Source organism: Muntiacus reevesi, chromosome 5, assembly GCF_963930625.1.
Source record: "Muntiacus reevesi chromosome 5, mMunRee1.1, whole genome shotgun sequence".
NCBI classification, from domain to species: domain Eukaryota; kingdom Metazoa; phylum Chordata; class Mammalia; order Artiodactyla; family Cervidae; genus Muntiacus; species Muntiacus reevesi.
The window spans coordinates 73,754,201-73,876,096 of record NC_089253.1 but is presented as its reverse complement, the minus strand read 5'-3'; the positions used below and the strand labels follow the sequence as shown (position 1 = coordinate 73,876,096).

At 48.2% G+C, this 121,896-nt stretch overlaps 1 protein-coding gene across 1 annotated transcript; it reads left to right on the top strand.

Moving 5' to 3' along the window:
- Nucleotides 1-624: 624 nt before the first annotated feature.
- Nucleotides 625-71,979, top strand: CAPN8 (calpain 8). The gene is made up of 21 exons (XM_065936739.1): nt 625-861; nt 10,366-10,435; nt 37,237-37,355; nt 37,884-38,017; nt 39,065-39,233; nt 40,234-40,317; nt 41,941-42,026; nt 44,389-44,463; nt 45,173-45,333; nt 48,363-48,538; nt 52,603-52,614; nt 55,514-55,725; nt 59,612-59,648; nt 59,947-60,015; nt 62,822-62,879; nt 64,826-64,890; nt 68,319-68,387; nt 68,796-68,874; nt 69,413-69,529; nt 70,781-70,839; nt 71,956-71,979. The coding sequence occupies exons 1-21, from the start codon at nt 625-627 to the stop codon at nt 71,977-71,979; spliced, it is 2,112 nt and encodes a 703-aa protein (XP_065792811.1).
- The last annotated feature ends 49,917 nt before the right edge of the window (nt 71,980-121,896 follow it).

The following is a 121,896-nucleotide window of genomic DNA, read 5'->3' as shown; positions in this document are numbered from 1 at the left end:
TGGTGGAGTTGGGATAGATGCCCAGGAAAAGGCCAAACCCTTCCCTCATAGGTGGGGCCCCTTTTTCATGGAGTTGCTCTGATGCTCTCCATGACTCACCCGTCTCTGATATGTCTATCTTTCTAGAAAATATGTAGCCAAACTTTTCTGGAAAGAAGGGTGACCCCTCCAACCCCTTTCCCTTCTGCTGAGAACCAATTCTTTGGCAAATACTGGCCTTATGCTACCCAATAGGCCTTCTCATCTCAACTGATGGTGCCAATGACGGGTAAGCAGGTCTTGCAAAGAGATGGGGATGGGTGACTGTGATCCACAAGAATGTCTTAGGCTTATGGCCTGGGAGGGGCCCTGGAAGGTTCCCAGCCTCCAGATTGTCTGCTGAAAGGCAGAAGGGGCGGGCAGGGCAGGTTCACCTGCACCCTGGGTACATATTTGCTCCTGGCCCTGACTCACTGCTCTCTGGAGGGGGCGGCCAGTGGGGCGGGGGCCCTCAGGTGAAAAGTTTACCTGCTCCACCCGCCCCTCCCCTGCTTCAGGATGCCTTATAGCTTCCCTCCCAGCGGGGCAGGGCTCCGAGAGCACGGAGCATCCCTGCCCTCTGTCTACCCCACCGAGCCCTCCGCCATGGCAGCCCTGGCGACCCGAGTAGCCAGGCAGCGTGCGGCCGCTGAAGGCCTTGGCTCCAGCCAGAAGGCCGTGAAGTACTTGGGCCAGGACTTCGAGGCCTTGAGGCGGCAGTGCTTGGACTCGGGGGTCCTGTTTAAGGACCCAGAGTTCCCAGCATGCCCGTCAGCTTTGGGCTACAAGGATCTCGGACCTTGCTCCCCCCAGACTCAAGGCGTTGTCTGGAAGCGGCCCACGGTAAGGAGACGGGCTTGCTGCTGAGGGTCAGGATGGAGGCTCCTCACTTCTGGGCAGTAGTTGAGGGAGACGTTATAGTTCTGGACCCTGTGTTCCTGGAGCCCATATTTCAGACAACTGCCACCCTGACACTCCCACTTAAAAAGTTCTTTTCAGAGACGATTAAGTTTAGAGGGAAGAGCATGCATCGGTTTTGGAACCAGACAAGTTAGATTGGAATCCTGGGATCAGAACCACCCTTTACCTCCAGCTATCTCTTCCCTTTCTGTTTTCATCCTATCAGTTTTACAAAACAGTTACCTCCCCTGGAGAAGGAAGTGGCAACCCACTCCAGTATTCTTGCCTGGAAAATCTCATGGGCAGAGGAGCCTGGCAGGCTACAGTCCATAGGGTTGCAGAGTTGGACGTGACTGAGCAACTGAGCACCGCCTCTGAGCAGAACTCCATGGCCTGGCCTCCCTCCAGCCCCTCCACGGCCATTTCCCACCCCTCTCTGGAACCTATCTGGGTACTGTGTGATGTTGGCAAAATCCAGGTTGGGTTTCTAGTCTAATGCCAGGAGTTGACAGCCATGTTTCATTTCAACAGTTTTTTTTTTTTTTTTTTAGGCCTGTTTTGGGCCAGATGTTGGCTCTGCCCTGTTGGTGGGAAGGTGGTTGGGGAGAAACCGAGGGATCAGCTGTGGCCTCAGCTCTGATGGAGGTTGTGGGGAGGCAGACAAGTGAATAAAGGACTGACACCCTGGACAGAAGGAAGGAAATGCTAACGGAGAAATAAACCATGGGTGTGGGACCCTGGGATGTTAAGACTGAATGATGGAAAGACTTAAGGGAAGAGGACGCATTCGAGTGGAATGAAGGATCCCAGGGAGCCTGGGGAGGCGAGGTGGATAGGGTGGGAGGGGAGAAAGCTTCACTTGGTGACTGAAGTCAGGTATCGTCAGCCTTTGCCGAGTTTTTCTCCTTTGTTTGAAACTCCTTTATATATATATACTGTGCTTAGTTACTCATTCGTGTTCTACTCTTTGCGACCCCATGGACTATAGCCTGCCAAGCTCCTCTGTCCCTGGGGATTCTCCAGGCAAGAATACTGGAGTGGGTTGCCATTCCCTTCTCCAGGGGATCTTCCCAACCCAGGGACTGAACCCAGGTCTCCTGCATTGCAGGCAGATTCTTTACCATCTGAGCCACCAGGGAAGCTATATATATATATATATTTGTGTGTGCCAGGACTTAGTTGTGGCATGTAAATGCTTAGTTGCAGCATATGGGACTTTCTTCCCCTAGCAGGGATGGAACCTGGGCCCCCTGCATTGGGAGCACAGAGTCTTAGCCACTGGATCACCAGGGAAGTCCCTCCTTCATTTGAAATTCTTAGAGTCCTCGCCTCCTCAACCACGTTTTCCCCTAGACTGTGTCTTCACCTGGTCTCACTATCCACATAAATTTGGTAATTTCAGAATGAAAAGCTGATTTGTGCCTGTCAGCAAAATGCTATAAAATCCAAACGATGAGGTAGTAAGTAGAACCTGATTAATGTGAAACCTAAGTACTCCCATTATTGAGAGTTTTCAGATGAGTGAATAAAAGCTTGTCAGAATTTACCCTCTCCATTCCCAGTCATCGATAAGGATTCCCACATGGCTGCTTTTGGCTAGGCTGTGCTCACACATCACATGGCATGTTGTAGGACCCAGCTTTATCCTCTACGATCTTACAGATTTTTGAATAGGCTCCTGAGTTGGTAATGACCCTGATTCTGTGAATAGAGATGTGCCTCAGTATCTGGGAAAATCAGCCTGCTCCCAAATGCTTCATTTTCTTCTTCCTTGAGGTCTCTCAGGGGCCCGCAAGAAGGTTGGGGTGTCCAGAAATGAGGTGCACCAATGAGTTCATTTGCCTTCTTCCCTCCCTCCCCTCTCTTCTTCCCCTCCCCACTCCCTCTTTCTTCCATCTTCCCTTTATCCTAGATTGTGGCAAAATACACACAACATGAAATTTACCATCTTAACCATTTTAAGTGTATAGTTCAGCAGTAATAAGAGCATTGACATTGCTGGGCAACTGTTGTCACCAGCCGTCTCCAGAACTTTTACAGCTTGCAAACCTGAAACTCTCTACTCATTAAACAATAACTCTACGTCCCTGCTTCCCTTCTACTTCTGTCTCTATGAGTTTGACTCTTCTGGGTACCTCCTATATAAGTGAAATCGTGCAATGTTTGTCCTTTTATGACTGGCTGATTTCACTTAGCGTAATGTCCTCAAGATGCATCTATGTTGTGGCATATGACGGCATTTTCTTTTTAAGATCGAATAGTATTCCACTGTATGAATATTTCACATTTTATTTATCCATTCATCCATCAGTAGACACTTGGGTTGTTTGCATCTCTTGGCCATTGTGGATATGGGTGGACAAATAGCTCTTTGAGATCTCTGCTTTCATTTCTCTTGGGTCTGGATCCAGAAATAGAGTCACTAGATCATATGGTAATTTATTTTTTACTTTTGAGGACTAATTATATTGTTTTCCATAGCCAGTGCACCATCTTATGTTCCCACCAGCAGTGTACAGGCTTCCAGTTTTTCCACATCTGCATCCTCACCCTCACCGGTTATTGCCTGTTTTGTGGTGGTAGCCATACCAGGGAGTGTGAAGTGTGATCTCATTGTGGTTTTGATTTGCATTTTCCTAATGATTAGTGATGTTAAGCATCTTTTCCTATTTTTTCCCCATACATTTTCTTTCTTTATTTTTGGCTGTGCTGGGTCTTGGTTGCTGCGTGGACTTTCTCTAGTTTTGGGGAGTGGGGGCTCCTCTCTGGTTGTGGTGCGGGGCTTCTCACTGTGGGGGCTCCTCTTGCTGCAGAGCGTGGGCCCTAGGGCCCATCTAGTAGTTGCAGTTCCTGGGCTCTAGAGCACAGGCTCGGTAGTTGTGGCAGGCGGCCTTCTCTGCTCCTCACCCTGTGGGATCTTTCCAGACCAGGGATTGGTGGATTCTCCACCACTGAGATACCAGGGAAGCTTATTGATCCTTTCATAAATCGTCTTTGGAGAAACACCTGTTCAAGTGCCCAGTTTTCAGTTGTCTGTCTTTTGTTTTACTTGCTGCCTTTGACGATGGCCCTTTAGCTCCTGGTTTTAGGCACCTGAAGCCAGCTGCCCAGGTGTAGCTCTTAGAACCCTCATTCCCACAAAGATGTTAATTTTCACTTCCTTTGGGAGAAAGGCGATGCTGCTGCTGCTGCTGCTAAGTCACTTCAGTCGTGTCGGACTCTGTGCGACCCCATAGACGGCAGGCCAAGAGGCTCCCCCGTCCCTGGGATTCTCCGGGCAGGAACACTGGAGTGGGGTGCCATTTCCTTCTCTAATGCATGAAAGTGAAAAGTGAAAGTGAAGTCGCTCAGTCGTGTCCGACTCTTAGCGACCCCATGGACTGCAGCCTATCAGGCTCCTCCGTCCGTGGGATTTTCCAGGCAAGAGTACTGGAGTGGGGTGCCATTGCCTTCTCTGGAAAGGTGATGAGATGGGCTAAATTTATATGGATATTTGTTTTTTCCCCTCTCAATCATACATAAAGCTTGATACTTAGATGTTTTCTGAAATCATAAAATTTGACATCCTGCCCCTGCTGGGTGTTTCTGCCTATTTTAAGTCCTGAGTGAAAGGTTTGGTTGGGCTCTTGAAGGGTTGGAGGACAAGTTTGCCTGAAGAGCTCATGGTCAAGCTTGGGTTCTCAGGAGAAACTTTTAGCTATTCATGATCCTAAGACAACACTTCCGCTACGAGTGTTGGACACAGACCACAGCCCTATCACAGATGATATGTCTGCCTGTGAGACCAAGGAGTACTCCTAGAAGCGGCTTCTCATCTCGCAGCTTCCCCATGGCTCTGGGTTGATGCCCAGCCCGGCCTCTGTGGTTTGAGGGATGCTCAATGTGTGCAGGCCCCAGTGCAGCCCAGTCAATGATTTTCTTCTCTGTCCCTTTTTTTTTTCCTTTCTGTAATTAAGCAGTTTATTGATCCTGAGGAGAAAACCAGAGAGAGAGAGGTGTGAGACAATGTCAGCTGCATGGTGAAGACTCATGGGACAGCCACCTCCAGTTAAGAGAAACCTGCTGGGTTGACCTTTGGGAGGTTCGGATAGGCATGAAGGGGGCGAGGCCTCAGCGTGGGGCTTCCACTCTATCCAGCTGCTTAGGTGAATGAATTTGGGAACTTTCAACTCCGCCTTGATTTATTGAGAGCTGGTCATGTACAGATGCTAGCATGGCATCTTTGTGAAGTTTTGCTAGCTGGGGAGATAGTCAGAGAGCGAACCGGCAGCAGAATGGCCAAAAGCTTGGGTTTGGGTGTCAGGTGGATCAGGATTCTGGTTCCCTCTCTGCCATTTATTAGCTGTGTGGCTAAGTTACTGACCTCCCCAGGACTCAGTTTCCTTCATCTATAAAATGGGAATAACATGGGACATCTCTGGCAATCCAGTGGTTAAGACTCTGTGCTTCACTGCAAGGGATGTGGGTTCACTCCTTAGTCAGGGAGCTAAGATTCCATATCCCACATGCCATGTAATATGACCAAAAAAAAAAAAAAAAAAAAAAAGGAATAATAATATGACTTACCTCATTGGGTTATTGGGAAGTTTGAGTGAGAGGATGAATTTAGCCCAGTGACTGGCATGTAACAGATGCTCGATTCTATGAGCTGTCTCTAGCTATTATCGTAAGACAAAATGTCCAGAGAGTGAAATATAAATATGGACACAATGTACGGGAGTTCAGGGGCAGACACAGTTAAATTGACTGTGGAATCAGGGCTGGTTAATTACTGCAGACGTCTGAGGTGGGGGGTGTTGGTGAAAGAAGAGGGTCATGATCAAGACCGAGGAGGCATGGTGTGAGCAGAGGCATAGGGCCGTGGATGTGCATTCAGAGCTTGTTCAGAGGACAGCAGTGCCTGTAGTCAGAGGAGAGCACCGTGGGAAGCAGTGAGCAAGCCTGGAAACTTCAAATGGAGCCAGACCCTAGAGGGACAGGAGTGCTGAGCTGAGTCCCATGGGCATAATCAGTGGTGATGATGATGAACATGACAGCATCATTGGGTTTCCCAAAAGTGCACAGCCAGGGCTCCTGAGATGCCAAACGTAGACTCAGACATGGGCTAATATCCTGGGGAGCAGTGTTTCCAAGTTGTGAAGTCACTGAGAATGTGATTTAAATCACTTCCTGCCTTGGATTTCTTACTGATGCCGTTGTTTCTCATGTAACTTCATCAGAGGCTGATAGGAGGCTTGAGTAATTGAGTTTGTGGTGTGTTCTGATTACCTGAGAAATTGTAAACATTACTGCTGAAAAGACATGTTTGTTCTTAAAGGAAGAAAATATAGTGTCCCAAGTGGAGGGAGTTGGGAGGCTGCCTCTTTGCAGGGGCCTGCCTCTTTTAAATATCTTTGACTGCCAAGTTACTTTGTATCTCTGATCTGATCTGAGTTCTGATAGAAAGTTAGTAATGGAGAGAAGACTTTGGGAATATTCTTCAGGCATAATGCTGAGATGTGATCTCCTTGCAAGGCTGAGGACATTCTGTGGCCCCTGAGAGATTCATACAACATATAAGTCAGGGAATCTCCTGGTTGTTTTCTCTTGGGGGGGGGGGGTGGTGTCCATTTTGAGTTATGCTAATGAATAGCATGTAATCAAATGAGCATTCCATTGCCTAGGAACACTCTTGGGCTTCCCAGGTAACTCTAGTGGTTAACCCATCAGCCAATGCAGGAGCCATAAGAAAATGTGCATTCGATCCCTGGATTGGGAAAATTCCCTGGAGGAGGGCATGGCAACCCACTCCAGTATTCTTGCCTGGAGAATCCCGTGGCCAGAGGAACCTGGCAGGCTACGATCCATAGAGGTGCAAAGAGTTGGACACGACTAAAGTGACTTAGCAGGCACATACAGGAACCCCTTAGCACCACTCTGGTTATAACACTTTCTGTTGTCTCCAGCCTTTGCAAACCACTCTGTTTTCCAAGCCAAACCTAACATTTTAGCTGAACTTGGTAGACCTATTAGGTCTGAGTCTAGTTCGCATCTACTATATAGACAGTGTGACATGGGTAATTGGATGTACAGCTTGGGAGAGTGATTTGGGAGCATCAGCACATTCTGTACTTAGTAACTGAAGCCACAGGTCTGGACGGCGTCACCCAGGGAGAAGGCTTCGGGCATGTTATTGCTCTGTGAGATGGGGTCATGCCCAGGACTGAGGACACAGCTCAGGGGTTCCCTGGTCTTGAGGATGAGCAGAGCAGAGGAAGTCTTGAAGGAGACTTGACAAGGAGTAGAGAGGTGAGAAAAAAGATCGAGTGAGGATTCAGACGCCAAGAGAGGAGGGTTTCAGAAGGTGGAAACAGGCAACAGTATCGAGTGGAAAGAGCAGTGAGATGGAGGATGGCAAAGCTCATTCTGTGAGTGCTGGTGAAGGAGTTTCATGGAGCCCTGGGAGATCAGAGCCAGGCTTCAGGAGGCTGACGGGTGGATGGGAGACGAGGAGCTGGAAACTCTTTAAAGAAGGTTTTTAAGGAGAGAGATTCTGCCAAACCTCTGTTCAGTGTGCTCTCAGTCCTTCCTTTTTTTTTTTTTTTTTTAAATTACATTCAGCATTTCTTTTTGTCTCTCCATTTTTATTAATTAAAATTTCAAATCTCTCTACCTTCTGCCCACCAAGAGAGGATGTCTGGACTCTGGGATCTTCTTGATCACCTGGAATTAGAATTTGCTGCTGCCCACTTTTAGAACCCCTAGTTTGGCTCATGTCACTTTTGTCTGTAAATTGCCGCTAGAGGGACAATTGGTGATCCAGTGGTTTAGATGCTGCGCTCCCAATGCACCAGCCTCAGGTTTAACCCCTGGTCGGGGAACTAGATCCTACATGCTGCAACTAAGACCTGGTGCAGACAAATTAAAAAAACAAAAAGTTGCCACTAGAGGTTGAAACAAATAAGCAGAACTAAACTCCATCATTGGAAGGCTGGCTAAATAACTCATGATACTTATAATGAAATGATAAAGCTCTACAGGTGCTGAGCAAAGATATACAAGATTGAAAATGTATATATATATAGTCACTCAGTCATGTCCGACTCTTTGTGATGCCATGGACTGTAGCCCACCAGGCTCCCCTGTCCATGGAATTCTCCAGGCAAGAATACTGGAGTGGGTAGCCGTTCTCTTCTCCAGAGGATCTTCCCAATCCAGGGATGGAATCTGGGTCTCCTGCATTACAGGTAGAGTCTTTACTGTCTGAGCCACCAGGGAAGCTATATATGTAAGTATGCTTTTACAGCAAAAGTTTCTGGAAGGGTATACAAGAAATGTTAACAGCAAGGAATCTAAAGTGAAAGGAATTTTTTTGTTTTTATAGCATTATTTGTTGTTATATATATATATTTTAACCCATGGGCACACACTATTTAAATAAAAAACAAGTTAGGGATTTTTTTTTTTTTAATATTTGGAAGAAAAAAAGCCAGCCCAAAGGTGCTATCTCTGCCCATTTAGGTAGGAGGTTTATACAAGGGTGTTAGGGCTGCCACTCAGAAGCCTCCACCCCGCATGGTCCTGGAACCTCAGAATCCCAGCTCATGGCTCTATACCCACTCTCTCTGTCTGCCTTCAGCCCATCATTCTCTTGCTTCTCCTTTCCTTTTTGATCCACCATTTCTTTATCTCTATGGAGTAAGATGGGCTTCCCAGGTGGTGCTAGTGGTAAAGAACCTGCTTGCCAATGCAAGGGATATAAGAGACTAGGGTTCAATCCCTGGGTTGGAAGATCCCCTGGAGGAGGGCATGGCAACCCATTCCAGTATGTTTGCCTGGAGAATCCCATGGACGGGGAGGCTGGCGGGCTACAGTCCGTGGGGTCACAAGTAGTCGGACATGACTGAAGTGACTTAGCACGCAGTCACTCATGGAGTAAGATGGAAATATTTCCCATTCTTTGTTGGTCAGACAGTCCCTGATATAGCAAAACTGGGCTGGCTTCCTTTTTGTCCCTTTAAGTCCCACCCTTGTTCCCTAAGTGTGCCTGGTGGTGAGGAAGACCCACCTCTGCTTTGGGAACCAGTCCTCACATCTGCTAAGTCACTTCAGTCATGTCCAACTCTTTGCAACACGATGGACTGTAGCCTAATAGGCTCCTCTGTCCATGGGATTCTCCAGGAAAGAATACTGGAGTGGGTTGCCATGCCCTCCTCCAGGGGATCTTCCAACCCAGGGATCGAACCTTTGTCTCTTATATCTCCTGCATCGCAGGCAGATTCTTTACCAGTAATGCCACCTGGGAAGCCTGTAATCTGTCCTAGATTCTGCTCTTCTCATGCACATGTATCATCTCCCATCTAATAAGTCTTTTCAGGCATAATCCCTCATGGGCCTTTCTCCCTTTTCTCCTTTTGTTTTCTGTGGTCTACATTCCAGTATTAGGCACTCGGCTTTTCCTCTGATTTTTTTTTAAAGAAAAATTTTATTTATTGTTTCTTTTTTGGCCATGTTGCATAGCCTGCGGGATCTTAGTTCCCCAACCAGGGATCCAGCCCGAGCCCCCTACGGTGGAAGCGCAGAGTCCTAACCACTGGCCCGCCAGGGAAGTCCCTTGCCTCTGATTTTTGTCATGGATGTCTATTTTGGTTTCCCACGCAGGCTGAAAGCACTTTGAGGCCAAGAACCACGTGTGTTCTTTCCCTCTGTGTCACCATGCTCCCATCTTTCCCCTGCCCGATATGGTGCACCTAGTACCGTGTATGGAACAGGTGCTGAGTGCATCCTTGCTGGATGTACATCCTTGCTAAACATCCAGGAAGAAAGCAGGCCCACAGGATGCCTTCTTGTGCCCTAATAGAGCTCCAGGGCCACGAGCTTGCCTGTGACAAGTGCCACTCAGATAGCTGAGCAGGAAGGCGGCAGAGTGCAGGTCAGATGTGGGAGTGAGGTTGAGTTCTCCTCTCTGGACAGGACACTTCCTGAAGCCTCAGTGTTTCCATCAGCACACAGGGTCACCATCACTGGGTCAAGTGTTTAATGAGTGTCCTCAGGGTGCAGAGCATTTTCTTAGAGTGCTAAACATTAGCCTCATCCTCTCCCTAAAAATAGGGGTGTTGTCCCAATGGTGAGATCACGTTTCATCCTGTCATTATCTTAGCCTTTGCCTTTCTCCTGCCTCCCCGCCTTCACACCCACACACCACACCGTATGTATAGTGATAAAAAACCTGCTCACAAGGGGAGCTGTGGGCTCCAACGCCTGCTTTGCCACCCCTGGCTGTGGGACTGTGGGCAGCTCTCCTGCCTTCTCTGGGCTTCAGAATCCTCAGTGATAAAATGTGGTACGTGCAATAGATGATCCCTTGGGTTTCTTCCATGAATTTTGTGACCATCAAGCTCCTTCACCCTTGGTGCCACCATCACTGGGCATCTTTGTGACTTGTGTTTTGTCCCCGATTGTTTCCAGGAATTGTGCCCCAGCCCTCAGTTTATCGTTGGAGGAGCCACGCGCACAGACATCTGTCAGGGTGCCCTGGGTGAGTCACTGGGGAGAGTCCTGTTTGTTTTGGGAGAGGGCAGGTGTGTGTGTAATGAGTAACATCAGATTACGCTGTTAGACTTGACCGTCTACCTTAGGTCTGTCACTTACCTCGATGGTCTTTGAGACTACACTCTCCACTCTGGGTCTGGAATACTGGAACTCCCTTTGGTTCTTTTTAACCAAGAGATTTTCCATATGCTCATTTAACCCTTTTTAATGCTAGATTTATAATCACAAGCTAGGATTATAGGCATACAGTAGATAACTGTGCTAGTATTTTTTTTTTTTTAATATTTATTTATCTGACTGCTTCAGGTTTTCGTTGCAGCATGCTGCATCTTTTAGTTGTGGCATGCAAACTCTCAGTTGCAGCACGTGGGATCTAGCTCCCTGACCAGGGATCAGACGTGGGCCTCCAGCATTGGGAGTAGGAAGTTTTAGCCACTGAACCAGTGGGGGAGTCCTTGTGCTGTGTGTTGATAATAGTTTCCTGTAAGTGGACATGATTCGTCTTGTGGAGTGGCCACATGTATACAATTAGGTGTCTAAGTCGCTTTAGTCATGTTCAACTCTTTGTGACCCCTTGGACTCTGTCCAAGGCTCCTCCATCCGTGAGAGTCTCCAGGTAAGAATACTGGAGTGGGTTGCCGTTTCCTCCTCCTGGGGATCTTCTCCACCCAGGGATCAAACCCGAGTCCCTTATGTCTTCTGCATTGCAGGCGGATTCTTCACCACTAGCGCCACCTGCTGTCACAATAGATGCTTTTTTCATGAGTAAGAAAACAAAAATCCTATCTTTGCATCCAAGCTTTCTTTCCTAGGCCAGGAATCATGGTATTAAGAACCTTCACTTTCCAATCTTTCATATTTCCTCCAAATCAGGCACAGTTAAGTTAAAGGAATATTTTTGTTTTTTAAGTTCTAGCCTTAAGTGTTGGAAACCAAGGTTCTGTTTGATAGCAGATTAGCGTTGTTGATCTCATAAGCCCTCCTGATCCCAGGATCTCACGGTTTCTGCATTGAGTTGGACAACACTGACAGTTTAGGGACAACATGGCCCTGAATTGAATTCGCCGGCTTTCCAAACGGCCAGCCGGTGACAGCTGCAGGATATAGAACTGGAAACGAAGACAGGAGGAAACAAATCCTGCTTGCTTGAAAGTCAGCCAAACAAACAAAATCTCCGCATCCACGTGGCCCCATCGCCCTTTATCTTTCCGGAGATTTCCCCTCCGTCTTTTTTCTCCTTGCACTGCAAACCTGTTCTCTTCAGCCTGCTGGAAACCCTCTATGATTTTGAAAACTGCTGGCATTCATTTTAAATGCTTCCAATGGTCTCTCCATTAATGAGTATAGCAAATATCCCCTTAGCCAGAGCTCATGGAGCGTGAGTACAAAGCACTGAGAACCATTCGGGTGCCACATAGACGTGTGCCGCAGTCCCTGAGAGCCACAGCCTCCGTGTCCTCAGCCTTTGAGTGAGGTGAGGGCTCCCAGAGGGCTTGTGTTCTGACAGTTTCTTGCTCTGGTAAGTGTACTGTGCCTTTTTACTTCAAGCGAAATGTTTAACCTAATATAGCATGCATCTCAGGGAAACACAACTTCACATTTATGCTTTTAACAACTTCTTGTTGTAGATGGGTTGACTTTGGGAAAGGTATTTAGTGTCTTTTAATTGATTAACTTGGAGAGATCCTCCTTTGAATAGTTTTAAGCTCGGAGGAAGGAGAGTTTCCCAAAAGAGGCCAGAGCGTTACCATGGTGAGCGTGTGCTGCTGATGGAGCCAGCGGCTGGAGGAGCAGGAAATGAACCCGACTCCCCAAATCCAACTCACATCAAAGTGCTGGGGCGACGCTGTGGAGGCCGCCCTGGGTTAGCCCGACGCTGCCTTGGTGGATTTTAATGAACAGAGCGGAAAGGCTTGTTGAGTCCAATTTCCTGAAGGGTGCTTGGTATGGGGCCAGAGGGCCTGTGGACCAGATGGAGCTGCAACAAGCATCGAAGTGGGTACCTGGGTGCTGGGCCTGCAACTTGGCCCCAGGGTGAATGCCGGGAGCTGCATGACAGCAATCCGTGTGGACTATGAGACGGGCCTGGCGGCTTTAACAGTGGGTGGACCATGGAGAGATTAAGAGGTGGTGTTACGTGGCACCTGTCAGGGAGTGACAGGGATTAATGCTTGCCCAGTGCCTTGCAGGCTTGACAGAATCCAACACAGCGCAGTGGGGTCTAATGCAGATTTTAAATATTATTGTTACTTTTTTACAGTTTATCTATATAATGAAAATGATGTCCTTTACACAGCTTTGTGTCACTGTTATTTTACTTTTATTTTGAGTACACACTGTTCAAAAATGAAAACTGAAAGGTCCAGAGTGAAAATTTGGCTTCCCATCTATCTCCATCTATTCTGTTTCCCTGCAACCGTTTTAAAGTCCATCCGGTATTTCTTTATTCAAATTCAAGCAAATCTTAAAACATATTCTAATGTGTATCTCTTTTTTGCCTTGAAGATAGCATTCAGTAAATACTATTTGGCACCTTGCCATTATTTGTCATTATTTCACTTAATAAAATGTCTTGGAGATCTTTCCAAGTGAGTGTATGAAGGGCTTCATTCTTTTTTTTTTTTTTCCATTTTTATTTATCTTTTGGCTCCACCTCATGGTATGTGAGATCTTAGTTCCTAAACCAGGGATCAAACCCACACCCCCTTCAGTGAAAACTCAAAGTCTTACCTACTGGACTGCCAGGGAAGTCCGACTGAGCTTTGTTCTTCTGTGACCACTCAGAATATTGCAGTCCATTGTGTGATGTACCACCGTTGATTTAGCCTGTCTCCTATCCATGGACACTTGAGTTATTTTCTCTCTCCTGCTATTAAATTAAATGTTGCAGTGAATGTCCTTGTGTGTGCAAGGGTGTTTGTCAGCAGGTGTGGAGTTTGGCTGCTTCAGTCATTGTGGAATATCTCTCCCTTCTATTTGATCAGTCTGACTATCATCATTGTCTTATCTACTCTGAGAAAGGGCCCAGGACAACCATTTACACTTCAGTGTAATTTGAGTCAGTGGGTTCTAGGAGCCTCTGTGTGTTGAGTATTATTTCTAGAGCATGAAAGAACTGTACCATTACATCTTAGTTACTAACTTATTTCCTTTTGTTATGAATGCAGGCAATGAAGCACAGTAATAGAAATCATGGATTATATTCCTGTTAACATTACAATTGTTGTAAATATCTCAAAATACCACTTATACTCATCATTACCTCATAATTATGCTGCTTATGAGGTGCCACTCCAAAACTTTTATGTAGAATGTTAAGAGGCATGAATCTTACTCTATCTTAATTTTAAAAATGTATTTTGATAACTGTTTTAATATAGTATATATTAATATAATATATATATTAATATCATCATCTTCATATTAATATAATATAATATATATATATATAAAATCTAACTCTTGCAAGAACTTCATGTGAGTCCTTACCTTGTGAATCTTTGGCTCTCACCAGAGTCTGTGCTTATGCGAAGTCCAGGAGCTAACTTTCTTTGGAGTCATCATTATAGGATAAAAGACTGGGAAGTCTGCAATGCTAAACATTCAGTTGCTCCAGATAATTACTCACAGTGTCGTATGCGTTTTGTTGGGTGACTCAGTCTCTGCTGGAGGACAGGGCGGTTTGCCTTCACACACATAATCAACTAGGGATCTGGTGATGAAACAGCCCCTTGACAGAAGCCCTCCCTGGATCTTCAGGCCTGGCACTCATCATCTCGGTGCACTAAGAAAGGGTCCCCCTCAGCCTCAGCCTTTCCATGTCTTCCTGGCAGAGCCCACACTCACCAGATTTGGCAAGGGCCACTCACGCAGTGTCCCTCCAGTATGAGGGGATCTCGGGGCCTCACCTTATCATGAGCGAGTAAGTTGTTAAGTGTAGGATTCCCTGTAGAGTATGTCTATGGTATCCATTTCCAGCGAAGGCTCATGGCTGGTGCATCGCCCAGGGAACTGCTGGCACCTCTCCGGTCCCTCTGCTGTTTGTCCCCACACTGTCTGTCTCTCTCTTGTTGACCCATGTGTGTCCCTCTGAGGCCACAGAAATAGATCCTGTCCCACCATGAAGTTCCTGTTTCTGGCTTCATTCACCTGATGCAATATGTCATGACCATGCACTGGCAAGAACTCCTTTGGTCACTGGCTTCAGAAGTCCAACTCAGTCAGCTTAAGGAAAAAGAAGTTGTTGGCTCATCCCCCTGGACCATGGGAAAGGAAGGGTAGCGCTGGCCTGGGGAAGGCTGGGTCCAGGGATCCAGATGTTCCTGGAGCTCTCTCTGCCTGTCATGTCTCCGCTGGTCTCTCTGTGTCTGCTCCACCCTCTCCCAGGCCAAGCAGGCTCCAAGCAGCGGAAGAGATGACCACTAAGGTTCCAGATGTTAACTTGGTACGATCGTGAACCAGCTTTGGTTTAATCTCAGAAAAAGTCTCTGGTCTGGTGGTTGGGTTCTTTGCCCACTCCTTGGGGTCTTTCAGTCGGTGGGGTGAGGGACTCTACGGTTGGTTTAGCCTGGGTCATGGGCTTGCTCTTGTGACTGCAGGCCTTCCCCCAAAACACTTCTCCGAAAGGAGGTGGCAGTGGGCTGCCAGAATGGAGAAAGCCTACTTCAGTGTATCAGTGGGCTGGCAGGCACCAGGTCTGGCCACACTGTGCTCTCCCCACCCCAGGTCACCCCTGCCCTTCTGACTCATTGGTCCTGCCCTCTTCTCTCCCCACCCCCAGCCCCCGCCCTGGAATCCACCACCCTGCAGCTCTCCAGGAAATGCTCCTCCCCAAGGGCCGTTCTCCTCTTTCTCTGAATCTGCCACCGGCAGTGCCTCGTTCACAGCTGGAGTGCAGAGCCCTGCAGGGAGACCTGGGTCTTCACAGTCTGCCTGTGGCCTCACCACTTCAGTTAGCACAGCTGTAGAGTGGGGATATAGTCAAACCCAGCCTGCCTGGTGGTTGTGATGGGTAGGGAATTAACACGGTTCCTTGTCCTCCCGTAGTAGGCAGTAAGTAGGAGCAGAAGTGGATGTAATAACCTTGGGTGCCCAGCCTGTATGCACCGTGGGACTGATTCTCTTCTGCGTCTCTATAATCCACTGTGCCTGGGGGTGTAGCAGGGCTCCATGAATGTTTACTTACATCTGATTTGTTTCCTCAAACCTTTGCTTTGTATCATTATTAAATCATGAAAACAGGGTAGCCTAAATCAGAGGCTACTTGTATTTTTTCTTCCTTTATTGCCAATATCACTCTTAGCAGTCAGGCCGGATCAGGCATTTGGAATATATTTGGAATAAAAAAATCTCATCCTGAAGTTGACAACATGTCTTTATTTTTCAGTTCAGTTCAGTCACTCAGTCGTGTCTGACTTTTTGTGACCCTGTGGACTGCAGCACGCAGGACTTCACTGTCTATCATCAACTCCCAAAGCTTGCTCAAACTCATGTCCATCAAGTTGGTGATGCCATCCAACCATCTCATCCTATATCTTCCCCTTCTCCTGCTGCCTTCAATCTTTCCCAGCATCAGGGTCTTTTCCAATGAGTCATTTCTTTGCATCAGGTGGCCAAAGTATTGGAGCTTCAGCTTCAACATCAATCCTTCCAATGAATATTCAGGACTGATTTCCTTTAGGATGGACTGGGTGGATCTCCTTGCAGTCAAAGGGACTCTCAAGAGTCTTCTCCAACACCACCATTCAAAAGCATCAGTCCTTAAGTACTCAGCCTTCTTTACGTTCCAACTCTCACATCCATACATGACTACTGGAAAAACCATAGCTTTGACTAGACAGACCTTTGTGGGCAAAGTAATGTCTCTGCTTTTTAATATACTGTCTAGGTTGGTCATAACTTTCCTTTCAAGGAACAAACATCTTTTAATTTCATGACTGCAGCCACCATCTGCAGTGATTTTAGAACCCAAGAAAATAAAGTCTCTCACTGTTTCCATTGTTTCCCCATTTATTTGCCATGAAGTGATGGGACTGGATGCCATGATCTTACTTTTTTAAATGTTGAGTTTTAAGCCAACTTTTTCACTCTCCTCTTTCACTTTCATCAAGAGGCTCTTCTCTTCCTCTTCACTTTCTTCCACAAGGGTGGTATCATCTGTGTATCTGAGGTTACTGATATTTCTCCCAGCAATCTTGATTCCAGCTTGTGCTTCCTCCAGCCCAGCATTTCTCATGATGTAATCTGCATATAAGTTAAATAAGCAGGGTGACAATATACAGCCTTGACATACTCCTTCCCCAATTTGGAACCAGTCTGTTGTTCCATGTTCAGTTCTAATTGTTGTTTCTTGACCTGCATATAGATTTCTCAGGAGGCAGGTCAGGAGTCTGGTATTCCCATCTCTTGAAGAATTTTCCACAGTTTGTTGTGATCTACACAGTCAAAGACTTTGGCATAATCAATAAAGCAGAAGTATGTGTTTTTCTGAAATTCTCTTGCTTTTTCAATGATCCAACGGATGTTGGCAGTTTGATCTCTGGTTCCTCTGCCTTTCCTAAATCCAGCTTGAACATCTGGAAGTTCATGGTTAACGTACTGTCGAAGCCTAGCTTGGAGAATTTTGAGCATTACTTTGCCAGCATGTGAGATGAGTACAACTGTGCGGTAGTTTGAACATTCTTTGGCATTGCCTTTCTATGGGACTGGAATGAAAACTGACTGTCCTGTGACCCCTGCTGAGTTTTCCAAATTTGCTGACATATTGAGTGCAGCACTTTCACAGCATCATCTTTTAGGATTTGAAATAGCTCAACTGGAATTCCATCACCTCCACTAGCTTTGTTCATAGTGATGTTTCCTAAGGCTCATTTGACTTCGCATTCCTGGATGTCTGGCTCTAGGTGAGTGATCACACCATTGTGGTTATCTGGGTCGTGAAGATCTTTTTTGTATAGTTCTGTGTATTCTTGCCACCTCTTCTTAATATTTTCTGCTTCTGTTAGGTCCATACCATTTCTGTCCTTTATTGTGTCCCACTTTGCATGAAATATTCCCTTGATGTCTCTAATTTTCTTGAAGAGATCTCTAGTCTTTCCCATTCTGTTTCCCCCCGCCCCCCCATTCTGTTGTTTTCCTCTATTTCTTTGCATTGATCACTGAAGGAGTCTTTCTTATCTCTCCTTGCTATTCTTTGGAACTCTGTATTCAAATGGGAATATCTTTCCTTTTCTCCTTTGCCGTTAGCTTCTCTTCTTTTCTCAGTTATTTGTAAGGCCTCCTCAGACAACCATTTTGCCTTTTTGCATTTCTTTTTCTTGGGGAAGGTCTTGATCACTGCTTCCTGTACAATGTCACAAACCTCTGTTCTTAGTTCTTCAGGCCTTCTGTCTATTAAATCTAATCCCTTGAATCTGTTTGTTACTTCCACTATATAAAGCATAAGGGATTTGATTTAGGTCATACCTGAATGGTCTAGTGGTATTCCCTACTTTCTTCAATTTAAGTCTGAATTTGGCAATAAGCAGTTCATGATCTGAGCCACAGTCAGCTCCCAGTCTTGTTTTTGCTAACTGTATAAAGCCTCTCCATCTTCAGCTGCAAAGAATATAATCAATCTGATTTCAGTATTGACCATCTGGTGATGTCCATGTGTAGAGTCTTCTCTTGTGTTGTTGGAAGAGGGTGTTTGCTATGACCAGTGAGTTCTCTTGGCAAAACTCTGTTAGCCTTTGCCCTGCTTAATTTTGTACTCCAGGGCCAAGTTTGCCTGTTACTCAAGGTGTTTCTTCCTACTTTTGCATTCCAGTCCCCTATGATGAAAAGGACATCTTTTTTTTGGTGTTAGTTCTAGAAGGTCTTGTACATCTTCATAGAACTGTTTAACTTCTGCTTCTTCAGCATTACTGGTTGGGGCATAGGCTTGGATTACTGTGATATTGAATGGTTTGCCTTGGAAATGAGGAGAGAGCATTCTTTCATTTTTGAGATTACATCCAAGTACTGCATTTCAGACTCTTCTGTTAACTCTGAGGGCTACTCCGTTTCTTCTAAGGGATTGTTGCCCACAGTAGTAGATATAATGCTCATCTGAATTAAATTCACCCATTCCAGTTCACTGATTCCTAAAATGTTGACGTTCACTCTTGCCATCTCCTGTTTGATCACTTCTAATTTACCTTGATTCATAGACCTAACATTCCAGGTTCCTTTGCAGTATTGCTCTTTACAGCATCAGACTTTACTTCCGTCACCAATCACATCCACAAATGGGCATTGTTTTCGCTTTGACTCCATCTCTTCATTCTTTCTGGAGTTATTTCTCCACTAATCTCCAGTAGCATACTGAGCACCTACCGACCTGGGGAGTTCATCTTTCCAGTGTCATATCTTTTTGCCTTTTCATACTGTTTGTGGGGTTCTCAAGGCAAGAACACCAAAGTGGTTTGCCATTTCCCTCTCCAGCGGACCACATTTTGTCAGAACTTTCCACCATGGCCTGTTTGTCTTGGGTGGCCCTACAGGGCCTGGCTCATAGTTTCATTGTTATACAAGACTGTAGTCCATGTGATCAGTTTGATTAGTTTTCTGTGATTGTGGTTTTCATTCTGTCCACCCTCTGATGATAAGGATAAGAGGCTTATGGAAGCTTCCTGATGGGAGAGACTGACTATGGGGGAAACTGGCTCTTGTTCTGATGGGTGGGGCCATGCTCAGTAAATCTTTAATCCAGTTTTCTGTTGATGGGCAGGGCTGTGTTCCCTCCCTGTTGTCTGACCTGAGATGGAGGTGATGAAGATAATCGTGACCCCTTCTAAAGGTCCCATGCATGCACTGCTACACTCAGTGCCCCTGACCCTGCAGCAGGCCACTGCTGACCCACACCTCCACTGGAGACTCCTGGACACTCACAGGCAAGTCTGGGTCAGTCTCTTGTGACTGAATTTTCCTGGGTCCTCGTGTGCACAAGATTTTGTTTGTGCACTCCAAGAGTCTGTTTCCCCAGCCCTGTGTAAGTTCTGTAATCAAATCCCACTGGCCTCCAAAGTCAAATTTTCTGGGGTTCTCAATCCCTTTGCCAGATACCCAGGTTGGGAAACCTGTTGTGGGTCCTAGAACTTTCTTAACAGTGCGAGAGTTTCTTTGGTTTAATTGTTTTGCAGTTTGTGGGTCATCTTTATTTTTGAAGGATTTCAAAGTTTATGCAAACCAGCTTGTTGGCTTATCTATCCTCAGATCACTGAAAGTACTTATGTCCCAGGGACGTCCGGAATGACATTGTCCCAAGGCCCTGCAGTGGCTGTGAGTAAAGGAACACGGGGAGGAAGCCAGCTCCTTCTGCTTGCTGGATCTTGTGGCCCCCAAGGGAGGATACTGCTCTGAGTCAGCTTGTCTCTCCAGGCTCAGCAGAACCATGCAGGCCCACCACCCTCACCAAACTGCATTCTCAGGTGGGGAAACATTGAGAGAGGGTATCACTTATGCCTACAGTTGTGAAAATGCAACAGGACTTTATGTATCTTTGGGTATCTTTTATGCCCTGCTGCTTTCAGGAATGAGGAGCAGATTTTTTTCCTTAACAAAGGAGAAACAGACTTGCAGAATTTAGATAGCAATTAGAGTGCTTTCTGAATAACAAATGTGAAACAATGTTTATCCAGGCTTTTGATCTAGTGGTGGTTTATTTTCCATGCAGAGCAGGATTAGTGAGGGAGCTAAGCTTTTCTTTGAAGGGTTTGGTGAGTATTGGGGTTTCTCTCTTTATCCTGCTATTTTCCACCCTCTGTCTCCTCTCTCTGTGTGTGTTCATGTGTACTTATCTCTTTCTTTCTCTAGTGACTTGGTTTTTCTCTCCACCTTTATGAAATTGATGTCTTTTTTATCTTTGTTGTATTTATCGAGTAGGGTTTTTATATTTGATATTTTTGTTTCAAAAAAGGAATAACTGGCTGGTTTCACTTGTCTCTATAGACAAAAAAGAGTGAACAAGGACACCTAAGTCCAGGCACCTTCTCTGATGCAACCCTTGCATTGATTTTTCTCTGTGAGCCACACTCCCCCCACCAAGAAAGGCCTGCTCTCCTGGAACAGAGGCCGGGCCCCCACAGCCCTCAGCAGTTGGGGCTGGTGTCAGCATCTTCAGAGGCATTTTTCTTGATACCTTTTGATCAGTAGCATCCTTTGAGGGCTGGGGCAAAGTAAGTCAATTCACTAGTTATTTTTAATGAGCAATCCAGGGAAGGCTCAGAGAACTCAAAGGCACCAGACTCCCTCATTGGTTCTGGAGAGTACAGGGTTAGACTTCTGAAGATGACTGTAACTTGTAGCCCAGTCATTAAGTGACAAGGAGAAATTTGCTTTTGTTAATGGTCTTCTCCTGCTTTCAGTGATTTGCCTTCTTTGTGAAGTATCTTTCCCTTCTATTTGATCCCTAGTGCTTAGTGTCCTCATGTTTGGTCCCACTAACACCACTGTCTCATCCACTCTGAGAAAAGGGTCCAGGGCAACCATTTACACTTTAGTATGAATTTGAACCAATGTATTAAGGAGGATTTGTATGTAGAACAGAATCTTAAGAGCATGAAAGAATTGTACTCTTACATCTTTAGTTACACTAACCCTCACTAACTTATTTCCTTTTGGTATGAATGCAAGTAATGAAGCACGGTAATAGAAATCATGGATCATATTCATATTACATTACGATTGTTGCAAATATCTCAAAATACCACTTATATTCATCATTACTTCATAATTAAGCTGTTTATTAGACCCCACTCCAAATCTTTTATATAGAATATTAATAAAGAAGTAGAAACCTTACTATAATTTAAAAAATATTTCAATAATTGTTTCAATATAGTTTCTGTAGTCCTATATTTTACTTTATCCATTTAGACACATTATCCTGGGATCAGATCTTGATTTCACTAAGCTGCCCAAGGGTCCAGACATAGGAAAGATTAAGAACTCTGCATTACTAGGATGTTAGGCTGCCTCTACCAGGGGTAGATTTCTTTTTGCAGCAAAGGGAATTTTGTCAGTGCCCTTCAGTTTTACTAAGAGATATTCTGACTGTCCCTCACTTTCTAAGAGAGATGCAAAAAGTGCAGGCCAGCCTCTGAGTCCCTAGGGAGACCACCTCTCACCCTGGAGGTTACTAAACTGATAAGGAGGTGGCAAGTGGTCCCAGCTGGTGGGGGAAGTGCTTGTTGAGCTCCACCTTGGCTGAGCAGCTTAAGGTTTGGGTCTGAAAACCCAGTTCAGAGTGTGGCTGATTCCTGCTCAGAGAGGTGGTGGCAGACACATTGGGTGGGCCAAAAAGTTCGTTCAGATTTTTCTGTAGCACCTTACGGAAAACCCCGAACGAACTTTTTGGCCAACCCAATACTTCTGTCCTATATTTTTAGAGGACCGTAATTGTAGCGTCATCCACGGACTGTAGGATGTAACAGTAGGACCCCCACTGTTAAGACCTGACTCTGTGCCCCAGGGAACTCCCATCCCCGGGTTAGGTTCCCACATTCAGACACCCCAGGGCGCAAGGACAGTTTCCCCATCAGGCACCAGCTGTGAGTCTTGGGTTCCTTCCACCCTCTCTGGCTTCTTAGCGGGCACACCCCTGCTCCCTTCAATGAGGCCGGTCAAAGGGCATCACTCCAGAAGACCGGGGGCCTGCTGCAGGCGGTGTAGTTGACCGAGCCCTGAGGATGCTACATCGGGTCCCCAAGCCTGCAGGCAGCCTCTGTGTGCCACGTGCGGGGGGCTCCTCACCGAGAGGAAGGAGCTGAGGTGGAGACCAGCTGGTGCAGGAGCAGGAAGCATAAAGCTGCCGGCTGTGCTTGGGCCTCCGTGGAGTTTGGTTCAGCCGGGGGGCGTTTACTAGAAGCTTCCGCAGGCGCATCCGAGCTGCGGTTCACAGGTTATACCTCTGGTTCCCATCACCCGCAGGACAGATACATGGGTCCTCCTTTCCCCTCCTCTGCTCTCTCCTCCAACAAGACCTGGTCCTCCCGGAAGCAAATCCATGCCACCCACTCACCAGAGGAAGGACAGATGCTTCCTTTGTTCTAAGAGGCTACACTGATTGAAGATGGAGAACAAGCAGTGTCTCCATTGCCCCGGTTTAAGCCATTTTACAAGCCCTTCCCAGATGCCCGTCTCTTTCAGGGACTTTCTCCTGGCCCGGTCAGTTCCTGTCACCTCCCGCTTGCCATCTTGCCCTTTTGCCTGCTCCTCTAGGCCAGGAGTAGGTAACAGGAGTGAGCAGTGGGGACTGTGGCAAGCTGGAGACCATGCCCTCCATGACAGGGAGCCATCCCCCAGCTTGAATTGGACGGTACCCAAGGAACCAGGAGGCTAACCCCGACTGCCCCACCTTCAAATGCAGCCCCTTCGTGACTCTCACTCATCCCACCTGGCTTCCTTTTCCTTCATGGCATATGTAACCACCTGGCATGTGGATTTATTTAGCTTGTCTTTCCCACTAAAATGGAAACTCCATCACATGGAAGATTTCCACCCCCTCCCCACCACTGTTATATCCTTAGGGCCTAGAATATTGCTTGGCACAGTGTAGGTGCTTAATGAATATTTGTAGAATGACTAGAGGAATTTTGGCTGGATTTGGTAGTTTTTCAGAGAAGCTAGAAATCTGGTTGTTTATGTGAAACCTCCCAATTCAGACACGCGCATCACTATGCCGGCCAGCACTGCCCAAGCCCAGCAGATCTGCAAGCCAGTTGTGACTGGTTTATCCTCTTTTGTCTACACCATGGCCCTACTGGGTTTGAGTCATGCCATTGGCCCTTTGGACTTCCTGCATTCTAGTCACGTCTTACCCTGCCGAGCCTCTTGAACTGCTGCTCACCGTCCTTACTCTCGTCTTTGAAGAAACACTATTCTCTTGTAGACCAGCCCCAGGCACGCCTGCCCTGGCTGCTGCTGGAAATTGCTTTCTCTGTGGCCCCCTGCCCAGCAACCTGGCCAGGGTCACCTCTGCCCCTCCTCCTAAGAGCTTTGATTCCTTTCTGTCTCTTTTTGCATCTTTTTGCTCTTAGCCACTGTACTCAGGATGTTTCCCCAGCATAAAAATGCCTTGTTTTCTGTTGACAACACCCTACTGGGCTCCAGGCGCTTTATATCTGAGCTCACTTACCTGCTGTCTTGTTTGTTTGTTTCTTGGCTGTGCTGCGTGGCGTGTGGGATCTTAGTTCCCCAAGTGGGGATTGAACCCGTGCCCCCTGCAGTGAAAGCACCGTGTCTTAACCACTGGACTTTCAGGGAACTCCTTTCACCTTATGTTTTAATATGTGAAAGGCCATCCTCGTCTTGCTGTGGAGACTCTCCTTTAGGCTGTGCTTCATGTTTGTCGCACTTTGAGGACCCATGTGTACATTTGGAAGCCTGAGGATCCCAGGACGGATTTGGGGGTGCCACACTGTTTACCATTGTTTTTGGAATTAGGCGTTTGATAAGCCATGTACTCTGCTTCAGGCTTCCTAGGTGGCACTTGTGGTAAAGAACCTGGCTGCCAATGCAGGAGATGTAAGAGAAGCAGGTTCCATCCCTGAGTCAGGAAAATCCCCTGTAGGAGGACATGGCAACCCCTGGAGAATTCCATGGACAGAGGAGCCTGGTGGGCTACAGTCCCTGGGGTTGCAAAGAGTAGGACACGACTGAAGCGACTTAGCATGCACGCGTGCTTATTCTGCCTCAGCACAAACAGTGAAGGATCACTTTTTACCTCATTGTGCTTCAGCCTTGGCCAGAGCTTGTGATGAATCTTTACCACTTATCTTTTTATTTCTCTCTCCATTGGAACCTGGCTTCTGGCGTTTGAATCCAAAGGGTATTATAATTAAACTCAGTAAGCAAACCAGTTCCTGGAAACTCGCTCTGAGATGTATTTACATAAGCCCCAAATGTATTTACTTACTGATTTTTTCCCCTCCTTGGAATCAATTTCATTTTTATAATCTATATAAGAAATTTCCCCTTCTAAATAGCATTAAAGTTATGATTTGAAGCAGGGGGTTTGGGGATAGGATGGCCTCAAGCAGTTTCATGTTATCAACCTTATTCCTTCAACAATAGGAGAAATTAGATGAGAATTGGCCTTGGGGGGGTGGCTCCCTGAACAACTAGAAAGAAATTCTGAAATCATTTAAATACGTTCCCTCACCTGTGAAGAATTTTCTTTCTTCTTCCCCACTGATCACTTTGAAGGTAAAGCAAGATGGCCTCTGACTCAAAAGATGACCTGCCAACCTTTCCCATTTTCTTCTTCTTTTTTGATGCTGCATTAACTCTCTGGGATGCTCTGAGCTCCTGGAAACTGAAGAACCCCACCCCACCCCCACCCCCACCCCCATCCCCTCGCCCAGAATTACCCTCTGCCGAATGTAGTGATGGGTTCTAGCTGCCTTGGGTGCCCAGCTCTGCTGTCAGATGTGAGGGCTGGGTAGTCATGGGAACCAGGAGTGGAGATGGGAGCTGACCTATGGGGGGAGCCGCAGAAGTGGATTATTTAGTGTGCTTTATTATATATAATGCAGCTTGAAAGGAGTGATTTTGAGGATGTAAAAATTATACTTGCCATAAGGAGTCATGCCACCATTGTTCAGGAAAATACCGATTGGATTTTAGGGGCCAGTCCTGGAACATGTATTGGTGATATTCCTCCAAGAGTGACCCCAGTATTCCACCCCCTGCTTCTGGATATTCAAAATATTAGGGGTTGATGTGCTCTGGCATCCTGCTTCCAGAACAATGGTACTTTGCTCTAACGCAACCATAAAGTGAAGAAGATATGCCAGTAAGGCGTGGTAGGTTCTTAATTTACAGGTACAGCAGGAGGTGGGGATTAGGTGGCAGATCCAGGGGTGGTTGACAGTGGGATGCTCCCAAGAGAGAAGGGATGTATGTCTTAACAGACATTTGAATCTGTCAGAATCAGGAAGAACTTTCACAGCTCATTCCTTCATTTTACTCATATTAAGTGTCTTCTTTGAACAAACTGGCACCGTGTCTCCTCTCCCAGTGAGGAGGTTTTCAGGTAATAGAAGGAGTATAAGCAAGGGTCCTTCATCTAGGAAAAGCGGGACACCAGGGAGGACTTGAAGGAAAGTGGTGGGGCTGCAGCCCAGAGGGAGTAGGAATGCAAAGGCTGGGGATGGAAAGCAGGGAGCCGCTAGATGGTGCAGGGCCGTGATGCTGGGGGAAGAATTTGGGGCTCTGGTCCTGGGCAGTGGGGCCATGTGGAAGCTTGTCATCAAGGGGCAAGTTCTACTAGATGTACTATAGTAGTGGAGAAAGTGGAAACACCCTTCGATGGACAAGCTGCAAGACGAGAAACCTTCATTATATGAGGATGAGCTGTATCAGAAGAGGCCCACCTTCATTGGTAAATGGTGTCTAAAAAGTTTTGGTTTATGCCACTTTGAAAAATGATACAAAAAATTCTGAAAAATGTTTTCTTAGATTTTTGCAGCACTCATGTCATAACTGCAGTTTTGTGCTAGATCTTAGAATGAATCAACTGTTGGCTTCTTTTTCCGATTTTTGTTTTTATTTGATCTACAAGGACTGTCCTTTCATCCTTTTTCTTTCACGGGCCTTACAAATCCAGGTACTTCCAAAAGGCCATGTTAGATCTCCATGACTATAGTTTTCTTTTTTTCTTTTTTAACATATACAGTTTAATGAGCTTCGAGACAGCATACACCTGTGAAACCATCACCACAATCAAAGTAATATCTCTCACCTCCAAAAGTTTCCTCATGTTCCTTTGTTTCATTTTATTGACTTTTCTGGTAAGAACATTTCACATGAGATCTACCCTCTTAAACTGTTAAGTGCACAATAGACTATTGTTAACTATCGGCACCATGTCAGATATAGTATGTCCTATAGCAGATCTCTAGAATTAATCTTAGACAACTTAAATTTCATATCAATTTAATATCTCTCCATTTCTCCCTTTCAATAGACCTTGGCAGCCACCAAATGGCAAAAATTCAGTCTTTTTAATGGCTGCATGGTATTCCATTGTATGTATCGGCCCCCATCTTCTTATAACCAGTCATCTATTGATAGACATTTAGATTGCTTCAATTGTTGATTTTTTAAAAGAAAAATATTATTTATTTATTTGGCCGCACTGGGTCTTAATTGTGGCACACAGAATCTTTAGTTAAGGCATGCGGCATCTAGTTCCTTGACCAGGGATCAAACCTCAGCCTCCTGCATTCAGAGCTCGGAGTCTTACCTGCAGACCACCCTGGAAGTCCCAGTTGTTGACTTTTGAGGGGTGTGTTTTTTCTGGAAAAAAAAAAAAAAAAAAAAGACAAGGCCACGGGATGTGACACCTTCCACTACTCCCTTGACTTTTGATGCAGAATCATAGAAACGTTCAAGGCTTCCCCACTTTCCCCAAGGTCCATTTTCAATCCTCTGAAGCTCTCACTGTTCCCTTGCAGGGCCCACTGTGCCTGGAACCCCATCTTCTCTTCCTTAGCTGTCACCGCTATCACTCTGCCAGGTTCTCTTTGGATTTGGTTCAGGAGCAGGTCTCCAAAGTCACTTTCATCAGTTTCATGAAATCCTGCAAATGATCTTCTTGCTCAGGTGTTTAGGGAGTAACATTTCATATGGTGGGATAATTCCATTTGCTTTGGATTCCGAGGGCTCCGCGGAGTGTGGGAATGCAGTGAGCTAATCATCTTGCTGGGCTAGACCTGACTCTGACACTGACTGACCTTGAGCGGCTCAGGGCCTCAGTGTTACGAGTCTGGAAAGTGGGGACTAGATGCCTGCTTTACCCAGTGCAGAGCCCGAAAGGTTCAAATGCAGGAAGGCACTCTCCTGCTATGGGGAACACTAACGGAGGGGGCACACTTATGCGATTTCAGGGAAACTCTTGGAAGGTGAAGGGCTGAGCCTGGAATGCCTTTTCCTCTCATTTCCATTTTGTAAGAACTCACAGAAACCATTGGACTAACCTGCCTCAGGACTTGGTGGGATTTACTGGGGACGGGATGTGCACACTCTTTTAGCCCACAGTACATCTGCAGGTTCCAAGAAGGTGCAGGCACTTTACACGTGACCCAGATCGGGAAGTGCTAACGCTGAATGGACCCGGGCAGGGGAGCCAGGTGTAGGGGCTCATGTCTGCCCTGTGAGTGTGACCTGTTCCTGGACGCGTTTCCTTTGACCCAGGAAAGTGACTGCCACAGACAGAGCCTGAGAACCCCCGGCTGCTATTCCAGGAGGTGCAGAGGCTCCTGTTTGGCCTTAGGAAGGCCACTGGAGTCGTCGCTTCTGAGTAGAAATGTCGCTTACCGCCGGAGACTTCCTGAAAGTTCATCTCAGGCAGCCTCTCTGGAGTCTCTGGATTTGACACTTAGCACATGTCTGAGATCTAAAGCTGCTTTCATCTTCCTCAGGAGCCCTGCCTAGCGAAGTGGGGAACTACACGTAGTCCAGTTCAGCCTGAAACTTTGTCCAACCCTGTAGTTGAAAGAGCCTTCTTTGGTGTAGCTTGGTCCCTTGGGGTAACTGTTTAGTCTTCCAGATCCCTCTCCTCTGCCCTCTCCTTCCCAAGATGGTGAGGAGGCCCGGCTGGCTAGGGCCCTGTGTGCAGACTAGCTGTGTCTGCCAGGTTTGCTCAGCCTGCTTCCTGCCTGCATGCTGGTGGCCTCTGCCCTTTTTTTGTTGAGGCCACAGGGGAACTTGGGGGATTTTCTGAGAGTCAGCCAAACACCTGTGTCCATCATGGCTCACTATATTCTTAATTCTGTGGAGGCTGCCCACTCCCTCTCTGGTGTAGAAGTTTCCCCACAGTGGTTTTCTCTGAATCCCAGTGGGGAGGGCCCAGGAGACGTCCTCTGGGCTCATCTCACCCCATTCAGGCCCCTGCTCCTTGCTTTGGAGTTTTAAAGCCCACCTTTTATTGCTCATCCCTCTCTGCCCTCTCTGAAACTGTATTGGTAAATGGGGTTGGGGTAGAGAGAAGCTGGCTTACCCTCAGAGGACCATTAATCAAGATACGCAAGAGACCCTCTAAAAATATGTCTGCTGTTACATGTACATCCGTGTGCATCTTTTTTATTTTTTATGTCCTGATTTCCTCTCTACCCAACTGGAAGTTCCCGTTTATGTTTAAACATCCCTGTTGCTACAAATAAGTTCTTTTTGCTCAAATGATCCTGTACGATAAATTGTGAGACGTAAACCTATTTTACAGATTAGAAAACCACAGATCATAAGAATTAAGGAATTGCTACGCGTTACTTGGCAGGCTAATTGGGGCCTGAGAATTTAAACCCAGGCTTTCTGAGGGCAAAAGCCATGCTGTTTTGACTCCTTTAAGCTTGCTGGCTTCCTGAAGGCAGGGATCATGTCTTTTACATCTCTCTTGTCCCAGTATCCTACACCAGCAATGCTTACTAAGTGCTGGTGAGTGATAGTGACTGACATACAAGACATACTCCCTAAACCTGAAGGAAGGGAACCTCCCTGAGATGTTTTCCAAGGAGGATTGGAGGTAGGTATGAGGTGGGGGAGATGTACTAAATGATTCAAAGAGGACTGGGAAGTCAGTGGAGGGTTCTGCTAGGATGCAGGGAGTGTGAAACTGGCTGATTGATTCATCCCCCTGGTCCTGTGCACCACCAGGTCAGCCTGGACAGGCACTGCTCCAGGGAGGGAGTGATATGGCTTGGGGGGGCAGGGAGCAGTTGACAGTAATCTCAGAGTAAACAGGAGCCCTGAGGATGCCAAAAGACCCTTGCAGAGCTGGAGCCAGACTCTCCTGGGCTGGCAGGCATCTGTGCTCCTGGGCCAACCCTGGAGAGAGAGCAGAGGGGTTATCTGGGATGGAGGCTGGCCACCGAGGCTGCAGAGAGGGGCTGAGGGGACAGAGTGGCACAGATGTCATGCAAGAACAGGAATGTCTAGCTTTGCCTTGGCCTGCAACAGTGAAGGCTGGCATCTGTATGATTTGCAGAAAAGAAGAATAGTAGAATGACATAGCTCAGGAGGTCTGCAAGAGGTCAAATGGTCACTCTTCCAAATCCAGGTAGAGGGGCCTAAGTCTAATCATGCTATGCCTAGGATCCTGAGATGAGCGAATGCTGGAAGCGGGCTAAGATGACACCCTACTCTGGCTTGGGTGCCGACCTTAAGGAGCAAGTCAGAGCTTTCCTTTGGGTGTTACAAGTTTCTTTAGTGAAGACAGATGTGAAAGAAGGAAGGGGGAAGAAGAAAGTGGCTTCCAGAAGATTCTAGGAGTAATGGACTAAGGAAACATCGTTATCATCCTCGTCAGTGACATTTTCACACTGAGCCACTGTTGAGAACTGGAGACATATGCAAAGCCATTTTGTCCAACCTTCTGCATTGCAGACTTCCCTCACCCCCTGATTTTGCTGTGAATGTTCTGGCTCATGAGGTCTCAATGGGGGTGGGAGATGATCATCCATCCCCTATCCCAGGGCATGTTGGCAGTGTCTGGAGACATTTTTGGTTGTCATGCTGGGAAGCAGGTGGTCCTGGCACCTGGTGGTCGAGCCCAGGGGTGCTGTTGAACATCTACAGACCTCAGGATGGCTGGCAACACAAAGCCAGTCAGCCAAGTGTCAGCAGTGCTCAGCTAGAGAAACCTGTTCTGGCTGGATATACTATGTTATGGGAGATTTTTTATTTTTAATGTTTCTCCTTCAAAAAAAAATTAAGTTGATTTGTAATGTTGTGTTAGTTTCAGTTGTACAACAAAGTGATTCAGTTTGAAGAATCATATATATATATATATATGTATATATATATATCTTTTTTAGGATTCTTTCCCATTAGGTGGTTAGGTTCCATTGTGATGTTGAATATAGTTCTCTGTGCTTCCATTATGTCCTTGTTGTTTATTTTATACATGATAGTGTATATCTGTTAATCCCAAACCTACAGGAGCTTTATTAACTAGGATGCTGTGCTGTTTAGTCGCTCAGTCATGTCCAACTCTTTGCAACCCCATGCACTGTAGCCCATCAGGCTTCTCTGTTCATGGGGATTCTCCAGGCAAGAATACTGGAGTGGGTTGCCATGTTCTCTTCTGCGGGATCTTCCCAACCCAGGGATTGAACCCAAGTCTCCTGCATTGCAGGTGGGTTCTTTACCATCTGAGCTGCCAGGGAAGCCCAGGTATACTGGATTGGGTAACCTATCTCTTCTGCAGGGGGTCTTCCTGACCCAGGAATTGAACTAGGGTCACTCTCCTGCATTGAGGGCAGATTCTTTTCCAGCTGAGCTGCCAGGGAAGCCCCTATTAACTAGGATAGTAACTCTAAATTCTGTCTGATTCTAGTCTTCTGCAGCATGAATGTATGCTGTATTATTTCTCCTGATTGAAGATATCAACTGCAAAATGGGCTAAGTTATGAGACTTTCTTGCTCGTAATTAAGGTATGAGTTTTCAGATCAGGTGGGCCAGTTTCCTACTGGAATGATTTCATTCACTGAAGTATTTTCTGCTGAGGTCTATGAAGACATGAGCCCACTGCCTGCCTCCAGTCAGCTTTTGGTCTAGCCAGAGAGCTGGGAATTGTCAATAAAGCGAGAATGGCCACAAGCATATGTGTATGGGTTTGAGTTCATCCAAGAAGGCAGGAGTTGAAGGCAGAGGGCTGGAAAAGGCCTGTCCACCCGTGGGAGGGAGGGGAGGAGAGAGGCATCAGCGATTGCTTGGTGCTGATGGGCAGAGTGAAAACAGCAGCCCGAGTGTGAACCCCTGCAGCCGTCTTACAGCGAGAAATGGACGCAGGAGGCCTCAGTTCAAAAACAGTTCAGTTCAGTTCAGTCACTCAGTCATGTCCGATCCTTTGCGACCCCATGAACCGCAGCACGCCAGGCCTCCCTGTCCATCACCAACTCCCAGAGTCCACCCAAACCCATGTCCATTGAGTCGGTGATGCCATCCAACCCTCTCATCCTCTGTCGTCCCCTTCTCCTCCTGCCTTCAAAACAGTGAGGATGGGTTTTTAGGAAACGAGCACACAGGAGCACGTCAGAGTCTCTGCGTTACGTTCAGATATGCAGTCATCACACATCTGTATCCTCCTTGCTTCTCTCAGCTTGCTGGGGAGACCCAATTTCCACTGTCCGTGAGTGCGGGGAACCGGCCACCGGCCAGTAAAAGGTATTTCTGCCTCAGCCTGTTTCGGGTTCTTGTCCCTTTTGGCTAAATGTTCCTCCTTCAGTCTCTCTAGTCGGGTGATTCTTTTTTTTACTTCTTCAGGGCTGGCCCCTCTCCAGCCTCCCCGGATGGCGCTGCATGGAAGGAAAGCCCAAATGTCCTCCAGGCTATTTGAGGAGGGTGGCTGGCCCCTGTGTCCTGCTGGTCTTGTGGAACTGGGAATGATGTACGGTGTGCGGTCTGCGCTGCTGGTGCTGCTGGGGTCCAGTGGATCTGCTTCCCTGGCTGACCCAGGCTTGCCCCCTCCATGACCCTGAGTCAGACGGTCACCCACGGCCTCTGTGGTGGCATTGACCTGCCTTCTCTTCCCTGCTCTTAGCCCTGATGGCAGAGGAAGACTTGAGGGTGCTCTTTTTTTTTTTAAACGCATATTATTATTTTTGTTTATAAGGCTGCACCAGCTATTAGTTGCGACATGCAAACTCTTAGTTGTGACATGTGGGATCTGGTTCCCCGACCTGGAGTCAAACCCTGACCCCCTGCACTGGGCGCGTGGAGTCTCAGCTGCTGGACCACCAGAAAGTCCCTAGAGGGCGCTCTTTACCCCCTTCTCGCATCTTCTTTCCTCCCGAGCTCTCCGTGGTGCCATTTTTGTTCTGCTCCCCGAGTCCTTCGTGGGAAGCAGGGCATAAATCCTCTCTTCTCTGGCTTCCTCTTTAAAACTCTTTGTGGTTTTGCTATAGTTGCTGCTCCGGCCATTGGTCAACCTCCCGGTGGAAGAGGAATGATGACAGGGGTTCCAATGTCTGACCATTTCTCTCTCTTTTTCTCTTCCTTTCTCCTCCCGGTAGCCCAGAAGCATCTCCACTTCTTCCCTTGATGCTTGAAAAATTCTCTTGGGTTATAGCCCCAGTTCCTGATACCTAGGGCTTATTCTAACACTGAGTGTTTAGATCATCAGGCTTTGATGGTAACATGTAAATGGAATTTTTGAATTTAGAGTTTTTCATGTGTTTGTTTTTAACAAAGCCTGACTCAGGATTATTATTTCCTAAGTGGCTTAAAACATGTTTTTCACAAAGCAGGGCAAATAATGAGTGAGATCTCCCTGCTGTTTACTAGAGCCCTGAAGCCTGCTCATGCAATGAGTGGGAAGTTTGAGGGGAGTAGAAAATAAGTCATCTTATTGTTTTAATAAATATTAAACCAGTTCAGTATCTAACCTGAAGAAGGAGTGGGAAGAACAAAGCTCGGATGGTCCCAGACTTCCCACGAGGACAGGGACGCAGGAGCCATTCTCTAGCTCTGGTCGGCGACTCTCTAACCGGGACCTGCCCTCGTTGGAGGGTGATTGGGGAGGAGGGCCTTGACCATCAAGATTCTTTCCCAGTGTTTTCTGTCCATCTTATTCACTTACTAAACTTAGATCCAAAAGCCACTCGGTTGCTTTTGGATATTAACATTGTGCTCAAAGATCAAGCTGTGTGTCCACGGAGGAGAATTTGATGTCTATGTGCAGGTGTCCAGGCAGATCCCCAAACACGTCTCTGAAATGCTCTGAGCGACAGCATAAATGTCCATCCTCCCAAGAGGGTTCTCGGAAGAGGAACATGCTCATTTGGATCTGTGCCTTAGAGAAAGCATCTCTGTGATGACTGTGCATCGACGCCTTACGGAGCCCCTGGCAGGCATCCCAGAGCCCGGGGACCCACTGCATCTCCTCGCAGCTCTGTGCTGGCTGCGAGAGCCAGGCAGACCCAGGAAAATGTCAGGAATGAGGCAAATTAAGAACAAATTAAACTCCCCTCCAGCTGGGCAGCCCCTTTGATGTCAGCAGCGGAGGGACACTTTGTGTCCTTGTGGTGAATTGTAACATTCTAAGGAATATTCTAGGTGGGCTGCTGGAAGCAGCCTGTCTGGCAGCAAGAGCGTTGGTATCAGTAGAGAACCAAGGCGGCAACTCGTGAAGGGAGGTGTGCTCGGATCTCTGTGAGAGGCCTCCTGCCTCAGGGGGGGTTGCGGACCGGTCACTGCCCACTCCCAGAGGCCTGCACCCCTGCGGTGGTCTGCCCTTGTCTCCCTCTGCCCTCGGGCTCTAGAGCCTGAGGCCCCGATACTGGCGGAGCTGACTCTTGTCACGTTCAGGGCATGTCCTCCTTGGGCTCCACCTCTCCACACACCAGGGATGTTCAGGTGCGAACATGTGAGGTGCTGTTGGGAATTTGCACCAGAACAAAAATGTGAATCATCGATTCATTAAGTCACCTGTGTGCGTGCTAAGTCACTTCAGTCGTGTCTGACTCTTTGCGACCCTGTGGACTCCTCTGTCCCTGGGATTCTCCAGGCAAGAATACTGGAGTGGGTTGCCATTTCCTTCTCCAGGGGCTCTTCCCCCACCCAGGAATTGAATCTGCGTCTCTTATGCCTCCTGCATTGGTAGGTGGGTTCTTTACCACTAGCACTTCCTTCACATATTTACAAATTTTTAAAAAGTCTTTACAATTTTTTAAGTTATAGTTGATTTACAACTTTTGTATATAGCAAAGTTATTTGGTTATACATATATAAATTCTTTCTCATATTCTTTTCTACTATGGTTTATTACAAGATATTGAATATAGCTCCCTGTGCTATGGTGGGACCTTGTTGTTTATCTGTTTTATTTTGTTGTTTGTATCTGCTAATCCCCAAAGTCTAATTTATCCTCCCCCACCCCCCTTTGGTAATCATTAGTTTATTTACCATGTCTATGAGTCTGTTTCTGCTTTGTATATAAGCTCATGTGTGTCATATTTTAGATTCCGCATATAAGTGAAATCATGAGATACTTGTCTTTCTCTGCAAATATTTATTTTTGTTCATTAAACATTCATTGAGTCCCTGCTATGTGTTGGCTACCTGCTGGGGATGCCAAGATGAAGGGATCCATGTGCCTGTTCTGCAGGAAAGGATTGCAGAGGACTGGGCGGGGGAGGAGGTGGGGAAGACGGTGGGGAAGACAGTCTCGTTCAGGTGGCTCAGAAAGGTGCTGGGGGCTCGGGATGGAGCACATGGGGCATCGAGGTGGGTCAGGAATAGGACAGGGAAGAGCTTGTGTACCGAGAAGTACTGGATTGGCCAAAAAGTTTGTTCAGGTTTTTCCTTAACAACATACAGAAAAATCTGAATGAACTTTTTGGTCAACCTCATATACATGAGGTCTTTGGGAAACACAAAGAAAAAGAGGTAACCTGCGTCTGGAGGATGAGAAGCATCAGGGGAGGCTTCAAGGAGGAGGAGAAAGGGGATGGTGTTACAGCAAGGAGTCTGCAAGCCCAGGGGATGGATGAGTGAAAACGTGCGCTTGGAAAGACCAGGACATGGTGTGTGCAGATCCGAGTTAATCTGGAGACCAGACTCATGGTGGGAGGACAGTGGGAGGCAGGCAGGGGAAGTAGGAAGGAGGCATGTCGTGAAGGGTCTTGATGCTCCGTTAGTTTTTATCTTGTTCTTGAGTAGTGGAGGAAGTCGAAGATTTCTGAGCAGAGGAATGAGATGGTCACATGTGTTAACAGGAAGAAGGCTGGAGTGAGAGAAGGGAATATGTTATTTTATCTACTCTTTGGAAGTTGTCTTTGAACGAGCTACTGGCCCCCTCGAGTCTTCTTTAATGAGAAGCCGCAGTCCCATGCCTGCTGTACCAATTTTTATCTCCTCCAGCTACTGGGTCTGGTCCCACCTCGGGGCCCCACTGCCTTAGGGAGGAGGGCATTTTTCAGTGAGAGTGGGAGGCAGGGAGTAGGCTGCCTTCCGGGTCAGAAAAGCTCTTCAAAAAGTAACTGTGTGTGAGAGAGGGAGAGAGAGAAAATGCATGAGCCTGGTTGGGTAAAGAGAGAGGGAGAGGAATTAGTATGGGACCAAATCAGGAACCTCTCTGTTGAGAGATGAGGGAAGATAGACCAAAAGGCTTTCTAGGATGACCTGGTGATGGAGCTGTTCTGAGCAGGTGACGGATGCTCGGAGGTGGGTTTCTGGACCACTATTCACTTACTGCCTGCTCAGGTAGCCTGCATCTGAGAGAACCTTGGAGTGTTCATCTTGGCCTATGTATCCAACCTGGGCCACAGCATTGAAAGAAAACAGAGAGTTGGACAGGGTCCTCAGAGGGACTCTGAAAGGTTGAAGGGACTTCCTCTGAAGATACCCTGAAGACATTCAGATTTTGTTTCTGTGGACAAGGTGAAGGCTGTGACACAGGCTGGGTTTTGAAGCCCATTTCCGTGGGATAGGAATGGGGCAAACTTGTCACCAAACCCTAGACTCCTAGAAGTAGGGCTCTGGAATGAAACTGGGAGGAGGCAGCTGCTGGACTGGTAGGATGGACCATTCCTTCATGCAACAAGCAGCACATGTGGGACATTGAGATCTCAGAGACTGGTATAGAATAAGCAGGTAGATGGATGTGACACAAGTTTACATCAATTCCAGGATGCTAGATCCACCACAGGATGCTAACGTCAGTAAGGGGTGTCTGGGGCCTGTGCTTCACCTTTGGCGTCAACACCATGGGGGATTAAGATATTTTCCATGGAGGCAGCGCTCAGGGGCTTGGGCCTGGGGCGAGGGGGTGGGGGGATCCCAACTTGTACAGAAAGCATTTTTCTGTTTTCTTTTGCATTTACTTGGATCTCCAAAGTGACCAGCGCTGAGCTCAATCATTTTTAACCTCTCTTAATTTTTATTTGTTGTGCATAAAAGTATGATAATTTAATGCTAATTATTTTCTCAGGAGTGTTATAAGCAATGCGAGATCAAGCCTGTCATGGTGAGCTCTGAAACGTAAAAGGGCAGTACTCCAACAGACATGAAGAGGCAACTCTGTTACCCAAGGCCAAGGAACACACACACACACACACACCCCTGCTCTCACCACATACACACACACACACACACACACACACACACACACACACACCCCTGCGCTCACCACATCGCTTCAGTGTCTCCCCCAACCAAATGTTTTCTCTTTTTAATATGTGTTTATTTGGCTGTATCGGGTCTTGGTTGCAGCGTGTGGGATCATGCGGGATTTTCATTGCATCGCATGGATTTTTCGTGGCAGCACGTGGACTCTCTACTTGTGGCACGTGAGCTCAGTGGTGGCGGCATGTGGGCCTAGTTGCTCCGACGTATTTGGGGTCTTAGTTCCCTGACCAGGGATCAAACTCCCATCCCCTGCATTGCAAGGCAGATTCTTAACCACCAGACCACCAGGGAAGTCCCCCAGATGTTTTCTTAACGTTGCTATTAAGGAATCAAAGAGGCTGATTTTTGCTGCTGCTTTTCTGTTTTCTAGTTCACTCTTGAATGCTTTGGACACGTGGAATGGTCATTGTGTATGTGTGTGTGTGTGCGTGTGTGTGTGTGTGTGTGTGAGGTGGTGAGGGAAGAGCTAAGAACTTCCAAGGAGGCTGCGGGACCTTCACACACTGAGGAAGAGAGTCCGACTCTCTGACCTAGAAGGGAGTCACATGACTCTAGACTGTACGGGCCAGTGAGTCAGAGAAAGCAGAGAGCCTGCAGGCCTGGCCTGACCGGTGTGTGTCCCCCTTGACCCGGCGCAGGTGACTGCTGGCTTCTGGCGGCCATTGCCTCCCTCACCCTGAACCGGGAGCTGCTGCATCGCGTGGTCCCCAGGGACCAGAGCTTCCAGGAGAACTACGCGGGAATATTTCATTTTCAGGTAACCCGCCTAGCTCTCGGCCCTTGACCCTACTTTCCATAGTGTGGGGATCCACGCCAAGAATCGGAAGTCTGGGTTTGGGGCCCAGTAGCCTAGGTTCTAACAATCCCTCCAGGGCCTTCTGATGTGTGCTTGAGTTTGAGAACCCTTGCTCTGACGCGTTCATCCAGTCACCCACACGCCTGTCCCCTCCCGTCTCCTCCCGTCTCCTCCAGGCCACGTGGCCTTGAGGAAAGCCCTTGGAGTGAGTGAGGGTCAGGAGATGTGGGCTCGAGTCACCCACTGCTGCCACAGCATGGTACAGTTCCTCTCATTCACAAATTCAGCCTCTGAACTTGTTTCCCGCTTTCACTGGCATCTCCCGTGGGCATGGTCAAGTAAGACAGATCCTGCTCTTAAATGACAGATCCAGTTCATTAAAGGCTGGAGCACTGACCAGCTCAGAGGCTCCTTCCGAGGTCCCCTGAGGACGCCGACTCTGCCTGTCGGCTCATCCCTGTAAACGGATGCTGTATTTCCCTCCCCCAGTTCTGGCAGTATGGAGAGTGGGTGGAGGTGGTCGTGGATGACAGGCTCCCCACCAAGGATGGAAAGCTGCTCTTCCTGCATTCCGAAGAAGGCAGTGAATTCTGGAGCGCGCTGCTGGAGAAGGCCTATGCCAAGTAAGTGGGGCAGGTAGGAGCTGGGAGACCGCACAGAACTGGGGGAGCTTGCTCCCTCCCCCCCAACTCTGGGTACCCTGACCAAGTCTTTCCCAGCACCCAGATCCCCCGTGTACAGTATCCCCAATAACAGAGAAACAAAAATTGGGCTAGGAATTCAAAGCTCAGCTCTGTCCCACATGAATGTGTGAATTGGGACGTTGGTTTTGTCCTCTTAAAGCCTCCAGGTCAGTTCTTCGGTCAATGTGAGTTTTTTGAAGAGTGATGAGGAAGAAGAATAAAGCAAATATGCTTAGACATCAGGCTCACCAAAGTCTCTACCCTTTGTGGGAGTCATTCTTCTTCTCACTGGCATTCAATGTTTAAAGTCTTCTTTGGGGTTCTTTTCATTCATTTTATTGATTGGTCCCCTTTTTCTGCAACCCCTGTTCCTTCCCAGCCCTATTCCCAAAGCAAGCCCCAAAGGAGGCCTCTCAGCCTTGAGGGAGGGTCCCCTTCATCCTTACCCATGCCCTCAACTCCCCCAGAACCCAAGATGTCAAGGTCAGCTCTGGAGTGATTACACATTGCTTTTTATTTTTATGTATTAATTTTTGGCTGTGCTGGGTCTTCGTTGCTGCGCTCGAGCTTTCTCTAGCTGCAGCGAGTAAAGGCCATCTATTTGCAATGCTTGGGCTTCTCATTAGGGTGGCTTCTCTTGCTGTGGAGCACGGGCTGTAGGCATACAGGCTTCAGCAGTGTCCTGTAAACCCATGTCCCCTGCATTGGCAGGCAGATTCAACCACTGGACCCCACCAGGGAAGTCCTGCACTTTGCTTTTTGAAAGAGCGCTTGGCTTCGTGAGAGGTGTTCTGAGATTCGTTCCTGACAGAGTGCTGAACTGGCCTTCTGAAACTGTGCCTAAATCCCTGGCCCGCAGACAGAACTGACTAAGGCCCCCCTGTGCCCTCTAGGGCGCACCACGTCCTCGCAGCGCCCCTGCCCCATCCCACGTGCTCCCCTTGCTAATGGCTGTGGTTGATACCTGTGTTCTTTCTTGTCCAACAGGCTCAACGGTTCTTATGAGGCTCTCACTGGAGGGTCCACGGTGGAGGGGTTTGAGGATTTCACAGGTGGGATCTCTGAGTTTTATAACCTGAAGAAACCACCGACCAATCTGTTCCAGATCATCCGGAAGGCACTCCGCTCGGGGTCTCTGCTGGCCTGTTCCATTGACGTGAGCTGGGATGGCTTCTCTTTGCTTCTCCTTCCTGCATGTGGTAGGGAAGGGACCAGATCGGGAGCTCGAGCTGGGAAGGCTTTGGGCCAGAGTCTGGGGCTTATGGAGTAAGTCCTATGATGTATTGGTCCCTAGCAGGTGGGAGCTGATGGCAAGACCTAATTAATGGATAGGAACCAGAGTTTGGGCTCATAAACTCAGAAATGTTAGGAGCCCTAAGGGTCAAGCCCCTTTAGTTCTGCAGGAATTGCCCTAAGAATGCAGCCCTGATCCCTCCATCCTGGGCCCTGCCTTTGCCACCCCCATTTGGCTAAGTAATCTTGGGATTTTGGAAACACAGTGATCAACAATATATGATGGGGACTTGGAGCTCACTGAAGACACGGGAAGAGGTTTTGACCCAGGGGAGATGTCCTGTCTGGGGGTTGGCGGTATGCAGCTCCAAGGTAGCCTGGAGACCAGAGCCTGGAGGCCACCAGTCCCTCCACCTGCTCTTTCTCTCCATACCGTGGTCTCACACAGATGAATGACCAGGCAGGAACAATCTACCTTTCTCCTCTCTATAAAAACCCCAGCAGGATATGTGTGTTTTTTTGGTAGAGAAGTGATGTGGACCCTGGGGAAGGTTGTGGGACTATTGAGGAGGGACTCTGGGGGCCCCCACTGGTGAACGGGGACCAGTCCAGAGGGGTTGTTATGGTCAGTCTTTTGCAGGCAGTCGTGGTATCCCTCTTGGGGAATAAATGACTTCCCAGCTTTCTATGTCATTTTAAAGGCTGGCAAGTCATTTTCCAGGACTGGCAGGCAGGCCTGATCAAAGAGGAGTGGATGGAGAGAGCTCTGTTTACCTGGGGTTAATTGCTCTGCCTGCATATGTCCCCAGCCCTGCACTGGGACCCCCCTGGCTGTGTACCATGTGCTTAGAAAGCCTTGTAGGACTGGCTCCAAGAAGGTCAGGGTCAGCCACTCTGAGTGGACTTCTTTATTCTCAACTCAGGTCTCCAGTGCGGCCGAAACGGAAGCCATCACCAGCCAGAAGCTGGTTAAAGGTCACGCATACTCTGTCACTGGAGTCGAAGAGGTAAAGTTGGGCAGGGATGGAAGGGTAGGGTAGTGCATGACGGTATTACCGTAAATCCCTGGCATCCTGGAGAGAAAGAGAGGGGATCACCACCTAGTGCTTCCTGGCCCTGCTGGGGTGCAGCGTCTCTGGTTGCACAGAGCCCCTGACACCCTCCTGCTCATTACAAGGGCCCTTTCTCCTCTTACTCACTCAGAGATGGATTATGTAACCTCTCTGAGTCACAGCTTTATCGGCTCTAACTAAAAGCAGGCTATCCTCTGAGATGTGGCCAGGATGGGACAGAAGGTTTTGGAGGAAAGTTGTAGAAACTGTCAGTTAGATCCATACTCTTTCTAAGAAGTATGTTTGTACAGGTAAAGCACTGGAAACCCATAGGATCCTGAAGGCGAAAAAGGCAGTAACACCTGCCCCAGCTTTCAAGGTGGGGTGTGATAGTGAGAGGAACGCAGATATTCCTTACTCTCCAACCCAAGGAGAAATCGCGGGCTAAGCTTTTCATTATTTTTATTTACTATAGTCTGCCTACTTCCAAAAAGGATGTGCAGTGGTTTGCAATGAAAAGCACAGACTCAATAAAACCATACAACAAAGGCAAAATACAGAAGACAAGTCCAGGCTAAAGACAGTGCTCCAGTGGAGAAATTAATTTTGCTTTGGGTTTCCTGAGGGCTAAGGCAAAAAGGGAAATGCGATGGTGTCTTAGTTTTTGTTATTTATTAAAAAGGCATTAATGTTCACTGTGTGTATTTGTGTTTCACAAATAATGCTCCTTAATGAAGTCAGTTCCCAATGTGAATTCAGCATGTATGTGTAGACACTGGGTTGAGGGCATGATGGAGGATACAAAAGAAGGTCAGATACTGAAGCCGGAACAGTTCATCGTGTTTGTGTATGTCAGCAAATACACAAATGGGATTCCATAGAGAGTAGGGGAAGGTGGATGAATGTATGGGCTTTCAGACAGGCTGCCTGGGTGCCTGTCCTCCACCTACTACTTACTAACTAGGTAATCTTGGATAATTCAACCCCTCTGTCTAGGTCTCAGAGGTTTTTTTTTTTTTTTTTAATTTTTATTGGAATATATTTTATTTACAATGCTGTGTTAGTTTCAGGTGTGCGACAAAGTGAATCAGTTATCCATGTACATATATCCACTCTCTGTGTGTCTCAGAGTTTTGAAGGAGATTAAAATGAAGATAATAACAGCACCCAGCTTATAGGATGGTTGTGAAGTTTAAATGTGGTGATAATGCATCTGAAAGGCCCAGCTTGGCGCCCAGGTCATAGCACCAGCTCATGAAATGCTAATTGCTCTGCTCTTAGTATTTGTTGGATGGCATGTATTATCAATAAGTCTCATATATTAAGAACTGAGTCAGTCAACTGTAAAATTTTAAGCCAAGTTAAAGCCGACAGATGCTTGTTTTTTTATGCTAGACTCACTATTTATTCAACCAGATTATGAAAAAACAGAACTAAGGCCTGAAAATATGTGTGAAAAGAAGACATGTTTAGAGGCCTTTGAGGAATTGAATGCAAGTCCGCTCAGGTGCAGACACGAACGCAGGGCGGCAGGGCTGGGTGCGGAGATTCACTTGCCCTTGTGTGTGGTCCTTGCAGGTGGATTTCCAGGGCTGTCCAGAGAGGCTGATCAGACTCCGGAACCCGTGGGGCGAAGTGGAGTGGAAGGGGGCCTGGAGCGATGAGTAGGTTCTCCCCTGCCTCCCTGCCCGTGCCCACCTCCCTCTGCGGGGAAGGCATCGGGCAAAACACACACAGTGATTCTGAGACCCCCGGGGCAGTGTGCTCGCGGCGCTTCCTATCCACAAATCACACAGCCTGTTCAGAAAAGAATGTTAGATGGTTCCAGGTGGGGAAAAGCCAAACAAAACCCACTCAGCAGTAGTCTTTGATTCCTTGCTCTGCTCTGGCATTTGCAAGTTTGGCAGCTCAGTGGAATTTTGCTTCGCGCCTGAGGGTTTGCTTGTTTTCTGTGTACCACGGCGGTCATCCAAAGGTGAGACCCATCACTCTTGATCGAATTCTTTCCACTTCGCAAAGTCTGGTTACTCTGACAAAGGCCAAACCCCTCAGCACGAGCAAGAAACGCACTTAGAGGAACGGAATCTTAGAGGAGTCACTGGCTGCCGCAGGCAGGAGGATGAACGGGAGGGGTGCCCGCTTGCTGAGAGCTCATTTCTGGCAGGTACTGATCTCTCCTGACAAAGCCACTAATGACCGGAGGGACCCAGGCCTCTCCGAGATGGTGCCTGAACCCAGAGAGAGGCCTCCCGTGGTGTCCCGGGACAGCTGTGTTCTGGAATCAGTGCCACCGTGGTACGGGAGGATGGAGAGAGCATGGTCTGGTTTCCACCCTAGCTAGCACTGCTGGCACGGGGGAGGCAGGTTGGCGCCGCTAGGGGAGGATGGAGAACTCACCAGTGTCATGGATGAAGAGCCGCCAGAAGTGGGAATGGTCATAAAAACACCCCCACCGCCCAAAACACATCCTTAAGCCTCATATGTACCCCATGTGCTGTCTGTACTGAGTGATGCCACCAGGACTTTGGAAGGGAATTTATTACTTTTATGAACTAATCACACATCATTACTGCTCATAACTGCAGTCCTTCCCTTCAGGTTTGTGTCATGAAGAAACACACGTCCCCAAGGCCACAGATGGCTTCCTATATTAAAGACTTTTCATTCCACTGCCTGTGATGGAGCAAATCCCAAAACCTTAGCTCTACCGACTGCCCCCAAAAGCATGTCATGGCTGAATGAAATCGAAACCCCGAGTTTTGGCCATTTTAAGCTGCAGCTGTTTCCCAAGCTGTTTACAGGGCTTATGGGGCTTTATCTCCTTTCCCTGATGCTGCTCAGCCTCTAACAGGCTGGGACAGGTCCAGGGGTTTGAGGTGGTGACTGGCGGGCACCACCATCTGGAGAGGCAGCCTGGGGTGTTTCTATATGGATGTTGTGGGGGAGGGCGCTGCAGCTCTGTGAGACCCCCCTAGCCTCAGCCCAATGTCTTTAAGTTAAAAAAATTTTTTTCCAGTTAGTTTCAAGAAATTAACTGGGATATTTAGGTCAGATCTCAAATTCTCCAACTTGTCTTCTAATCTTTGTTTATGACAAACACATTCAGAGCTTTGGTTCTGATTCAGTGACTGTTTCCATGAATTACAGAGGCTCTGGGAGTTCCCCTGCCTGATCCTTTGGGGACCTGAGAGCCCCCCTAGAGGGAGACGCTGGGCTTAGTCCTGGTGTTCATGCGGCCAAGGGGAGGTCTCCATGTTTTGCTGAAAGCATTTAGAGAAGGGATTTTTTTTTTTAAAGATGGATCTTGATGTTGCTTAGTTATTTAGACACTGCATACATATTTCAGGGAAACCTCACTTCTTAAAGGTCAGGTAGCTGGAGATGGCATTTGAACAAAGTATGTGGGTGTTGCCACGGAAAGGCTGCCAGCAGGAAGCCTTGCAGGGTGCCATTACTCCAGGGAAACTGTCACAAAATTGGGAGTGATTGGCATCTGCGGGCTCAGGAAGGGGACCATGTTTATGTGTCCGAGATGCTTAGGCCTTCTCACGGTATCTTCACCTCAGACAGATAAGCCAGAAGGGTGTCTCGCCAACTGAAAAGAGGAGGAGGTGGCCTTTCTCTGCTGACCATTCTCACAGCTCTTCCCCTGGACTTGCCCAGGCCTGTGATTCAGGGCCTGGGGGGTTGAATCAGGCATGAATGTAGAACTTGCCTGGAGAGTGAAATTAGAGCAAAGCCATGGCCCAGTGTTCCTCCTGCTGCATGTCTGGGGTCACCCTGCTAGTGCCTGTGGAGTCCTGTCCCTTCCCCAGATGGCACCCCCTACCATCTCATACCCCCCCCCCCCCCGCCCCCAGTCATTTTGGTATTCCCCATGTCTGGGGTTGGTGGCGAGGCGGGGAGATGGGGAGGGTGGGAAGCTGAGCTGCAGCAAATAGCTTGCTCTGCAGCAAACTCTTCAGGAACCATCACCTCTGCTTCCTTAAAAAAACAACAACAACAACTTTATTCTTTCTTTCCCAGTGCACCGGAGTGGAATTACATAGACCCCAGGCAGAAAGAACAGCTGGACAAGAAAGCCGAGGATGGAGAGTTTTGGTGAGAGGGTCTGCAGTTGTGGATTCCTTCCTGGTTTGCACATGGGTAGTTCTCTTTAGGTGTTCCAGGAATTCAATGTGATTTCCGGTCAGGGGGCTTCTTTCTTCTTCCCCTTTTACTCTAGTAAAAGGTAGAAACCAAGATATCTGGGCCTCAACATGGATTAGCTATTAGCCTGACTTTCTCAGTTTCTGTATCTTTTCAAAGTCCAAGGTTTAGATTAGCATCAAAATAGAACAACTTCCTTCACTCCCTAAGGAAGATAATAAGGACATGGTTAGACTAGGTGGCTTAGGGACCATCTCTAGGCTGGACACCAATCAGCGTTAACCAGTCACCTCGAGGTGGTGACTTGGTTCGTTTTACCTCCCAGGGTCTCTGCAGTTTATGGTTCAATCTCTTTGCTGGTTTGTTGGATGTAAGAGGCGAGCGTTTTAAGAACAGAAATGCAGGCAATAGTGAGGAATTTGCCTATACTGTACACTGTTTTCACTGCTGTTAAAATACCATTGTTTGACTGGTGAATTATAAGTCATTTAAAAAGAAATAGTGGGGCATTTGTCCAATGATCGCTGCGTATTTGTACAGTGGGGTGTAGGAAAGTTAGCCCACGACGTCTGGTCTGTCGTGTGCCCACTGGGCCACACTTTCCACCACCTTTCCAGCTCAGCTCTCTTGACTCAGAGCTCACCGATCCCTTTGCCCCCAGGATGTCTTTTTCGGATTTCTTGAGGCAGTTCTCTCGGCTGGAGATCTGCAACCTGTCCCTGGACTCATTGAGCAGCGAGGAGGTGCACAAATGGAACCTGGTGCTGTTCAATGGGTGCTGGACTCGGGGCTCCACGGCTGGTGGCTGCCAGAACTACCCAGGTGAGGTGGGTGGAGGAGGGTGACGCTGCGTCCACCTCGTGTTCTGTCTTGTCCTCCCTGGGCTGGGCATCCTTATCTGTTAATCTTGGGACAATGCCTTTGCGCTCTGTCCTCTGGCTCCTGACACCTCTTGGTGGCCTAGCCTCTTTCTGGGGCTTGGAGGCCAAGGCTGCAGGGGTGGGTGGTGACTCTGCAGCCCCTTACCAGCAGCTCTATCTCAGGTAACGTCATTCTTCAGCATCTCTGCGTGTTCAGACTTTCTGCTCCACCCACGTGCCCCTTGCCTTCAAAGCCTGTTCTTTGTACTAACCATGACTTGACTCTGCACCAAGGCCTCTTGTTCTTCTCTGGGGCTTCCTCCATCTCCCCCCGGCCCAGCTGGCTGGCACCTGGCCCCCTGCGGCCTGGGACAGGTGCAGCATCACTGTGTCAGTAGACTGCATCCGAGTGGCTGTTCTGCTTTGTTTGCACCTAAGTTGGAGGTGGCGGGGCCTGACAGCCTCATCAGCGGTGGTCACACGCAGGGCGTGGGAATGGCCACTGTCTGCTCCCCCTGGGAGTCATCGGAGCACCCTCCCTGGTGGGGATAGTCTGGTGCAAACCACTGCTACTGTGCTAACCCGGGCCCTCATCCTATTAAAGGTGGAAGCCTTCCTGTTGACGGGAGATCACTAATGTCTACACATACAGGCTCCTCCTAGGTCGAATCACCTGAGGCAGCAGCAGAGGAAGAAACTCCGAAAAACAGCCCCACATCTCTCAGGAGAAATGAAAGAAAGCAAAACCCACCCTCTCCACTTCCCCCCTCCCCAGACTCCATGCTCCCTTTCCTAGTTTGATGTTGACCTTGTTGACGGACTCAGATGTGTAGGCGCTGGGCCTCGTTCTCACGACAGAGCTCAGTGCAGGCCTGTGCTCAGGGTGTCGAAGCAGCATTAGAACAAAACCCCACGTGGGTGGAATCCTGGGGCTTGACTGGGTCTCTGGTTCTTTGTCCCCCTCCAGCCTAAGCTCCCATTTCTGATGGCCGAGATGAATGCCGAGCAGAGAGGGAGGAGGGAGTTCCCTTCATGCCACAGTTGCTCAGATGCTCAATCTAACGGTTCTGGTACCCTGGGAGGGTCATTTCCCTGTTCTAAGCTTCAATTTCCCAATCGTCAAAGTGGAGGGATAATACCAGGTTTTGGAAGTGCTTTGTAAATGGTGTAGTGTTCTACAAATGGGATGTATTATTTTTACGACCCATTCTCTTCTTCGAGCTCCGTTAAGGAGTAAACAAAAATATGTAGGGATTGCAGTAATGTTGCATTTGGGAGAAATTAAAATATGCTCACCATTAGCAAGCTCTTAGAAAATGTGTTGGAAATTTGCATGGATCATTTTGGGAGCTTGGCACTGTAGGAGGTGCCTAAGGTATCTGTATGCACGAAATCGCGACCCCATCTGTGCCGCCAGCTAGCTGTCGAGGAGAGATGGATGGTTCCTGCCCTTTGGTAATGATGTAAGTAACAGAAGATTACAGAATTGTCTCTGGCTCCTCTGGAGTCGGCAGATATTTGGCTTTAAAATCTACACACTTGTGTCCTAAAAAAAAATTGAAAGTGGAGGTTCTGGGAAGGTGGGATTGTAATTTTATTGTTAAGAAAATATAATAACCAGTGGCTGTTGGTCATTTGTGAAAGCCTTGTTATTTCATCAAGTTGGAACTTATTTAAAGGATCCCTTCTTCCCCTACTACTCCCCCCCCACCACCTCCCCGCCCACCCCTAGGCACATCATTATTGACATTGTTGAGGCCCTGGCATGGAGATGGCCCATCAAGCCCATCTTCCTCAATTATGTTCTACCACTTGAGTCTGTCGTAGAATTGTTGTCTGCCCCTGGGTGACCCATTTGCCTTCTCTGTGCCTTAGCCTGTACGGTTGCTATTTGGAGATTTTTTTTTTTAAGTTATATTTGAAATGAAGCAGTCTTTTAAAATATCCACAGGTGGTGTGGCAGACATGCTTCTTAATTGCCAATTAGGCTTCCCAGGTGGTGCTAGTGGTAAAGAGCCCGCCTGCCAATGCAGGAGACAAAAGACTCTTAGGTTCGATCTCTGGGTCAGGAAGATCCCCCAGAGGATAGCATGGCAACCCTCTTCGGTATTCTTGCCTGGAGAATGCAATGGACAGGGGAGCTTGGTGGGCTATGGTCCACAGGGCCACAAAGAGTTGGAGACTACTGAAGTGACTTGAAGTGCTAGTCACTCAGTCATGTCCAACTCTTTGTGACCCCAGGAACTATAGCCCCCTGGGATCCTCCATCCATGGGATTTCCCCGGCAAGAACACTGGAGTGGGTTGCCATTTCCTTCCCCACCGTACTTGAGGGGAGTGTGTCTCATCACTGGCTGCAGTGCTGAGTCATCTAGAGGGGCCCTGGGCCTCTGGACAGAGGATGGATCTATAATCAGGGCTGTTTCAGGCTGTGATCTGAAGCAGGGGCCCATCAGATGGGGCTTCCTGGGGGCAAGAGTGGTCCCCTTTTAGCCTCTCAGGAGAGGCCCCCTAGGTTCCTAGTCTTCACTGAACTTTTGTTCTCATCTGAGCCAGAGACCTGCTTGTTCCCCAGACACCTCCTTCCTCCAGGGGTTGGGTTCATCTTCACAGGCCAGGAGCTGGGAACAAGGAGATGTTAACCATTTCCCCAGGAAGACTCGGCCCTCCCCAGAGGGACCTCGTGTAGCCCTGGGACCTTGGGACCTTGAATATCCAAGTCAAGCATATCGGAGCCCCTGGTTGATGAAATGGACAAGTGCAAAGTTTGCACATGCTGGGGGTGTGTGTGTGCTGGTGTGTGGGCATGGTAGGGAGATAGGAGGAAATGCCAGCTACCTTGGAACGCAATCTTGCCGAGGCCTGCTTACCTGGCACAGTGTGGCCAGAGTTATGCTTTCTGGGGATGATCACAGTTCCTCCTTTTCATTCTGTTCTTCCTGCTCACCTCACCTACCTTGTGGGGAACCACCGTCTCCTGGGTGACTTCCAGCCACTTACTGGACCAATCCCCAGTTCAAAATCCATTTGGATGAGGTAGACAATCACCAGGAGGAGAGCGTCAGCGAACCCTGCTGCACGGTACTGCTGGGGCTGATGCAGAAGAATCGCCGGCGGCAGAAGAGGATGGGACAGGGCATGCTCAGCATCGGCTATGCTGTCTACAAGGTACTCCGGAGCTGGGGTCAGCCATCATGGCACACCTGACGTCTTTGGTCGGAATATTTTGGCCAGCGATTGAAGTGCATCTTCCTTTTTGTTTGGCTGTTCCTAATCAAGTGTTCTCCTTGCTCCCCTAAAATGCTTCTCTCAATGGCCATACTGAGGCCCAAAATCTCACAATTAGAGATTCATTCCTTTAGTTTAAATCCCTATTATTAACATTGAGATGTGTAATTCATTAAACTTTTCCCTGTCATTGCCTGTTCAGTGTAAACACACTTATTAGACTCTTTCCAGGTATAGGCTTCTCAGGGGATAGGAGCCAAGAAGGTGACATAGGAGTTTGAGGAACTCACAGGGTAGGAAAAGGGAAGCTGGTTATGGGAGCCAAAGACAGACACCCTCCTCTCGGGGCAACCCCAAGACACTTGTTGGGATACCCTAGGCTGGGGTAAAAGGAGCCACAGGAGACTTTCAGTTCAGTATCTCTGGACTGAAGGTCATAGCTGGCTCTTGGCCCAGGCTGCAGTGCCTGGCTTAATACCCCAATTTGCCCCGGTAACCACCTCTATATAGATTTCACAGCCTCAGAGATATGTTTGAGCAAGACCTCTGCATCTTGATAAGCCTAGCCAGGATCAAATTGGAATCCACTTTTTTAACACAGGCAAAGACTTTCTATAATGAATTCTGGAGGGATTCATGGTGGTTGTTTTTATAGAATTTTGTTAAAAATGAATTTCTTGGGAAAAATACAATTCTAATCAGAAGGACCAAGAACTGACTGGAGGTCCAACAACTCAGTATAAATTACTGTATGAAAAAGAAGTATTATAATAAGAAACCAGTAAGGAAAATTGTGACTATTAAGCTCATACAACTTCCAGCCCCTTTCTTTCTCTTATTTAGGAACTTAGGGCTTTAGAGTTTAGGGTGTATGTATGTGTGTGTATTTTGTGTTGGAGGAATGGGGAATTGAAAAACAATTGCTGTTTGATGGCTGGAGAAAAGAATTTCAACTAAATAAGCTCCAATTCTATTCCAGCTTAGCCCTTCCACCTCCACCTAGAATGTAAGTGGCACCCAACCAGATTCTTTTTTTGTAGAAAGTGAAAGTGTTAGTCACTCGGTCATGTCCGACTCATTGTGATCCTGTGTACTGTAGCCTGCCAGGCTCCTCTGTCCATGGAATTCTCCAGGCAAGAATACTGGAGTGGGCTGCCATTCCCTTCTCCATCGGATCTTCCTGACCCAGGGATCCAACCCAGGTTTCCCACATTGCAGGCATATTCTTTATATAGAGAGTATTTACCCTATGCATATCAATTCAACCCCTCTTTAGTGTGTATCTGCCAGGTGCCTTGCTGAAAGCTGAGATACAGAGGAATGGCACAAGGTTATTGACCTCAAGGTGCTCACAGTCTCAAGGGGAAAACCATGCACACACACCACTCACTGCAGGGCGGTCAGATCCACTATGATGAGGGTCAGCACTGTGGCCTGAGGTCTCCTCAGAGAGGGATCGCTTCGTGGAGAAGACTTTGATCAGGGCATCAAAAAATGAGCTGGATTTCAAAGATGAATGAGGGAGAACTTTCCAGCCATAGGGGACAGCATGTGCTTCTTAACAGCAGGAGAGAAAGTGACAGTTTTGGAGAGTGAGCAGTAGGCTTAGTAGGCCGAAGGGTGGGCTGCAATAGGGACTGTGGCCACCAGCTTTCATCCACAGGCTCTACCTTCTATAACAGGATCAGAAAAGCTTGCTTTCTTTGGAACATGAGCTAACACACGGAAATAGCTTTGTGGGCATGGCATTTGCTCTCATAAATAATATATACAGCATGTCAGTTTTTCAGACATCAGTTTATAGCTGCTTTTAAAGTAACCCCATGTATGTGATCCATGGACCTTCTTATAGCCAGAGGCTTCTAATCTAGAGCATGACATCTGTGAACACAAACTTTAGGGTTAGGATGAGGGCATGTGCAGCGCTGTAGGGATGTCTGAAGGTGGAGGCAGTGTCCGAGGGTGGAGGCAGTGCTGGGCTTGTTCAAAGGGTCTGGTGTTAGACGGAGTGCAGGGGTTGTAGCGGGTACTGTTCTCTGACCCTTGGAACTGCCTCCTTTGGCTTTGAAAGTATTAGCCGCTGAGTCGTGTCCGACTCTTTGCGACCCCATGGACTGAGGCCCACCAAGTTCCTCTGTCCATGGGATTCTCCAGGCAAGAAGACTGGAGTGGGCTGCCATTTCCTTCTCCAGGCAATCTTCCCAGGGATTGAACCCGTGTCTCTTATGTCTCCTGTATTGGCTGGTGGGTTCTTTATTGCTAGCGCCACCTGGGAAGCACCGCCCCCCTCCCCCCATCCCACCCCTTTCTGGCTTTAACTGTCTGTAAACTGGAGTCTGGCTTGAGGTTGGAAACTTGACACTGATTGAGGAGCAGCCAGAAAGCCCTGAAGGCTAAAGAGCCCTGCTTGTCTGGCCTCGGTTTTCTCCCCTCTTATCTTCCGTGGTGACAACAGGCTCCTGCCAGGCAGGCCTGCGTTTGCATTCAGGATCCTACATTTCAAAGGTGACTGTCCCGTTCCATCCATCACTGGGCAAGGCTGGCCTTGTCTCCTGCCTGGTTGCTGCCTGGCTGGCTGAATGGCTCAGTTCCTGTCCAGGGACTCTTGGCTGTGGGTTCAGAGCATATTGCTGGAGGTGGTAGGCGGGTTAAATGGAAAGACCACCAAGGTGGTTAAGGGAGTCCCTGCTGAGGAGAGTGAAGGCGGTTAGACAGGTAGCAGGGGGCAGTCCCCTGAGGACCTCTGCTCTCCCGGACAGCCAGGGCCTCTGCGTGGCGTATCTCAGCTTTAGACGCAAAGTCAGAGGAGTGACAGTGGCCCCAGACTCTTCCACCTCTGCTGCCAATTATAAATGGGGGCTCCAGAGTGAGGATGCCAGCTGATCCAAATTTCCTTTTTTCCTTCGATATTGGCAGTTGCCCACAGACCTAAGCCACAAATAATGCCCTTCCTGCCCTTCTTGTCTAAACAGCCTGTGTGGCAGGGGCAAAGGTGGGGGTTGAACCCTCTTCTCTATCTGGGCATGTGGTGCCTCCACTCTGCATCCGAGATCTCCTGTGGGCATCATCATTTCCCGTTGCAGATAATAGACCCAACTAGACTAGGGGCTTCCCTGGTGGCTCAGCTGGTAAAGAAACCACCTGCAATGTGGGAGACCTGGGTTCGATCCCTGGGTTGGGAAGATCCCCTGGAGGCAGGCATGGCAACCCACTCCGGTATTCTTGCCTGGAGAATCCCCATGGACAGAGGAGCCTAGTGGGCTACAGTCTATGCAGTCGCAAAGAGTTGTACACGGCCGAGTGCTTAAGCATGCATGCAGACTAGCGAAAAGGACTCTACCAGCTCATGTAAGCAAACTCAGAGAACGACAGGAATGCTTGGGACAGGGGACTTGCCTGCTCTCAGAACCCTTTCTTTCCACATCTACCCTCTGGTGTCAATGCCATCCTCCCTGGCTAGCTTTCTGCACAATCTCCCTAATGTCACCCACATAAAAGAAGAGCCCTCTTCCCTTAAGTTCCCACTCAAAAATCATAGATAAGTCTCTGATGGACTCAACTTGGGTCATGTGCCTCTTCCTGGACCAATCCCTGTAGTGAATGGTGATTAAATTATGTCTTGACTTGAGCAAACCCTCTTCTGGACAAGCCCTTGATCTGGAGAACAGGTCTGTAGGCCTGTAAGATGTTAGTTCTCATGCAAACCCCAAGGCTATTCCTCTTAAAACATTTGGGATCCTGGTAGATGATAAAATAAGAAAATGAAGTAGAACTCTTTGTTTCCCTTTCTTTCAGATTTCTAGGGCTCGGTAGTCTACAGATGGTCTTGCTATTCACCAATGACTTTCCAGGTTCGGAAATGCGGATGAGGCTTTCACTTTAGCTCAGGCTTCCTCCCAGGGGCCCGGGACTGCACAGTCTGCGCTAAATGTGGGAGGGACGAAAAGGCACAAGGTGGGGGCGAGGCACCCTCGGGTGACCTGCTCTTTTCTCCTTCCCTGTAGATACCCGAAGAGGTATGTTCACGCTGACGGAGATGTCCCCTCTTTGGTAAGGAACAGCTGGGCAGCCTCTATGGACGGGCACCTGGCGACATCAGCTTCCTCTGATGGAGGCTGGCTCTCCCACAAACCAAGTCTACAGGATCTGGTGAGCTGGTAACCTTGAGACCTGGTAAAGACACTTGGGACCCACCTGCCAAGAAGGGCACAGTGGTAACCCTTGCCCCTGTGTGCCTGGCGCTCTGATCCAAACAAGATGACTGGAGCTCACTCAGGCTCCTGTTTATCCAGCTACCAGGAATAAATGCCCTCATGTCTGACAAGAAAAGGAAGCACCAATTTTATCTTTTTGGCTCCTGGTTTACAGCTGAGTTTGAGAGAAACATCATCGAGGTCTTACTTACCTCTGGGGTTTCTTAGTGCTGTCTCAGACCTCAGTCAGCAATGCCAGTGGCCCCATGGGCAAGGGCTGGCGGGGCACACTTATAAGAATGCCTTGTCCACGCAGCTGGTACCCAGTCAGGCCCCAGCTCATCCCAGCCTGGCAGGCATCCCCTCGACTGCATGCTGGGGACACCAGGGAATTCTTAGACATCTCATGCCCCGAGAAATTGTAGCAGAACCTCTGCAGTGATTCCAACGTGCAGCTGGTTAGGAACCACTTCTGTCTGGAGTTCCCTCAGCCAGAGTCTGTTATTCTGGGTATGTAGTGGTATGTTTGCCCTGCTGTGCTTACCCCTACCCGTGGGTTCTCAACCTTGGCCACCTGGTAGCGTGTGCCAATGAAACCCAGGTTCACAGGCTCCTGCCCGTGCCTTGTTCCAAAGGTGCTGACCACCGATCTACCCTGCCCGTTGACTCCCAAATGCATATTATTGGTTATGGTGGCAACAGAAAGGGGGATATGGATGATTCAACGCAAGCCCTTGTCACTACTCCAAAGTCATTAAATGCAGACTTGTGTTAAGTCTGCTGGATGGTGATTCCCGTCGGAAATGGCCGGTTCCTGGGAGAGGCCCCTCTGCACGCCCGGCAGAGCCTCTCCCTGCAGAGTTTCCCTTGCCCTCTGTGTGTCTCCATGGGTCCCGTGATCCCCAAGTGCTGGGGGGTCTTTGGTCAGTGGTTCCAAACCACTGGTCAGAAGCCCCCGGGGGTTCGTGAAAGCGTTAGCCTGCTGCCCCCCGCCCCCAGAGTCTCTGAGTCTGTAGGTCTGGCGTGGGGCTCAAGGACTTGCGTTTCCGAGTCCCCCGGTGCTGCTCGTGCTGGTCCTGGGCCACACACTGGGGGCTGGGCCAGGCCCTGGAGAGATGCAATAGACGGGGCCTGGTGCACATGTCTGTGTGGGGTCTCCAGTAAGACGGAGGGGTGCCAGCTCCTGCCTCCGTGTTCTCCACTTCTCACTCTGTCCTCACGAATGAGGCTTCTGTAATCTGTCCCAGCCCTCGGTTCTTACTAGAACTCGATCTGCCTTTTTCCCAACACAACCCCTGCCCCCACTTCTCCATCACTGGTACCTCCCCCTACTGACTGCTGTCATCAGGGACAGCAAGAATGACATTTAGCCCAGTCATGCTTAGACTTGGCCAAGACCTTGCTGGCATGCCCCCAGAGTATAAACATTTTCAGGGAGGGATCCCAAGGCTGTGGCTGCCCTTGCACCCAGGTCATCAGGAGCTGGCTGGTGGGTCCCGTGGAGTCCTGACCAGGGCAGTGGGGGCTGGTGGCCCTGCCTTTCTCTCCTGTTTAGCAGACCTGGGATCTAAAGAGGGTCTGGTGACCATGAGTGGACACTGTGACTCTGGGGTGGGCAATCCAGCCCCGGGTCACACAGAAGTCACGGCCCTTGTAGCTTACCAGCACCTGCCCTCTGCCACGGGTATCTTGATGAAGATTGATCATAAAATACAGTGCTAAGGGAAGGCTTAATTACAGCAATAATAACATGGGCACCTGTGTTTTCAAAGCACTCTGCAGCCACTAATTAGCTGGTGTCATCACTCCTAGCATCTGCCTCCCTCCAACAAAGTGGGTCATGGGAGCATCTTTTCTCTCAGATGAGAGCCAAGGCACCCAGGGCGGTCTGGCTGTGGCCGCCCCCTCTGTCAGCCTCCCTGACCGTCCAGCCTAAGGCCCTGGTTACCTGGCAGGGCAATTTTCCCAGCCAGATAAAGATGAACAGGCCCTTCTGGCTGCTGATGCTTGAGAACTGGGATTTAAGCCACAGGCCTGTACTGGGTAGCTCAGAGCCATACCCCAGGTACAGATGCAGAGGAAGAGTCTGTTGGATTCAATGAGGGGTGATTCACGAGGACAAATATCCAGAGAGAAGCCAAGTACACAGTGGAGACCCTGTTGACCAACCTTTATTTAGCGGGAAAGAGGGCAAGGGGTCTGGCCAAGGTCGTGTAGTCAAAGTCAGTGCCTTGACTGGGGCCGGGCACCCAGAAGGTGCTCAGAATACACCTGCTGATGGACACAGGGTGAGTTCGCAGGGTCCAAAGCCTATGGATTATCAGTCAGTCAGTTCAGTCCCTCAGTCATGTCCAACTCTTTGCGTCCCCATGAACCGCAACATGCCAGGCCTCCCTGTCCATCACCAACTCCCGGAGTTTATTCAAACTCCATCTCCATCGGTGATGCCATCCAACCATCTCATCCTCTGTCGTCCGTTCGCTTCTCCTCCTGCCCTCAATCTTTCCCAGCACCAGGGTCTTTTCAAATGAGTCAGCTCTTCACATCAGGTGGCCAAAGTATTGGAGTTTCAGCTTCAACATCAGTCCTTCCAATGAACACTAGGATTCTCAGCCCAGGGTTAAAGATCAGCGAGCCCGAAATCAACGCGATAGGGCCCAGCTCCGCGGCCTTCATCTTCCAGGATGTGGGCAGACACTGACCCTGATGTTGCTCTGCGCAGCTGGCGAGTCACACGGACGCGCACCTGGGCCGGGACTTCTTCCTGGGCCGCCCGCCCGCCGCCCGCTCCAGCACCTACGTCAACCTGCGCGAGGTGTCCGCGCGCGTGCGGCTGCCCCCCGGGGAGTACGTGGTGGTGCCGGCCACATTCCAGCCCTTCCAGGACGGCGACTTCTGCCTGAGGGTGTTCTCGGAGAAGAAGGCCAAGGCCCTGTGCGTGTCCTTCCCCTGCGGGCTGGTGGTGGGGGCCGCAGAGGGACCTGGCCCCTGTCGGTGTGTGGGACCCACCCCTGGCCCTGGAGGAAATCTGTCGCCCCTGCAAGGCTTCTTCATTAGGGGGACCCGTCCTGCCCCTCCATGTTGGTCTATAGGAGGGGGAGAGTTTTCCTTCTAAAAAGGTCAGGAGAGGGCATCAGTAACAGCTGCGTGAGAGCATTTTCCTCCCAGCGGGGATGGGCGCCACATAGAGGAGGAGCTGGGTGAGCACACTGCCTCTTCTCTTACACACACCACACACTCAACACACACACCGCGTGTACCGTGCACACACACCTCACACACACACACCGCACATATGCAGTGCACGCACACCTCACACACACCACACATATGCAGTGCACACACACCTCACATACACACACCACACATATACAGTGCACGCACATCTCACACACACACACCACATATGCAGTGCACGCACACCTCACACGCACATACCCCACATATACAATGCACGCACACCTCACATACACACACCACACACATGCAGTGCACGCACACCTCACATACACACACCACACACATGCAGTGCACGCACACCTCACACGCACATACCCCACATATACAATGCACGCACATCTCACATACACACACCACACATATGCAGTGCACGCACACCTCACATACACACACCACACATATGCAGTGCACACACACCTCACATACACCACACATATGCAGTACACGCACACCTCACATACACACACCACACATATGCAGTGCACACACACCTCACATACACACACCACACACTCAACACACACACCGCGTGTACCGTGCACACACACCTCACACACACACACCGCACATATGCAGTGCACGCACACCTCACACACACCACACATATGCAGTGCACACACACCTCACATACACACACCACACATATACAGTGCACGCACATCTCACACACACACACCACATATGCAGTGCACGCACACCTCACACGCACATACCCCACATATACAATGCACGCACACCTCACATACACACACCACACACATGCAGTGCACGCACACCTCACATACACACACCACACACATGCAGTGCACGCACACCTCACACGCACATACCCCACATATACAATGCACGCACATCTCACATACACACACCACACATATGCAGTGCACGCACACCTCACATACACACACCACACATATGCAGTGCACACACACCTCACATACACCACACATATGCAGTACACGCACACCTCACACGCACATACCCCACATATACAATGCACGCACACCTCACATACACACACCCCACATATGCAGTGCACGCACACCTCACATACACACACCACACACTCAACACGCACCCCGCGTGTACCATGCACACACACCTCACACACACACACCCCACATATACAGTGCACACACACCTCACACACACACACCCCACATATGCAGTGCACGCACACCTCATATACACACACCACACATATACAGTGCACACACATCTCACATACACACACCACACATATACAGTGCACGCACACCTCACATACACACACCACACATATACAGTGCACGCACACCTCACATACACACACCCCACATATACAGTGCACGCACACCTCACATACACACACCACACATATGCAGTGCACGCACACCTCACATACACACACCACACACTCACGCACCCCGCGTGTACCGTGCACACACACCTCACACACACACACCCCACATATACAGTGCACACACACCTCACACACACACACCCCACATATACAGTGCACACACACCTCACACACACACACCCCACATATGCAGTGCACACACACCTCACATACACACACCACACATATGCAGTACACGCACACCTCACACACACACACCCCACATATGCAGTGCATGCACACCTCACATACACACACCACACACATGCAGTGCACGCACACCTCACACGCACATACCCCACATATACAATGCACGCACATCTCACATACACACACCACACATATGCAGTGCACACACACCTCACATACACACACCACACACTCAACACACACACCGCGTGTACCGTGCACACACACCTCACACACACACACCGCACATATGCAGTGCACGCACACCTCACACACACCACACATATGCAGTGCACACACACCTCACATACACACACCACACATATACAGTGCACGCACATCTCACACACACACACCACATATGCAGTGCACGCACACCTCACACGCACATACCCCACATATACAATGCACGCACACCTCACATACACACACCACACACATGCAGTGCACGCACACCTCACATACACACACCACACACATGCAGTGCACGCACACCTCACACGCACATACCCCACATATACAATGCACGCACATCTCACATACACATACCACACATATACAGTGCACGCACATCTCACACACACATACCGCACATATGCAGTGCACGCACATCTCACATACACACACCGCACATATACAGTGCACGCACATCTCACACACATACACCACACATATGCAGTGCACGCACACCTCACACACACACACCACACATATGCAGTGCACACACACCTCACACACACACACCACACATATGCAGTGCACGCACATCTCACACACACACACCACACATATGCAGTGCACGCACATCTCACACACACACACCACACACATACAGTGCACGCACATCTCACATACACACACCACACATATACAGTGCATGCACATCTCACATACACATACCACACATATACAGTGCACGCACATCTCACATACACACACCACACACACCCCATATACTGTGCACCTATATACCAACACATTACAGACATACCACACATGCTACACACACACCCTGTGACTATACACACATACCATACATACATGCAGACCACATGTCCCTTACATTTATATACCACACATGCACAGCACACACACACCTGATATACTTTCTGTACATACACACATCACATATACCACACAACTACACACCACACACATACTGCCTACACACATAAAACCACACACACACATAAACACCACATACACACACTTAACACATAGTGTAGCTCCCCGTACCACGCGCACACACACACACACACACAACACATACATGCCACACATACCCCATTTACTGTGCACCTTCCTACCAACACATTACAGACATAAAACACACACTATATACACACTGTGCTCATATACACACATGCCATACATACATGCAGATCACATATCCCTTACATACATGTACTACACATACACCACAAACACACCATACACACACCTGGTATACTTTCTGTACATACACACATCACATATACCACACAACTACACACCACACACATACTACCTACACACATAAAACCACACACACACACACTTAACACATAGTATCACCCCCCCATACCACACACACACAAAAACACATTGCACCACATACCATGTACATGTAAGCATGGACTCATGGGTTTTGGGCTTGGTGGCTCATTCACCAGACACCACTTCAGCAGGGATTCACATAGCCGGGAAGATGAGATTAGTAACTGGGAAAAGTGGGGAGAGAATTTCCCAGATGAGTGGTCCTCCATGCTGAATATTCTAGATTCCGTGATGGGCCCACTGACCTTAGCAGCTCTTGTCTCTGGTGGAAAACTCAGGGTGGGGTGGGAGTTGGAGACATGAAGGGAGGGATCCTGGTTCAGTTTGTGCAGTTTAGTGATAGTGGGAAAGGAGGTCTTGTGTTGGGAAACCAGTCCCTCAGGAGGGTCACAGACTTCCTAAAAAACCCAGCCATTAGCTATACGTTTTGTTAATACTTATCCGTGTTTGCTTTTTCCTTTCTCTGTGTTTCAGGGAAATTGGGGATGTGGTAGTTGGAAACCCACATGAGGTATGCCACCTTTTAAAATGCCAAGCTCTGACACTGACTTGTAGTAGTCATTCGGGGCTTCTTATTGATTACTTAGGAATCCCCTAGACCCCTGAGCCTGGCTGGATGGGAAACTCCTGGGGCCAGGACCTTGGACCCCTCCTGTTTATCACCATGCCTCCCCTCCCCCCACGCAGTACCCAGCACACAAAAGACTCACGACAGATGTAGTGAATGATGCAAGAATGAATTTTAAATCTTCATCTTTCATTTTTCTCAGTGAGTCCCATCTTAACTTTGCAACTGCCCTGCCTTTTAGCCACGACCCAGCAAGTTGGAGCAAGAAGACAGCCAGCTGAGGAGCCTGTTTGAGAAGTTTGCCGGGAAGGTGAGTGGAGGGCGGACATGAGCTCCCACACGGGCAGGAGAGTGTTCGAGAAAGCTCAGGTCAGCTGAGTCTTTTGCCCTTTGCATCTCCTTGAGTAGCAGGGGCCACAGGTTGCAGGCCTCCCAGGTCTGTCTGTTGCCGCTTCCTGTCTGAAGCCTGAGGTCTTTCCTGCGCTGCTGGCGAGAGGACTGTGGGACTGACCACTGCCACTTTTCTTGCTGTGTCATCTTGCATTTTGAGAAAGTAGAAAATTTGAGTCTCCGGGTCCTGCCAAAAGCCTTTCTATGTGTAAACTGGCCTGGCGAATCAGAGCCCTGACTAGAAAACCAGGAGGCAAAACTTCCCTACATCCTCCAGAGATGAGAGGAATCGTCCAGCCCAGGTGGCCGGCAGTCAACCAGGCCTGGGCTAAGTGCGTCCTGTCCCGCTGCCTCACCTGCCCTCAGGGACACCACAGAGCTGGGCTTGTGGAAGTCAAGCCTGGCCCAGGTGCCAGCGCCGCCTGGGGGCTTGTGGAGCTTGTGAGCCCACTGCTCCTTCCCGCCCCATCCCGCTGACTTGGCTTATTGTGATTCCAGTCCTGAGGGGCTGTAAGTCAGAGCAGACTCAGGACTCCAAGTGTCACAACTGGCCCCATAAATTCAGCGAATGCACTGCTCTTTGAAGGATAATAGGTTTGCCAGAGGGCCTGGAAAGGCGTCCGTCATCTTGGACTGCTATAACAAGGTACCGCAGACTGGGAAGCGTTTGAACAACAGAAATTTATTTCTCACAGTTTTGGGGGCTAGCAGTCTGAGATCAGGGTGTCGACCTGGTCCGATTCTGGGGAGGGCTCTCTTCTAACTTGCGGACTCATGTCTCACTGTCTCATGTGGCAGAAAGAGGATTAGGAATCCGTCTGGGGTCCCTTTTGTAAAGGCACTAATTCCACTCATGAGGGCTCCACCCTCATCACCTAATCACCTCCCAAAGGTCCCTTCTTCTATACTTTAACATTGGGGGTTGGATTTCAACATACAAATTTTGGAGGATGCAAACATTCATCCTGTAACAGAAGGAGAAAAACAATGCTGTCCACCCCCGGAACGCTCTGAGCCACTTTATAGACTTAAGGACGGAGTAGAAGAAAATACATTAAAATCCTTTGCAGAAAATAAAACCTGGGAACACAATTCCTTTATATAGCCATTAAAGAAAGCTTTGCAAAAATGAGGCAATTTATGTTTTAGATAGACACTTAGACCAATGTTTTTGCTAACAAAACCTTGTTGCCTTAGCTTCCAAGGGGCCATATTTTATTTGGAACATCAAGACTGATAACAAAATAAAAGCTCCTATTTGTGTAGTTCTTCATGTACCTTATCTTTTCTCTCTTGCCTGGTGGGGCAATATTAGTCACTGTCGCTGTTCTCCTGGTGTAGGGTCGGGCCCAGAGAGGTTAAGGAGCTGGCTGGGGCACGAGGCCCTGTGAAGGACAATCAAGTTCTCAATAGCCCATTCTTGGCCTGGAGGCTTTTCAGGGTGTCCCCAGGTCTTATTATTGAGACTGACCGTTCTGTGCCTGAATGAGGCCAGCTGCACTCAAAGGCAAGCTCACAGCTCCCACCTTACTTGTTTCGAGTTGAGCAGCCTGGGCCTGGCTGGTGGAAGAGGGGAGCAGTGGGGCCCTGTGGGAACAAGTGTTAAGACCACACCTCACCAGGGGAAGTGACTTGGCTAAGGTCCTGTGGCAAATAAGGGGGGGAAGTCATGACTGGAACCCAGATTTTAGTCTGGCGCCCCTTCTTTGAGCCTCACTGTCTCTGAGCTTCATTTGTCATCCTGCCTGAGGTCTGTCCTCCAGCTGGTTGTTAAGGGACCAGTAATCCTGAGGCTCAGAGTTTATCCCCCGCCCCGTGCAGGTGAAAAACCCTAGTCCCCAAAATGTCTACTTCCGGGATGAGATGGGCTTTATGTGAAGTAGCAGCTCCCACAGATGCAGTGGGGAAAGCGAATACTTTGGGGTGAGACAGACTTAGGTTTCGAATCTCAGTTCTGCCACTGGCGACTGTGAACTCCGGCAATTATATCCCAGGCAAGGGGCAATTACGTGGTAAAGGTATCCGGTGTTTGGTGATGGTTTGGTTGCTCAGTCATGTTCAACTCCATTGACTATAGCCCTCCAGGCTCCTCTGTCCATGGCATTTCCCAGACAAGAATAATGGAGCGCATTGCCTCCTCCAGGGGATCTTCCCTGACCCAGGGATTGAACCTGGGTCTCCTGCATTGCAGGCAGATTCTTTCCTGACTGAGCTACCCAGGGATCAAGGCTGCATCTCCTGGGTTGGCAGGTGGATTCTTGACTACTGAGCCACCAGGGAAGCCCTCAAAGAACTGTACCCCATGTGCAGGGAAGCCCATATGGTGTTTAGCAGTTTACAGAGTCACCGCTTCCTTCACCCTAACACGAGGACAGGGCTGTTGTGAGGTTTTGAGGATGCTCCACCCCAGGCACGTGGCTGTCAGCACTAGCTCCTTTACTGCTTCTCGCCATGTCTTGGTCTTGGGTTGGGCAAGGCTGAGAAAGGCAGTAGACCCTGTGTGACGCCTTCTGCTATGAGTGTACCCAACTCACGCCATTGATATACACTTCTCGCTGGGCTATGGGGGCCCCTCAGAACCTGTGAATTGGATTTTTTTTTAAAGCTGTCACAACTTTTTAAAAATCATAGGGTCAGTGAACCTGGTGTCTGAATCTATGTGGATTTTGTGTTTTGAAACATGCATTAGGGTCTGACATGCTTTGCATTCGGGTTCCTCTTTCTAGGATTCTGAGATCAGGGCCAATGAACTCAAGATGGCTCTGAATGAAGTGTTTTCCAAACGTAAGTTCTTCCTGGGGGCTTTTCAGGAAGTCTGGGAGCCTGAGAGATGTTGGGAGCCAGTGAGGGTGGGGGTGGGCATGGGGCCAGGGGCACTGCAGATGGGGACCAGGGCCCTGACTCCTGTACCGAGACAGCATCTGGCAGGTGGGAGAGGCTGGAGCAGAGGGGTGGTGGGCAGGGTGAGAGCGGGGCTGATGCTGGGACCAGTCGGCCCTACAGCAACGAGTCCTGAGTCCTGGCAGGAGAAAAATTGGACTGAGAGTGACGTAAATGAAATTCACCCACAAAATTAATAACTTGGTACTGTGGAAACTATGCAGCTTGAAAATCCTGTTCTGTAGTGCACCTCTGGAGAAGGTGTGTGGAGGGGACGATTCTGCCTGTCCTTGATCGTGACAGTTCTCTGTCTTTAGACTTTAGCAAGTCCTGAGGGCTGGCAGAGGATCAAACTGCACCCAGGCTGGGGAAAAGCATGCCCTTGCCCTATGAACCGCAGATCTATGTGAGCTGACTCGGAGCTGGTTTCTTGTCTAGCCCGAGGATGGGCCAGGTTAAGGCTTCTGGCTGGTCAAGTGATGGGTATGTTCACCCATCGCAGCAGAACAGGGTCTGAGCGTGAAGGACACAGGAGCAAAGCAGGATGTGAGCCCGCCCTGGGACTGAGCACCTCCCCGGGGTTGAGAGCCCAGGCTTGAAGGCCCTCCCCACCTTCTGCTCCAGCTATTCCTCCTGCCTGGCAGAGAAAGAGCCCAGGGAAGTGGAGAGGGCTGCAGGGTTTTTGGCGTCTTCCTGCCTTGGCTTTCAGGTGTGAGCAAGGTGAGCATGGAGCCAGGGATGGCTGTAGATCCCAGAGATGCCTGCAATTTAGCAGTAACATTAACAGCTACTGTTTGAGAGGCTGTGTGTTGTGGTTAAAAGCTCGGGCTATGGAGCCAGATGACCTGCATTTAGATCCCAGCTCTGCCTGGGTTATGTCATCTTGAGCAAATTATTTAACCTCTCTGGTCCTCTGTTTCCTTATCTATAAAATGGGTATGAAGGTATTTAGCACATGGGGTACAGTTCTTTGAGGGCTTCCCTGGTGGCTCAGTAGTCAAGAATCCACCTGCCAACCCAGGAGATGCAGCCTTGATCCCTGGGTCGGGAAGATCCCCTGGAGAAGGGAATGGCAAGCCACTCCAGTATTCTTGGCTGGGAAATTCCATGGAGGGTGAAGCCTGGAGGGCTGCAGTCCATGCCTGCATGCTAAGTCACTTCAGTCGTGTACAACTCTTTGTGACCCTATGGACTGTAGCTCACCAGACTCCTCTGTCCATCGGATTCTCCAGGCAGGACTGCTGGAGTGTGCTATCATGCCCTCTTCCAGGGCATCTTCCCAATCCAGGTATCAAACCCACATCTCCTGAGACTCCTGCATTGCAGGCAGATTCTTCTCTGCTGAGCCACTGGGGAAACCTGGGTTGCAGCCCAAGGGGTCTCAAAAGAGCTGGACTTGACGTAGAGACTAAACAAAATAGAGTGCTTTGAACAATACCCGGCCAATAAAAACTTAGCTGATTTATTAAGAACTTGCCATAGACCGAGCACCGTGCTAAGAACTTCATTTACATTATCTAATTTTATCACCAGTTGGGTTTGGGGGCAAGTATTATTGTTGTTCTTATTGATGGAGCAGAATAGCACAGCTCAGAGATATTAGCTCGCTCAAGTCCCATGGCTTGTGGGTAGCAAAGCTGAGATTCTGACACTGAACCCCTAGGCCAGCATCCACCTGTGGGACCCCAGGGGGCCTCTTCCCAGGAGTCCGCCACCTAGCTCGCTTGTTTATGTGGAGCTCACGTTCGGCTCTGTACTCTGGCTGGTGTCTTTGGTGGCCTCCTACCAGGGAGATGATTTCCCGTGCCTTCAAATGATCCTGACTCCCCCCTTTCTATTTAAATATTTAGGAACAGACATCAAATTTGATGGATTTGACATCAACACTTGCAGAGAGATGATCAGCCTGATGGATGTATCCTTTAAATGCCACATTATTTTTACTCTGATCCTGGGTTTCTCGACTCCTCCACCTGAGATGGAGGCAGGGGAAAGAGAGAGAAGGGAACCAGCATTTTCTGAGCATGTGGCAGGTACCCTGCCTGAGCTGGAAAGAAAAATGTCATCTCATTTTTGCTCCTCAGTAGGCCTGAGATGCTCTCTGTTTTACAGGCGAAAAAACTAAGGTGTGCCATGTTTAAATGACTTGTTTAAAATCCTTTTTTTTTTTTGGGTGATTCACATTCATTTTCACCAAGAACTTAATTTTTTTTTTATTGGAGCATAATTGCTTTCCAATGTTGTGTTGGTTTTTGCTGTGTAATAACGTGAATCAGTCATAATTATATATATATATATCCCCTCCCTTTTGAACCTCCTCCCTCCCCCCATCCCACCCCTCTAGGTCATCACCGGGCACCACGCTGAGCTGCCTGCGCTATCCGGCAGCTCCACACTAGCTATCTGTTTTGCACATGGTGGTGTATACATGTCAATAGTTCAGAGATAGCAGAAATGGCATTTGTGGCCTTCCTCCCATTGATCACAGCATCCCTCCCAGGAGGCTCGGTTCCTTCTCGTTCCTCTCCCTGGCTCTCCCCATCCCCATCTGTCTCTGTCTCCCAGCCTTGACGCCACTTGTTGAGAATTTGATCACACAGGATAGAATGCGTTTGTTCGCTCTGACCTGATTTAACCCTTGTTCTATATTGAAGAATGAGACAGACTTGGGGAGGAATGGAGACGATCAAGGCATTCCAGGTGGAAGGAACAGCTTGAGCACAGAGTGGGGGAGGGCAGGGCACCCCTTCCTTGAAACGTGTTCTTGGGTGGGTCCAGGTTACGGTGTCCCATGGTGCTGCTGGTGAAGGCGAGTTCTTTGAAAACTGGAGCCTCGGAGGATGTACTTCAGCTCTGGGGGCTTCATCTGTGATGAGATGTGATGACCTCTAGGGTGGGAGGGATGAGTTGTACTTGCACGGTGCCCATGTGCAGAGGGCCTGGACAACCACCTTGAGTGTGCTGACCTCTGCTGGGGGTGTCAACCGCGGAGAGCTGGTTCTATCCTTGTGGTCCCAGAGTTTCAGATGCTGAACCTGTCCAGTCCTGTGGCCTTCTATGAGGCCAGCATGGTCCTTCAGTGAGGTCCACGTTTAACGTGTGGGCCTTGAAGAACTGTTAACTGTTGATTCGCTTTTCTGCAAACGGTTCCTTGATTTCTGAGTCATTCTTCTCAAACTTGCCTATGAACTTTCATTTAGATTTGAGGGTGACCTTTTGGTCCCTCAAACATTGTTCCCAGGGGTGTTTGCATTTTCATGGCTCTAGGAGGACTGTGCCTCAGTCGTTCTTCAAGAGTGTCATTTCACCATTTGGATGCTTTGGGAGCAGTGGTTATGAACCAGAAAATATAGCAGAACTGCCCATGGTGAAAGTGAAAGTTGCTCAGTCGTGTCCAACTCTTTGTGACTCCATGGACTATACAGTCCATGGACTCCTCTAGGCCAGAATACTGGAGTGGGTAGCTGTTTCCTTCTCCAGGGGATCTTCCCAACCCAGGGATCAAACCCAGGTCTTCCACAGGTGGATTGCAGGTGGATTCTTTACCATCTGAGCCACAAGGGAAGCCCCATGGAGCCTTGTATAAATACTTTTTGCATGTGTGCTCAGTCATTTAGTGGTGTCTGACTCTGCAACCCTTTGGACTGTAGCCCACCACGCTCCTCTGTCCGTGAGATTTTTTCAGGCAAGAATACTGGAATGGGTAGTGATTTCCTCTTCCAGGGGGTCTTCCCGACCCAGGTATGGAACCCATGTCTCCTGTGTCTCCTGCATTGCAGGTGGATTCTTTACCTGTTGAGCTATCGATATCGAGACATAATTCACATGCCATCCAATGTACCCAATTAAAGGGTACAATTTCGTGGATTTTTTAAAATATATTCACAGAGTTGTGCAAACACTACCATCCATTTTAGAGCTTTTTATCAGCCCTAAAAGGGACTCTGCACCCATATTTGCAGTCATTCATGTTTTTGCTCAACAACCCCAAGCCCTCTGCCTTACTACCACTTTCTGTCTCTATAGATTTACCTATTCTGGATATTTTCATGTTAATAGAATCGTATAACATGTGGTCCAGTGTAGCATGTATCAGCACTGAAAAATCATGGGGCTTTAAAAATCCAGTTGCCTGGGTCTCGCTCCTGGAGATGCTGATTCAGGGCGTCTGGGATAAGGCCTGGGAGTCAGCAGCTCCATCTGGAATTGAGGATATGTTGGTGCTCTGACACAGGGCTTTGGAACAGACAGGAGATCCAAGTTCTGGCCCTACCACAGTTATTGAATATTGTGAACCTCATGTCTTCTCCTGGAAAATGGGATAACAGAGTGTAGCTCTTGTGGTCTTGTGAGACTGCAATGAGATACAAGTATACACAGGTCTGGCTAGACCATAGCATTAGCCCTCTTTGTGGATTACTATCCTCAGGTATGTTGGTAGACATATTAGTGAGGATTTGAAGGTTGTGGTGCATCCAACACTCAGCATAGATTGTGGAGATAAAAGGCACAGACTTCCTTAAAGGGTGAGGTTTACAGTCTTGAGTGTAAACATGAATTTTTGTTTGGCTAGTTGAAGGAGGTGAGAATGATGGTCTGTTTCAGAATTTTAACACCTGAGTTGTAACACACTGGTATCTATTAATTAATTGGGATGGCTAAGAAAAGGATAGTTTCAAAGAGACCAAACTTCACAAACAGTTCAAAAGCACCTCCCCCAGGTCTAGCCCAATGCTTAATCAGTATTCACTGGACACAGAGGATTGCACAGAACCCCTGGCCCATTTCGGCTGAGCCAGCTGTCCTCCTGGGACCATGTCCCAGGATCCCTGGGAATCAGTGTTGAGAAGCTCGGAGCCCCTTCAAAGCACCAGACAAATGTGTGTAGACTGTGTGTGGCTAAGAATCCCAATCTCATGCTCCTGAGGACTCTTCTGGTACCATTTTGTCATCAACTCTAAAAATATCAATGGCAGACATTTAAATCTGGAAGAGAATTTACTACAGATTGTTTAGTTCCACCCTCTAAATGTCCCATGATGATGAGGATGCTGGACACTAAATGAATGATATTGTAGGAGGGCTTTAGGCTCCTGATTTGCCCTTTGTCCCTACCTCTGTGCCTGACCTCAAACGAGGGCCTTCGTGAGCATTTGACTCTTTAACCTTTATTTGAACTTGCCTCCCACCAACCCTTCCCACCATGACCCCCAGGGCCCTGCTTACTGCAGACATGGATGTTCACTGAGGTCTTAAGACATTCACTGTGCAAGGTCACAAGAGAATGTGATCCATAAAGCTTGTGGAATCTGGGCTTGATCGTGTTGGCCTTAACCCACCTAGAGCAATGGGACAGGCTCCCTGGAACTGGTGGAATTCAAGACGCTCTGGTTGAAGATCTGGAAGTATCTGGTAACCCTTTCCTCCCTGTTGGGTCACCTCTGGGCTCTGGTCACTCTCCTCATTCTGTTTCTAGTGCCTTGCCCTTCCTGACATCCATTCCTGATCAATCTCCCGTCCTGGTCTGACCAGATCCTTCATCATGGTCAAAGTGAATGCCAGACTGGACACATTGTCCAGGAAGGACTAAGCAGGCCCCCGCGCCAGTGCTGCCAGAGAAAGTCCCACTGTTCACAGAGCAAAAGGACTAGCACTGGCTCTCAGCACAAGTTCCTATTTTTGTTCTGGAAACTTCTTGGGAGGAATCAGTGAAGCCTCTGAGGGTGTCCCTGGCCTGTTGAGGAAGCAGTGGGCTGGAGGGAGATGGTTTTTCAAGGGCTGCAAACAGCTGTTTTCACCTGGAATGTTTCCCTGCTTTAGGAGATCTTTCGGGAGACCGATCATAACCACTCGGGGACTTTCGATGCCCATGAGATGAGGACGGCCCTCAAGAAGGCAGGTGAGGACACATCTTGCAGGCAAGATCTTGAGACCAGGATGTGCTCATTTTAAATGTGCTTAATATGATGGTGGTTGCTAATGACTGTCAGTGGTAATTACCTTATGTTGGATGTCAGTGTGATAACAAAGATGTGTTGAATACCTTCCTTACCTGGCGAGCAGGGAAGGATTGCAGTTGCTGGATTCTTTAGACTTTTTCCAAGGACTTTGCCTGTTCCTGGGAAGGTGACAACAATCACAGGACCAGGCTGTGAAGGGGATGGGCAGGAGAGGCAGTCCCTTCACCTTCCCTGTTTTTTTTTTGCTGTGGTCCATGTGATGCAAAGCTAAGTTAGTGCTGGAGCTCCAGACCTATTTTTGGACCAGGGAGGAGGTTCATCCTGTTGAGGATTTTCTAAAAGGAAACTGATTTGATGGCCAGAATCCTCTGGTATCCTTTGAAGGGGGCAGCATCAGGCCAGAGTTAGCCCTGAGTTCTGTTGGAAACAACTGAGCCTCTCATTCCATCTATGACCCTGGCTGCCCTCTGCCCACAGGTTTCACCCTCAGTGACCAGGTCCAGCAGACCATCGCCATGCGGTATGCATGCAGCAAACTCACCATGGACTTTGACAGCTTCATTGCTTGTATGATCCGCCTGGAGACCCTCTTCAGTGAGTCACTCTCTCCTTTAAGTGAAGGTGTTAGTTGCTCAGTCGTGTCCGACTCTTTTCGACCCCATGGGCTGTAGCCCACCATACTCCTCTGTCCATGGGATTTTCTAGGCAAAAACACTGGAGTCAGTTGCCCATTTCTTCTCTAGGGGTTCTTCCCAACTCAGGGATCAAACCTGGGTGTCCTACATTGCAGGCAGTTTCTTTACCATCTGATCCACCAGGAAAGCCCCCTCACCCCCACCCTGACCCATCCCACTTCTCCCGAGGTATAGGAAGGGGCGGGGGGCAGGGCTAGAAAGCAGAACCAGAAAGGCTTAGGTAACCATGGCATTCTTGAGGGAGGGGCAGCAGAAACTGAAGGGGCTGAGGAAGTCCAAGCTGGCCATGCCCAAGGTGTTGCCTCCTCTGGGAGATTTTTGTGCACCTATTGTGTGCAGACACTGCAACAAATGGATGAGTCCTGCAATGGTCCTTAGATGGCTTTTGGTGTCTGTTCTCATCCGTGGGAATCATACTGAGAGCAGGTATCACCTCCCAGAGAGGGAATAGGGGTTTCCTTCTGGGAGGCTGTGGATAGTCTTCTGCCCGCTTGGGCTTATGCTGTAATGCTGTGCTTAGCCCCTCAGTCATGTCTGACTCTGCAACCCCATGGACTGTAGCCCACCAGGCTCCTCTGTCCTTGGGACTTCTCAGGCAAGAATACTGGAGTGTGTTGCCATTTCCTCCTCCAGGGGGTCTTCCTGACTCAGGAATCAAACCTCTGTCTCCTGCATTACAGGCAGATTCTTTACCCACCCAGTCATCGAGGAAGCCCCATGCTTATGCTAATATATCCTACTAAGGGAAGGAGTTTGGGAAAAGGTCAGGCAGCCAGAGGCGAAGCTTAGTGTCTAGATTACCCACACATGGGGCAACCACCCTGTTCCATGACCCCAGCCCCCACCCCTGTTAAAAGAATTACAAGTGTCTAGAACTCTGAGTGTGCAGATGGCAAAAGGAACTTCTCTGCTCACAGCTGGAAGTTTGTCTAATTGGATGAGTGGACATCTGCTGCCAAAATCCCACTGCTCTGGGCTCTGGATCCAGATCTAGCTTTTTGGGGTCCCTGAAGCAAGGTGGGAGCTGGAGAGGGTGCAGGAGATGGAGGGAGGGTGCCAGGTGGGTGTGGGGTGGACAGAGGCAGCTCTCTGGCTGTTCCGAAGTCCAGGAGCATCCTTATCTGACTTCATTCCTGCTCTGGCATTCTAGAACTGTTCAGACTTCTGGACAAGGACCAGAATGGCATTATCCAGCTCTCTCTGGCTGAGGTAAGTAGTTTTGGTAAACTGCTTGCTCGTGGTACTTGAAAATTCTTGGATGGTATTGCTGCTGTTTATTCACACTGGCTTGTCTTATTTCTTTGTGGAAACAGTGCGTGTTTTGTGGCAGGCATTTCTGGGAGGAGTGTGATTGTCATCAATTATATCTCAGATCATTTCAAGGATGCAAGCTCTTATTAATTTGGGTGAAATTGGGGGTGGTGGGTACAGTTTAAAGTGCCTAACTTCTCAGGCAAAATGTCTTTGACATATAGAAGGAAATCAGAAACAAAGAATTAAATTGCAAAACATAGAGTAGATGCTAAAGTTCCAATACTTTGGCCACCTGATGCGAAGAGCCAGCTCACTGGAAAAGACCCTGATGTGGGGAAAGATTGAGGACAAGAGGAGGAGGGGGCATCAGAGGATGAGATAGTTGGATGGCATCACCAACTCAATAGATGTGAATCTAAGCAAACTCTGGGAGATGGTGGAAGACAGGGAAGCCTGGCATGCTGCAGTCCATGGGGTCAAAAAGAGTCAGACATGACTGAGTGACTGAACAGCAACAAGAGTAGATGCAAAATAAATGGGTGTAAATTACTGTTTACATGCCCCTCTCGCTGGAGGGCCGTAGCCTATGCAGCAGGGCCTTTACTGGCCTGTGGAGTTGCAGGTGTGGGCATGTCCCAAGGATTCAGGAGGGGGCCATTGCCCTCGACCTGCTTCTCAGGCAGAAGAGCTAGAGCACTGGCTTATTCCTGATCCTGCGTAGTTGTCTGGGTACAGCCACTTCTCTTCTGCTCTAGAATGGCAGTGTTGCTGACCCCTTTCCAGTGATCTAGGGAAGGCCTTCCTAGAAGCATATTAGGCTCAATTGGGTTGAACCTGAAATTTTTGGAAGTCCCTGTGGGGCTAAGCTTTTCCTAAGCCATATGTCTGTGGGGCTCTGGCTGGGGGGCAGTGACTTAGTGAAGGGCTTCCTTGCTTCCACTTATGGAGCAAGGCACTTCCTGGGGAAGGAGCTAGAGCAAGTCACACCCATGTGAGGCTGGAGAACATCTCTGGTGGAGTCACAACAGCTCCCAGAGGACCCCTGAGCTTACTTCTGTCTTTCTTTTGCAGTGGCTGTGCTGTATGTTGGTGTGACCCAGGGTTTTGGTCATCAGTGATGCTCCCTGACAACCTGCCTGCATCTTTTCTCCCCTTCTTTGCAGTTTTGTGGACTTTTATCCTTAAGAGGGCATTCATTAATTTTTCATCTCTTCCTTGTTGTTTATTGTTTCCTGAAATCCTGGCCTCTCCCACTGGAGCAATCAAGGAGTCTGAGATCTCTTTCAACAGCATTTAAGCCGATCCCAGGGCACCGTGGAGGGATAGAAATTGATTAAAGTTGTGAGCCAAAAGGGTTTCTGCCTTTCTCTATTGATACACAATCTGGGGGTTGCTCTAGGGTGTTCCTGCTTTAGGAAAGAAGATGTCCTTGAGAAATGACCCGGCCCAAAGCTGCTGCAAGATGAGAAATGCGGGTGGATTTCTTGGAGAAGAGGCCTGCTACAGATTAAGCTGCCTCCAAGGACCACCTGCAGGAGAGGAGTTGCTCCACACCCTTCTGAGATAGGTGCTGGGATGAGCTGCAAGGGGAGGAGTTCTTTATTCCTCACTTGCAGATGGAGAAGTTGCTACACTCCAAGTCAGCATTGCCCAAGGGAAAGCAAAGGGAGGGAAAATTCTTGCTGGGGGGAATTCTTACCTGAGGGGAGATGAGGTTCAGGTTAGTTTTGCTCACAGTGGAACAGGAGTATCTTTGTTATTGGTAAGAAAATAGATGCCATAGCCCAGCGTCCTGATGGGCACTTGGGGATGGAGCTGACTCTTGCGCGCTGACTGTGGAAATGAAGTATAAAGGAAGATGGATGTCCTAGTCTATTTGGGTTGCGCTAGCAAATACCAGGGACCAGGTGGCTTATAAAACACCGACATTTATTTTCTCACAGTTCTGGAGGCTAGAAGTCTGAGATTGGTGCAGCACACTTGGGTTCTGGTGAGATCTGCTTCTGGGCTACAGACTGTGAACTTCTCATTGTGTCCTTACATGGCAAGAGCAGAAGGGAGGCAGGCTCTCTCGTGACTCTTGTAAGGGCACTAGTCCTAATCCCGTGGACAGAGGAGCCTGATGGGCTAGTAGTCCATGGGGTCACAAAGAGGCGGACACGACTGAGTGACTAACACTTCAATCCCATTCATGAGGGCCCCACCCTAATGATCTTACATGTGTGTGTGTGTGTGTGTGTGTGTGTGCGTGTGCATGTTAGTTGCTTAGTTGCATCTGACTCTTTTGTGACCCCATGGACTGTAGCCTGCCATGTATCTGTCTATGGAATTCTTCAAGCAAGAATACTGCAGTGGATTGCTGTTCCCTTTTCCGGGGGATCTTCCTGACCCAGGGATCGAATCTGGGTCTCCTGCATTACAGGCAGATTCTTTACAGTCTGTGCCACCAGGGAGACCCCGATCTTATCTAACTAACCCTAATACCCCACAGTCCGACTTCCTAAAACTACCACACTGTGATGTGGGGTTTCAACATCTAAATTTGAAGGGGACACAACCGTTCAGTCCATTGCAGTGAGCAACTGGAGAGAATATACACACACCTTGGTTTCGGTAGTAGTCTGATTAAGGGTTAGTGTTTGACCTCTATAAATGCAACTGGATGAATCTTTTTTTTACAGGAACATGACTTATAAGTATGGCATAACACAAGTCAGATTTTTTTTTAAAAATTGAAGTATAGTTGATTTACAAGATTGTATTAGTTCAGGTGTAAAGCAAAGTGATTCAAATATATATATATATTTTTTATATATATATTCAAATATATATATATATTTTCAGATTTTTTTCTATTATAGGTTATTATAAGATATTAAATACAGTTCCCTGTACTATACAGTAAATCCTTATTGCCTGTCTATTTTATGTAAAATAGTTTGTATCTGTTAACCCCAAACTCCTCTAATTTATCTCTTACCGCCACCCTTTCCCCTTTGGGAACCATAAATTTGTTTTCTATGACTGTGAGTCTGTTTCTGTTTTGTATATTAATTCATTTATATTATTTTTTAAGATTCCACATATAAGTGATATATAATATTTGTTCTTCTCTGTCTGACTTACTTCACTTAGTATGATATTAGGTCTATCATGTTACTGCAAATAGCATTATTTCATTCTTTTTTATGACTGAGTAATATTCCATTATATATATGTGTGTATACATATATGTATACATAATACATATATATGTGTATATACCACATTTCCTTTATCCATTCATCTGTAGATGGAGACTTGGTTTGTATCTATGTCTTAACTATTGTAATCTTTTCAAGTTAGTGTTTATTTTTTTCTGGATATATACCCAGGAATGAAATTTCTAGATCACATGGTAGCTCTATTTTTATTTCTTTAAGAAAACTTCCTACTGTTTTCCATAGTGGCTGCACAAGTTTACATTCCTACCAACAGTGTGGGAAGGTTCCCTTTTCTCCACACCCTCTCTAGCATTTATTATTTGGAGATTTATTGATGATGGCCATTCTGACGAACCACCAGTCAGCTTTACTACTGCTTTCAACTCTCCCAAGGCCCAGGGGGAAGCAGGGGTAGCCCTTAAGTGAAGGGGATGCTGGGCGCTCTGGGGCCTCACTTCTAGGGAGAGGCTTTGGGATGGCGCCCCTGCAGAGAGCTCAGTTCATTGGAGGGTGGAGAAGGAGCTGTATTTGGTTGCTGGCCTGTGGGTCTAAGAGGGAAAGAGGCCCTTCCTCATCCAGTCAGAGGTATGAGGGAGTGTTCATCTCCAGAGCTGTCATCAGCAGGACCCCGGAGGTGTTATGTCCAAGTGCCCTAGGCTGCCTGGAGGTGCCACCCAGCCTGCCCCGTCAGCCCAACTGGTGTTAGTCTGATGCTCCCTGACCAGGCTCAGGTCCCTGTCCCACTGTGTTTAGAAAAAAGTGCTGCACTGTATATAGCACAGGGAACTATATTCAGTATCCTGTGATAAACCATAATGGAAAAGAATATGAAAAAGAATATATGTATGTATAACTAAATCACTTTGCTGTAAAGTAGAAATTAACCCAACATCATAAATCTACTATACTTCAATAAAATAAATTAAAAAAATATTAAGTGCTACAAAACAATTCTAATATTTTCAATATAGCATGGCTGCCTAAATGAAAAGTACTGTGTTATAATCAACTTGCAACTATTAGCTTTATTTCGAAGGCCTACAGGCTACTTTAGGGGATAGTTTGCTAACCAAAAAGCTTATATACTCTCAATACAAAATGGATTTGCTTTAGGGATCTTGGGTCCCAGGTAAGGTTTATCCTGAAGACTTCTTACCAATACAGTCCATGAGGCCGGTTAAGGATCTTAACACCACATAGCTTTCCTGTTAAACATTTGAGAGTTTGCTTTATGCTCCTTTCTTTCCCCTGGATTAAGGCAGTGGGGCTGCTGCATTTTGGTATGGCCTCTTCATCGCCCCAGATGTGGCTGTGTCTCAGGAAAGCTCAGCCCCTCCTGGATGGTGGCTCCTGGATGGATGCCCCAGGGAGGCTCCCCTGGCTTCCCACACTCCCCATGTGCTATTGCACTGTGTTTCACGGCCTCCCTGTTGCTATGGATGGTCTGTGAATGCAGTGTTCCCTGTTCGTACAGAGCCTAGAACAGTGCCCGTGTAGAGTAGGTGCTCAGTGAATGAAAACCGTGTCCTTTCCTTTGCAAATGAGGAGGCTCTGTAGCTTGGGTCCCACTTGGTTTTCCCAATAGACACTGTGTTTGCACTGGTCCCTCACGACAATTTCCAGCAGCAGAAGCCCTAGGGGGGCTGCTGATATTTGGATTAGAGCCAGCCTCTGTGGGTGGGTGAAGGACTGGGGGGGATGGGAAGAAGATATGTCCCCTGGGGGGGTCCCCTGATGAGCTGCTCCCCCCCCCCCAATACACTCAGGGCAGGGAGTAGAGGGAGCTGTTGCCGCCAGAGACATGGCTGCCTCCTGTGATTTGTGCAAAGAATCCATGGGGGCTCTTGGGTTCTCCACTTTCTGGAAGGAGAGTGAAGTGGCTCAGCTGGAGGCTCAAGGTAGCCTGGGAGGCAGCTGTGGGAGTTGGGTGACCCTCCCTCCCTTCCTGTCCATCCTCCTCCACCTACAGAGTCCTGTCACCTCTCAAAGGCAGAGTTTGTTTCCTCATTAGTAAATGCAGAGACACACACGCCCCCATGCAGCCCCCAGACCCAACCAAGACCTCGGGGAACAGGGAACCTGATGATGGGGTGGGAAGCGATCAGGGTGTAGCAGATACTCTGGGTAATTCCACACTAGCAAGGCATCTCTAGCAAGTCCCCTTTCCTGCGAGAGCTCAGGGCCTCGTGTTATCAGCTTTCTCCTCACATCATGTGCCCAGGTTAGGCTTTTGGTGGTTATGTACAATTGCAAAAGCCACGTTGAGCAGTGTTGGGAGAATCCGGCCAGTGGCCCTGCCACATGCGGCAGGCGCTCTTCCCACCCAGGTCCTGATAGCATCCGATCTCAGCATCCTGTGCATCCTGCTGTTGTAGCTGGTGGAGGCCCCTGCCCTGCCCAGTGCTCCCCTCGCTCCTCTCTGCCTCCCTCACGCCAGCCGCTCCTCTGGGCTGGGTTAGTGGGGCCACGGAACAGAGTCCTCCCTTCCTTGGTCAGCTGTGCTCACCCTGCCGAACTAGGGCTGACTTCGTTCCTCTCACTGCAAGCTTCAGGTTGTCTAGCCTCTCAGATGCCCAGCGTCTTCTCAGCTTTAGATGTCCCAGTTTGTCATCTTGTAATTGCTTCTGTTCTGGTTTCAGGACACAGCCACCCCCCGCACCAGCCATGCTTCTCTATGCTTCTCCTATGGGGGCCCCACTTCCCAACTGTCATTCCCTGGTGACTCAGAGGTTAAAGCATCTGCCTGCAATGTGGGAGACTTGGGTTCGATCCCTGCGTTGGGAAGATTCCCCTGGAGAAGGAAATGGCAACCCACTCCAGTATTCTTGCCTGGAGAATCCCATGGACGGAGGAGCCTGGTGGGTCCACAGGGTCTCAAAGAGTCAGGCATGACTGAGCAACTTCACTTTCACTTCATACATAAACTGTTCCCTTTGATTGATGGGCTGGCTCAACCTGGAGAGTTCACATAATTGACAGTGGACAGTCAAGACCCTCTGCCCCAATGCCATTCTCTGCACCTCAGAGAAGACAGTGTCTGGAAGGACCTCAAGAGGGGACACTTGCCCATTTTGTTCTGTTCCTCAGTTCTTTTTGTTGTTGTTGTTGTTCCTCAGTTCTGTGTTATAGGTGGGGTGATGGGAAGCCCACGTGTGTGATTCAGACAAGGATGGAGACACGCATCCTGGATCCCACCTGCCATCAGTTCTGTCTGATGCACACCTGTCAGGTCTATGAAACGGAGACCAGTGGTCACTTAACTGGGCTTCCCTGGTAAAGAATCCACCTGCAGTGCAGGAGACTTGAGTTCATTCCCCGGGTAGGGAAGATCCCTTGGAGGAGAGCATGACAACCCACTCTAGTATTCTTGCCTGGAGATTCCCACGGACAGAGAAGCCTGGTGGGCCACAATTCAGAGGGTCGAATGAGTCAGACACATCCGAAGCAACTGAGCATACACACACACTTTCTAGTGGCAGCTCCATGGAGACAGAGGGCCCCTCAGTGGGGGAAAGAGTGACGATTTGGAGTTTGCAAGTCGTCAAGACAGATGTCAACTCCTTACAATTTTGGGAGACCTGTGCTTGCTTCACCAGTTGACTAAACATAGGGCTCTATGGGGGGTGGAAATAAGGCAGGAACACTGTCCCACACTGACCTTCGCTGAGTTATGAAGGTCTCGTGAAGGCCAGTGATGCTTCACCCAGCTCCCTTCTGTGCCTGCTGCAGAGCCAGGGGGCAGGCGTGTGGGGACACCTGGCAGTTTACTGCCTTCTGCTGAAACTTGCTTTTTCTTTTTGAAAAATTTTATATTCATTATATTCACATTCTTATATTTTATAAATTTATTTCTATTAAAATGATTTATGCTATAATTTATTATTATCCATTTATGAACTTATATGTTTATGAATTATTGATATATAAATATTAAGATATATAATAAATATCAACAACATATAAGGGAACTGTATACTGAAGTCTCATGTATTATTCACTAGAGTGAATGATTTTTAATATTTTACCATATCTGTTTTATCATTTGCTGAAGAAGTTTTAAAGTTAATCACAGACATCATGACATTTTATCCTCTGCTATGCGTCTCTAGTGAAGGACACTATTACTCAGCCACAATACTGTTATCCAACCTAACAAAATTAGCAATAATTCTCTAATAACCAACCTATACCCACATTTTCTTGATTGACTTTAAAATGTACTTTTACAGTTGGTTTATTTAAGTGGGAATTCAACCAAGGTCCTCATTTTACCAGTTTTGACCTAGAGCAATGTTCCTATTCTTCAAGGTCTTGAATGACTGATATGTAATTGCAGTTTTAAGGAAGAACGTTGGCGATATGAATCGGCTGTCTCTGCTTCTCCGTCTAATTAAAATCTCTTGCAGAGTGCCCATCCCCTGCAGCTTCCGCCCTCTCCCCAGGAGCATGCAGGATGGTTTGTAGGGACTGGAATCTCAGGAAAGGGCATCTAGTGTTCCCTGCACTGTGGCTGCCATCCAAGCACACCCAGTCTTGCAGGTGGCATCTCCTGCTGGTGGCCCTTTGGCTCCAGGATCATCCAGGCTGGAACCTCCCTTCTGGGCCTTGCCTAGTTTTTCTTCAAGTTGTCTTGTTCTCTGACCCCGAGGTTCAGCCAGTTTCCCAGAGTCCATGCACCGGGAAACGCTCCTTTCAGCCAGTGGGTCTGGGCAGGACTTGTCCTGGCCCGAGGATACCAGGCTCTGGGGAGGCACTGGGCGGGCACTGTAGACCAGCGATCTGCCTCTGAGTATTCACAGAGGGGAATGAATGGCTCTGTTTGTAAAATCACAGGAAAGCACATGGGAATTCTCTGGGGTTTAGAAGGTACGGTGGTTCCGTGCGGAGTGTAAGCCTTCAATTTCGGCTTGTTGAATTGAATTCAACAAGGAAGAGAAGATTAGGAGATGAGAGACATTATCTGGTGATGAAATTCAAGCCAAAATGTCCCTGTAGTCAGTTACTCTGTTTATGCTTAGGCAGGGGGGATTGGCAGGCAGCTTGTTCCAGAACCTCACAGGCACTTAAGCGTGGATTTGCACGGTGGGCTTTCCCGGTGGGCACGAGGGACTTCTGTTTGGTCCCTAGGCCCCTCCTGCAGACCTGGGGTGGAATTCCCTCAGCCTTCCGAGGGCAGTGGCGTGGGCACCCAGGAGGTGGAGCCACGCCCTAGGTCGGGTCACTGATTCAGTCAGTGACCGTCTAAAGCACCAGCTACAATCCAGGCTCAGTGCTCATCCTGGGAGTTGTGGGTGGGGTGGGGTGGGGGTGAAGCGGGGTGGGCAGCGCAAATATGAGCAACAGAGGTCTCTGCCTCCCAGAAGCTTACAGGCGAGTGGGGGAGACAGATTCCCACACAACTAACACCAATTTAAAACACTGTAACATCACTGCTGGAAGAGGTACAGGGAAGTCAGGCCACAAGAGAAGAGAGGTCCATGCTGTTTCAGGAAAGGGAGCAGGCTTCCTGCGAGACGGATAGGAACTGGGCAGCTGGGACTTCATTCATTCATTCGTTTGGTAAATGTTAAGCATCAGCTATTTACTATTCTAGTATATATATATGTATATATATGTACAGATATGTACACATATATGTCACTAGGTTGCTCAGTTGTGTCCGACTCTGCAACCCCATGGACTGTAGCCCGCCAGGATCCTCTGGCCATGGGATTCTCCAGGCAAGAATACTGGAATGGGTTGCCATTTCCTTCTCCAGTACACACACACACACACACACACACACACACACACACACACACTATTCTAGGTATATATAGTCAAAGCTATGGTTTTTCCAGTGATCATGTATGGATGTGAGAGTTGGACCATAAAGAAGGCTGTGCACTGAAGAATTGATGCTTTTGAACTGTGGTGCTGCAGAAGACTCTTGAGAGTCCCTTGGCCAGCAAGGAGATCAAACCTAAAGTCAATCCTAAAGGAAATCAATCCTGAATATTCATTGAAAGGCTGATGCTGAAGCTGAAGCTCCAGTACTTTGGCCACCTGATGCAAAGAGTCGATTCATTGGAAAAGACCCTGATGCTGGGAAAGATTGAGGGCAGAAGGAGAAGGGGACAGAAGGGATGAGATGGTTGGATGGCATCATTGACATGGACATGAGTTTAAGCAAGCTCTGGGAGAGAGTAAAGGACTGGTAAGCTGGGAGAGCTGCAGTTCATGGGGTCGCAAAGAGTCGGACATGACTTAGCGACTGAACAACAAATATTCTAGGTATTGTGCAGGCAACCGTCAGCGAGAGGGAAAGGTGTTCCAGATGGAGGGAACGGCATGAGAGAAGGGAAGAGCATAGGAAAAGACAGCCTGTTTGGAGAGGCCTGGGCTCTTCTGGAAGATTCGGGGCTGTGCTGTGACGCTGAGGCCATCACTGCATCCCTACAAGGACTTCCTGGGCTGGAAAGCAGCCACCTTCCTTGCTCATTACTGCCTTCTGTGCCATGATCCCACAGGGGGTGGGGAACACTTTGCCTTTCTACATCGCAGGGAAAGAATTTCAGGCTAATCCCCGGAGAGGGCAGGGTCCTTGGCCTCCTGAGGTTCAGTTGTGGGGTAACATCCACTCCCTCTGCCCCCTGGACCAGAGGCATCCCCGGAGCTCTTTGGGCAGCGGAGAGCCACCTTCTGTGGCTGCTGCCCAGCACTGGGCCAGCCGCGGCCTCTGCAGCTGTGCTCTCACCACCCAGGGTGAAGAAGAGAGGGCCAACCCCCAGAAAGCCCCTGAAGGAGGCAAGAAACATTCCTCTGGAGCCGAAAGCAAGGACGAAGGAAGTGCAGCCAGCCTCCGGCTTCCACCTGCACTCCTGAAACATTTACTACTAATTAATTTCTGAATTACACAACAATGCACTTCCTAATTACACAGGGGAAGCACTAGAAGTTATAAAGGGGGTCGTTATTTATTGCACAAGTGATTCTAATAGATGCTCTCTCAGAAATGAGAGAGAGATGAAGGGGCAGGGTGGAGGAAGGAGAGAGAGGGGAAGATAGAGAGAGAGGTTGATTATGGATCAATTGAGACAGAAGGAGCGCCTGGCTGGCAGGATCCTCCTAGTCTCAGAGGCTGGCTGTCATCTGAAGGAGCAGAGTTGTCTGGGGACCCTCAACAACCCTTCTAGGAGACATGCAGATATCTCTGGGCTCAGAAGGAAAGCTTCCTTGGGAGCCCTGCCAACTGTGCAAACACCAACACAGAAATGTAAATAATAACACGCAGACAGGATGCAAACATAATTATAGCTGAACATTACGAGGAGAGAGACTCGCTGGGGACTGGCCACGTTTTCACGTCTGAAAGTCTCATTTTGCGTTGTGGTGATTAAAGCAGACCAGTTTTTTTCCATTTTGTTTTTACTGCCACATGGCATTTTTTTTTTATACTAGATTGGATAGTACATTAAAACAAGTAAGTAGCTTTCTTTCATATTGTTTTGAAATAGATGGATTATCACATGTCTCTTAGGTTCACCAAACCTACTGAACTCTCCTACTGTATGCAGGCGGCATGCTAGCCAGTGGGTTACACAAATAAGATCGGGCCCCTGACTGCAGGTCTGCCCCTGTAGTCTAAGGAGAGAGACAGGTGTGAACACAAGTGGCTTCAGCGTGAGGCGGAGGCAGGCACAGGGAGGCATGAGGGCTTTAGCTGCCTCTCCCGGTTCGGGCAAGTCTGCGGGGAACAGAGGAGGGTGTGGACTAGGAGTCCCCTCCACTCTTACCTGGATCCGGAGGGCCGGAGCCCTCCCCCACCCTCAGCCTCTGGCTTACAGGTGGAATGCCCCGTACAAAGGCTGTCAGCTAAGAGTGGTCCTCCTGAGCGGTGGGTTGCACCTGCCACAGTCCATCAGGGGACAGAAACCACAGCAGTTATTGGAATAGAAAGATTAAACATAGCAAATTGTTACCTAGGTAGAAAGTTATAATTAGTAATTGAGTGGATAAGAGGAGTACTTAAAGGCACTGTGGAATAATAGCTGCGAGTGATTAAAACATTGAAATTTAGAGACCCCTGCCGCCCCCACCCCGCCCGCGTCAAGCTGGAACTCACACCGTCTGAGACGCTGACGTCTTTGGAGGGGGAGGTTGCACCACAAGGGGGCAGGTTTTACAATTGGAGGAAAAATAGCAGAGCGGGTTTACTGCCGCTGGCGCCCTCTGTTGGCAGTGCCTAGTATGGCAGCCCCTAATATGGGCTTCCCTAGTAGCTCAGCTGGTAAAGAATCCACCTGCAATGCAGGAGACCCAGGTTCAATTCCTGGGTAGGGAAGATCCGCTGGGGAAGGGATAGTCTCCCCACTTCAGTATTCTTGGGCTTCCCTGGTGGCTCAGATGGTAAAGAATCCAACCTGCAGTGCAGGAGACCTGGATTCAATCCCTGAGTTGGGAAGATACTCTGGAGGAGTCCATGGCAACCCACTCCAGTATTCTTGCCTGGAGAATCCCCATGGACAGAGGAGCCTGGAGGGCTACAGTCCACGGGGCGCAGAGTCAGACACACTCAGCAACTAAGTACAGCAATATGGAGCCAGTGGGCAGAGATTGAGAAGGTGGGGGTGGCCCCAGGAGCTGGAGATTCATTCATTCAAGTTAGATTTTTTTTTTTCAAGTTAGATTTTTGAGTATTCACAAAAAGTCAAACTTTTATGGCCCTGGAGACACAATAGTGAGCAAAATAGACAAATATCCCTTCTTTTTTTTAAAAAAATTAATATCTTTATTATAATTGGAGGCTAATTACTTTACAGTATTGTAGTGGTTTTTGCCATGCATTGATATGAAGCAGCCATGGGTGTACATGTGTCCCCCCCGCCCCAAACCCCCCTCCCACCTCCCTCCCCATCCCATCCCTCTGGGTTGTCACAGTGCATGGGCTCTGAGTGCCCTGTTTCACGCATCGAACTTGGACTGGACATCTATTTCACATGTGGTAATATACACGTCTCAGTGTGTGTGTGTGTTAGTCACTCAGTCGTGTCTGACTCTTTGAGATCCCATGGACTGTAGCCCAACAAACTCCTCTGTCCATGGGATTCTCCAGGCAAGAGTACTGGAGTGGGTTGCCATTTCCTTCTCCATTCTCTCAAATCATCCCACCCTCACCTTGTCCCACAGAGTCCAAAAGTCTGTACTTTATATCTGTGTCTCCTTTGCTGTCTTGCATATAGGGTCATTGTTACCATATTTCCAAATTCCATAGATATGTGTTAATATACTGTACTGGTGTTTTTCTTTCTAACTTACTTCTCTCTGTATATTAGGCTCCAGTTTCATCCACCTCATTAGAACTGACTCAAATGCCTCCTTTTTAATAGCTGAGTAATATTCCATGGTGTATATGTACCACAACTTTCTTATCCATTTGTCTGCTGATGGACATATAGGTTGCTTCCACGTCCTGGCTACTGTAAACAGTGCTGTGATGAACATAAGGGTACACGTGTCTCTTTCAGTTCTGATTTCCTCAGTGTATATGCCCAGCAGTGGGATTGCTGGGTTGTATGGCAGTTCTATTTCCAGTTTTTTAGGGAATCTCCACACTCTCTCCATAGTGGCTGTTTGCATTCCCACCAACAGTGTAAAAGGGTTCCCTTTTCTCCACATCCTCTCTAGCATTTATGGTTTGTAAAGTTTTTGATAGCAGCCATTCTGACCAGCTTGAAATGGTGGTTTTGATTTGCATTTCTCTGATGACGAGTGATGTTCAGCATCTTTTCATGTGTTTGTTAGCCATCTGTATGTCTTCTTTGGAGAAATGTCTGTTTAGTTCTTTGGCCCAGTTTTAGATTGGGTCATTTATTTTTCTGGTATTGAGCTGCATGAGCTGCTTGTATATTTTTGAGATTAATTCTTTGTCAATTGCTTCATTTGCTATTACTTTCTCCCATTCTGAAGGCTGTCTTTTCACCTTGCTTATAGTTTCCTTCGTTGTGCAAAAGCTTTTAAGTTTAATTAGGTCCCATTTGTTTATTTTTGCTTTTATTTCCATTACTCTGGGAGGTGGGTCATAGAGGATATTGCTGTGATTTATATCAGAGAGTGTTCTGCCTATGTTTTCCTCTAGGAGTTTTATAGTTTCTGATCTTACATTTAGATTTTTAATCCATTTTGAGTTTATTTTTGTGTATGGTGTTAGAAAGTGTTCTAGTTTCATTCTTTTACAGGTGGTTGACCAGATTTCCCAGCACCACTTGTTAAAGAGATTGTCTTTTCTCCATTGCATATTTTTGCCTCCTTTGTCAAAGATAAGGTGTCCATAGGTGCATGGAAAAATCCCTTCTTTATAATCTTTCACATTCTAGCTGACAGACAATAAACAAAAATAAATGAGAAATTATATAGTGTATTATCATATTATATGAAGAGAAATAGAAGATAAATGTGTGTGGGTGTATGTGTGAGAGAGAGTCTGGGGCAAGGATCAATTAATTAATTCAAAGTGTAGTTGATTTACAATATGTGTTAGTTTTAGGTGTACAGCAAAGTGATTCAGTTATACATATATTCAGTTATATCTATATTTTTTCTGATTCCTTTTTATTATTGTTTATTACAAGATATTGAATCTAGTTCCCTGTGCTACACAGTAAATCCTTGTTGTTTTTATATTTTATCTATAGTAGTATGTACCTGTTAATCGCATACTCCTAATTGATGCCTAACCATCCCCTTTTGGTAACCATAAGTTTGTTTCCTATGTCTGTGAGTCTGTTTCTGTTCTGTATATAGATTCATTTGTATCATTTTTAAAAGATTCCATGTATAAGTGATATCATATGATATTTGTCTTTGGCCCCTTCATTCAGCACGATCATCTCTAAGCCCATCATGTTTCTGTAAATGGCAATACTTCATTCCTTTTATATGGCCAAGTAATATTCCACTGTATAAGTATACCACATCTTCTTTATCCATTCCTTTGTCAATGGACACTTGGGTTGCTTCCATGTCTTGGCTACTGTGAATAGTGCTGCAATGAAGATTGGGGTGCAGGTATCTTTTTGAATTAGAGTTTTCATCTTTTCTGGATAGGTCAAGCATTCAATTTTAAATAGGCAAGGCATCTCTGAGAATAGCAAGGCATCTTGGAGAATGTGGTCTATGAAAAAACATGTTGGTTTGGGAGGAAGCTGTCTGGACACTCATGGAAACAACAAGTAGAGAAAACAAGAGAACACAGAAAGGAGATCTTTTGGGAAGAGCAAGGAGGCCTGCAGGGCTGAAGCAGGAGATGGAGGGAGAGAGGGAGCAGCTGCTGAGTCACGGTGGGCCTGATCCTTAGGCATCTTGCTGGGGATTTCAGGTTTAACTTTTGAGATGGGAAGTCACTGGAAGTTTTGAACCAAAGCCTGACAAGGTCCTACTGCATTTTTTGTTTGTTTTTATAATTTTATTTATTTATTTTGGCTGCAGTTGGGTCTTCATTGGTGCAAAGATTTTTCTCTAGTTGTGATGAGCTGGGTCTACTCTCTAGTGGCAGTGTGCGGGCTTCTCATTGCCGTGGCTTCTCTTGTTGCAGAGCGTGGGCTTCAATAATGGCAGCTCCCAAGCCCTAGACACAGGCTCAACGGTTGTGGTGCACAGGCTTAATTGCTCCCCAGCATGTGGGATTTTCCCGGCTCAGGGGTCAAACCCATGTCTCTTGCTTTGGCAGGTAGATTCTTTACCACTGACCTACCAGAGAAGCCCCTGTCCTACTGCACTTTACGAGGACCATTCTGGCAAGTGAGCCAGGAGCAGTGGGGAGTGTGGGAGACTGAGGCCCCAACCCACGTGAGTGGTGACCGTGGCTTGGACCAGCCTGGCAGCTGTGGAGCTGGTGAGGCGAGTTTATAGGATAAGCTATCGGTTAGACACAGGGCATGAGTGGGAGGGAAGAGTCAAGGATGATTACAATATTTTTGGCTGGAGCAGCTGAAGGATGGAGCTGATATTAACTGCAAGTTTAAAAAAATATTTATGCCATCTATGATGATAAAGTTATGAAAATTTTTTCTTTTAATTCATTAAGAGAAAATTAACCTGAAGAATGCAGTCTTAATAACCTGAGAGGTAGAAATCATCTTGAATAATCCAGGGTATTTGCCTGTTTCCTGTTCACTGTGCTGTGCAGTGCTCAGTCCCTCTGTTGTGTCCGATTCTTTGGACCCCATGGACTGTAGCCTGTCAGGTTCCTCTGTTCGAGGGGATTCTCCAGGCATGAGTACTGGAGTGGGTTGCCATGCCCTCCTCCAGGTGATCTTCCCAACCCAGGGACTGAACCCAGGTCTCCTGTACTGCAGGCAGATTCTTTGCCATCTGAGCCACCTGGGAAGCCCAAGAATACTGGAGTGGGTAGCCTATCCTTTCTCCAGTGGATCGTCCCTACCCAGGAATCGAACCAGGGTCTCCTGTACTGCAGACGGGTTCTTTATCAGTTGAGCTACCAGTGAAGCCCTTATTGTTCATTACTCTTATAAAATTCTTATTTTCCCAGAAAAAGAATTTAACTTCAATTCCCTAAGAGTTGAAATGATTTTGGACACTCTGGGGCTTTATTTTCTCACAAAAAACCTTCTCGAGTTGTTTTGTTTCTGCATTTTTGACTCCTGCAACCTATCCCTGGGTGCCCTCCCCTGACTCATCGCTAACTACGGAGGATGTGTCTGTCCTCATCTTTATCTGCTCAGCATTCTCCAGGGCTTCCTTTTTGAGTTCTCCTCTTTCCCTTCTCAGTAATCCTCTGGTTCCTTTAGTGAAGTCAGCCTCCAGATCCCTACCCTTTCTCCAGCCCAGCCACCTCTTACCTGGTCTTGAGTTTCCAACCCCTTTCTGGTATCTCCACAAGACTGTCCTGAAGACCCGTGAGGCTATCAAATGAATATCAAATGTTGCCAGATGAACCCAATCTTCTCCCTTTATTCCTGATTTGCACCTACCCCTCCCAAATCCTGGATGTCACATAACATCATCGCCCAGTCATTCTGGCCCAAGCTCAGGCATCTTTGATGCCTTCCTCTTATTTATCCTCAGAGCTGATCCATCATTGATTCCTATCAGCTCTCTTTTCACTCCCTCCTAGTTTCCGTCTTTCCTTTCCACTGCTCAAATTTAGGCTATTTCCTTGTCTCTCATGGCTTGTCCCAGTGCAGAGGCCTCCTAATTAATCTTTCTCCTTTGAAGCTCTTTCCTCTCTGTCCCCTACATCACGAATTGCTTTCTAAAGCATGAGTGCATCACACTGTCTACCCTCAAAGCTTTCAGTGGTGTCCTTGCTAGTAGAATGACAGCCAAACTCACAGTGTCCAAGAGCCTCCTGGGATGGGTCCCAAGCCATCTTTCCAGACTCCAACCTAGCCTCACTGCTGTGTTTTAATAATGCAGGATGACTCAGTATTACCTAATATCACCAAGCACACTAACTTTGCTGGGACTATTCCTTCCACCTGTGCTTTCCTCGTGTCCCTCTTACCCTCTACAAATGCCCCACCCACCCTACTCTACTTTTTCCCGGCCTCCATGAAGGTGAAGAAGACAGTTTCTCCTCCAACTAATAAAAATAAATGAAAAAAAAAAGACAGTTTCTTTACCTTTTCCAACATGCCCAAACTCAAATTATATCCCATTCAGTTTAAGCCTGACAGCCTGGCAGGGGAGAAGGCACAGGACCATGAATCAGAGAAGGTCTGCAGAGCCCTAACTTGAGCCCCTGATGGCCCATCTGCCCACCCCAGGCACAAGTTCAGTCCGGTCCAAAAGGTGGTGTTCTACTGTGTCTCTGGAGAAGGAGTTGTTGCCCTGCAGGCTGTCAGGGGCAGGCCTTTGTATGAATTAACCAGCAAATTCCCTGTATTTGGGCTTCCCAGGTGGCTAAGTGGGTAAAGAATCTGCCTGCAACACAGGAGATGCAGGTTTGATCCCTGGATTGGGAAGATCTCCTGGAGGAGGGCATGGCAACCCACTCCAGTATTCTTGCTTGGGAAATCCCATGGACACAGGCAGGCTGTAGTCCATAGGGTCGCAGAATCAGACATGACTGAAGCAACTTAGCACCCACACATGCCCCCTTGTACTTAGCTAAGTGTCTTCAAGGAAAACCACTGCAAACTGGAGGGGTGTCTTCTGGACTGTGTCTGGCCTTCTGCTCTCACTGAGTTCCCGGTATTCCATGGTCCCCCATGCAGCCTCTCTTTAACTGGAGCTCTCAGGATCCCCTTCTCGGGTCCCTTCCAGCAGCTGGGGCTGCCCTCTGTTCAGCATCATGCCAACCCCTCACCCCTGGGCTCTAGAAGGGAGAGACGGGCATTCCGGGGTCAGTCCTGCTTGTTCTTCCCCAGCAGGGCAGTGACTGCTTCGTTGGCTTCTCTTTTCTCCCATGTGGGCTCTGGTGAGTGTTTTTATTTCCCTCTCTCCCTTGGCCCCACCTCCTAACCATGCTCCCAGGTGAAGCCTACCAGCATGGGGGCCTGCCTGGCTCAGGGATGTACCATCAGGGAACACCCAGGGTAAGTCCATACAGCACAGCGCTTACCAATCCTTGGGTTCATCTGCTCATAGCCTCTGGGTTTTCCAAGTGGACAATTCCTTATAGATACAGCTCTGAGTCAAGGGGATTAGAGGCTCCCCCTCCCCAGCCAGAGAAGGAAGAGATCACACTTCAGAGAGGTCTCATGACAGCTTCATCTAGAAGGTGGATGTCACAGTGAGGCTGGGAGTCCCTGTCTTGGCTCTGTCATGAGCTGTCCGGCGGTCTTAGAGAAGTTGCTTCTTCACCCCCTCTTGCCCTCGTGAAGGCTATATGGGGAGACTGTGTCCTAGTTCTGGTGGGCTGTCAAGGAGGTGCCCCTTGGCTCCTCGGAGCAGCTCCTGGGTCCTCCTGGGAAGGGGACGATGCTTCTGATGGTGTGCAGAGTGAGGCTGTGTCCTGCACGCCCGTCCTGCCTCACCAGTCCCTCAGCCCCTTCCTGGCAGCCTGGGGCTCTGTTCTGCGTTTCAAGTATGTTGAGCTGATTATTACGTTGGAATTCAGCATCCATAAATTCTTTTATTTTGTTTCATATGCTGAGTCTCTAGAGCCCAGTATGCAAATTTATGGAAAGCAATATGCAAAGAAGACTGTAGGACATTAAGCCTGCCGTAGAGAAACTATCTGGGGACACAGGCTCCCTGCTGGCTCTGCTCTGTGACTTTCCCAGGCCTCGGTCTCCTCATCTGTGATGTGAGGAGCCTGGGCTAGAGGGTCACTCAGTTCTTTCCCAGCTCCCCAAACCCAACCTGCTATTTTGGGAAAATTACATAAGTGTCTATGGAGGGAGAAGCTTCTGAAATGGAACCCTGTCTGCAGAGAGGTGGGCTAGAAGGGAAGCAAGGGATCCAGGGTTGTAGGGTCCCTCCAGTGGAATTTCTACATCCCCCTTCTGTTTGGCTTTTCCTCTCCCTCCCACTAGTGTGCAAAATTAACAGCAAAAACAGCTAACAGTATTTGAGTTTTTCTATATGCCAGAACGTCTATGAAATATTTTATGCTTTATCTCCTCTAATTGACAGAACATAGTGGCTAAGAGTAAGGGGCACAGAGGTGACCGTCTAGCTGCCACTCAGGTGGCTTTGGGCCACCTGGTTATTGTTTACCTTTCTGATCCTCAATTTTCTCATCTGACAGTGGAAAAAATTATGGTATCTACCTCATAAGGTTGTGGTCATGGTTAAATGAATTGGTCCATGTGTTCAGAACAGTGTGCAGCATGTGGTCAGTACTCCATTAAAATCTAGCTATTAACACTACAAATGACAGCCTTCCCAAAACACCTATCAGAGGGTACTGTTATTCAGGCTGGTTGCTGAGGAAATCGAGGCTTAGAGAGGCTAAGGGTAGGTGGCAGTCTTGGTCCATTCCAGCTCCTGTAATGAAATACCATAGACTGGGTGAAACAGATATTTGCATCTCACAGTTTTGGAAGCTGGAGCCAAGACCAGAGTGTCAGCCAAGGCGGTTCTGAGGAGGGCCCTCTTCCAAGTTGCAGACTGCCATCATCTTGTTGTGTCTTCACATGATGGAAAGAGGATTAGAAGGCTCCCTGGGGTCCCTTTTACAAGGGCACTAATCCCATTCACGAGGGCTGCACCCTCATGACCTAATTGTTGCCAGAGGCCCCAGGCCCCGCCTCCAAACACCATCACACTGAGGGGTGGGTCACATGAATGTTGGAGGGAAATGAACACTCATGCATTGCAGTGGCCAAGGAGGAACTCCAGCCCGTGACTGTTCACAATGTCTGCTGCACAGCACCCCATGTTTCCAGACTGGTCCCCCCTAGCTTGCTCCTCAGCACAGGGTCCAGGCTTCCTTCCCTCCAGGGCACAGTCTCTAGCTGCTCTTGTGTGTTAGTCGCTCAGTGATGTCTGACTCTTTGTGACCCCATGGACTGCATGGTTTTCCTTGAAGACACTTAGCTAAATTACAGGGACATGAGTGTGTGCTAAGTCGCTTCAATCATGTCTGACTCTGTGACCCTGTAGACTCTAGCCTGCCAGGCTCCTCTGTCTATGGGATTCTCCAGGCAAGAATACTGGAGGGGGTTGCCATTCCCTTCTCCATCGGGTTTTCCTAATTCAGGGATCAAACCCAGGTCTCCAGCATTTCTGGCAGATTCTTTACCATCTGAGTCACCAGGGAAGCCCAGCTGCTCTTGGAGACTCTCAAATTGAGAGGAAAGCAATCAACAAGTCAGTTCATAAGATTTTTCTACTGGAATCAAAGGGAAGGCCAACAGCAAAGCAACCAATGAGGAGGTCTTTTCTAGATGGATACTGCTCTCAGGGCTAATGGCTGTGGCCCTGGAGGGCCCATGGGCAGACCCAAGGCCATGTTGCTGGTCACAGACTAGAGCTTTCCTGATGCACTGGGGCTTCTGGTACTGGTCCACGTGAGCTTGTCTCTACCCACCACGCCCACAAACACTGGCTTATCTATAGGACTAATGAATTCTGCCAACGCCATAATCAGCAGGAATGGAAAAGTCAACCAGAGCTAATTCTTCTCAGAGTGCAGTGTAATTAATTGAAAATGACTTATTTAGTAAAATGGTAATGACGAGGCTAATGTTATCTCCCCAGATGACAAGCCTATTAGTTGTATGCTGCCTTCAGGGTGAAACAGGGGAGCAGGCCTGTCTCACAGAAGTGCGGGCTGTCCTGCCGGGTTGCCTCCCCCGGCTCCCTGGCCTCTGCCCAGGGCTGCAGCTTGATTGCTTCTACGTCTCCCCCAGGACACAGCAACTGTTGGAGGCCCCTTCTCTCAGTGCCGTGGCTAGGGACAAGCCCCCTGCAGCCAGGTGGCCTCTTCACTAATTGTCCAGGTGACACCACTGTGGCTGGAGGGAGGCTGATGGATGCTTTCTGTTCAGAAGGGAGTTCGGGGGAGGGTCTTACAGACTTAAGGAAATGTCTTCTGTTCTGGTAGGCTTAGATTTAAATCACATCACCACCTTCCAGTCACCCAGCCGTGTGATCTTGGCTGAGTCACTCAACCTTCTGGTCAGTTTCCTCACCCTTAACTGAACAGGGAACCTGCCTCAGCTATTGCTGAGGTCCTCCTGGCTGCAGTGGATATTCGAGGCAAAGCTATGGCCCATGCAGAGCACAGACTTTATGGACATATTTGGCACTTTAATCTTGGTTTATGTGTCCTGTTACTTTTTTCTTCTGCTTCTGCTTTTAATTCATGCTAGTTGGCCTTTTATGTAGTCTCACAAGGCTTCTTAACCCATTTCTGGAGTAAAGTGGGGGGATAAATCAATTACAAGTAGTCATGAGGATTAAGTGACAATTACGACATGTCTAGCACTTTAAGTCTTTCTCTCCCTCCCTTCCTCCCAAATGGGATTTCTTGTCTGTTTCCCACTGAGGATGGGGGTGGGCTGCACAGCTTCAGGGGTGAGGGGGTGGGGGTGGGCACCGATCCTTCAGGGAAGTGGGCAGGGGGAGTCAATGAGCCGACATTGGAAGCAGAGTCTGATGCGGCCAAGGTCTGAGCTGAATGGATGGTCCAAGAACTAGGTCACCACAAAGTCAGATGGGAAAGGCAGAGTAAGCAAATGATGTGAATTTAGGGGTTGCTGATGATGAGGAGGGTCAACGTGGGTGGTGTGGGTTCTTAGGCTGAGATGGTCACACCGACAGCAGGGTTTATGGGGTGGGTAGGGTATGTTAAAAGAGTCAGAGTAGGGGAGACAGTTGGGATCCCCTTTGGTAACTATGGGCACAGATCATTTGGAAGGGTGCTGTGTGTCCAGGAAGGATGAGGGAGGGATGTTCTGGGGGTGGGGATGGGGGCTGATTGACCCCAGACAGACAGTGCAAGTGCTGAAAGCCAGTGGACACAGTCCAGGGGACCAGCCTAACTGAGGTTCAGTAAGTTCTTTTCAACCGCCCCACTGGCCAAACAAAACTGTTTAGAGTGTGCATCTCAGGGAAGTGTGGCTGGAAGGCTGGGTTGCCAATAATCCTTCAGTCCTAAAACCATCCAGCAGCGTCAGCACATCACGCGCTGACTCACTTTGGCAGAGATAATGTTTCTGGAATTTGCACTCTGGATCAAGAAATAAGTGAGCATCTAAATGTGTAGCACATTCTTTCTCTGGGCAGAAGTTTCATTTTCTTAAGCCTGACAAAAATTAAGTATTAGAAGCAGTATAAATAGAGAAAGTTTAGACAAGATTCCAGAATAAAGTCAGGATGTGTGTTGACTAAAAACTCAGGCTGTGAGTCAGACAAACTCAGAATCCCCATTTCATAGCCATGTGACCCTGGATGAGTTACTATTGACTGAAAAAAAAATGTACAGGGTAAGAGCTGAGAGCTATGTTTTATTAGGTGAACATTCTTAGGACTCCAAGCCTGGGAGACAGCATCTCAAATCTGAGAGATTGCTCTGAGGAGGCTGGGGGTGGGGACTGGGGGACAGGGGGGCAGAGGGGGCAGGTTATATCAGAGTTTTTGCTCAAAAGGCAGGTAGTCTGAATGTCAAAAGGTTCAGTTCAGTTCAGTTCAGTTGCTCAGTCATATCTGACTCTTTGTGACCCCATGGACTGCACTACACCAGGAATCCCTGTTAATCACCAGCTCCTGGAGTTTACTCAAACTCATGTCCATTGAGTTGGTGATGCCATCCAGTCATCTCATCCTTTGTTGTCCCCTTCTCCTCCCACCTTCAATCATTCCCAGCATTAGGGTCTTTTCAAATGAGTCAGTTCTTCGAATAAGGTGGCCAAAGTATTGGGAGTTTCAGCATCAGCATCAGTCCTTCCAATGAGTATTCAGGACTGATTTCCTCCAGGAATGATTGGTAGGATCTCCTTGCAGTCCAAGGGACTCTCAAGAGTCTTCTCCAACACCACAGTTCAAAAGCATCAATTCTTCGGCACTCAGTTTTCTTTATAGTCCAATCCTCACATCCATACATGACTACTGGAAAAACAAAAGCTTTGACTAGACGGACCTTTGTTGGCAAAATAATGTCTCTGTTTTTTAATATGCTGTCTAGGTTGGTCATAGCTTTTCTTCCAAGGAGCAAGTGTCTTTTAATTTCATGGCTACAGTCACCATCTGCAGTGATTTTGGAGCACCCCCCCCCCCCCAAATAAAGTCTCTCACAGTTTCCATTGTTTCCCCATCTTTTTGCATTGAAGTTATGGGACCAGATGCCATGATCTTAGCTTTTTGAATGTTGAGTTTTAAGCCAACTTTTTCACTCTCCTCTTTCACTTTCATCTTTAGTTCTTTACTTTCTGCCATAAGTGTGGTGTCATCTGCTCATCTGAGGTTATTGATATTTCTCCCGGCATTCTTGATTCCAGCTTGTGCTTCATCCAGTCTATCATTTGTCATGATGTACTCTGCATATAAGTTAAATAAGCCGGGTGACAATATACAGCCTTGACGTACTCCTTTCCCTATTTGGAACCAGTCTGTTTTTTCATGTCCAGTTCTAACGGTTGCTTCTTGACCTGGATACAGATTTCTCAGGAGGCAGGTCAGGTGGTCTGGTATTCCCATCTCTTTCAGAATTTTCCACAGTTTATTGTGATCCTTACAGTCAAAGGTTTTGGCATAGTCAACAAAGCAGAAATATATGTTTTTCTGGAACTCTCTCACTTTTTCGATGATCCAGTGGATGTTGGCAATTTGATCTCTGGTTCCTCTGCCTTTTCTAAGTCCAGCTTGAACATCTGGAAGTTCTCGGTTCATGTACTGTTGAAACCTGGCTTGGAGAATTTTGAGCATTACTTTGCTAGCGTGTGAGATGATTGCAATTGTGAGGTAGTTTGAGCATTCTTTGGCATTACCTTTCTTTGGGATTGGAATGAAAAGGAATCAAAAAGTTATAGTTAATTAAAACAAAACCCCACAGATATCTCAAGGAATTTAGCTCTTTTCTATTTATGAAAAGATGCAAGAGTCTGGGCTCACTGAAATCATTCTTTTTTTGTGGATCTCAGCTATATGGGGCCAGGATCCTGTTTTCTTATCCTGGTTATCTCAGGTGCACCCTCAGGGGTGGTTGCAGAGGCTGATTCCTAGGCAGAGTTGGCTGCTGGCAGTCTGTTTGTCTCTATCCTGTGTTCCCTCAAGGCTCACCATCCAGGCGGATGTAATTTGATAGCTTCATGGTGGCAACATCCTTTGTTTACTGATATGTCAGGAAATACTTAGTCCTCATTACTTAACTTCACCAAGCCTCAGTTTCTTCATCTGTAAAATGGAACCCACAGTGGTTCTGACTGGCCTGAGTTGCTGTAGGGTTAATATATGTTTTTGAGTTAATGTATGTTCAGCTCTGGGTTTAGGCTTGGGCCCAGAGCAGACATTCCATCAGTGTCAGCTCTTTTCATTATTAAAGGCAAAAATCCCATTCAGAAAATTTTACCCTCTAAAAATACATTTTCTTCCTCTACCTTCTTGACATTGGAAGGCACTTGGTGGAGAAAATACAGTAACTTTTTTTTGTTATAGTAATTCTCACAACTGCTTCCACTGTCTGGCTTTCATTCATTTTTCCCAACCTGATGAAAGTAACAAGATGCCATATTGCTGAAGAATTCAGTTTCCTATAGCTCCATTTGAAATGAAAATTTAAAACATTTTGAAGTAAATTCTATTACTTATAAAAATATTGTGTGACTGGGGACTCATTTACATCTAATTCACCAAATATAATTATTTTAAATGCAAACAAGTTAGACACAATCTATTTTTCTATTTCCTCACACCTATGGGAGATTTAGAAAAATACAGCCTGTGGGAACAGCAACATGTGGAGGGACTGAGCGGGTCTGGGCATGCGCTGTGGGTCTGGGCATGCGCCGTGGGTCTGGGCATGCGCCGTGGGGTGGTGGGGGAGGGGATCCTGCACAGCCACCCTTTCCCAGTGTTACGGCGCAGCTGGGGGGAGGGCACACGTGGAGGAGAGGGGCGTCGGGTGTGATGTGGGAAAGGAAGGATGGTGCAGGCCTCACACGCTGGTCCTCTTCCCCACCCCGTGTCGGGAGCGGAAGAGCTGCCTTTTCCGTCTTGGGGAGGCAAGGGTCCGGGGAGTGGGAAGCCCAGAAGAGCAGGCCTTGCCGTATCAGTCCACGGCTCGAAAAGAGTGGAAGTGAAACAAGGCGTTACTTCTGCCCTGAGTGTTCCTGGGTTGGGAGCACGCGGGAAAGCGCCAGGTGGACACCCCAGCTGTGTCCGGAGCCAGCAGGCACAGGGAGAGGCTGCCAGCAGGTGTCTTCTGGACAGTGGTCATCGAAAAGGAGGCGACCTGGGCCAGTGGCGCTGTGCGCCACACCGCCTTCTCGAGACAGCTGACTTACCTACCACGTGTTCCTCTGACTCACAGCTCCTAGATTATAAGTCTTTCTCCTAAAAGGAAAAAAAAAAATCCTTTTGGGGGCAGGGATTATATGGAAAACAATTTTTTTAACCTTTCCCCTCAATTTTGCTGTGAACTGAAAACTGCTCTGAAAAATTGTCTTAATAAAAAACAAAACCCCAGAGTTCGCTGGAAATGAATGCCAGACCATACAACAGGGCAGAAAAGGGACTAAACCCTAAAAATAGCAAATTAAAAAAAAAATCCTTTCCTGTAGTTTTAATGGGATTGAAGGGAGGGAAAAATGTTACAGGCATGTGTTCAATCCACTATCTTTACTCAGAAGTGCACTTTTTAAAAAATTATTTATTTACTTATTTGGCTGAGCTGGTCTTAGTTGCAAAACATGATCTTTCATTGTGGCATGTGGATGTAGTTGCCCAGCTGCATATGGGATCTTAGTTACCCTACCAGAGATCAAACCCATGTCCCCTGCATTGGAAGATGGATTCTTAACCGCTGGACCATCAGGGCAGTCTATTTCAAGTCAGTAAGTTGTTTAGGAAATCATTCATTTCATCCAAGTTTCAAGTTTATTGGCACAAAAATGTGCATGCATTTTTTTTTTTTTTACAATGTTTAAGGTATTTGAAGTCATAGCCTGTTTCATTTCTGTTGTATTTTTTTTTTTTTTTTTTTTTTTGTATTCTCTTTCTCTTTGATGAAATCTTGTTTGAATCTTGTCTATTTTCTTGGTGTTTCAAAGTGTTGGCCTTTCCACACTCCCTGTTTGTACCATTTGAGATCAGGCTTGGCTTGTCACCAGGATGGGTCTCTTTTTGTTTGTATCAAGCTCAGAGCTAGGACCCAAAGTTGCCCCCCAAAGGATTGTGTGCAGACTTTTATACAATTGTATTTTATTTCTGAGAGCTTTTTCACACTGAGAATGAAGCTGACTAAACACCATCCAATTAAACATGGAGAGAAAATGCGTGGGGGTAGTTTAACCTTTAACCGTCCTTGTAAATGACATCTAACTAATGCTAAATGCTACACTATTGGAGGAAAGCAAACTGCCCTTAACAGGCTCTAGGAGAATAAAGAATTAGCAACCCCAGATAAGATGGAAAAATAATGGTTATGTTTGATCATCTCACTCTCTGCCGAGAATTAAAAGCAATCATAGGTAGGATCAGGGCCACTGTTAAGTCCCCCACATGAGGGCTGATTTAATATTTTAAGTGGATTTTACTGCCAGTGATTTTTTAAAACACATGCGCATGTCTCTTGCTGTCTGCATGTGGCAACTGGGAAATGAAGACCAGGGACAAGGTCCCTGCTGACATTTAATTCTCAGGATGCCATCAATGACTTCCTCCAGAAACCTGCTTTCCTGACTCGGTGTGTGTTTCTGCCTCTGGCGATAATTTTCCCCTGCCATCTCTAGCATTTTGTATATATGACAATCACTTACAGGAAGAGTTATTTATGTGGCACCTTGCAAAGTGCTTTAAAAATACAATTGCTATTCGGTTATTCCTTACAACTCCCTTGTGCCAAAGATCATGTCTACACATCAAGCTTTAGAGGATCCGGAGGCATAATGCTTCTTGCTTGGGTCCCCTAAGAAGTCACAAACAGGAATCCTGGCTGCTACCCCAGGGCTGCCCACAGGCTTGGGGTATCTCTGTTTATGCTAAAAGCTTCCTCTGAAGGAGATAGTTCCAATTCAAATGGGAGATTTGTGGGGATCAGAAGGATCAGGAAAGCAGGGTAGCTGGTGTTTGGTTAGGGCATGGAGCTCAGGGCAGAGTTGCAGGAACTTTGGAGCAGAAGAGCTCATCTCTACAGATAGTGACTTCCTGGAGCACATGCTTCCAGAATGGTCCATGTGGGCTGTTGTTCTCACTTAGATAATCACTGACTCTGCAGTATAACTGGGACATGGGTGGGTCCCGTCCAGGCACTCCCAGGGTGAGGTGGGAGGGAGGTGGGGCTGGTGTCCTTGGTCTCTGAAGGTCAAAACGGCTCCTGCCAGGTGTTTGAAGCTGGGGGTTGGGAGCGCAGCCCCTATGAGGGCAGGCCCAGGCTGGGTGGTTGGGAAGAGGCAGGAGGAAGGAGCTCAGACCTAACAACAGCAGCTGTGCCCCTTTGTGGGGGTAAATAAGAGACAGCTCGCAGCAAGTGGGGTGGGCAGAGGTGCACCTGTAGTTCCTCCAAGGAACCATCCAGACCTTGGCTGATGCTCCGAGTGTGGGGACTCATGGGAGGGCTTCGCTGCCTGCCTCATGCCCCCCGAGCAAGAGGTTCAGAGCTGTGCTGGGGAGAGAGAACACCTGGGCTGCAACAAAGTACAGCCTCTTGCTGCTGCCAGGAGCCCCGAGGCAGAGTGGGGATCGGAGTAGGAAAGGAGATGGTTGTGGTGATGTCGCAGTCCAGGAAGAGCCACCCCCACCTGGCTCATCTCTTTTAATGCTGGAGGCAGTTTTGCGCAGTCCACATAATTAACTCCATTTTACAGATGAAGAAACCAATATTCAAAGTGGTTATGCAGCTTGTCCAAGATTATACAACTAATTAGGAGTGGAGAGTGGGCTCATTAGCCTCTCCAATGAGCCAAAGTACCTGTGTGCATCTCTGGGGCTCCTGTTTCCTTAGGTATAAAATGAATGCTTTGCCTTCCTTCTGCCTTGATGGTCTGCACCCTCTGGGCAGCTCCAACTCTCACCACGGGGGTCAGCTAAGGCTAAGTCCATGTGCAAGCTTCTCACTTGCCATGATCTTTGCTGAAGTCTCATTTTTCTGTGGTTTTCTGGAGGATGTTGAGTGGACACAGAGAGAGGCCACGTAACTGCTGAGATCAATGAGATTCAGTCACCAAGGCAAGTGGAAGAGGCTGTGACATTTTAGTGAGTCCCATCTCCATCTTGAGAAAAGAGGAGGCATCTGGCCCACATGTCCCCGTTGAAGATGGGGACCTTTGCAAGTCCAACACCATTCACCTCTGAACGACTGACTGTTCTCTTCTCTTAAAAGCCATTGAGTTTCAGCTCCTCTAAAGGGCCCTGCATGGTGCATTCATTTTAACTTGAGAGTGCTGCCCTCAGTTTCCCTGGGAATGTGAACGAGGTCCTTCTATTTTCTGATCTGAAGGCAGGCTTTCCTGAGGTCAAACCTGGGACAGGCTTTCTCATCTCTGCGGGGACCACCATGCTTCTGTCAGTAGCTCTTCTCCTCTGGGGTCTCCAGGTTCCTACTGCCTGGGCATGTCGACACTTGCAGGAGATGGGAGAACAAGACAGTGACAAAACACAGAAATAGTTTCATTCCTTGTTTCCTGGACCAGGCTTACCAGACGCTGCTAGGAAAGGAAGAGGGAAAATGGGGCTGGTTCTATGTGCCTGTGACGGAGGCTACTGAGCCTGGACACTGAGACTGACTGAGGGAGCACTGCTCCCAGCTGGCTCTTGGATATTTTACTTCTTACCTTGTGTCTGCTGAACACCTACTATGTGCAGCACATTGAGCTGTGGCTTCAGGAAAGGGCAGAGTTGGTTATCAGTTGCTGAACCAATAACATTTCCCAATCTCTTCCTTCCTTTCTGGTCCAGTAGGCCACCCCCAAGACCTAACCTTGAACCTTGAGTAAGGAGCCTGCAAGGAAAGTCACACACACAAAAGGAAAGTCTTCTAGGGAAAGATTTTCTCTGTGGAAAAAAGAGAAATGGGTAAAGTGGTTGTCTTCCTATTTTGTGATGTGACTGCCTGAGGCTGTGTGGTTGGCCACCATTTTGCCACTTTGAGGGGACCAGGCAGACACTAAGGATGGAAGAGTGGGAAAGTGGAAGGCAGTAAGTCCTTGATGACTTCATCACACTGAATTAACCAATTCTAGACCTGGGGATTTTCTTAGGCTTCTTGATGTGTAAGATAATCAATTTCCTTATTGTTTTAGTTATTTTGATTGGGATATGATATTCTGTTTTTTACAGTCCAAAGCATCCTAACTGATAAACACAGACAATAGAATCTTTCCCTTTAGGATATTAGCATCCAAGGGAGATGGGAAAAGCACTCCTGAGACCTCTGGGAAGCCCTTACTGACTCATGCCATACTCATAATGCATAGCTGGGTCTTATTTTATTAAAAAAAGATCCTTTCATAGAAACCATGGGTTACACAAGTTATAATTCTCCAGTGACTTCATGACTGTTTCTAAGATACTTTGCCTGAGCTAATGATTGTTATTTAACTCACAACACCTCTTAATATTGTAGAGTTTCTTTCCTCTGTTTTGACAAGTGGTAAACATCTGAAAATCCCTATCATTCGAATGAAGTGTTTTGTAATCAAGGTATCCTTTACCAAATAAGTATTACTTTATCTCCTTTAATTTCAGATTTTGGAAATAAGTGTCCTAAAGAGAAGGGTTTCTTCTGAATATCAGGCTATATGATCACATCTATTATTTCCAAAGACCAGACTCGGGATGTTCATACCTTCATTATTCCAAGTGTTAGCGTATCCTAATTGTTCCATGTGTGATGTTAAAAAGGTGCTTGTGGCTGAAGCTTGTGGACCATACATGCATCATTCAAAGGAGTGGGGAGACTCCAGGATTTACTGTGGAGTTTTCCAAAATTTAGTAACATGAGTCTCAAACCCCTCATTCTTAGTAAAGTCTTCAGAGAGTGATTATGGGAAATTAGGAAGTGAATTTCAAGAAAGAGAGCTCCTGCTGAGCCCGAGGCAGGAGTCTTTCATTGCCACCCCCCGCCCCTATTGTCCCCCATCCCGACTCTAGCTCTCTCCTCTTTAGAAGTCCAGAAGCCAGTTCTCAGACTTACTTGTTTGGTGAGTGGTTTAATTCTGCCAAAGAGATGCCCTGGAGCTAGATTTGAAAGCCAAAGTAACAGTCAGAGCTATTCTTTCTCCTCCAGCATGGCAGAAGTAGTGGGTGTTCTGGCCAATTTGAGTTTTCCCAGTGGATTCTCTGTTTTCCAGTCAGTCTCCTGCCTCAGGGCTGATGGGAAGCTGTGAACATCAGCAGTGGTTTCTGCAGTCTTCAGACTCCAGGTAGCACAACAACTTCATAATCTTTAGGATCACTGCCATGGTGATAAACCTGAAATTCTGTGATGGGCTGGAGAGGCACTCCTAAATCTCTCTCCTCTAGCCTTTCCAAGAATTTGACTGACATCCGATTTCTGCAAAGTTAGCCAACTAGAAATTTAGAGGGGACTTTTCACTAGACTGCTCCCACTTCTGACACCAGTTACAAGTTCAAGAGCTTCCAAAAGACCTTCAGTTTTGATAATTCACTAGAAATACTCACAGAACTCACTAACATTGTTATATTCACAATTATGGTTTATTATAGGGAAATGGTATAGATCAAGATCAGCCAAGGGAAGAGAAGCACATAGCAGAGCCCAGGGAAGTTCCAAGTATGGAACTTTTCTTCTCCCCGTGGAGTCAGGTTGCTTTAGTCTCTTGGCATGTGTGACAACACACACAGAGCACTGCCAACCAGGGAAACTTACACTCTGTCACCTTTCTGATGAAAATAACGAGTGGTTTCTATTTTCTTGTCTGAACCATGACCAATACAGGAACATGGAATATATATCCTCCTTCACCTCAAGTCCAGATGAAACAGTTTATAATGTAATAACTCAGCTCAATATGGATCCCCTTCAGATTGGAGGGTACAGTAATCCATGGTCTGAGTCCCCCTGGAAAATCTAAAAGGCAAGAGACAGCAGCTTTGTGAGGAGAGGAGCATGGCTGGGAAGTTTCTGCCACCCCAGGATTGACCTGCGCTCCTGGCATCCGCCAGGTCAAAGGGTGCAGGGTGATACCCTGGACCACTTTTGACCATGTGTGAGAGAGGGCTGGTGTGGGCCATCTTAGGATCTGTCCTAGAGGGTCACCTGGAAGGACAAACAGAACCAGCTGAAAGAAGTTGGAGGGAGTGCTGACAGCTTAGGGGCTGAGGAAAGAGTAAGGAACCAACAGGAATGGAGGTGCTTTGACATAGCTCAGGGGAACTATGGACAAGAGAGCCCCAGCTTTGAGGGTGTCTCCAGACGTGCCCTCATAAATGCACATGAGACAAGAATCTTCCTTCACTTAAGAGGGAGTCATGCCAGATCACCCAGCAGTGCCAGTCAAGGGAGAACTTTCTGCTCTCCACTCCCTGTTTCTCTTCCCTCCATTAGCCCAGTTCCAGTCCAGTTCTGAAACTGGACAGAAGGAGTAGAATCCTATGGTTGGAGAGGCTGGAGAAGATGGTGATCACATCCACCTGGCCAGCCTCACTTGCCCCTAAGGCATGGGATCCAGGAGTGGAGGGAGGGGTCTCCAGCTTGATCAAGAGTGGAGTCTTGACTAATCCTCAGGGCTGGCATTTTAATTATTAATATTAAGCCAAAACTTATGATTGTGAGGACTGGAGTACTGTTATATTACATTGGAGTGGTCAGGAAAACCATGGAGCTGCCATCTTGCCATCTTTTCATCCAGGGGCAGGGAAAATGGGCTTTCAGGAATATGTTTTAAAGGAAATTGGGAGGTAAAGCTAGAGCTGTTGACTCAAGGTAATAGTTACACAAATTTGCTCTCTCCTCTTGGTGGTTTCTTGACTGTGGCTGGGGATGTGTGTGTGTGTGTGTGTGTGTGTGTGTTTTATTTGCAAACCCCTATAAGTTGTGTCTGGTACCTTACTTTCAGTAGGTGACTGGGAGATGAGTGTCAGTTTCTTTGGGTTGCAAGATGCTATATCAACTATCAGCTATTGCCAAGGTGACTCTGCTTAACAAGCTACCCTAAGCTTAGTGACCCCAAACAAAGAATATTTGTTCCTTGCTTATGGGAGGGTTCAGTTGATCTCAGTTGAGTTTATCTGGGCTTGACTGCAGATTGTGAGGCGGGTTCAGGTCTGCTTCATGTGTCTCTCCTCTTTTTTGGGGCAGGGGCCACCCTGGGTTTGTACTTCCCATGGTGAGAGGCAGGTGTGCAAGAGGGCAAGTCCAGCTGCTCCTATTGTTCAAAGTGAGTAATGTGGGTGAAATTCAAGCAGCAGTGAGATGCACTCAGGCTGACCTTGGAGTCAATACGCTGAGAGGGGAGTGAGAGATTAGGGTCAGTAATTCAATTGGCTGCAGCTCCCAAGTACATTTTTGGTCCACACCTAATCAAAGATAAGGGATGGCCTTGAGTCACTCACTTTGTAAAGTGAGGTCTCAGGTGCAGGAGGGGGTGCTAAGGCCACTGCTGGGAAGTCAAGTCACTGGGGACACTTGGTCTGGCCTTAGGAACTCTGTGTGCTCAGCTTCACTCTGCTGAAGTCCCAGAATTCTCTGGGTTGAGACTCTTTACTTCAAAAGAGGGCCTTGGCCCCTTTGGCTGAAACTAGCGCTGGTCAGTCCGAGGGGCGTGAATGACCCCTGTGCCCTGGGTAGGGTCCAAGCTTTGTGTAATGCTGTGCTATCACCACCTTGAAATACTGAATCATACTTTTGGACAAGGAGCCCTATGTTTTCATTTTGCACTGGGCCCCACAATTCCTTTAGCAGGACCCGCCCATGGGGATGCAGGTTTCTTGAAGATTTACTGATGTAATTCCAGCTTTGGAGGGACTGCAGCTCACTCGCCGCTCATTCTTTCAGCAATAATAGCAAAGATTACGGTCACCATTTATCCAGTGTCCTGTAGCACCAGACGCTATGCTAATAAAGGTTTTACAAACATCATTCCAAGCCTTACATCAGCCTTGCAAGTTTTTCACAAGACTAAATGTCATTGTATTGAATAACATATAATTCATCCAAGATCACACAGCCAGCTCTTGAATCTAACTTCATTTCTCTCCTGTGCCTTTCTGTTAAATGATTTTGCTGTTTTGTCCCACAAGCTGAATAGAGATCTGGGGATGCAGGATACAGCCCCTGCTCTCAAGGGGTTAATGTTTACTAACGATACTTGCAAACACATAGCACATTTGTGTCAGACAATGTTCTAAGCAATTTATACATATGTCAATTCATTTAATTCATACAAAAGCAATCCATTATTTTTGGCCTCATTTTATAGAGGGGGGAGCTTCTCTGGTGGTTCAGATGGCAAAGAATCCGCCTGCCAATGCAGGGGACTGGGTTCAACCTCTGGGTTGGGAAGATCACCTGGAGAAGGGAATGGCTACCCACTCATTCCAGTATTCTTGCCTGGAAAAGTACAGAGGAGCCTGGTGGGCTGCAGTTCATGAGGTCACAATGAGTTGGGCATGACTTAGTGATTAACACTTCCACTTTCACTTTATAGGGGAGAACACTGAAGTATAGAGGAGGTGTGTTCATTGCCCATGGTCACCTGGCTGGAAGACGGCAGGGCCAGGCTTCAGGCTTAATCACTTGCTGTATCACCTCTCACTTTGGTGCAGCCAGGTTTGTCTGCTTTGGTGATGAGCAGAGAAACATAAGTGAACTATCTCTACCCTGTATCGGTTCTGTGGACACAGCTGTGGGAGTGGAAGGGAGACAGGCTAGGACCTGAGACCTGGGACCCTTTACCAGAGTCGTTGCAACTAGACAAACCTCTCCTCCGGCAACAGAATACGAAGAAACTACAAGGGACTGAAAATAACTGCACGCATGCTCAGTTGGGACAACTATAAGCAGTAAGATACAAAAAGGCCACAAACCAACTGCCACTTCTGAGCTGCCAAGAGCAAAAGCGGGGGACTGTGCATGATCCTCTCGCGCTGCACCGCTACGGGGATGGGCAGACCATTCCCCTGCCCAACCCTGTGCCTGCTGTTACCCCATTTAAGGAACCAGCTGGCACGCCCCCCCCATCCCCCAGGGAGTGGGCAAGGGCACCTGTTACTAGTTTTCATTCCCTCCTGCTGTAGCACCAGTCCCAGTAAAAGCTTTGCCTGAATTTCTCTTTTGGACTCTTATCGATTTCTATTGATTGAAGAGTCCCAGGACCCAGGTCAGTAACAGAAGGGAAATGGGAGGCCGTGAGCTGGGAGGCTGGGACTCCGATGTGACATGATAAGGTGCTGAGGTGGGGGGGTGGCTGTGGGACACGGACATGAGGAAGCAGATTCTGCACACACAGCTAGAGGGAAGCTACCCCATGACGGGGATTCAGAGCTGTCTGCTCCAAGGCATGCTGACTGCTTGTTCAGTGCTTGGATCCAGGGGGTTATTTTTTAATCTCTCTTCTCAGCATACGCTCTGACCAGGCTGCTCCCTTTGGAAGAAAAGTCTTTCCATCCACCCACCCTGAGTCCTTTGGAGCCATTTGTGCCTCCCAAGTAAAACCAGACCAGAGGAAAGGCTTAGCCAGGTGGAGCCGCCTCCAGGCCTGCCAGAGACTGTGGCGCTTTGTCAGGGGATGTGGGTGCCTGTCACTGCCGTCCTGTTCGGCCCCACACAGAACTCACCTCACACCAGGCACCCTGCCTGCAGAGTGAGGGTCATTTGAACAGTAACTAGCTGAGGCATGCTGGGGAGCTGTAGCTTATGAAACCATCTCCCACACTCCAAACGGCAGTGTCTGTGGTTCTGGATTTGCTGGTTTTGCTGCCTTTGATCACTGTGCAGATAACTGAGGACTGATGGGTGATCTTTACTAGTATTTAGACAAGGATGGTCTACTGCGTGTGTGAAACCAAGCTTGGATGGAGGAGAGCCTGCTGGGTGAGTGAGAGCAGGTGAGGGAGGGAGGGACAGAAAGGGAGGAGCAGGGTGGAGAAGATGGGGGGAGGGTGGGCAAGATGGGGAGGACAGGGAACAGGCTACAGCTCCCTGCAGAGTTTGGGGGCTGGACTGTGATGTCCAGAGGACTGGTGGGGTCCTCTTCAAAAGGACTTTTTAAAGAGAAAGATTACACCCTGATGGCTCAGTGGTAAAGAACCCGCTTGCCACTGCAGGAGATGCATATTCGATCCCTGTGTCAGGAAGAAACCCCTGGAGTAGGAAATGGTAACCCACTCCAGTATTCTTGCCTGGAGAATCCCATGGACAGAGGAACCTGGCCGGCTGCAGTCTATAGGGTCACAAAAGAGTAGGACACGACTTAGCAACTAAGCAACAACATCCCGTGGTGAATGCCTGGAGCAGTTCCGTGTTGCTGTGTGGCTCCAGGGGCTTCCCAGATGGCGCTAGCGGTAAAGAACCCGGCTGCCAATGCAGGAGACCCAGGTTCAATCCCTGGGTTGGGAAGATCCCCTGGAAGAGGCTATGGCAACCCACTCTAGTGTTCTTGCCTGGAGAATTCCTTGGACAGGGGAGCCTGGCGGGCTGCAGTCCATAGGGTTGCCAAAAGTTGAACACGACTGAAGTGACTTAGCATGCCCATGTGACCCCAAGATGGAGCCCCAAGACCCAGAGAGACTGCTGGCTGGGGTTTCGAGCAGGGCTGGGAGCTGACTCTCCTGGATGGGCAAGAGCCCTCCCTTCCCCCAAATCTCTAAATGCCCGTGGTCCTGGTTGTCTTCTCCAGACACCTTTGTCCTGAGAAAGGGTGTTCGATGTCACATGAGACAGAGACATGGCTTCTCCCTGTCTCCAGTGCAGTTCCCCGTGTCTCCTGACGCCCACGGGCTGTGCCTCTCCTCCCAGGTGCCTCTCAGCCTGGGGTGTGGGGTGGAGGCAGCAGAGAGGGGAAGGGCAGAGGGATATAATGGAAATCATTTTCTCTCTTGCATATCTTTTTTTTCTCCCTTTGAATAAAGATTGAGGCAAAGTCAATTAAATGGAAAAGTCAGTATGCTTGGGTTGAGAAATTAAACAGAAAATCAGACTGTGCAAGCATTACACAGTTCTTACAGGAATGTTAATTCAACTTAATGGTGGAGTTTGGGCTGGGTCATGGTTCTGATCGTTTGGAAGCTTGCAAGAGAACTGTATTCATAATGCAATTTTCATCATTTCATATTGAAGGCATTCCTCATACAGTTTATGAGCCTCCTTGCTCAGGTCACTATCATAAATGAGAAGTTATTCCCAAAGGATATTATCTGGGACAATAAGTGGATAAAAGTATTGAATTTATTAACATCTAAATTAAACAGTCGGAAAAATGGAGTTGTAATTAATCAGCTCACAAACATTTACCCCAATGATAAGGTAACAGACCCTTTAGCAACAACCAGCAATGGGAGACATATTATTTCTTAAAACAATAATAATATTTCCACAGCAGCTCCTATCTGAGAAGTTCAAAGCCATGCCCACAATGTTTGTCACTTAAAGACCTTCGGAAATGGAAGCAGGTAATTACTGTGTTTTCTTGGGCTTTCTAATGTGGAAAGGAGGCTGAGAGGGTAGGGTGAGTGCCTTTGCCCAAGGTTGTGGTGGTGTCAGTACGCACTGCTGTATTTAAAGCGGATAACCAATAAGGACCTACTCTATAGCACAGGGAACTCTGCTAGTGTTATGTGGCAGCCTGGATGGGAGGGGAGTTTGGGGGAGAATGGATACATGAACATGTATGGCTGAGTCCCTTCACTGTTCACCCAAAACTATCACAACATTGTTAATGGACTATACCCTGATACAAAATCAAGGGTAAAAAAAAAAAAAGATCAGGAAGATCACGAGATGGGTGTGGCTTTCTTAGTTTGCTCCTTCACTGCCTCACGCCCTCTGACTTTCCTGTTCCTGCTGTGTGCTTTGAGGGTTTCCATGGTAGCTCAGCTGGTAAAGAATCTGCTTGCAATGCAGGAGACACTGATTCGATTCCTGGATTGGGAAGATCCCCTGGAGAAGGGATAGGCTACCCATTCCATCCAGTCTCCTTCCCACCCACCCACCCTGTCCACCGCCCTGTTCAACAGCCCCCAGCACAGCCCTGTCTTCACACCTGGACCCTCTTAGGTGTTCACCAGCATCTCAGGACCTGTTCCCTGGATCTCAGCCTCCCCAGGTACTGCAGCACCAGGTGAGAGGCATGATCCCCCTAGAGCCTCCCTGGAGCCCTCGGGCTGGCCCTGCATCCTCCCATCACAGGCTGCTGGGAGGCTCAGTCTGCAGCCGTCTCTGGTAGGAGGTCTTCTGAGAGCCATTCCCTTCTGCTCCTGTCTGGTTCATTGACTCTGTACTCTGACCTCTCGTCTCCTGTGCTGTCCTCCTGAGGCCTTCCCCGAAGGGCATGGGGGTGTTCCCTCCCCTCTCCTGAGTTCTACTCGGAGCTAAAGGAGGCTTGCTTGGGCTTCCCAAATGGCGTTAGTGGTAAAGAACCCACCTGCCAATGCAGAAGTCATAAGAGACACAGGTTTGATTCCTGGATCAAGAAGATTCCCTGGAGAAGGGCAGGACAACCCACTCCAGTATTCTTGCCTGGAGAATTCCCTGGAGGGAGGAGCCTGGTGGGCTACAGTCCATAGGGTCACAAAGAGTTGGACACAACTGAAGCAACTTAACACTGAGGCGGCTCGCTGACCGTCAGGCAGACTGGAGCGTAAGCTGTGAGTGTCAATTCCTCTCTGCTATGGAGCCGACTGGCAAAATCATCACGCCAGGCCCTAAATCATTGACACATGCCACCGGAGCCCAGCCAGTGCTGGGAAGTCAATGTCGCACTTTTGCTGGAAGAATGATGGAGGAAGCTGTACTCTGTAGAGTTCTAGGTCACAGAACATCTTCATATTCGACACCTCACTTCACTGGCACCAGTCTCTATGAGGTGGGGACAGGCAGGTGAGACTAGTTCCATTTTACAGATAGGGAAGGAAAGTAGTATTTTTTGTGTAAGACTGTTTTGGGCAAGTTATATATGCTATCCTATTATTTAATATGTTAGGGAAGTTTTCTTTCCATGTTATTTGTTTATTTATTTTTAAAGAAAACTGATGCTCAGAGAGGTTAAGAAATTCAACCAAGGTCACACAGCTAGTCAATGAAAAAGTCAAGATTTGAACCTAGACTCTTTTCCTTCACTCCTGAGCTCTTCCTGTTGCACGGCTGGTCGTGTAACCTTAGAAAGCTCAAAGGAGTCCCTCAGTACACAGGCAACAGAACAGAGACAGAAGGCCGGGTACCTTGCTGGACAGGCCAGCCTTCTGTGTATCCAACGCTCCATTACAGTGAGGTCAGGACCCACAAGATCGCTGACAGTCACCTTGTAATCCAGTCAAGGCAGGGTGGGGTGGGGTGGGCCATGTGCAACTTGGAGAGAGGCTTCTTTTTTTTTTTTTCTTTTCATTTATTTTTATTAGTTGGAGGCTAATTACTTTACAATATTGTAGTGGGTTTTGTCACACATTGACATGAATCAGCCATGGAGTTACATGTGTTCCCCATCCTGATCCCCCGGCCCACCTCCCTCTCCACCCGATTCCTCTGGGTCTTCCCAGTGCACCAGGCCCGAACACTTGTCTCATGCATCCAACCTGGGCTGGTGATCTGTTTCACTATAGATAATATACATGTTTCGATGCTGTTCTCTTGAAACATCCCACCCTCGGGAGAGAGGCTGCTTTAATCCCACTTTGTTCTGGATGATGACTCTGGTCTCTGGAGGAAGAAGAGGAGGTCCCCTGTTCTTCCGTCTGTGCAGGTGCAGAAGGACTGAACTTCCTGGGGGCTGGCTTAGCCTTTATCACATGCCATCAACTCCCTGCGGTGGGAGTAATCAGGCTCCTGCTCTGCTTGCTGTGAACTAATTAACTCTCCTCCTCCAAGCCATTCCCAGAGCCCTTATCATCTGAAGAGCTACAGCTCCAGGTTGGCTGCTGTGCCAGCCTGGGAGGAGGTGGGAGGAGGTGATTCGGGGAGCAATCTCTGGGGGGGCGCTGGGGCCCAAACCCGTTCATAGCCACTCACCTCTGTTTTGGAGATGGACCCTGTTCGAAAAGGGGATGGAAATGATTTTCTGTTTTTGTTGATTGCACCCACTTTCTTAGTGCCCTTTTATTTTCATTCATTCACTTGCTGTGAGAACAGCCACATCACAGCTCTTTATCAGTTTCCTTATCTTCAAAACAGCTGCTTCATAGGGTTGTTGTGGGGTTAAGTGGAATAACGTGTTTATATCATTTAGACAATGCCTGACACATAGATCGTGCTCAATGAGAGTCAGCTATCACTGACATTATTATTATCATCGGTATTATTTACAGCCTCCCTGAACATTTTCTCAGTTGTCAGATGTGCATGAATACACTCAGGGATGTGAGAGAGAATATGAACAAAGTACTTAGAACTGCGTTTGTCCAGAGTTGAGTGAAGTTAGCCTGCCGTATCTGCAGATTCCCTATCTGAAGATTCAGCTAACAGCAGATGGAAAATACTTGGAAAGAAAAAAATTCCAGAAAGTTCCCCAGAGCAAAACTTGAATTTGCTGCTTGGAGCTTCTATTTACCTATCATCTACGTTGTATTAGGTATTGTAAAGGGCTTCTCTGGTGACTCGATGGTAAAGAATTCACCTGCAATGTGGAAGACGTGTGTTTGATTCCTGGGCCTGGGAAGAGCCCCTGGGGAAGGAAATGGCAACCCACTCCAGTATTCTTGCCTGGAAAATCTCACAGACAGAGGAGCCTGGCAGGCTACAGTCCATGGGGCCGTAAAGAGTTGGACATGACTTAGCAACTGGATGACCAACAACCAAGTTATTGTAAGTAATCTAGAGATGATGTAAAGTATGTGGGAAGATGAGTGCAGTAGTATATATGCAAATACTACACCATTTTATATAAGGGGCTTGAACATCCATGGATTTAGGTATCTGTCCTGGAAACAATCCCCTGAGGATACCAAGGGACAATAGATAGACACAGCACCCTGGTGAGCTGCCTGTGATGGGTGATGGATGGGAAAGGAAAGGGAATTCAGGTTCTCATTCATTCATTCATTCATTCACTTAGTCATTCATTCAAAAACTAATTGCTGAAGACCAGTATATTTCAATCTCTCTAGAGTCCCCTGGGCTAGCCAGTGTCTCTCAAGAGGTTCCAGGCATGAGAAACAGTTGGAGCCTGAATTTGCCAATGGAAGGGAGAAGGCAGGCAGGAAATCTAGTTCTGGGGCTTACAACGTTTCCATCCTCTTCTTCAGGGACCTGGATCCCCCTCAAGCCCCTTGATTTACTTTCTTTCCACCCAAAGCGGAGCCACGGTAGACTGTTCACATAAGAGAGTGATATGATGACCCATTATAGTCTACCTGAGTATCAGTCTGTGGGTCCAGCAGGATCATGGGGGAAGGGTGATGGGAAAGGGGGCTGGTCTGGGGACCAATGCAATGCTAAGAGGACAGAGGTCTAAGGGGCTCCCGCCCCAGGCCTTCGATCAGCTTCCCCACAGTTTCCTCCCCTTTTTGCCTACGTAAATGCTTTCCTTTCCATCCAGTTCTCCTCCCCCTCTCTTGTGATGACTTCTTGGACTTGCCTTGCCCATACTTGATCTCTTCTTTCTTTGGAATGCTACTTCAGTAGGACTCAGAACTATTTTCTTTAAGGTAATAGCTTTGAGTGGTTCAGGGTCTACCTGATCTTATTTTCCCAACTAGGTTATAAGTTCCTCATGGGCAGGATCATGTTCTAAATCCCTTGGTACACTCACAGCATCACCCCCTGGAAAAATCACCGAGTCTTCTGGAATCTCACATTTATTCCACTGCCCATCACAGGCACCTGGTTATCCAGCCCTGTAAGCCCAAACGAGCTGGGATACTGGCCCTTCTCTATCCCAGATCTTTCTTGTTCTTCCTGTAGTCGAAACAGAAATGTGCTGCCCATCCTTCAAGGCTGAACACCAGTGTCACATGGTCATTTCAGAGGATGCCCCAGGCAGAGTTAATTCATGTTGCTTCCACGTCACATCTTTTGTTCTTAAAACACTTCTAGGCTTGTTGGAAGAGTGCAGGCTGCTACAAAGCCTCACATACCAGGCTCAGTGGGTCTTCTGGAAGTATCGGTCTCAGGGACCCCCAGCACCCACCCTGCTCTCGCACAGAACCTCATGAAACTCCTTTTATAGCTCTTGCCTCTTGTTTTACTATTTCTGTCAAGCCTTCACCTTGCAGAGATGCTGCAAAGACAAATGAGATAATATGTAAGGGTGCCTTAAACTCCAGAAGATGGACTACATTATTATGGCTGTAAAACTCTCTACTGGGGAAATCAAACTTGTTGACGGTGACTAGGGAAGGGAGGGAGGGAGAGACAGAAATAGAAAGAGAGATGGAGACAGAGAGACACAGAGAGAAGGAGGCAGAGAAGACACACAGACTAGCATGCAGCCTGGGCTGAGAGGCTGGGACGGCCGTCTGCCCGGCCTCCACAAAGTCGCAAAGAGTTCTGTTTACTGAAAAACAAAACACCCACATTTGAATTTGGTTTCTGCTACCTGCTCACAGAAGATTCATCCCCATCTCAGGGGAACAGCCTATTTTAGTGAGTTAAGAGCTTTGAATTCAGCCAGACCCGCCCCCGCCTTCCTAACTGCGATCAAGGGTCTCCACCACGTGGAGATCTCCAGTCTCTGTGGCGATTTGAGGATGGCGGGAGCGTGTGCAGCCCTCACAGGGGCATGACAACCGCCTCGCGCCTCATCCCTCCCACAGGGCCCCTCTCTCTCCCCCGGCACTGTCTCGAGGAGTCAGGCTAAAGTCTGCAGTTTCAGAAGGAGAGACCACATTCTTCCTCCTGGTCCTGAAAGTCACACACCAGGACCCCGGGGAAAGGAAGATACACAACAGGAGCTGGGAGGAGGGTTCCAGGAGGTCAGGGCGTGACCATTCTCTCTTCTTGGCCCAAGAGAACCACCTGAGAGATTGTCGAGTGAGCAACGACAGACAGAGAGAAAAAGGAGGGCCCGGGACGTGAGCCAGGGCAGGAGGCTTCTTGTCTCCAGAGGGGTCCACTGCTCTCCTTTGGACATCCTGACCAGAGCATCCCTTGAAATTCCCCTTGGGACGCAGCTAGGTACAGGTGCAAGCAGCCGAGGCCTCTGTGCAGGACGGCTTGGAGGATGCATTCTGTGCTCCAGCTCTGTGGGCGGGTGTTTATCTGAAGGAAGTGGCCCTGGTCTCTCTGGAAACCACACGCCGTGGAAGCAAAGCACTCTGCCTGGCATCATTCGCTGCCACCCTCTGTCCCTCTCTCATGGGTTGGGGGCAATGAAGGGCCTATATAATTCCCTTCATTATATAGGGAATTTTTCTACCCCCTCCCAGAGAGATATTTCATTTTCTTGCTGAGTCAGTCTTAGTAATTACTTATTTGGTGAATCCTTAAGGGGGGCAACTAAGTGGACCATCAAGGCCTTGGGAGGAGAGTCTGTCTTTCGTGTAGTTTGTGAGCAATCAGCAGGACCCCGGACAAATCGAGGCTGGGGGGTGTGAAGAGGATATAAGAGGCTTCCCCTGACCTGGGAGCCTGCTCCTTGGCCCCCTCAAGTCCCTTCTAATATTCTCCCCAACTCTTTCAACACTCAGGGAAGGTTGCCTCCTCCAGGCAGCCTTCCTGGATAATCCTGCCACCCCCCACTCTGAATGGGCCCCTCACCTGGTTCCCCACCACACAGGACTGAGCCTGTGCATTTCCTGGTGCACACCTGGAGATACCTGTGGGTTGACTGACTGTCAGAACCCGCCTGGCCTGGACCTACCCATGGACACATACTCAGTGGTCCTTGTAGAAAATCAGGGAGCTGAGCTCCACCGTCCTTTCCTGTTTATCCCCCCAACCCCCTACATCTGCCTTGTTTCTTCTGAAACGGGGAAGGTGAGAGAGGTTTTCCGCACATTCTCCAGGAGCGCTGGGCTGAGGGCTCAGTTCCCTGCTTGTTCCTCTTTCCGGGCCCATCTTTCCTTCCTACTCCTCCTCCCTGCACTGCACCCCCCTGGGGAGGCTGGCCTGGCCAGCATCTGCTTCAGGTGTTCCCTCTCGAGGCTTCTGGGAGCTTGGGACCAGGCCTCTTCAGCATTTTCAACACAGTGAGTATCAGAGCTACCTTTGTCTTTGGCTTTTTGTAGTGGTTTTTTTTTTTTTTTTGAATTGTACTAAAATGTACTAAAATTAAATGTACTAAAATTAAATGAGATTGTGTGAGTCAAACAGTGCCTGGCATACGGCAGAGCTTACTAGATGGTACTAAAATATACTATCTTCGCCATTTTTAAGGGTACAGTTCAGTGGCATTAAGTGCATTCACATTGTGTAACATCAACACCATCCAACCATAGAACTCTTTCCATTTCCTAAACTAAAACCCTGAAACCCCCAAAATAACACCTCACTCCCCCTCCTCCAACCTCTCAAACACTGTTCTACTTTCTGTCCCTAGGAACTTAGCAGTTGACTGTTGTAATGGCACAGACCCCCTTAAGTGTGGTATGCCCCTGGAGCAGGCACCAACCAACTCGTACCCGGAGACTTCTGTGCCCAGCTGTGCTCTCCTTGAGATGTGAGCTTGATTTGGACATGTCTCCTGGTGGCTCAGACAGTAAAGAATCTGCCTGCAATGTGGGAGACCTGGGTTCAATCCCTGGGTTGGGAAGACCCCCTGGAGGAGGGCATTCTCCAGTATTCTTGCCTGGAGAATCCCCAAGGACAGAGGAGCCTGGTGGACTACAGTCCACGGGGTTGCAAAGAGTCGGACATGACTGAATGACTAAGCACACACACTCGTTTTGTCGGTGACCGAGCCCAAAGCCAAACCCAGGTTGTTTAACTCTAAACTTGTACTCAAAACTCATGTGTGAAACAGATCACCAGTCCAGGTTTGATGCACGAGACAGGGTGCTCAGGGCTGGTGCAATGGGATGACCCTGAGGGATGGGATGGGGAGGGAGGTGGGAGGGGGGTTCAGGATGGGGAACACATGTACACCCATGGCTGATTTATGTCGATCTATGGTAAAAAACCACTACACTATTGTAAAGTAATTAGCCTCCAATTAAAATTAATTAATTAATTTTAAAAAAAACCTCCAAGAGAGGACTTCCCTTGTGGTTCAGTGGTTAAGACTCGGCGCTTCCAACGTAGGGGAAAGGCATGGGTTCTATCCCTGGTTGCCGTGAGACACCACACACACACATACACATAAAGAATCTCCCCCCAGCAAAAAAAAAAAAAAGGAAGAAAAAAAATCTCCAAAGAATGGATTTTGAATGAGGGAATTTCAGGGACCTTGGTTGGGGACAGCAGGGGTTTTGGGGCAAGCTGTGAGTTTAGGAAGCAGAGATTTTTGGCATCTCTTAAATCACACTTGGTTGCCTATCCTCAGACACCCAGGTTTCCAGCCTCTTTGTTTCTTTTTGCTGAAGGCTTAGTTATTACCCAGGAACATTCCTGGTTACTTGGAACAATCAGAGCGCTGCTTTCACTAGAGAGCTGCCGTGGGTGGTGTTTCACGAGCCTTCGTATGGGTGGCTGTGGACTGGGCACACACTCAACTTCTCTGCTTGAATTACCTCCTCCTGGGCCTGGCAGGATGAGGTCAGCACTGGGAGGTGCATTTTAGTGCTGGCTTAGCCTGAGACGGTGCTTATGCAGCCTGGGCTGGCCCTAGCAGGCACTGGCTCTGGCAGGAATAGTAATCAAGGTAACTCCCTTCTAGTAAGCTCCTGCCGTATGCCGGGCACTGTTTGACTCACATAATCTCATTTAATCCTCACACCTGTTTTACAATGTGTTGACCAGAAGCAGATTTGAGATGAGGATTCTTGTGTGTGTGTGTGTGTGTGTGTGTGTGTGTGTGCATGCGCGTGTGCTCAGTCATGTCCGACTCTTTGCCACTCCATGGACTGTAGCCCTCCAGCCTCCTCTGTCCATGGGATTTCCCAGACAAGAATACTGGAGTGTATTGCCATTTCCTTCTCCAGGGGATCTTTCTGACCCAGGGATTGAACCTGAGTCTCCTGAATCTCCTGCATTGGCAGGTGGGTTCTTTACCACTGAGCCACCTGGGAAGCCCCGTGAGGATTCTTAGGCAAGTGATTTAATGAGTGGGCACCATCGTAGGTGTGAGGGAAGGGCCCAGAAGGTGCCAGGGGCTTGGATTTGGCCCTAAAAGACATGGGGGATCACTAAAGGGTGCCTTGGTGGAGATGTGTGTTCTGCATGCCAGGGGAGATATGTGTTCTGCATGCCAGGGGAAGAATGGGGAGGAGGGTGTTACATTAATTTTTCCAGGGAAATGTGAAGATCAAATAAAAAATGTGTGTAAGTGTTCTGAAAATCACAAGGAGTTTTGCAAATAAAATGTGTTAATTCAAGGAGAAGGGGCCACAGGAGAGACCATGTAGTTGACCTGCCAAGAAGTTGCTGGAGATGCCTGGCTGGGGGTGCTATCTGGCTATTCCAGAGCCAGGCCTGGTCTCAGAGCTCCCCAGGGAACCATCTACCCTGCCGGAGCCTCAGTGCAGAGGTCCCACTGGGGTGTGGGTCATTTGGACTGCCCCACTGCTATGGGCACTTCCCACCAAATGCTTCTGGTTGGGAAGTGAGATGACCTTTTTTCTAACAGCCTCCATGGCCTTCAAGGGCCCCAGAGGCTGGTCAGTGACTGGACTCTGAAGGCAGCTATTTTATGGCCTTGGCAAGGAGCTGCAGCCCTTGGGCTGCTGGGAAAACCTCCCAGGACTCAGCCAGGGGCCCCAGGAACCCGAACCCTGTCACCTTAGCATTTTCCTCCTTTGCCTTTGGGAAGCAGCTGTTTGCAAAGGCCCGTGGAGCTTTCTCCTTCGCTCTGCAAAAAATGTTAAGCAAACATTTAAGGAATAAGGGCTGTATAATGATGAGAGTAAACACTGAGGAATACCAGCTATTATGGAACATAAGTGTTTAAAAAAAATAGAAGAAAGGAAAAATAAATGGTGAAGTGCTGTTTGTCTCAAGCAGGCCTCCCACTGACTTGCAGGTGCGTGAAGAAGGGGGTGGACAGCCTTTCCCATGCTGCACATTTTGGGCTGCAGCTCCCAGACCTAGGCCTGCACCCAGGCTCCTAAGAGCCTTGATGCCCAAGTGTTTTCAGATAAAATGGGAGTTCCTCCTCTTGCAGAAAAGAGGAAAGCAGAGCAGATGGGATGCCAAGGCTGGAGGACTAACTCCACTGTGCTCTGAACTGTGCAGTAGGCCTGGCTGCCCCCCTAGGAAAAGATGGACAGGGAGCCAAGGAAAGGGAGGTGGGGCCACTCTGGGATGGCCACAGAGACTTCACCACCACATGGAAAGTCCAGGCAGGGGCCAAGGCCTGCCCCAAGTCTGACTCTCCCATTCCTCCCCACACCCCCAAACCACACGTGTGTCACTTGCCCCATGGCTGCTAAGCCCTTTTCTGAATTCCCATCTGGGGGATCATTCAATTTTCTCTGAAGACCGATGTCTCAGCCCCTCTCTGGGGGCATAGCATAGTGGTTGGCACAGAGGGTCAAATCCTACTCCTGACACTTGTTGGCTACTGCACTCAGTTATCTTCTCTGAGCCTTGCCTTCCTAATCTGTGAAATGGGCTAATAAAGAGCCTACCTCACTGGGTCGTTGTGAGCACTGGATGAGGCAGAGCTTGGACCGGGCTGGGCCTGGGGTGCAGGATGTGCTGAGTGAGGGTCACCACTCTTATCCCTGTCCTGTCTCCCATCTCGGGCTGGGAGCCAGTAGCGTCCTTGGTGACAGCTGAGGTACACACTCTTAGTGACTGACTTGCCAGGCTCACCCCAAAGTGATCCTCCCTGGTTCCCCAGTTGGGTCTGATCTCCTTCCAAACTGCTTGACTAGCACCCGCTAAGATGCTGGAAGGTTAATGGCTTCTGGGGGGGGGGGGGCGATTCTCTTTACCTCCCACTGGAAGCTTCTAATCTCTTTCTAGAATGACCTTAGAAATGATGCATTTCATTAAATTCAGACCTTTGGAAACCATTCACTGCAGCCCAGGCCTCTCCAGATGGGCCAGGCAGAACGAATGAGCTGGGACTGGGAGAGCTGCATCAGGAAAGGATGGGGAGGAGTCTGTGTCTGACATCGCTTACTGTTCAGAAGCATCTGGTGAACTTCTTGCTCTGAATGAGCTAAAGGTGTTGGGAATTTCAGGGCCTTTCCGTCTCAGTGGGTTCCTTGGAGGAGTTGAGCTTGGGGGACTTAACTTGGGAGGTGGGGCTTCATGGAGGAAATTTCTGAGGAGATTTTTCAAAAGCTACCTCCTCTCCCAGCCCCCACCAGGGCATCTGGGAATCTTTACTGGGTCAGGGGCTGCTTGATAAAGCTCATACACATCTTGCCTCTGGCTGAGGGCCGCACTTGTGGCTTCAGGATCAAAGAACAAGCAGCGTGTGGCAGTGACCGCCCAGTGTGACTGCTGGTGTTAGACCACAAGGCTGGAAAGTGGACCCCACCTCTGTGTAATTTATTTATCTATTTCATTCAATGAATGTATTTGAGTTTCTACTATGTACAGGGTAGTTACCAACCTCAAAGAATACAAATATAAGTAAAGCATAAAATGTCTTTACCTTCATTGAACTTATTCTTTTTTTTTTTTTAATTGATGTATGGTTGATGTTGGAGAATACTTTTAGAGGCCTTTGGACAGCAAGGAGCTGAAGTTGAAGCTCCAATACTTTGGCCACCTGATTGATGAGAAGAACCAACTCATTGGAAAAGACCCTGATGCTGGGGAAGATTGAGTGAAGGAAAAGGGGGTGACAGAGAATGAGATGGTTAGTTAGCATCACTAATTCAATGGACATGAGTTTGAGTAAGCTCTGGGAGATGGTGAAGGACAGGGAAGCCTGATGCAATGCAGTCCATGGGGTCACAAAGCGTTGGACACAACTTAGTGACTGAACAACAACAGTAATGGTTGATGTACAATATTTTATAAGTTTCAGGTGTTCAACATAGTGGTTCACAATTTTTAAAGGTTATATTCCATTTAAGTTGTTACAAAGTTTTGACTTCATCCCCTGTGCTGTACAATATATTCTTGTAGCTTATTTATTTTACACATAATGGTTTATACCTTTTAATTCCCTACCCCTACTTGTTACATTCTCTAGTTAATTTATGTACTGTATTATTTATTCCATGTTCACATTTTTATTGGGGGCCATAGGGGAGGGGCCTCTCCCTGGGCATGGAGGTGTTCATACTTTCTCCATCCACTCCAGGCTTGGGTCTGGGAGTCCTGGGGGTGGCTGGGTGGGTTCCTATGGTCTCAGAGGGGCAGTGGATGATTGTAGGCTGTACCTGGTTGATCTACCCTTGTATGTAGTGTAGGGGTTGAGTGTGGGCAGAATTATAGTGAGGTCTGGGTGGCAAAGGATGGGACCAGCTCCTGCTCCTTGGTCCAGACCTTGTTGAGGAAGGCAGTGAGTCTCATAGCCATCTTGGTCTCCAAGTTTGTGTAATTCATACCTGACAAACTCCTTTACTGACAGCACTTCACTTAATATCCAAGGTTACACTCTGAGAGTCAAGGCTAGAGGTTCTCCAGTTTACAAATGAGAAAGTTGAGGCCCAGGTAGAACAGGTGCACACAGCAAAGAAGGGTAACGCGGAGCAAGAATCCAGCTCTTCTGGCCCGCACAGCCATAGTCCCAGTCCAGGCCATGCAGAGGGTGACCAGTGAAGCTGGGCTGTCATCCAAGTGCAGGCAGGACACTTTTAAATGTGCATTTCAAGAGCATTTCTTCTAGCCCTTTGTCAGACAGACCTTGAAAGGGTCCAGCCAAGTTGACACAAAACTTGCATCATATCCCTCCACGTTACATTCCCCATTCATTTCATCTAGGAAACTTCAGCCTCATCACCCTAAGAAACCACATCCCATAATAAGCAGACAGGGCACCATTGGGTCAGAGGGGAGCCATGTGCCTGCTCCGCTAGCGTCATTTTCAACCGAAGATGAATGTTTACAGGGATTCATTTGCATCTTTACCTTTGTTCGTAAACTTTAGACATTTTGTCATCTCTAGCATCTCCATTTACCAGGGGCTGGCAAGCTGATTCAGTAAAAGGTAAATATTTTAGGCTATGCAGGCCACATATGTCTCTGTTGCATATTCTTTTTTTGTTTGTTTTACAACTTTTCAAAAATATAAAAAAGACTCTTAGCTTGCTGGCTGTATAAAAAGAGACAGAGGGCTGCTTTAGCCTGTAGGCTGTAATTTGCCAGCCCTTGATTTAAACGTCTAACATTCCAGGTGCGTCTGATCGCCTGACATTCCTGGACCGCTTCCAAGCCATAAGTGCTCTCCTCCAACCGCTTCCAAATCCAGGTGTTCGCCAGAAACCGAAGTGACATCAAAGCTGCATGGGCTGCAGGAAGAGAAGGGTTTCCTGCCCTCAGGTTCTGATTTCCAGACCTCCCCCTAACGATGAGGATGGCTTCTCCATCATGAAAGCTTTGTTCTGGCAGAACAAAGGGCCAGAGAAATCAGGAAAGGACACTGACCACATCCTTTCTCCAGCCAGCTGGTCGCCCAGTGCAGTCACCTCCAGTTCTGTTTGATGCTTAGGGTCCCCAGGAGGGAGCACTACCCCAGGTGGCCTGGAGGCTCCCCACACCTGGGGGAGGAGGAGGGCAACTGCGTGGGCTGCTGGGCGAGGAGCTCAGACAGCTTCCCGTGGCTGGAGCACACAGCCTGTGTGCAGCCTGGAGCCGCCCTGGGCTGAACCACGCTCAGGCAGGAGGCCAGTCAGCCTCCAGGGGGCTCTTCAGTGATCAGGGTCATGGGGCTATGAAACCTGGCTTTCGAGTGTGTGTAGGGGGGTGGGGATGGCAGGTGGTGGAGACAGTGGCTTTTTATGAACTGCCGGTGGATCAACTCAACCACCCAATTCTGTTGGGTAAAGACTTTGTGAAAAATGTGAGCTCTTAACACCGGCAAATGCTATTTTAGCATGTGTGTTCCCGTCTCCTGTGAGAGATGAATGAGAATAGAGATGGTTCCGTGTGCTGCTCCTCTAGTTCTGTGTTTGATCTGACTGTAAAGAACTCTTTTCTCAGAAGTTGGACTTTTCTTTCCTCTCCCTCTCTCCCTCCCTCCCTCTCTTTCCATGCATCTACCCTTGTCTGTGACTACACTGCGGAGAGATCCCATGTTACACTTCTCTGAAGGCAGATCGGGGGAGGGCATGTCTAGAGCAAATATGGAAGTTCTCTGTGCATCTGTAGCCCTCTCTTCTTCGTTTGAGGTATTATTTCTGTGACACTAAGAGCACAGTGAAAGCAGATCCAGGGTTCCAGGTCTCTGAAAGGCAGGAGAATTAAAATGGACCGAGGACTGGATTACCTTGCAGAACCCCTTCTGGCCACAGTTCTCTTATGGGTGGCATCTGCCCTCTAGCCCACCCTGCTTTGTCCTCAGAGGAGCGAACTTTGGAGCATCAGCAGGCGCAGGTCAGGCCCTTCAACTCACAGGGCTGGGCAGAGTGAGTCATACATCACGGGCTCAGCAGTCTCAGAGTTCTCAGCCCAGCGCTGAAGAGGGCGACCACATGGCAGCTCCACACCTGGAGGGACCCACCAGACTGAGCTGCCCCAGAACGGAGGGTCAGAAACACGCAGAGTACCAACTGTGAGTGTCACGTCCTGGAAGTTAGTGCAGAGATACGCCTTCAGGATCTTTGACTTGATAGCAAATCCCCATAGATATTCCCTTTATTTTACACTCTTGGGCTAATTTCCAGTAAGCATGATAATATATTTCTGAAATATATTTCAAATGTATTTATTTGAACAGCCTTTATCTCTTCATAAGTTTGCCTTTCAATTTAATTAAAAATGTATTGTCACAGCTGCTGCTGTTGAAATCACTGAAGCCCAGCCTGTGGATGACATTCTCCACGGAGACTGTTCTGAGTCTGCTCGGTGGTTCCAGAATTGTCCACTGAGACACCACCTGAGGTGTGTGCATGAGGCCCTTCCTCCTGCTCCTAAATGCAGGCATTATACTGATTA

What these genes read in the sequence shown, in the direction of transcription:
- CAPN8 (XM_065936739.1), top strand. Translation starts at nt 625, where the DNA reads ATGGCAGCCCTGGCGACCCGAGTAGCCAGGCAGCGTGCGGCCGCTGAA. An exon ending in TGGCTGCCAGAACTACCCAG is followed by an intron (nt 45,334 to 48,362) that starts GTGAGGTGGGTG and finishes GGTGACTTCCAG; the next exon opens with CCACTTACTGGACCAATCCC. An exon ending in TTGAGAAGTTTGCCGGGAAG is followed by an intron (nt 60,016 to 62,821) that starts GTGAGTGGAGGG and finishes TCCTCTTTCTAG; the next exon opens with GATTCTGAGATCAGGGCCAA.